This window comes from Ceratotherium simum, chromosome 4 (genome assembly GCF_057802395.1).
Source record: "Ceratotherium simum simum isolate JZ-2026a chromosome 4, ASM5780239v1, whole genome shotgun sequence".
In the NCBI taxonomy this organism is placed as follows: Eukaryota; Metazoa; Chordata; class Mammalia; order Perissodactyla; family Rhinocerotidae; genus Ceratotherium; species Ceratotherium simum.
This window is the reverse complement of record NC_141903.1, coordinates 58,369,961-58,502,644: the sequence shown is the minus strand read 5'-3', so window position 1 is coordinate 58,502,644 and position 132,684 is coordinate 58,369,961. Positions and strand designations below refer to the sequence as shown.

At 36.5% G+C, this 132,684-nt stretch overlaps 1 protein-coding gene across 2 annotated transcripts; it reads left to right on the top strand.

The window, feature by feature from the left end:
• Positions 1-12,938: 12,938 nt before the first annotated feature.
• On the top strand, positions 12,939-90,096 carry YTHDC2 (YTH N6-methyladenosine RNA binding protein C2). 2 transcript variants are annotated; one of them, XM_087429917.1, is made up of 31 exons: positions 12,939-13,326; positions 14,530-14,620; positions 21,485-21,681; positions 23,038-23,237; positions 27,912-28,078; positions 29,108-29,210; positions 30,096-30,252; positions 33,516-33,608; positions 33,888-33,995; positions 35,143-35,291; positions 36,665-36,800; positions 47,579-47,705; positions 47,914-47,979; positions 52,604-52,782; positions 53,025-53,121; positions 53,202-53,289; positions 53,376-53,456; positions 55,431-55,513; positions 58,604-58,709; positions 60,410-60,529; positions 60,846-61,118; positions 63,167-63,293; positions 65,926-66,131; positions 66,485-66,680; positions 75,231-75,340; positions 76,715-77,007; positions 80,109-80,286; positions 85,848-86,051; positions 86,797-86,979; positions 88,294-88,381; positions 88,479-90,096. In XM_087429917.1, exons 1-30 carry the CDS (start codon positions 13,134-13,136, stop codon positions 88,372-88,374), a joined length of 4,392 nt encoding a protein of 1,463 aa, XP_087286043.1. In that variant the 5' UTR covers positions 12,939-13,133; the 3' UTR covers positions 88,375-88,381; positions 88,479-90,096. The 2 variants fall into 2 exon arrangements, with proteins under 2 accessions (XP_087286043.1, XP_004420361.2); XM_004420304.3 differs by lacking the exon at positions 33,516-33,608 and having other exon boundaries at positions 12,940-13,326.
• The last annotated feature ends 42,588 nt before the right edge of the window (positions 90,097-132,684 follow it).

The following is a 132,684-nucleotide window of genomic DNA, read 5'->3' as shown; positions in this document are numbered from 1 at the left end:
TCAGGTAAGGACTATAGTCCATTTTGAGTTAATTTTTGTATATGGGGTCAGTTAAAGTTTGGGATTATTTTTAAACTTTTATTTGCTTTTGGTCATTCTGTCACCAGCAATGGACTCTAACTTTTTTTTCCCTGTCTAGTCTAACCTAAATTCGCTTGTCTTGTTAGAAGGTGCAGATGTTCATTTCTCCAATGTCTTTGAAGTCTTGAGGCTGTTGGTTTCAGCCATGTTCCAGGAAGAAGGTCTAAATGCCAACCACCCTGGACCCAATTGCTCTGAACAGGACCAGACTGGTCCAGACTGCAACGACAAGAGTGACACCTGCACAGATGGGTGGAAAGTTGTACTAAAGCAACCTGCCCTCATTAATATTGTAAATTCTCCTCCTCTGGGATGGGCAAAGCAGCCATTTTCAGATCATGCGATGTATGTAAAAACATGTTTTCAAACCACATGTGTGCAAACTTATGCCCACCTCTACACGAGATGATGAAACTTTCCCTTTTAAATATTCATTCCCTCCCACAAATAAAAGACAACTGCTCTCCTTGCACGTGGGGGCCACAGCTTTGTGAAATTATTCTCTGTGGTCTCCATTTTGTTTCCTACATGCTGCAAATAAAATTGTGCTTTGTGTGACAACTACTTCTGGTGTAGGTTTTGATTTAACTCACTAAGGAACAGACTTGCTTTGGTCTGGTAACAATTTAATTGTTCTATCACCATATTTTGAAAAGGCTATCTTCCTCCACTGAGCTGTCTTTTTACCTTTGTTGAAAGTCAGTTGTCCAAATATATGTGGATCTATTTCTGAACTCTCTATTCCATACCAATGATCTATTTGTCTATCTTTATGTCAGTACCATGCTGTCTTGTTGAATATAGTTTTAGAATAAGTTTTTGTGTGTGAGGAAGATCGGCCCTGAGCTAACATCTGCCAATCCTCCTCTTTTTTTGCTGAGGAAGACTGGCCCTGGGCTAACATCCATGCCTATCTTCCTCCACTTTATATGGGACTCCTGCCACAGCATGGCCTGACAAGTGGTGCGTCGGTGAGTGCCCAGGATCCGAACCGGTGAACCCTGGGCCGCCGCAGAGGAGCACATGCACTTAACCGCTTGCGCCACCAGGCCGGCCCCTATAATAAGTTTTTAAATCAGGTAGTGTTAGTTCTTGAACTTTTTTTCTATTTTAAAGTTGTTTTGGGTGACATCAGCAACATGGAGTGAGCTGTTACCTTTGTCTCTCCCCCCTTTGAACTACAACTAAATGGACATTCATTGACCAACAGAAGAAGCCTACACAGGACAACAGGACACCTGAGAGACACATGCAGCTATACATCTGAGGGTGGATGGACTGACCTTCTGGGAAGTGGTGAAGATAGGTGTGCACTCCCTACCCCACCCCCGCACAGCTCTGTGCACACACAGGATTGCCTTCCAGCCTGGCACTAGCACCCTGCAGGTGGGAATGGAATGTGCCCTGGGGTGACTGTAGGAAGAGACAGTGGCAGCCCTTAGCCCACTGGTGATCGCTCTCCTGGTGAGGAGAGGGGAGACCACTGTGCCCTTGTGGACCCAAGGAGTGCCCTGGCTGGGTCTACACAAAAAGCCCAGCCCACCAAGCACAGTCTACACAAGTGCCTGAACCCTCTCCAGGCTGGTGCAAGTGCCCACAGTACCCACACAACTTCCAGCAGACAGGGTGGGACCAGAAAGTCTGCTTATGCTCCCCCTAATGGTAGCAGGTGGAATCTGCAACCTAATACTACCAAAAATGCCCCAACAAAAAGATTAGTTCATTAAACACCATGAGAAACCACAGCAATAGTTCAGACCAGAAGGAAAATGACAATTCTCCAGAAACCAACCCTGAAGGCACAGAAATTTCCAATCTAAATGACAGAGAATTCAAAATGGCTGTTATAAAGATACAAGAGAACACAGAGAAAGAGTTCAATGAGCTCAGGAATAAAATAAGCCTCTTCACCCAAGAGTTTGAAACTACAAAAAAGCATGCAGAAATTCTGGATATGAAAAACATAATCAATGAAATAAAAAATAATGTAGAATCCTTAAAGAATAGAGTCGATGTTATTGAGGAATACATTAGTGATTTAGAGGATAAAAATACAGAAATGCTACAGGTGGAGGAGGAGACAGAAATAAGATCTTAAAAAAATGAAGGAATTCTTTGAGAAACATCTGACTCAATTAGTAAAAGCAACATAAGGATTATAGGTATTCCAGAGGGAGAAGAGAGGGAAAAAGGAGCAGAGAGCTTGTTCAAAGAAATAATAGCTGAGAACTTTCCAAACCTGGGGAAGGAACTGGATTTACAAATATATGAAGCCAATACAACGCCTAATTACATCAATGCTAAGAGACATTCCCCAAGGCATATAATAGTAAAACAGGTAAAAGTCAATGACAAAGAAAAAATATTAAGGGCAGCTAGGCAAAAGAGAATAACATACAAAGGAACCCCTATGAGGCTTTCAGCGGATTTCTTGGCAGAAACTCTACATGCTAGGAGAGAATGGAATGATATATTCAAAATACTGAAAGATAAAAACTTTCAGCCAAGAATACTCTATCCAGTGAAACTTTCCTTCAGATACGATGGAGAAATAAAAGCTTTCCCAGATAAACAAAAGCTGAGGGAGTTCATTGCCACTAGACCTTCCCTACAAGAAATTATTAAAGACATGCTCACACGGCAAATAAAAAGGCAGAGGCCTACAAAGCACTGAGCAAGGAGATTAGACAGACAAAATCAGAAAACTGTAGCTTTCTATCTGAACAGGGAAACAAATACTCAGTTATAATCTAAAGATAAAGGGAAGGAAAGCATCAAAAGTGACTATAAAACACTTCAACTTAGTCACAAACTCACAGCATTAAAAACAGAATAGTTTGTAACAACAATAACTCAGAAGGGGAAAAGGTAAGAGATGGAACCTGCTTAGGTTAATGGAGATAAGAGGCTATGAGAGAATGGACTGTTTCATCTACAAGATCTTTTATACAAAACTCATGGTAACCACTAAACAAAAAATAAGAGCAGAGCCACAATTCACAAAAAGAGAGAAAACTCAGAAAACCTCAGAAAAACACCAAAATAAAATGGCAGTCAGAAATACAAAGGAAGAGAAACAATGAAAACATAGATCAACCAGAAAACAAGAGATAAAATGGCAGTATTAAGCCCTCATATATCAATAATCACTCTAATGTAAATGGATTGACTTCTCCAATCAAAAGACCCAGGGTATCTGGATGGATTAAAAAACAAGAGCCAACAATATGCTGCCTCCAGGAAACATATCTTAGCTCTAAAGACAAACATAGGCTCAGGGTGAAGGGATGGAAGATGATACTCCAAGCTAATGGCAAACAAAAGAAAGCAGGTGTTGCCATACTTGTATCAGACAAAATAGACTTCAAGTTTAAAAAGACAATGAGAGACAAAGAGGGGCAGTATATAATGATAAAAGGGACATTCCACCAAGAGGACATAACACTTATTAATATATATGCACCTAACACAGGGGCACCAAAATGCTTAAAGCAGCCATTAACAGACCTAAAGGGAGAAATTAGCAGCAACGCAATAATAGTAGGGGACCTCAACACCCCACTTACATCAATGGACAGATCATCCAGACAAAAAGTCAACAAGGAAATAGTAGATGTAAACAAAACACTTGATCAGATGGACTTAATAGATATATACAGAGCATTCTATCCAAAAACAGCAGAATACACATTATTCTCAAGTGCACATGGATTATTCTCAGAGATAGACCACATGTTGGGAAACAAGGCAAACCTCAATAAATTTAAGAAGATTGAAATCATCCCAGCATCTTTTCTGACCACAGTGCTATGAAATTAGAAATCAACTACAAGAAAAAAGTTGGGAAGTCAGAAATACATGGAGACTAAACAACATGCTACTGAATAACCATTGGATCAATGAAGAAATCAAAGGAGAAATTAAAAAATACCTGGAGACAAACAAAAATGAAAATACAACATATCAACTCCTATGGGATACAGCAAAAGAGGTCATAAGAGGGAAATTTATAGCAATACAGGTCCACCTCAACAAACAAGAAAAATCTCAAATAAGTAAACTTAAACTGCACCTAACAGAACTAGAAAAAGAAGAACAAACAAAGCCCAAAGTCAGCAGAAGGAGGAAAATAATAAAAATCAGAGCGGAAATAAATGAAATAGAGACTTTAAAAAACAGTATAAAGATTTAATGAAACCAAGAGCTGGTTCTTCGAGAAGATAGACAAAATTGACAAACCCCTAGCCAGACTCACAAAAAAAAAAAAAAAAAAAAAGAGAAGGGCTCAAATAACTAAAATTAGAAATGAAAGAGGAGAAATTACAATATATTCTACAGGAATACAAAAGATTATAAGAGAATACTATGAAAAACTATTCTATACGCCAACAAATTGGATAATCTAGAAGAAATGGATAAATTCTTAGACTGATACAACCTTCCAAAACTGAATCAAAAAGAAATAGAGAACCTGAATAGACCAATCACAAGTAAAGAGATTGAAACAGTAATCAAAAACCTCCCAAAAAACAAATGTCTAGGACCAGATGGTTTCTCTGGAGAATTTTACCATTCAAAGAAGATTTAATACCTATCCTTCTCAAACTATTCCAAAAAATCGAAGAAGACAGAACACTTCCTAACTCATTCAATGAGGCCAAAATTACCCTCATACCAAAACCAGACAAGGACAACATCAACAAGGAAAATTATAGGCCAATATCGCTAATGAACATAGATGCAAAAATCTTCAACAAAATATTGGCAAACTGAATACAGCAATTTATTAAAAGGATCATACGCCATGATCAAGTGGGATTTATTCCAGGGGCGCAGGGATGGTTTAACATCTGCATATCAATGTGATACACCACATTAACAAAATGAAGAATAAGAACCACATGATCATCTCAACAGATGCAGAGAAAGCATTTGACAAGATCCAACATCCATTTATGATAAAAACTCTCAACAAAATCGGTATAGAAGGAAAGTACCTCAACATAATAAAGGTCATATATGACAAACCCACAGCCAACATCATTCTTAATGGTGAAAAACTGAAAGCCATCCCTTTTAGAACAGGAACAAGACATGGGTGCTCAATCATGCCACTGCTATTCAACATAGTACTGGAGGTTTTGGCCAGAGCAATTAGGCAAGAAAAAGAAATAAAAGGAATCCAAATTGGAAAGGAAGAAGTGAAACTCTCACTGTTTGCAGATGACATGATCCTATACATAGAAAACCCTAAAGAATCCATCAGAAAACTATTAGAAATAATCAACAACTACAGCAAAGTTGCAGTGTACAAAATCAACTTAGAAAAATCATTTCTAAGTTGCCTTTCTATACACTAACAATGAACTAGCAGAAAGAGAAATCAAGAGTACAATCCCATTTACAATTGCAACAAAAAGAATAAAGTATTTAGGAATAAACTTAACCAAGGAGGTGAACGACCTATACACTGAAAACTATAAGACGTCATTGCAAGAAATTGAAGAAGACACAAAGAAATGGAAAAATATTCCATGCTCACAGGTTGGAAGAATCAACATAGCTAAAATGTCCCTATCACCTAAAGCAATCTACAGATTCAACGCAATCCCAATTAGAATCCCAATGACATTCTTCATGTAAACTGAACAAAGAATCCTAAAATTTATATGGAACAACAAAAGACCCCGAATAGCCAAAGCAATCCTGAGGAAAAAGAACAAAGCTGGAGGCATCAAAATCCCTGACTTCAAAAAATACTACAAAGCTATGGTAATCAAAACAGCATAGTACAGGCACAAAAAGAGACACACAGATCAATGGATAGAATCGAAAGCCCAGATATAAAACCACATGTCTATGGACAGTTAATCTTTGACAAAGGTGCCAAGAACATATGATGCAGAAAGGAAAGTCTCTGCAATAAATGGTGTTGGGAAAACTGGACAGCCACATGCAAAAGAATGAAAGTAGACCTTTATCTTGCACCATACACAAAAATTAACTCAAAATGGATTAAAGACTTGAATGTGAGACCTGAAACTATAAAACTTCTAGAAGAAAATATAGGCAGTACATTATTTGACATTGATCTTAGCAGCATTTTTTCAAATAACAGGTATGACTGGGCAAGTGAAACAAAAGAAAAAGTTAACAAATGGGACCACAGCAGACTAAAAAGCTTCTGCAAAGCAAAGGAAACCATGAACAAAACAAAAAGACAACCCACCCATGGGGAGAAAATATTTGCAAATCACCTATCTGACAAGGGGTTGATCTCCAAAATATGTGAAGAACACATTCAACTTAACAACAAAAAAACAAACAACCCAATCAAAAAATGGGCAGAGGATATGATCAGACATTTTTCCAAAGAAGATATACAGATGGTCAACAGGCATATGAAAAGATGTTCAACATCACTAATTACTAGGGAAATGCAAATCAAAACAACAATGAGATATCACCTTACACCGGTCAGAAGGGCTATAATTACCAAGACAAAAAACAACAAACGTTGGAGAGGCTGTGGAGAAGGCACTGCTGGTGGGAATGCAAACTGGTGCAGCCACTATGGAAAACAGTATGGAGATATCTCAAAAAATTAAAAATAGAAATACCATATGATCCAGCTATCCCACTACTGGGCATTTATCTAAGGAACTTGAAATCAGTGATCCAAAGAGATCTATGCACCCTTGTGTTCATTGCAGCATTATTCACAATAGCCAAGACATGGAAGCAACCCAAGTGCCCAACAACTGATGACTGGATAAAGAAGATGTGGTATATATATACAATGGAATACTACTCAGCCATAAAAAAAGACAAAATCGTCCCATTTGCAACAACATGGATGGACCTTGAGGATATGATAAGTGAAATAAGCCACACAGAGAAAGATAAATACTGCATGATTTCACTCATATGTGGAATATAACAAATACACAGATCAATGGTTACCAGAGGGGAAGGGGGGTGGGGGGTGGGTGAAAGGGGTAAAGGGACACATATGTGCGGTGACGGACAATAATTAGACTACTTGGGATGGCCACGATGAAGTCTACTCAGAAAATGATAAACAATAATGTACACTCAAATTTTCACAATGTTATAAACCATTATTATCACAATAAAGTTACTGGGGAAAAAAAATGAACCATGGTTAATTACTCTTGGGTAATGGGTAGAGAGAAGTTGATTTGTACCTCCATGAAGCAAATAAGAAGCCAGCTAGGTGCCTTAGTTTCTTCCAGAAGAAACCACTTCTTCCAGAAGCAGTCCTTGAGACAAGGACTTAAGTGAAAGCAGTTTATTTTGGAGGTGCAGGAAACTTCAGTAGCATATTGGAGGAAGTTAGCTAGAGAAGGGAGGGCAGCCAATAAAGGGCGAATGACTAGAGATTAATCCCATGGGGAAACTCTGGGAAATTATATGGAACACATGCCTTAGAGTTATCCCAGCTGAGGAGTAAAGGAGCTAGGTAATTACACACTAACTGCCACCAGTCATTGGTTGAAGACTGCTTCCTGACATATGAATTTCCTGTCCCTTCTAATCTGCTGTGAGTGGGGGGGAGCAGCTTCCACAACTTTTGAGAAAGCCTTCAGGAAAGAGGTACAAGTGCTGGTGGTAGGAAGTCCAGCCAGCATGCACTGCAGTGGTAAGGCCAAAGGAATATGGGCAACTGTTGGTAGCGTTGGCCACACTTGGTCTGTTTCCAGTTGGAAAATCCTTAGATGGGCTCAGGCCTGTGGTCTCTAAGATCCATAATATCTGCCATCAGAATTGAATGGTTTCCTGCCACTATAGAAAACAGTATCGAGATTCTTCAAAAAATTAAGAATAGAACTACAATATGATTCAGCTATCCCACTTCTGTGTATTTATCCAACGAACATGAAAACACTAATTTGAAATGATATATGCACCCCCATGTTCATTGCAGCATTATTCACAATAGCCAAGACTTGGAAACAACCTAAGTGGCCATCAGCGGATGAATGGATAAAGAAGATGTGGTATATACACACAATGGAATACTACTCAACCATAATAAAGACGAAATCTTGCCATTTGTGACCACATGGATGGACCTTGAGGGCATTATACTAAGTGAAATAAGTCAGACAGAGAAAGCCAAATACTGTACAATTTCACTCATGTGTGGAAGATAAAAACAACAACAACAACGAACAAACACACAGACACAGAGAATAGATTGGTGGTTACCAGAGGGAAAGTGGGGAGAGTGAAAGGAGTGAAGGGGGTAAAAGGTCACATGAGTACAGTGACAGATGGCAATTAGTGTTTGGGTGGTGAACGTCATGTGGTCTACACAGAAATCAAAATATAATGATGTAGGGGCCGGCCCGGTGGCGCAAGCGGATAAGTGCGCGCGTTCTGCTGTGGCGGGCTGGGGTTCGCTGGTTTGGATCCGGGGTGCACACACACACCGCTTGTCAAGCCATGCTGTGGCGGTATCCCATATAAAGTGGAGGAAGATGGGCACAGACATTAGCCCAGTGCCAGTCTTCCTCAGCAAAGAGAAGAGGATTGGCAGATGTTAGCTCAGGGATGATCTTCCTCTCACACACAAAATATATATATATATATATATATATATATATATAAAATAATGTACACCTGAGATTCATATACTGTTATAAACTAATGTTACCTCAATAAAAAATTAATTAAAAAGAAAAAAAGTTGTTTTGGCTATTCTAGTGCACTTCCATATGAAGTACTAGCTTGTTAATGTTTTAGAAAACACTGTGCTGGGATTTTAATTGGGATTGTGTTGAATTTATAGACCACTGTAAGGAGAATTGATATCTTAATGCTATGGAGTCTTCTGATCCCTGAACACAGTATATCTTTTCATTTATTTAGGTCTTTAATTTTTATCAGCAGTGTTCTTTTGCAGTTTTTGGTTTTTAAAACCAACTAGAATAAGATAATTCATTTTCTTTCTTATACGTTTTGCTGGCAGTTTGCTGTGAATTACAGCGAAAAGTGAGGTCAACATGAAAGTGACACATATCACTTCAACTCACTACTCTTTGGCCAGAACTAATCATATGTTCCCACCCGACTGTAAGAGAGCCAGGAAGTACAATTCTGCTACATACCTGCAAAGGAAGAAAACCAGAAATATTTGGTGAACATCACATCATATCATTGGTTGCCTAACCAACAGCCATTCCCCATCTCTTATTCCTTGCTAAGGGAACCCAAGTTTTGTCCACTCTCTTCTAGGTGAACATCTGCTTCAGGAAAGACCAGACCTTTCCTGGTAATCCCATTCCTCTTTGCTGGTTATTGGGTTAGCAATGTTCTGGCTAGGAGACATAAAGATGTCTATTTCTGGGACTTCTGGGAAGGTTTTTCTCTCTCTTAAAAAGCGACATCAGACACGGGCACTTATCTTTCCTGCTCTTATCTGGTGCTGTCTGATGATGTGCTTCCTTGAAGTTGAAACCAAAAGGGAATGGCAAACACTCCAAGGCTGGACAGATTCTGGATGACTGAGGGCACTGGTGTACAATGTTGAAATAATCAACCCTGGAACCACCCTACCCTTAGACCTCTTGTTATATAAAATAATAAATGTCCTTATTCTGGGCCTTTTCTGCTTGGGTTTTCTGTAATTTGAAGTCAAAACCATCTAATTAGTACTGAATGCTAAAGGTGAGACAGGAATTGTGCTAAGCACTTCATCTGCATAAAGGTAATACAATCTAATCTAATCCCCATAATAACACTGTGATATAGTCGTGTTTATCATATACATTTTATGGATGGGGAAATTAAAGCATAAAGAAGTTAAATCCTTGCAGAAGGCCACACAACTACAAAGTGGTAAAAACAAAGATTAAAACTTTAGGCCTAACTGACACTAAATATAACTTGAAATCATTTGTAAATGTTTCATGTCTTCCCTACTTTTAGTTTTTCTCTGAAGCACATGTAAAAAGTATAATTGCAGTGTTTCACTCTAAGCACCCAGAAATTTCCAGGGGTATACAAAAATATTAGATAATGTAGAATCTGATTAACTTTATAATTTACTGCTATGTAACTTTAGGCAAGCATTCACTCTCTCTCTCTTTTTTTTTTGGTGAGGAAGATTGGCCCTGAGCTAAAATCTGTTGCCGATCTTCCTCTTTTTGCTTGAGGAAGATTGTCCCTGAGCTAACATCTGTGCCAACCTTCCTCTATTTTTTGTATGTGGGACGCTGCCACAGCATGGCTTGATGAGCAGTGTGTAGGTCTGTGCCAGGATCTGAACCTGCAAACCCTGAGCAGCCGGAGCGGAGTGTGCAAACTTAACCACTATGCCACTGGGCTGGCCCCAAGTATTCTCTTTTATTTCAATGAACATGTTCATATCCTCGCTAGGCACTAGGAATACAAACATTTAGACATTTATCCAAAAAGAATGGCAAGAAGGCAAAAAGAAGCAAAACATTATGCCCTATTCACAACAATTCTATAAGATGAGTATTAAATATACCCATTTACTGATGGGAAACTTGAGGCTCAAAAGGCAAAGTAAGTAGTCAAGCCACAAAGCTAGTAAATGATGGAGTCAATAAGTGGTGGAACTAAGAAGTTATGGAGTGAGATTGAAAGCAATATGTATCTGACCCCATGTAAAATGTTTTCAGCTTTACCACCATATATTAGGTGCATCTAGATATTATCTACTGTCTATGTTTTGTCCTGAAATGAAGCTAGGCTTCATGATCAGCTGGGCCTGGCTTTCATCCCTACCTCATTAATTACTGTGAAAATTAATAAGGGGAAACTTCATTTAAAATGAAGTCAGGAGGCCAGAAAGAGGAGCTCCCACATATTGGAGGTCAATTACAGGAAAGCTAGTCAATTACAGACCTCAACAGAAAGAAGTCAACAACTGGAAAGAATAGTCAATTAGAGGTAGAAATGTACAGTGCATCCCAAACAGAAATCTACTACCCCAGCAACTCACCAGTAAGAAGCCATCATCACACTGAACTCTTGCTTTCCTCCAATCGCTTTCATTCAAGACAAACTCTCCCAATTTCTCCTTTTTTCCTTATCAAATAGTGTTCTTCTCCTTTGATTGTTGGATTTGCCTATGGTCCGCCATAGCATGTGCATCTCAAATTGCAATTTTTTGGCTATTCCTGAATAAACTTGTTTTGCAGGTAAAATAACTGCCTGTTTTATTTTTAAGGTTGACATTACCAATAGCATGGACTTGGGCCAATTTTTAACCTTACCAGCCTGTTTCCTCATTTCTATCATGAGATAACATAACTACTTCATAAAGTTTTGTGAGGACTGGAAAACAAAAACAGTGCCCCTGGCACTTAATAAATGACAGGCATTATTATTGCACAGCTAAGGAAATTGGGATACACAGAGATAAGGGTAGTAGTAAATGTTCACCCAGTTCACTGGTAACCATGCTAGGACTAGAATATAGGACCTATGTCTACTTATCCAGATCTCTTTCTAGCAGCCAACCAAAGAGAATTAGGAGCTCAAGGATTATGAAGAAAGTGTTTGGAGAGTAGAGATGACCAATCCTAATTCCAGATTCTAAAATATGGCCCACTGATAAATATTTATTGTGTGTCTATGCAGCTGTAGCTGCTGATGAAACAGTGACAAACAAGATAGACAAGGTTCCTGCTCTCAAGGAGCTTATATTCTAGTAACAGCAAATAATAAACAAAATAATTTCAAACAGTGGTAAATGATAACAGCTTGATGTGGGAGAGCCTGTCTAGGTAAGGGATGGAATCCTGCCTTAAATGATGAGAAAGAGGCATCCATATGAAGTACTGGGAGGAAAATTGTCCTGTGCAGGAGGAAACTATGCAAGTGGAAAGTTTGCTTGATGGTAATGAACTTGGTGTGTTCAAGGGACAGAAGGAAATTAGTGCATCTGAATACAGTAAGTGAGGATGAGAGTGGTGGGAGATGAGATTCATGGAGGTAAGCAGAGGCCAGATCAGGCAGGGTCTTGAGGGTCATGGTAAGGAATTGAGGGTTTTTTTGTCATTGCAATGGGGAGCTACTGGAGTGCCTACGTAGAGGTGTTATCATACTTGGTCTATATTTTTAAAAAGATCACTCTGATTGCTTTTTGGAGAATGGATCACAGGAAGACCAGAGCAGAAGCAGTTAGGGTGGCTGGGATTTAGTTTATGTTAGTACACTTGTATACAAGCAAATGGAAATTCTTATCATCTTTCTTGACCTCCCAAACTAAAGGGTTCCACCTTCCTATTCCATCATCTCATATAGCACTAACTATCATTTAATCATTTATTTGTTTATTGTCTGTCACTCCCATCGAGGGTTGCCAGATAAAATACAGACGCTGTTAAATTTGCATTTCAGGTAATGAATATTTTTTAACTGTATGTGTTCCTAAATACTGCACGGGAATTGCGTGATACTGAAACGTTATCTGAAGCTAAACCGGGCATCCTGTAGTTTTGTTTGCTAAATCTGGCAACTCTACCCCCACTAGAATGTAAACTCCAGGAGGGCAGGAACGATTTGTCTGGTTCCCCAACGCATATCTAGGAAGTAGTATAGTGGCTGCCAGGCACACAGTAGGAGCCCACACATGCTTACTGAATGAATTAATGAACGATTTAACAAAATAATGAGGGACTGAAAGAAAGGATGAACGAGAGACCCTCGGTGCGGGGTGTGGGGGAAGACGTGGAGGATCAGCCCGGTGCGGAACTTTAGATTGGTGTGCAGCGGCCAAGGCAGACGGCGGCCGACGCGCTGAGGTCACGGACACCGGCGGCCCTGGTGACGTCATCACGCCCGCGCTCTCGGGCTCGCCGGGGCTTAAGTGGCACCGGCGCCTCCCTGGGTGTTGTGGTGATTGGGGGCTTTCGGGTGACCCCGGCCCAGCGCAGGCCGCCTGTGGAGCCGTCCGGTCCCAGCAGTGGCCCCTGAGCCTCCCTGTCTCTGTCATTGGCCGTCAGCCAGCAGGCCTGGCCGCCCCCCAGCGGGGAGAACATCTCCTCAGGGCCATGTCGAGGCCGAGCAGCGTTTCCCCGCGGCCGCCGGCTCCTGGCGGTGGCGGGGGTGGCGGGGGCGGCCTCTCTCAGTATGGCCCTGGGGGCGGCGGCCGGGCCAAGGGGCTGAAGGACATTCGTATAGACGAGGAGGTGAAGATCGCAGTCAATATCGCTCTGGAGCGCTTCCGATACGGGGACCAGAGAGGTGAGGTTCCCGACAGGGACCCCGCCGGCTGCCCCACCTCCCCCTAACCCGGCGCCCGGTGTGAAGGGGCTGCCCCAGCGGAGGGAGGGAAGACCCGGGCAGAGGCGGGCCGGGGGCCTGGGCCGCGGTGGTTACCCCCGGCGGGAGGTGAAGAACCGCACGGCGTCCTGCGCATCGGCAGCGTTGTGGGGCACTTGCCTGGCATCAGAAGGTGGAAAAGTCAGGTTGCCCCCTTGCAGGAGACGTTTCTTCCCCCGAGGGAGAGGCCTATCTGCGGCAGCTTTGGGCGGCTAAGCCACAGTTTTTAGATATTAGTAAGCCCCTACCTTTTTTCTTCTTTCTTTTTTGAAAGGAGGTTATGGTAGCCTTAACGTTTGCGCCACAGAGGTGGAAGAGCGGAAGGAAATCAGACAAATAAATGCACTGGCAATCTGTAGTGCTTTGATTAATTCCTAGAAGCATCACGTTAGACACTTAAAATGAAACTTGTTTTGGTATAGGAGACTCCTTCCACACCTCTTAAGGTTAGAAAGCTACTTGTCTTGGGTCACATGATACGGAACCAGCAGCCGACCTGTGGTAATCGGTACAGTAGAATGATGCTCATTCCGATTTGCTGGCCTAGATAGGGGGTCCCTTACTCTGGAAGTTCACAGTCCAAAACAGGGAATGACCTGGACAGAGTGATTCTGGACTTAACGTTAAACAAAGGTAAAGCTTCGGCGATATAGAACAAATCCAGTCTGAGATAGTGATGAATTATCACTAATGAGATAGAATATGAATTTTATACAGTTTTGAAGGCAAAGACAGTGGAGTTTGATGTTGAGCATTCCTAATACTTGAGCATCCTCATCGTGGAAGGAAATAAACACTCTGTTAATTAAGCAAGTAAGGACTAAGTTAAAATAGTAAAATATCATCAACCATTGTACCAGTTCAAGATTCCAGCACAAATAGGAGGAGTAATCTTTGGTGAACATTAGAGTCCTTTATCACGTTTAGGCTTAATTTTTATTAATATCATAACTGGTAGACATTCAGTAGTTACTGAATTAATATCTACTTTTCACATAAAATATAATACGTTTGATTATACGCTATATGGCTTTTTTCATGTTTTATTTCTATATATGTGTATTGAAGCACCTTTGAAGAAAATTGCCTATCCTCAAATGGTACTTTGTGTTTTTTTCCATGTAGAAATGGAATTTCCTTCTTCTTTGACCAGTACTGAAAGAGCCTTTATTCATCGATTGAGTCAGTCTCTTGGTTTGGTCTCTAAAAGTAAAGGGTAAGCTGATAGCTTTTTTTATTTAAAAAAAACTCGTTACCAAAAAAAGAGAAATGTTTCTGACTGTATTTACATAGTTATTACTGTTCTAGATTCACATCCTTAATTATATTGTGTGTAGATAAACTGATTCATGTCTATCAAACTCAGCTCTTTCTTTTTTCTCCTATCCCCCTTTTTTTGTTTTCCCTAGGAGACAACAAAGAAATAAATTTTAAGATTTACTTAAAAGTAAGAAAAAAATAGCTTAAAAGTTGAAACTGATTGCTTGAGAAAAATATTTTCTTTTCTCATAGAAGCTAAATCTTTTTCTAAGAATGTATGGAATAAAGATAATAAGTACAATTATTTACAGAACTTATCTCTTTTAATGTTACTGTACCATAATGGTAAGCTTTAGAGTGCATGTTCATTGTTTTCTTTCCTACCAACTCAAGAATCTGATGATTAGAAATGATGAGGTAAAACAGAAGAGGAGGAAACAGTATATATTTTTTGAAAGTTCACTGATCCGTACAGAGAAGAAGTGATTTGAGCCATTCCAGTTGAAGAACTCTGAAATTCTGTGGAGCTACTTCATTTTGGGAATAAGGATAGTGGGATTCAGATATAGCAGGGTTTCTCAATGTTGACATTTTGGACTGGATAATTCTTTATTGTGGAGGGCTGTTTTGTGCATTGTAGGATGTTTAGCAGCATACCTAGCCTTTACCCACTAGATGCCAGTAACACCTCCACCTCCAGTTGTGACAACCAAAAATGCCTCTAGACATTGCCAAAATGTTCCCTGGGGAGCAAAATTGTTCCTGGTTGAGAACCACTGAGACAGGGAAAAAAAATAAAATTTCAACTTACCAGTTTTTAGGTTAAGAAGAGGGAAAACAAAACTTTATTAAGTAACTATATTAATAAATAAATAGTAGGAAGGTCCTAAGATGAAATTAGCTGATGTAGGGATGTCTTGCATATGAGTACCCACCACAGTGATTACATTACTGACTGAGACAGAGGCTTTAGCTTAGATGAATGTGCATTTTGAACATCGTTAAGGCCAGTGCGGGGGAACAGTGGTTAGGTTCCTGAGCATGCCCAAATTATTGTCCTCTGCATAGATAAAATTCTGCACTTGAAAATAAAAGTAGAGAGTCATAATTCTTTATCCCAAAACACCTGGACCAAATACGTTTTGAGATTCAGATTTTTCAGATTTTAGAAAGGTATTAGAAAGGGTATATTTGCAATATGTTATGTAACATTCTTAACAAGGTATAGGCATCACCTTTAATCACCTTAATATTTCTGCTGGAAAGTGTATGAATATTCCCACTAAGATAAAGACAGACTAGAAATAGCCTCATGTCAATTTAATCAGGATTTGCTGCCAAATGAAGTTGTTGCAAACTTACAAAAATCTTTCAGTTTTCAGAGCTGTTTGGGTTTAAGAGGTTGCAGGTAAGAGGTTGTGGGCCTGCACTAGAAAACATCTGTTATAAATGCACGGTTCTGCAGCTACATCATTTCTGTGGTTAAATGGGTTTTGAATTCTGAGTGGTTAACTTAGAAATGACCATTGGAAATTACTCATAGAGAAGCAGTCCATTAGAATAGACTGCCTCTACTTTTGTACAGTAGCATGATTGTTTAAGGGATGGTCCAGAATGGAGAAACTTCTGGGGAAGCGGAGAGCAAGAAAGAAGTTATCAGGTCAAACAAGAGAGATAGGGAAACATTGAAGAGACAGAGAGAGGAAAAAGGAAAGAGATGCTGAGGGAAGCAAGGCAACCGTGTCTACTTATCCAGTCCGTAATACGTATACCTAGTGCTCTGCAAACTCGCTTATGAAATTTCCTAACTCTTTTCTTTCCCTTTTTATCTCTGAGCAAACTTAGTACAATAATTATCTAGTAGTCCTTTTGATTTTCAAATGCCTTTCCTTCTTTTCACATATATAAAGAACTAAGTAATTTTAAATATACTTCTCAAATCCTTTCTTTTCATTTATTTGAGAATTTGTACCTGACTGATATTTCATGGGTTTTTCTTCACCCTTGAGTAAAGATTTTTTTTAACCTCCTAGCATTAACTTCATTAACTTATTAGCGAGTTAGTTTTTCTGCTTTATTTCTTTTCTGCCTGATGTTATGGTTCCTTAATACATATTTGAGAGAAAACCTGGTGTGAAGAAAGGACAGGAAAACTGGGTTCTACTCCGTCTCTCGCTGCCTCATTCTCTGGCTTTGGTTGTGTCTTGTAACTTTAAAGCCCCGTTTTCTTAAATGTAAAATACGAAGGAGTTACTCTCTTTGTTTTAGTTAAGACTCTGTAGTTCATTTTGAGCTTCTTCCGAGGTTTTTAAAAATAGATTCTAGGCTTACTCTGTGATAATTTACAATATTTTTTCTGATCACTTTCTCCTTTGTGATCTCCTTCCTTTCAAAATAAAGCCATGTGTGTTGGATTTTGTTTTTCTTCTCTTCCTAAAGAGTTGAATTTACTTTGCAATTGATTATTTTTTATAATTGCTCATCTTTTGGTGAAGATATTCTTGGTGGAGTAACATCTTCATTTTGTGTTCTTTAGTATATCCTAATGTTTTCTTTGAAATTTTAGTCAAGTTTTCCCATACCAAAAATTTCACCTCCTTAGAATTTGTTTCCTTTTTTCCTCAACTGAGATCACTGTGTTTTGGTTTTAAGAGCACACTTTTCTGAGCCTTTGAGTTGCTTATGAACAAAACAAAATCTCTTTCCTATTCTTTTAGTCCATTTTAGACAAAATGAAATTTACAAAATGAGCTTTGTTAAAAACTGTGGAAAGAAAAAATATAATGTATATGAAAGTAGGTTTTCCAAGTTTCTTTCCTGTGATTGCTTACGTCACTGCTTAGTAAGTATTCAAGTGCTCTCCTCATCCTAATGAGGAATTTTGATCCTACAAGGAGGCCCCTATTTTCAGATTTAGGTTACTGGCTCCCTTGCCTCTTGCCTTGGAAGAAAGGTCCCCCTTTCTTTCCCAGCTAAAATAGAAAAAATGGGTTAAAAGTGATGAACTCTCTTAGTGAATTTTTGGACATCTATTAAAAAGAAAAAGGCTATGGTGCCCAATAATAATAATTATAACAGCAGCTAACATTTATTAAGTGCTCTTGTGCAACAGTCATTGTGCTAGGTGCTTTAAATAGCTAATCATTTAATCCTCACAATAGTTGTATTAGTAGGTTCTCTTATTAACATCTGGTACCTGTATAACAGATAAAGCAATTCAAGCTTGTGGAGGTTAAGTAATTTTCCCAAGATCACACAGCTGGCAAGTGGCAGAGCGAAGATTTGAAGATAGTTAATGTTTAATTAATTTTTGATGTTCGCAGTGAGTTCAAAGCAATGTCCTGGGAACTTACTTTTGCTGAGGAAGTTAAAACAGTTTAACTGTGAGCAGTTAAAACAGAAATATTAGATAGATCTCATCTCTAAAGTTGCTTCTAGTCATTAAGTCACAGAAAGAACAAATTTACCTCAAACATAGTGTTTATGACGTGAAAGCAGCTGTGTTTTGTGACCAAGTTAACTGGTTGGTTTATTAATTTCTAGGTAATCATAAAAAAAGTACAAATTAGTATGATGCAAACTGCAATAAATTTGCAATTTTATTTTACAGTATTGGGGAGAAGATGGTTTGGAATTAGGTCTTTGCATCTATCTGCCTAACAGAAGTATAAATTAAGGAGATACTAAATTAAGCATTTAATAGGCATCAAACGAACGTGTATTATTCTTTTAGAGACATTAACTCTTTGGTGGCTGTGAGCTTTTTAAGTAGTCATTTCAGATTTTGGCTCTTAAGATGATCTTTTAAACTGTTTACAGATTTGGAAAGTGGAGAATAACAAGGCATATGGTTGTATTTGAGTTAAATATTCAGTACCATGCTGTGTAAATTGATAAATTGATTAATATTAAAATCACATCAAATTTGATTAGTTATATTATCATTTTCCTTTAAAAGGAAGAAGACACTGAAATGCCAGAACTTCATTATAGCATGTATTTATTACTTTTATCTTTTGAAAATGAGAAGTTATGATGTTCTTATCTGTAATTTTAGTACCTTTACTTTTATACTTAAAAATTGCATATGGGGCTTGCATTTTATAATTTAAAAAAATTCTTGTGGAGTTCATTTTTTTAGCATCTTTTCCATATGTGCAGCTAGTTTCTAGTTGATTTTGCTTTGTAAAGGAGACTCTTACTTTTTTCATCAAAGTGTAGTGTCAGTTACCTTGGAATGAAAACATAATGAGGAGATCTCAATATGTTAGTTTACGTAGTAGGACAAATGTCTACTGTATTGGATGTTTCCATCCTCACAAGAATGAGGTGAATATTTTAGTAAAATTTTCACTAGTCTTTTTATTGTATATCAGTGTCACTGTGGTGCTGAATGTGGTAGGAACGAGCTCTAATAGCCACAAGTAGAACCTTTTACTAAAATGCAAAAACTATCAAGTTGGTATTGTCTTTCTGCCCTACTATCCATGTTCAAACTGAATTCAGTAAATTTTAAATGGTAATGGCTAAGTACTCACACCTGCTTCGTATGAATTATTTTTGTACATAAATGCTATATTATTATTAGGCAACGTATGTTAGGAAAGTTTCAATCTGACCCGTTACTTTAGTTGTGAGCTTATTGAGGAAAAAGTATATTTTACTCAACTTTGTAATCCCAGCTTCTAGCATAGTGCCTGGCATACAGTAGGTGCTCAATATATAATGAATGAATAAAAGAAAATTAGTTAAAGGTGAAATATAGCAAAACTTTACTGAGATGATTTTTAAGAAAATTAAAGCATCTTGGAGCTGATAGAAATAGTAGGGGTTTTTAATTTTTTTTAAATTGGTGTTTTTTTTTTTTTTTTGGTTAGGAAGGTTAGCTCTGAGCTAACATCTGTTACCAATCCTCCTCTTTTTGCTGAGGAAGATTGGCCCTGAGCTAACATCTGTGCCCATCTTCCTCTATTTTACATGTGGGACTCCTGCCATAGCGTGCCTTGGTGAGTGGTGTGTAGGTCCGCGCCCGGGATCTGAACCTGCGAACCCAGGGCTGCCGAAGTGGAGCACTCGAACTTAACCACTATACCACCAGGCCAGCCCCAGGGATTTTTAAATTAACTAGTATACGGTGTCAGAGAAGTAAAATGATTTATTTTTGATCATGTAGCTAGTTAGTTGAGATTATTACTAGCTGTGCACAAACTGCCTGACTCTTGCTCTAGTGCTCATTTCAGCATACTTCCTGCTCTCCATAGTTAAAATTTTATGAAGTAAATGGCACAGAAGGGGAATGAATGATTGAGTCTATGACAACTGTGCTGAAGTTTCAGGAAGGTCCCTAGGGAAAGAACCTACTACAGAGACCATCTCTAGAATCCAGTAATTCTGATTTACCATGGAAATAACTAAAATTTCTAGATCAGGTTAAATTTAATTATTTCATCTTTATAACCATCATTTAAGCATCACTAAGCACCTCTTCAGGAGTAGATGATAGCATAGAAAGCTTATAATTCATTTAAGCATTCTATAAGGAGTTTCCAGAAATTAAAAATTTTGGTGAATTGAAAGCCTCACTTAGTTGGCTAAAACTGTATAGGTTAATCCCCAATTTTATATCATTCTTACCATGAAGATATCATTGAAAAATTTAAATCTATTGAAAATTAGGAAAATTATACATGTAATTTTCATTATATTTGTGGCTATGTTGCTTATTTCTATAATGTGATAGTGACATTAACAAATGATAAAACATTTTATGAAATATTTTGGGTAACTTATTTTTAAATATAAGAAATGATATTTGTTCCTGACTATAATTATAATAATAGCTTTCATTTTTTTAGTGCTTACTCTGTGACAGATAACTGCCTTCTACATGCATTCTTATTTAGTCATATGAATAGTCCTTTGAGGCAGATATTATCATCATCTTAGACTCAGAGATATTTTTGCTTATAGTCCCACAGTTAGTAAGTGGTAGAGCTGGGATTCAAACCCAGGTCAGTGTGCTTTCGGAGCCTGAGCTCTTTACCAGTTTGACCATATTGTGCTAGGTTATAGATATGTATTGTTAAATCATTCAAAACACATTTGAGGACTTCCTGTGTGTGTAACGTTGTACTTAGTACTCTTGGAGCTATAAAAGTCATAAAAGACATGGTCAGTCCTGGCCCAGTTGAAAAAACAAATATGTCAAATAATTTGAGAAGAGTTATAAATTATCGTTACTTGTAATTGAAGGCTAGAACCAGAAGCTTTGAAAAAAAATTTTTTTTTCAATATGCATCTGAAAATACTTATCAGTAATGCTGGTTTATGCTTTTTTGGTCCAGTCACTAAACTTGGCTCTCTTAACAGGTTTTCATGGGAGTGTGACATTACCAGTATACTGTGGAAACCTTCAGTGGGATATATTAGTCTGGACCGTAACTTTTTTATCGTTATTTTTAGATTCTGTTGTTCAGATTGGTTTTATCCCTCTATATAGTTTCCCAGCATGTATTAACTGGTGATGTTTCATCCACCATGCAGACTGCTAAGACAAACTTTAACACTTACGGGTAAGTAAGCCATTTTTACTGATTTAAAATTGGATGCAGCATTTTAAAATTTTAATTGAAAATGGTCTCATGGCTACGTTAGCACTAAACTCCTCTGTATTGAATTTTTTGGGATTTTCAGCATCTTCTCCAAAAGCATTTTGATTTTTTTCAATGTTTTGCTTAAGACGTGTTTTCTAAGTAGGCATACATCATATGTGAACAAGTTGACTATATATAGTAAATAAATGATTTTTATTAATATTCAGAAAGGGAGCAAATAGATACCTCACTGTGAAGAAGAAAGATGGATCAGAAACAGCTCATGCAATGATGACCTGTAATTTGACTCATAATACAAAACATGCTGTTAGGAGTCTAATTCAAAGATTTCCTGTCACCAATAAAGAGCGTACTGAACTTCTGCCTAAAACAGAAAGAGGAAATGTGTTTGCAGTTGAAGCTGGTATGTATTTTCTGGGGAGCTTCATTGTTTATCCTATTATTTGATGACTGTTCTTTTTCCATTTTAAATTTATTTTTAAAAACTAAGATGAAATAACATTTCTCAATTTGAATAGTTTGTTAGAAATGATAGAGTTGTGAAAATTTTGGAGTGAAATGCAGTGTTAAGGTGTATCATAATGTTAGACAAGTTTTTTTTTTAAGTGTCATAGTAATAGCTACCATTTATTGAGGACTTATTGTGTGCTAGGCAGTATACTAAACTCTTTATATAGGGCCTCAAAACAACCCTTGCAAGGTAAAAATTTCCCCCATTTCACAGGTGAAGAAATTGGGGCTCAGAGAAGTTAAATAATTTTTTCAAGGCCATTCAATCAGCTAGTAAACTGCAGAGCTAGGATTTGACTCCAAGGTCTGGACTTTCCTATATGCCATGTCACTGCCGTGACATGCTAATAAGTGAGATTTTGAATTGGAGTTTTAGCTGCTGGTAAGAGACAGGACAGAGTCTTCGGTGCAATAACTTTCTGAAAGGTAGATAAATAATATATTTAGGTTATAAATTGAAGTTGTAATTTCACTATTTGGAAAAATAACTTCCCTAGTGAGAAAATTATTTTATTACCTGAAGTGACAGAATTTGCATAATTTCCATTGTCTGTTGGAGTAGGTATGCAGGATATCCATGGTCCTAGATATCAAGGAATTTAAGTTTTAAATACATGCACACAAAGCTATTTTGCATTGTGGGAAGAATATAAAACATATCATGCCTCATTTTTAATTCCTGTCTGCTTAGTGAAATGTAGATGTTGGCTCAAATGCTCAGTGAAGAAATTTGTTAAGCATTAGGACCTTATATTTACACATGTTATTCTATTTGATCACATAATCTTACATGTTTAAACATGTAGGGTATTTTTCTTTTTCATAACGTGTTTTCATATTGTCTGTAACAGATTTTGTAAGTATAATGCACATTGTTTCCTACTATAAAATTTTAATTTTCTGTGTCATTATTGATAGAAACAAGCGTGAAAATCATTTTGGGATATCAATGTTATGTTTTATTTTTAATGGTTATTGAATGATTGATTTTTGTTCATTTGTAAACATTATGCATCAGAAATACTTTTGAGAAATTTGCTTTCTAATTAATAGTGAAATATGTAACATGTTCTCTAAGAATATTAAGTATAGGAGTACAACAGTTAAGGTATTGCTTGCTGACTTGATGGAGACTGAGTAGAGAAGAAGCATTTGAATGAAATTACATTAGAAATTATTTATGTTTATTTTTAACACTTTTTAAAAATGTTGATCATAAATTTTTTGTTCTTTTATTGATTTTTCAAAGAAAACCGGGAAATGAGCAAGACAAGTGGGCGACTCAATAATGGCATACCTCAGATTCCAGTGAAAAGAGGAGAATCCGAATTTGATTCTTTCAGGCAGTCTCTGCCAGTGTTTGAGAAACAAGAAGAAATTGTTAAGATAATTAAGGAAAATAAAGTTGTTTTGATTGTAGGAGAAACTGGGTCTGGAAAGACTACACAGGTTTGTTTCTTCTTTGAAGTTTATAGAAGAAAAAGTATTTTAGTCTATGTGACAATTTTATATCAAATTTATACTATGTGTATTTTAACAACAACAACAAAAACTTCTGGTTACTTTATTGGTTATTTCAGAAATAATTACTGGGAGTACATTTTCAGAATTTGTAGAATGGAAATGTTTTAAAATATTTATTTTTAAACTAGTACGTTGGGCCTTCATTTAAACAGAGGTGAGGATGTGATTTGGCATCATGGAAAGAACATGGCCTTTGGCCTTCAGTTCAAATTCCAATTTCCTCGTTTATCGGATGTGAAGTTTTAGGCTAGTCTTGTAACATCTGTGAGCCAGAGTCCTCGTTTATAAAATGGAACTAATAATTGCCGCCATTCAAGGTGAATTTTAGAGATATCTGTAAAGTGCCTACCATAGTGTTTTGTACATAGCAGCTAAATTAAAAGCAATGTTAATAACAACAAATGTTAATATAAAGTTAACCGTAGAATGCAATTAATATAACAGGTTTGACTTGGATGTTTAGAATCAAAGTACTTCATTATCATGAAGTTTCACTCGTAGCGTGATAGATTGGAGGTAAGTGGCACAAGGCTATGACCTTTTCTTGTTTATGTCCTTTGACATGTTAGCATGTTAAAATAGTGAAATTGCTTTGCTTTTGATAGAGGTTCAGATAGAATAGTCAATATAATTTTACATTTTTTTCTTTTATGGTCAGATAAATTTGCTTTTGACAATTGCTTAAGATTTCCTATGGTTATATTGGTTGTTTTAATAAATACAGTCAGTAGGTAAGGCAAGGTGGGAGAGAGGTTGACTATAAACTTTACCAATTATTTACTTGTAGGACTTAACCATTTTCACAGAAGTGTAGCTCTTTATCCTTAAAACCTGAGCCTGTAAAACTAAATAATTAAAAACATGATGACACTTGTATCTGAAAACAATATGTAAGGTTTTTCTTTAGCATGAGTCCTTTTATGATTAAGTGAAATTCTGTGGAGTCACTCCAAAGAATCTGTCCAGATATCTTAGATTGTTATAATTGTTTTAGTATTAGAGTTACTTTTTCCAGTAGGTGTTAATTGTGACGGTTTTAATTATATTGAATAGACATTATGAAAGTTTTGATAAATATAATAAATATGTTTTTTTTTAAATTATTTGAATGTCCTTGCTAATGATATTTGTATACTGGAATTATGTATGACTATTTTCACAATTATGTATATCATTTTACTAGATATGAAAAGCTACTTGAGAATTTAATTAGGAATTAAATATGCTCTTTGCTTTTCAAAAGAAACTATTAATCTAATGGGTTTAAACCTAACAAATAATTGTATCTTGTTTGAGGAGTTAGAGTAAAATTACTAATGTTTCTGTTCCATAAAATATAAATATAACAGAATTTAAAGTTAATATCATTAGCCAGTTTCATCTTGCCTTTAGTAGCATTAGGAAATTAAGTGACTTTTGAATTTTCATATTCATTATTCATGTTCATTATGTAAAATGCAAACATTATGGAAAATATTCATAGAAAGTGAAAGATTTCAAATTCTCTTGCCACCTTCCCTCCCTGGTCAGAAACTTGAAGTATATATTTCAGTGGTTTTTTTTTTTGAGTATCTTTGTTTTGTTTTTGTTCTCTTTACAGTATTGATATATATTGTTTTTTAAAACAAACTTGGGATAATATATATATTTTGCATCTTGCTTTTTTTCACTTAATAGATATTAGATACTTTTTCATGTCAGTACCTAGACATATACCTCACTTTTTGAACAACTGTGTAGTATTCCTGAACATTTTTGTAATAACAATGATAAAAATAACAGTTTACTGTGTGCGTGCTGGACTTTTATAAGTTGTCTCGTTTAAACCTCTCAATAACCCCGAGAAATGTAGGCTTTTTGTTATCTCTTTTTACAGATGAGGAATAAAAGCTAAAACTTACAGATGTTAATCTATCCAAATTCACATGGCTAGGAAGTGGCAGAGCAGGAATCTTATTCTTGTATTGTACTTACTTTCTTATATTGTATCCTAATATTTCTTTGCTAATTTGTGGGAGTCTTTTAATAGGATAAATTCCTAGAAGAGAAATGCTGGATCAAGAATGTGGCAGTTAAAATTTTAGTAGCTAGAGTAACTGGTTATTGTCTATTAACTTGAAAAAGAGTTATTGTATTAAAATAGTATTGAAAGTATTGGAAGTTCCTGTTTTTCCAAAGCTTGGGCAACAATGGATATAATTTTTTTTACCTTTAACAATCTGATAAGCAAAAAATAATGTTTTAATTTGCATTTCCTTGATTCTTAGAGAGTTGAATATCTTTTCATTTGCTTATTATCCATTTATATTCTGTGAATTGCTTATTTATATCTCATTTTTCTTTTTGCTTAATCATTTTGGATTTATTTATTTTTACTTTTTTGCTGAGGAAGATTCGCCCTGAGCTAACATCTGCTGCCAGTCTTCCTGTTTTTGTATGTGAGCCACCACCATAGCATGGCCACTGACAGATGAGTGGTGTAGGTCCGCGCCTGGAACTGAACCTGGCTGCCGAAGCAGAGTGCTCCAAACTTAACCACTAGGCCACTGGGGTTGGCCCTGGATTGATTGATTGATTGATTCATTCATTCATTTGGTGAGAAAGACTGGCCCTGAGCGAATACCTCTGACCAATCTTCCTCTTTTTGCTTGAGGAGGAGTGGCACTGAGCTAACATCTGTGCCCATCTTTCCTCTATTTTATATGTGGGATGCCTCCACAGCATGGCTTGATGAGTGGTGTAGGTCTGTGCCTGGGATCTGAGCCTGTGAACCTTGGCTGCTGAAGTGGAGCGCCCCGAACTTAAGCACTACGCCGCACGGCTGGCCCTGGATTTATTTTTAATAGTGCTCTATATATTATGGATACATGCTTGTTGTCTGTTAGCTATCTTAAAAATAATTTTCCCAATTTTTTGTTTCTTTTTAGCTTTGCTAATGGTGTCTTGCTTAGTAGTTTTACATTTTTGTTTAGTCAAATCTGTCGATCTTTAAATTTTAGGGCTTTGAGCCGTGATAAGAAAGTCATTTCCTACTCCAAGATTAAAAAATATTTTCCTATAAATATTTTGTTCTAATACTTTTATATTTACAGTTTTAAAAATCCATCTGGCATTTATTTCGTTGTATCATATCAGGTGGAAATCTTATCTTTTTTCTCATGTTAATATCTGATTGTTCCAATATAATTTTTATTTAATTATCCTTTCTCCCCTGATTTAAGATATCACTTTTGATCCTATACTAAGTTTCTGTAGTACCTAGGTGTATTTCTGGAATTTTTGTTATGTATCTTTAATTATCTATTTCTGCACCAGGATCTCACTTTTTGCTTTTTGTAGTTTTATGGTATGTAGCATAATATTCCTCTTCATTATCTTCTCTTTTTCAATATTTCTTAGTTTGTGTGAATTTATGCTTCTGGATGAACTAGTCAAGTTTAAAAAAAATCCTAGAGCCTAAGACATGCATGAAAAGATGCTCTCACTCATAGTTAAAGAAATGAAATCAAAACAAAAATTATATTTTTCAACTATCAGATTGGCAGAAATTAAAAAATTGATGATATCCAATATTTGTGTAGGTGTTGGGAAAACAGCATCTTCTGCTTTGTAGGAGCATAAATTTTTTTGTAGGGCAAAAAATTTTCAAAATAGGTTTGATAATTTTTCCATCCAAATTAAATTTATATATTCTTTGAATCAACATATATATATCTTTGCAAAAGTGTGTGTAGATAGATATTCATTGCAGCACTCTTTATAATAGCAAGCAATGACGTCAATAACAACAAGCCTAAAAAACCTGAAAATTGCTTAATGTGTATTGGTTAAATTATAGCTTGTCCATAGAATGGAATATACACTTATTAAAATGGGTTAGGTAGATCTGATATGTTAGGTGAAATCTGCAAATTATAAACATTAAATATAATAATCATTTTGTGTGAATAAAAACCTGTTTGTAGACACAAATATTCTAAATTGTGTAAACATTTTTTTTCCCTGGAAGTGTTCATAAGAACGTTAATAGTAGCTACTTTTTTGGATAAGACTATTGGTAGTGGTAGGGGTGGAAGGACTTTTACTTTTTATTTTAAATCTTTCTGACCTGTTTGAATGTAATTAAAGAAAAGTGTCTGCAATCCTGGTATTAGGCTATTTTTGTTTTCTTTATGCTTTTCACTGTTTAAAAAATCCCAATGGAACTTTGATTGTCATTTCATTGACTTTATGGAATAATTTGGGGAGAATTGGCATTTTTGCAATATTGATTATTCACATCCAGCAATATATCATATTTCTTTCTATATTCAAATTTTATGTTTTTTGGTAGCGTTTTATAGTCTTTGTGTAAGCCTTAACTATTTCTTGATGAATTTGTTTTTCAATAGTTTTAGTTTCTGTTTTCAACAAGATCTTTTAACATTACATTTTCTAGCTGATTATTAGCAGTTACCTGAAAGTTGTTGATTTTCTGATTATTATATATTTGGACATGTCACAGAATTTTTTTAGTTCTAAGTTTGGTTAGTTGATTGACTTGGATTTTCTGGGTATACAATCATGTTATATTATAGTACTTTAAAACTTTTGTTTCAGATTCCTCAGTTCCTTTTAGATGACTGCTTTAAAAATGGTATCCCCTGCCGTATATTTTGTACTCAACCAAGACGATTAGCAGCTATTGCTGTGGCTGAAAGAGTTGCTGCAGAGAGAAGAGAAAGAATTGGTCAAACAATTGGGTATCAGATCCGATTAGAAAGCAGGTAAAGATGATTCTCCTGTAGCCTTTTATCATTCTTAAAAAAGACTAGATGTTTATATTTCACTAAATATAGAGAATGTGTTAGTTGAAAAGTTAGATGATCATTTTGCTTCAAGTAAATCTATAACAGGACGTTGAGGTCATGTCTAAACTTAGTGAGGTTTTGAATAAATAAATAGTTTGAGAAAGAGTCTGGCCCATAGATATAAATCCCATTTCATAGTGTCATGATCAAATACAAATTATTTCACCTCATTGAGCCTCAGTTTCTTCATCTATTAAATGGGGCTAATAAAAGCATCTAGAGTGCAGGTTTGATGTTAAGTTTATAGTAAGCATTGAATAAATGTTAGTGACTGAATTTATTATTATTATTAGTAGTACTAGTAGTACTTTCTTGATGAGTAGTACTATTTCTTTGCTCTCAATGGTTTGACTATATTGATTCAAAAAGCTGATCTCATTTATAATATACTTTTTCCCTGAAGCAAAAATGTTTAAGTTCTTAAAAAAAGTCTGTTTATGGTTCTTTTTTTAGGAAGATTGGCCCTGTGCTAACATCTGTTGCCAATCTTCCTTTTTTTTCTTTTTTCTTCCCAAAGCCCCACTACATAGCTGTGTATCATAGTTGTAGAGTTGTAGCTCTTCTATGTGGGATGCCACTTCAGCATGTCTTGATGAGCAGTGAGTAGGTCCACGCCCAGGATCCAAACCGGCGAACCCAGGGCCGCTGAAGCAGAATGCGTGAACTTAACCACTACGCCGCTGGGCTGGCCCCTACTTATGGTTCTTTAACAAAATAATCATTTTATTAATTAAAGGCTGTTAGTAATAAAAAATTTGTGAGATTGTCAGGCATAAAATACATATTTCACGTAACTTTGCTAATAAAGCATACGTACTGGTATACTATTATATTAGTAACTTTAAGTAACATTTTAAATACATACGATACTAGCATTTAAAGTGATCATGTTTTAATTACATATAAGATTTGTAATTCTGCACTTTATTTTGATTTTTCAAAAAGGGTTTCTCCAAAGACACTTCTGACATTTTGCACTAATGGAGTATTGCTTCGTACATTGATGGCAGGAGATAGTACATTGTCAACTGTGACACATGTTATTGTGGTAAGAATATTGCCATATATAACTCAGATTGCTTAAAATTTAATATGTGATTACAGTTTTAGAATAGGGTATAAGTGAGAACCAATTTGTTTTTTTGAACAGGCTGTTATAATCGTTACTTTTTATTTTTTATAATTATTAGAAATAAATATTTTGTATTAAATAAAGATATTCTTACCATCAAGTTTTGTGAGGGAAAATAAAATAAGTAGATAGTTTTTTTAAAAAGTGCTTTTTATATATGAAAATGATACATATGCTCAGAGTTCTCCAGAATGGTAAAAGTTTTCTTTTTTCTCTGTGCTTAGTCATCTGATTCCTCCTTTAACTAATATGTATTTCCCAGTCTTAGGGGCATACTTTATAGTCATTTAACTTCATGGTTAAGTTGCTAAATTAAGTAGTTGCTGATGAAGTAAGTAGATGAATTACCATCTTATTAAAGAATTCTAAGCTTTTATCCAGTTCACGTCAGAAAAAAATTAGATTGTTTTATAAGCTTGCAATAAGCAGCTTTTGGAAACTTATTAGTTCCTGGTAGTCAAACCAAAGGATGCACCTGAGCCCTGATGCTAACAGAAGCATATTTAAATAGATTTTGTATGTATTAAAAGTGCAATTAATTAGACTCCACTAATTCAGAATTTGTTGCAGTTTGTGGGTTTTATATTCTGCGAAAAAAATGATAGTACTTTGTTACCCATAATAGGTTGTTAATGTCTGATTATTTCTGAATTGTTCATAATACAAAATTTTTGCTAATACTCATTGGCCTTGTCCATGTTTAATTTGGGTTAGTGTAAAACCCAGCGGCTCCATAATTTTAAAGACTTAATAATCCATAATGTTTTAACTGTTCCGTGGTTTTATTTTTGTTTACTGCAGGATGAAGTACATGAAAGGGATCGATTCAGTGATTTTTTACTTACAAAGTTAAGAGATTTGTTGCAGAAGCACCCAACTTTGAAACTAATTCTTTCTAGTGCTGCCTTGGATGTAAATCTTTTTATACGATATTTTGGAAGTTGTCCAGTGATATATAGTAAGTTAAATTATCAGATTTCTTCTAGGATTTTTATGAAAGAATACTTTTTGACATGATTATATTTATTGTAATAGGAATTGGGGAATATTGTGAAGTAGAGGGCATCTATTTCTGTTTCCTCTGAGATATGCTTAATCAGTCATCTTTCTGTAGTTTCATCCTCTCCTTTTCCATCTACAACTCTTGGCTATTGTGTTTGAGGCCAATTCTCTAGTCTTAAAAGGAAATATGCTTTATTTTGGCCTTGTATTCCCCTTTAACTCTGTCCTGTAGATTTCTCTTTATTGCTGGACTCCTTGAAAGAGTAGTGCACACTCCCATGTTTACTTTACATCTACTTAGGAATATGCTGCCACTGAACTTTTGTCCTTAAGTCAAAACTGATTTTGCCACTATTCTTTAAAAAAATTATTAAATTCCTTTTCAAAAATTGAAAAAGTTTTGTGTTCACCTCAATAATACAATATAAACATATATATGAAAAAAGTTCACAATTGCCCCATCCTCTTTTTATTTCATGTCCTATTTTCCTGACATTACTTGATATTAAAGCCTAGTGTATATCCTTTCTCATCTTACTCATGTTCATACAACATTTGCAAATATATACATATATATTAGGTTTATAGAAATTGATTTTACAAAAATGAGCACATGCCTTATACATTGTTTTGCAATTTGCTTTATTCATATGATAGTACATCATGAACAGTCCTGAAGTTCAGTAGCTCCAGATGTGGTTCATTATTTAAAGCACCTGTTTTAATATTTCATAATATGAATTACCATGATTTATTTAACCATTTCTTTATTTTTGGACATTCAGGTTGGTTCTAGATTCTCTCTCCCCCCGACCATGAACAGTGTTGTAATGAACATCCTGTACATATATCCTTATATACTGCTTTTATTTCTAGGAATAGATTCCTGAAAATGAAATTGTTAAGTAAAAGAGTATATCTTTTTAATTTTAACAGGTTTTGCCATTTTACTTTTTCAAAAGGCTGAAATGATTCACATTTCTGCAGTGTATGGGGCTGTTCATTTGTGCGTTCTTGCCAGTATTGTTTTGACACTGATTTAATTGCCAAGCCTACTATTCAAATTTTACACAAAAATCTTACTTAAATTTTCTATGGTATTTCTCGTGTTTGCCCCCCCACCCCCTCCCTTTTTTTGGTGAAATGCTCAGATCCCATAAATTATTTGACAACACTGCCTTCTAAGTCTCATTCTACATTATAGCCTGTACTTTCGTGCTCTCCTTTGTGGGCTTCTTTTCTTTTGCATGGTGCTTAAATATTGGTATTTTCTAGGATTATTCCCTTGAGCCATATTTTTTTCTCTTCCTTACTCACCTTCCCCTCCTTCCTTTCTTTCTTTATTTTTCCTCTTCTTTCCTGCTCTGTGCTATACTCTAAGTACTAGAGAGGCACAGTTAGTTTCCCTGGAAGTTCTCATGCCCTTGGCTTCTGCTTTCTCTCTCTTTTTTTTTTTTATAATTTTATTTATTTATTTATTTTTTTCCCCCAGAGCCCCAGTAGATAGTTGTATGTCATAGCTGCACATCCTTCTAGTTGCTGTATGTGGGACGCGGCCTCAGCATGGCCGGTGCATCGGTGCGCGCCCTGGATCCGAACCCGGGCCACCAGCAGCGGAGTGCGCGCACTTAACCGCTAAGCCACGGGGCCGGCCCTGCTTTCTCTTTTATGCCCATGACTCCTGAATCTTTATTTCCAGTTCAGACTGTTCTCCAGAGCTTTGGACTTAGATATCTTATAAGCAGCTCACTTCTAATATGCCCCCAAACTGAATACTTAATCTTTTTTTTACAAAATCTGCTTCTCTTGTGTTGCCTGTTTTGATTAATCATACCATCAACCTACTCATCTCAGTTACAAACCTGTGAGTCTTTTTCTTCTCATAATATTCCTGGATGATAAGGCACATAAAATTTTATACATCTGCTAATTGAAAGCTCATTTTGGCACCTCACTTTTTTTTTTTTTTGAAATTTCAAACCTTATTTCATCTGCAAATATAGGTTGCCTGGAGTTAGGTATTCTGATCTAATACAGTATTGCAAAGTCATTTTATAATTATTTCTTTTTTTCAAAGATTATTATTATTATTTTTTATTTTTTTTATTGCAGTAACATTGGTTTATAACATTGTATAAATTTCAGGTGTACATCATTATACTTCTATTTCTGCATAGATTACATCATGTTCACCACCCAAATACTAACTACAACCCATCACCACACACTTGTGGCACCTCACATTTGACATGTCTAACACCAAACCTCACACCCATCAGCCAACCTGTTCCTCTTTGAGCTTGCATGTTACCTCAGAGAATGACATTATCATCTATCCAGTTTTGTAAGCCAGACATCCAAGAACCATGGTTGACGCTTCCTTACCATTCCTCCATATCTAATATCATGCTGAGTTCTGTGGATTTTACTTTCTGTTTCTAGAGTCTGTCTCTTTTCCCTTTTTCCTATCACTGCTCTCATTCAAGTTATTGTCTTCTTTTACCTGAACTATCGGAATAACTCCTAGCTTGTCTGTTCCATCCACTCTGCTCTCTTTTAAATCCATTCTCCATGTTGCAGCCAGAGTGGTCTTTTCTGAAGTGGAATTCCGATGATGTCGCACTCTCCCTTGAGCTTAGCCTTTTTTTTTTTTTTTTTTTTTAAATTTTATTTATTTATTTTTCCCTCCAAAGCCCCAGTAGATAGTTGTATGTCATAGCTGCACATCCTTCTAGTTGCTGTATGTGGGACGCGGCCTCAGCATGGCCGGAGAAGCGGCGCATCTGTGCGCACCCGGGATCCGAACCCGGGCCGCCAGCAGCAGAGTGCGCGTGCTTAACCGCCAAGCCACGGGGCCGGCCCTGAGCTTAGCCTTTTGAATGACCTTTACCTTAGGATAAAGACCTAAACCCTTAATAAGACTTACCTATTTCTCTTGCCTCATCTTGAGCTGCAGTCCCCTCTCCACTCCCTCTCTCCCACCATGTTCCAAGTAGCTCTGCCTTTTAGTTTCTTGAGAACATCATACTCTTTCCCACCATGGGGTCTTTGCATGTGCTGTTTTTTCTTCACTGTATACTCTTTCCTTTCCATAAAGTTTAGTTATTTTGTTTACCACCCTTCGCTTGATCTTCATTTTCTCAGTGAGGATGCTTTTCTTGACTCAGTCAAATCCCCCTATTATATACTGTGATGGTATCTTATATTTCTCTCTCACAGGACATTTCACAACTCAGTTTTTACATTTGTATTCTGGATCATTGGATAATGTGTATCTCCTCTGCTGGCTTGCAAGCTTCAAGAGGTCAGGAGGTAGCTCTGTTTCTGCTTACCATTTGTATTCCTGGTGTCTAGCATGATGCCACACACATGATAAGTAGGTAGTAAACACTAGATAAAACAAGCTAATGAACAGTTGTCTAAAATAAAGATCAAAGTTATATTTAAAGGACAATATCATGAGGATCACTTGACCTGTGGAATTGCTTTTGGATTTTATACTCAGGTTCATTAACTTGGGATTCTCATGTTTTTATGTGAATTACCTCTAAGGTGCAGACTGACTATTTAAAAATAAATCCTATTATTTAGTACAGGGAAGACCATTTGAAGTAAAAGAAATGTTTCTGGAAGATATTTTAAGAACTACTGGATACAAAAACAAAGAAATGTTAAAATACAAAAAGGAAAAACAGCGAGGTAAGCTTTTTATCAAACAAATATAAAAGAAAATTACTATTGATATTGACTTTTTGGACTACTCCACTCTTATACTATGGAGGTACAAGGACACTTGAAAGTGTTTCTCTCTTGTGTATAATTGCATAATATTATATTAAAATACCGTCCTAAATGTGCCTTTTGCATTCTGGTTTATGTCCGGAAGTTATAATCTATAGAGGGGAATTGAAAGTGGATGTGCCAGAATTGAGGAACTTGAGCATGGCTGTATCCCAAGACTCAACCACTATTTTAAGGAGGCAGAAGAGTATGTGCTGTTACACATATAATATGCCACATATGATAAGAGTATGATATGCCACAGCATATCTCATAGGACGGGAGTGGGGAGTGGGTGGGAAGAAGTGAAAAGAGTAGCATGTGAATAATAACAGGCTCATCTTTGATACAAATGTCAAGGTTTTCAAATCTTGATATTGTTATGAATTGCATTTGTACTTTGAATTTAGCATGTTTGCCTGTTAATACATTTCTTATCATGACATACTGTATCTCAACTTTTGAATTAGGGTTAGATTCTGTTTGCTTTTCACTACATTATTCATGATAGATTTGGCATCAAGCTTTGATTTCTTTTAGTCTGTGTGACATTGGATAAATATCTTAACTTCTTTGGTTCTCCACTTGAAAAAAAAACAGTTGGCAATGCCTATTTCACAGTGCAGTGCTGAGTCACTAGTACGTAAATTATAAAACTCCTAGATCTTGAAACTGTTGAAGATGAAAATTGTATATAACTTGTATCTCAAACAACTAGTATGGAGGTAAAAGTTCAGTAAGTAGTGTTTTGCAAAGTGCTATGTGAATATTATTCATTGATTTAAACAATATTTTTTGTATGGCTAAAATACTGTTCTTGAATTATGGCCTTAGAAGTAAACTTCTTAGTAGTAGATAAAGAAATGAGGTTTTTAAGCAGTTTCGTGTGTCTTTATGGTTCAGCATAACACATTTTATTGAATGTTCCTAATTAATATATTTTAAAAAACTAACTTAAAGCCAAGTTTTAAGTATTTTCAGATTCATTTAATTTTTTAAAACAAAGGGATATATTTCAAAAAGGAAAGAATTTATCTACTTATTTTTTCTTTGGTAATTAATTTAGAAGAGAAACAACAAACCACGCTTACAGAATGGTATTCAGCTCAAGAAAATACTTTCAAACCTGAATCTCAGAGGCAGAGAACTGTTCCAAATGTGACTGATGAGTATGATTTATTAGATGATGGTGGTGATGCTGTCTTCAGTCAGTTGGTAAGACCTCACTGGTTTCACGCTGGTAGTTTGAGTGAAAATTGTGTAGCTTGAAAAACATAAGATTATAATTTTTTACTGCATTATTAAAGTGTAACTCTTAGTTTATCTTAGGCTACAACACATTTTTCATAACAACTTTCTAACACTTTTTTTTAAATAGTGCAACATCCTTTATCATTTTATACTGAGTTTAAATTATTTAAATATTTTCTCTAAATTTTTTGAAGATAGTTATAGATATTATGCATATACATTATTATTGCTTGATATTTTATCATTTCAAAAGTTTAAGAACTTATGAACTAAACAATTAAGATAAGCTAAGTTAGGAGAAAACTGAGTAAAGACTGTTGGTATTAGAGCAAATAATCAATACTAGTGTTGTTTCCACCACCAACTGGCTTTGTGACTTTATAAAGTCAATCACCCACAGTAGACCTCAGTTTCTCCTTCCCTTCTCCTTTTCTTTGTTCTGTTTTGCCACAAAAGCTTTTACAAATGAAATACTTCATAGAAGCCCTGCCTGTTCATTCATCACTCTCCACCCACTTCCCCAGGTTGGGGCCTCTGCTACCTTGGGTTCTATGGAGTCTGTTTGAGAACTACAACTAGCTGATTCCCTAGGTCCCTCTGGTCTTTGATACTGGTTTGGAATTCTTAAAAAGGCATTGGTGATTAGTGTGATGCAGAACATAGCTGGGACTATGCACTTTTTAGAAAAAGAATTTAACTCTTTTGAGCACGAGAAGGTACATAACACAGATATGCTTGCAGTTTTCTGCCAGTGTTTAAAGTTCTAATATATCCAAATGAAGTATACATGAGTTTTTAAAAATACTTTTAAAGAATGTTTAAAAATTGTTATTTAGTATAGGGAACATTCTTTTGGTTCAGTGAGCAGCATTTTGACCATTAAATTAGTGGTTCTTAAGCCTGGCTGCACATTAGCATCACCTAGGGAACTTTTAAAGCCCTATGGAATCTGGCTTCCATTACCAGAAATTCTAATGTGGGACCTGGCTTCAATGTTGAAAAACTCCAGGTGATGGTCCTTCTGATGTGCAGTTGGGAGAGAGAACCACTGGTGTATAGGTGCATTTAGCAACATCCTATCAGAAGCACATTTAGTTAATATTTTGACTGGATCATACTCCTTTGTTGACAAGCTCATTCTCAGATAAAAGATGAAAATAAGAACAAGATACAGTATTGTGAGTGGTAATATTTGTGATGAGATGAGAAACTTTTATGTCAAAGCCTATGCTATAAAATATGGTTAGTAATTCTTGTGACCATTATGGCCATCTCACTTTCTTTGTCAACATAGATTAAGCTATTAGCTAATTTAAAATCTTTGCTTTTTTTTAAAGACAGAGAAAGATGTGAATTGCCTTGAACCATGGTTAATAAAGGAAATGGATGCTTGTCTTTCTGATATATGGCTACATAAAGATGTTGATGCCTTTGCTCAGGTCTTTCACCTTATTTTAACTGAAAATGTTAGTGGTAAGTGTAATTTATTTAAAGTTTTTTTTTATTACTGTTGCAGTTATTTATGGCAGAAGTGTAGTTTAATTCAAAATGTACCACATTTTTGTGTTCACAACTAATAATTTGTTTTTTTGGAGTACTTTTTTCACATGTACAAATCAGGATCTTCTTATTAGCCTAGTAGAATAAATAAATATTGTTAAATCAGGGATTCTTAACCTAGTTGTCTCCAAAATAGTTTTATGGAGTCTGTGAATATATGACAATTATGTGCAAAAATATTTTTTTGTATATATATTGTGCACATAAATATACTCCCCCTAACCCCAAGGGAATATCTTAGATTTTCAAAGAGATTTGTGATTTCAAAAAAGGAAGGAAAAAAAGGTTATCGACCTTAAAAATGAAATAACAAGGTCTTTAGCTAGCCAAAATGTGTTTATTCAGGAATAGCAGAGGAATTGCAATTTGGGACAAGCAAACTATGGCAAACTGTAGACAAGTCCAAGGAGACAAAGAGAAGTCAGCTTTTATTAGGTTTTAGGAGGAAACTGGGGAGGGCTGTGGCAGTTTTTCGTTGGCTGCAAGTGGTGGGGAGCTTGCTGTTGCTGGGTCAGAAGGAAATCATCTTTCTTCCTGTTGGGTTCTGTAAGCTGTGGTGAGTGATATGTGTGTGAGAGCCCTCTTTTCATGGCTTCCCGACTCCATTTTGATTTAGGTTTCTTTAGTTCATTTTCATGTTTTCCCCTCTTGATCAAGATCTTTCCTTGAAAGCATTGCTGATCAAGAGTTAGGTTATCAAATTTTAGTGGAATTATGTTTTGTCCCTTGGTGCCAGGAAGGACCTTTCCTGGATGTGATGTTTGACGTTGGAGGCAAAGTACATAGTGATCAGAAACCATTTGGGCCACGTTTGAGTAACAAGGAGAGTAGAAGAGAGGAACACTCAGGCATTTTCACTCTTAAAATCATATCTTGTCCAAGTTATAAGCATTGGCAGTCATCTCAGAGTGTTGAGCTAACATCATTCTGTTTGGTGTGTCATTTCTGTGAGGTTTGACAGACAACAGGTACAAAGTTTAAAAATAATTATGCAAAGCAGAATTAAAAGTAATATGACAAGTCTAGTTTATATGATGGTTCTAGCCCATGACCCTAGACTTGAAGGTAGCCAACTGAACAAATCAAAGGGCCGTGGAGAGTCAGGTGAAATTTGTTGTAACCATTGCACTTGTGCCTTGATCTTGCGTAATTGAGTTTCTACTTCCCCAGAGGTGTCGGATTATCCATATACAATAGGTGGTATTTGCTATCACACAAACACCTCCTTGTTCAGCAATTAGGTAATCAAGGGCTATGCAGTTGTCTAAAACTATTTTAGCCAAGGAGTCAAGTGATTGTTGTTGGACTGCTATTGCTTTGGCTGTGGAATCAGCTAGCTCTCCTAATGTTAGGGAGGGATTTCTGATCATACACTCTTGGCACTTAACTCCACCTCAAGGGAGAAAGGCTCTTCCTATGGAGGCAAACCTGGAGTCATATATGTCCCCGGGTAGTTCCCATTTAAGATGCTTAAGAAGGTTTAGTGGGGAAGACCAATGGGAAGCTTCAGATTTATTATGGATATTAACAGGGATAGTTAAATATCCTGGTAAACACTGGCCCCATTCGCCAGCTGTCCAAATGTTTATAGGCCCGTTGAGAGTTCCATTTATCACAGACAAAGATAAAACCAGGTGGTACACATAAGACTCCTGCTAGGGTTTGGTTATTAATAGTGATTTGTTGATTGGCCCTTTTGAGCCAAGGTCAGTGGTGTTTGGGGAATATTTGGGGAGAAACTATCCTGTTTTGTGGACTTTGTCCCCAGTGGCTGCACAGAAAGGGGTTATTTTGTTACGGCAAGCAGACTTAAGATAATACTAGAGGGTCATTGCTGTCATGGACAGATCAGGGTTTCTGGTGGCAAATTCATCAGTCAGAAAGATTCCCCCCTTTGGCAGTGGATTGGGAAATAAGGATAAGAGCATTATCTTTCCAAGAAAGAGAGGGAGAAAATAAGCGAAAAGTTAACAGTGGGGAAAGATATATAGGCCTGGTCTGTTCATCTTGGGAAAGTTGTTTCCTTCAGCTGTCATCTATGTCAATTCCTGGAAATCTTTACTTTTAGGTAACCAGTTGGCGTGCATGTCCAGTCAGGGTTGGGTCCTTTCTTTAGAAGTGACACTTGGATCCAAGAGTCTGTTCCTTGGAGTTTAGTGGCACAAGGGTTGCTTAACAGTACCTGATAGGGGCCTTTCCAACGGGGTTGAATAGAGTCTTTCTGGAGATGTTTTTTCCAATAAATAAAATCTCTAGGCTGTAAGGTGTGATGCTTAAGGTCTTCATCTCCTGGGAGTGTGCTATGGAAAGATTGTTCTACTAATGTATGCATGCATACTCTCAATGGATGCAATTAGGTCTTTACAATATGGAAGTATATCTCCTTTTATCACCTGTGAATCAAAAGAGGCAGGGGCTAGATGCGTTGGATGTCCAGTAATTATTTCAAAGGAGTTTGATGTCCAGTAATTATTTCAAAGGAGTTTGTAAGTTCCAAAGGGGGTGGCCCTAAGGTTCAGAAGGATCAGTGGCAGTGCTTTTGGCCAGGATATTTGAAGGGTCCCTACAAATTTTGCCAACTGGGTTTTGATGATGCTGTTGGTATTTGACTAGTTCTGAAGACCGGGGATGATAAGCACAGTGAAAATGTTGTAGAACTGGCCAGATGGCACAGACTTGTTGTAGTACTTGACTAGTAAAGTGGGTTCCCCAATCACTATGAAGTCCAAGAGGGGGTCCCCAGGTGGAAATCCTTTCCACTAGGGTCTTAGCCATGGAGGAGGCAGTGGTCTGTCTACATGGAAAAGCTTCAGTCCAATGAGAAAACATGCAAACCATTACCCAGACATATTTATACCCATGAGATAGGGGTAGCTGTATGAAATCCATTTACCAGACCTCAAATAGTCCATTAGGCAGTTTAAAGTGCACGGGAGCAGTGCAAACAGGTTTTCCTGGATTGTATTTTGGGAATAAAACATCAACCTTGGATCCAACATCTTCCTGAGAATTCATTACTTGGAAAAGCAACATTAATAAGCCTACATCTGGTGTTAAAATTCACAATATGCAACATTTTAAACAGTTTGTCAGCCTGCTCCCTCACTTTGTCATCACCAGTCTGGGCATAAGCGTATGCCCTATTCACTGCTGTTAAAAGGGCACTAAGCATTTTTGATTCCCTGTCTTTTTCTTGACTTGTTGAGGTTTATTGGAGACCCTCATTATTTGAATAATTTTAATACTCCAAGGCAGAGGCTGTTTAATAGTGGTGGGGTTGAGCACTGAGAGTGTAGCTCCAGTATCGATAAGGATGGATAGAAATTCATTCCCAATCTAGAGAGTTGTTTCTCCAGGCTGGTTTAGAGGAAAGATTGGGAAAAGGCCCTGTGATTCCTGAGAGTCCCATAATTGGGAAGTGGGAGGACATTGGAAAGATTGGTTGGATGACTGAAGATGCCTGGAGTGTTTGGTTTATAGCAGTCTTTTTTCCAGTATCCTGGCTTCTTATAATTATGATAGAGGCTGGGAGGATTTTGCTTAGGGGCTTCCATCTGTTGAAGTTGGAGATTAAGAATTTTAATGGTCTTTTTCTTAGTAGAATCATCTAGGATGCAGGCTAATTTGTTTGCAAAATTAAGTCTGGAGTGGACATAGTTTCCCATTCTTTTCTGGTTCTCTTAACCAAGAGAGAAAGGTCCCGGTTTAGCCTATTAATAACATGGAGTTGAAGGCTGCCCGAGTGGATTTGACATCCATAGGGAGACCAGAATTCTCCTTAAAGATGATTTGGAGTTGACTATAATAGTCTTGCACAGGTTCACTGGGTTTCTGGATGCAAGCCTGAATCTTATTCCAATCAACGGGTTTTGGGAAAGCTGTAGGGATTGCTAGGTGAAGTCATTTAGTGATTGCCTGAGCCTGATCAAATAAGAAGGCAGGGCGTTGGTCTTCCATTTACAGTTCTAGAGATTTTTCAGGATCATCCTGATTAGCTGTTTTCATCCAGTGTTGGGCTTGGCCTTTGCCAATGAGCATGTGAACTAGCTGGTATAAATCAGAGAAACCTGGTTGGTAAGTCTGGATGACTATATTAAATTCCTCAGCAAATCTATGAGGATCTTCAGTAACTCCAGGAAAATCTTTGATCATGGCTAGTAGTTTGACCTTAGTCCAGGGGACATAGGAAATTAGGGGCTTAGCATTAGGATGCTCAGAGGGTGTGATTTTAAAGGTTAATGGGTTGGGATGAGGAGGAAGTAGGGAGAGGTTTAGAGAAAAAGGGAAGTTTAGTGATAGGGTTGGAATGAGGAAGTGGAGGATACAAAGGAGTGGGGGTAGGGCAGCAGGGGGAAGAGGAAGTTAGTGGGGAACGGGTGAAGGGGGTGAAGAGGCTTCTGATGCCTTTATATCTTCTTTCAACTGTTTATTTGCCTCAGTCAATTTAGAAATAGTATTTTGTTAAGAGGCAATTTTAGAGTCCTGAATACACTTGGAAGCCTCAGCATACCAATTGAAATAGGCATCCCATTCAGTTTGTTTTATTTTAGAGCTGCAGTCTTCAAGTTTAGTTCTGACAAAACAAATTTGGAGAGATCGAAGGTTCCCCATAATGGCCATTGAAGTTCTAAATTATCTTTGGTTAGGTCAGTCCGTTTAGTTAAAAATACACATGAGGAGGGACTTTTGTCTTTCGATATAAAACTGGCCAGGGTCCCAGAAGGAGGGCCATCCTGAGAGTGTTTAGGTGTTCATTAGGTGTCCATAATCTTAGTTTAGGTGTTCAGGAAAAAAACCAAGTCCTTACCCAAAGGACGATGCTTTTAAGAAAACATCTCAAATAAAGTCAGAGAGCTCAACCAAAAAGAGGGAGCTCGAATGTGAGAAGAGACTGAACCGAAAGGAAGAAGATGACTCAAGGAAATGGAGAACACTAAGGGCTTGAGTGGGTACCATACGTGGTTCCAGGGTCGTTAGTTTCTCAGGGGTTTGTCTCCTTCAGGTCCCTTTGTGGTTGTCATGAAATCAACCTTAAAAATGAAATAAGAAGGTTCTTAGCTAGCCAAAATTAGTTTATTCCAGAATAGTGGAGGAATTGCAATATGGGACAAGCAAACTATGGCGAACCATAGACAAGTCCTAGAAGACAAAGAGAAGGTCAGCTTTTATAGGTTTTAGGAGGAAATTGGGGAGGGTTATGGTGGTTTTTCAGTGACTGCAAGTGGTAGGGAGCTTGTTGTTGCTGAGTCAGAAGGAAATCATCTTTTTTCCTACTGGTGTCTATAAGTTGTAGTGAGTGATATGTGTATAGGAGCCTCCCTTCATGGCTTCCCGACTCCGTTTTGATTTAGGTTTTCTTTGTTCATTTTCACAAGGTTAATAACTTTGCTCTATATTTTTCATTTAGTAAATGGAGAATTTTAGCATACCTTTGATTATATAAGCTCAAGTTCTAATTCACATGTACATGCTTTATGTCACGTGACATGTTTTCACTAATGAGTTATCCTGATTTTGTTAGTTGATTATGGTGGATATTGGCAACCAGAGGTGAGTTTCAGAACTCTGAAGGCTTCTAGGCAAAAGGGGGAACGAAACATTATAGAAAATCAGTACTGGAAAGGACTTAGATGTCAAGTAGTTTATCCCCTCACCTTAACTTCTCAGCATTATTATTATAATTATTGATCACTACCTTCTTGAAACATTTTCTTCAATTAACTTCTGATATTCCATACTTGATTTATTTTATTCTCATCTCCCTGGCTGGAACTTTATGCTTTTCTTGGCAGGATTTTCCTCCTTTTCCTGACTTGTAAATATGGAATGTCCCAGGTCTCAATCCTTAGATCTTATTTCTGTTTACACTTGCTCCCTATGTGGATCTCATCTAGTCATAGCTTTATTTATTTTATTTTTATTTTTTTTTGTGAGGAGATCAGCCCTAAGCTAACATCCATGCCAATCCTCCTCTTTTTGCTGAGGAAGACTAGCCCTGAGCTAACATCTGTGCCCGTCTTCCTTCACTTTATGTGGGATGCCGCCAGAGCATGGCCTGACAAGTGGCGTGTTGGTGCACGCCCGGGATCCGAACCCGGGCCGCCAGGAGTGGAACGCGCACACTTAACTGCTGTGCCATGGGGCCGGCTCCCTGGTCAGAGCTTTAAATATTTATTTAAAATGGCTCCTAGTTTTCGTCTATAGTCCTGACTCTCTGCCCCCTTACTTTAGTACTCTTAATCACTTGACATCTCCAATTGGATGTCTGTTAGGGGAATGAAACTGGATATGCCTAAAACCACTCTTGATTCCCTTCTCACCTCCCTCTCTCTCAGCCTGCTCTTTCCTTAGTGTTTCCTTAGTGATCATAAACATAACATGCATTAAAAATGCATGTGACTGGCCATCCTAGACCTACTGAATCTGAATCTAGGGTATTACCATTCACCTAGTTGCTAAGACAAGAAAACATAAAATCATTCTTGATTTTGCTCTCACACCCCACGTATATATCCATTAGCAAATCTTGTTAGCTTTACTTTCTAAATAAATCCCAAATCTGACCACATTTCACTTCCCTTACTGCTACCATCCTAGTCCAAGCCAACATTTCTCACCTGGACTATTGCAGTACGCTGTTAACTGCTTCTATTCTTAAGTTATTGCAGTCTGTTCTCCAGAGAGCAATCAGATTAATCCCTTTAGAAAGGACGTTGGATTATGCTCCTTCCCTGCTCTCCACTCTCCCATGGCTTTCAATTACACTTTGAATAAAAATCAAAGTCCTTTTCCTGATTTGGTCTCTGACTGCCTTTTTTGATCTCATTTTTCTGCTGCTCTTTTCCATGTGTTCACTGTGCTTTAGTCACTCTCATCTGGCTCTTCTTCATATATGCTGTCACATTCCCATCGTTGGGTCTTGGCTTTTGTTGTTTCCTATGCCTGGAATGCTGTCCCCACAGATAATCATATGGCCCAATGCCTGCTTCATTTAGGTCCCTACTTAGATATTGCTTTCTCAGAGAGGCCTTTTCTGATCATGTTACTGAAATTGCACCCATCTCTCACTATTTCTCCTTAACCCTGCTTTATTATTCATTACTGTACTTTCATTACCTGACATCATATACTTTTTATTTTTTTACTACCTTACTCATCCACTGGAATGTAAACTATATGAGGGCAGAAACCATGTCTGTTTTACTCATCTGTGTGTCCCCAGAGGTTCATAGTAAGCACTCAAGAAATATAACAGGGTATAACTTTTAAGCTTCCTATGAAATGATAATCTGTTTGAACACGTTTAGTGCCAGGAAGCTCGCTATCTTTCTTGAGGACATTTTTTCAGATTTGGTTTGTTTTAATTGTTAACTTTTTTTTTTTTAATATGTTTTGAAGTGAAATCTACCTATATAGCTTCTATCATTTTCTGCTTCTGGGATGATAATGAAGAGATTTAGTATCTATTTATGCCTGACAGACCTTCAGGTAAATGAAGATAGTTATTCTTTCTCCTTTTTTTTGTTTTCTGGTCTGACCATACCTGTGACTTTGACTATTCCTCTTTAACATAACATGGTATCTAGTCCTCTCCTGTCCTCATCTGCCTTTTCTGGTTATGTTCTAGTTTGTCCCTTTTAAAAAGCATAGTGTCCAGTCCTGAGTGTTAATCTCTTAGTGATCAGCTTTAGGTTGAATAGATCTATCTACTCTTTACTTATATTAGTTCAGCCTCTGGTCAGTAAACTCTTTACCAACTGTATTGTCTTACTGATTCATATTGTCTTTGAAACTTCTAGTTCTTTTTTTTAACATGTGATTTTATTAAATTATTCCCCCCTAACATTTACTTGTTTTGAATTTTTTTGAGCTTAAGACATTCTATTTATTCCTTTTAAATCTCATAGTTAGATTTGGCTCATTGTTTCTGCTTAACAACTTTTTTTTTCAGTTCTAATTGTTATCTAGTATATTAATAAACTTTCTCAGTTTATTAACTTGAGGGGCCTGGGTCAGTGACCAAGCATTGTGTATACTACAAGAGGCTTTCGGTCAATATTTGGCTGTAGTTTCTCAAGTGGTTATAATTCCACATGTCTACTAATCTAACAAACTTCTTAAGAGAGAAATGAAGATCTTTTGGCATTTTTTGTTCTTTGTAAGTATATTTTGACTCCTATTGATCTGCTTTTTTTCAGCTTATCATTCATTGAAAAAAATGATCTATATTTTGACAAGTAATTTTTTTTATTTGGAAATGTGGACATTTGTTCATCTCCAGTTTTCTGGCAAGTCTTTTTTGTTCCATTATTTTAAAAATATTTACTCTGAACAGTTTAGCTATCTTACCTGAAAGTTAGGAAATTTGAACTCTGAGATATGTTGCTTTAAAATATTTATGAAGCCTTTAAAAAAGTATTTATATATTATCCTTGACCCTCTTCCTACATATTTCTTTAGTGAATACTAGACTATTACTTTGATAGAGGTCATCCTATGGACTCAGGTCCCTCTTGTTTATAGTTTTATTGGACATTTTCCAGAGCCCAGTATTCTAATGTCTTTAAGCCATGTGAAGTAAACTAAAATGTTATGGTAGCTCTGTGAACAGTTATTTACTTCCTATCTTTTTATTTCTTTTCTAAAATCTCAACTCTTAATTGGCACCAAAGTTGAAAATACTTCATGTGATCCAGGAAGTCTTGGGCTTCTTTTTATTTTATTTTTTTGGTGAGGAAGATGGCCCTGAGCTAACATCTATTGCCAGTCTTCCTCTTTTTGCTTGAGGAAGATTGTCCCTGAGCTAACATCTCTGCCAGTCTTCCTCTATTGTTTATATGTGGGAGCGGCACAGCATGGCTTGATGAGTGGTGTGTACGTCTGCGCCTGGGATCTGAACTCATGAACCCCGGGCCGCCAAAGTGGAGCGTGCGAACTTAGCCACTGTGCCACCGGACCAACCCCTTGGGCTTCTTTTTAATGCCATCAGTATCCCTGTGTGATCCTGGGGAGGCAGCTAGTAATTAGCTGGTTTAGTAAGACTAAGTGTTCTCTGTCATGCTTACTGTTCTAGTCATCTATTGCTGCATAACAAATGATTTCCAAATTTAGCAACCTACACCATTTATTATCTCACATAGTTTATGAGAGTCAAGAATCTGGAAGTGGCTTAACTTAGTGCTTCTGGCTTCTAGTCACGCATGAAGTAGTAGTTAAGCTGTTGTCAAGGGATGCGGTCATCTGAAGGTGTACTGGAGTTGGAGGATCTGCTTCCAGGAAGGCTCACTCACATGGCTATTGGCAAGAGGCCTCAGTTCGTCTCCGCTATTGGCAGAAGGCCTCAGTTCCTTGCCATCTGGACCGCTCCGTAGGGCTGCCTTATTCTTCCCAGGATGTGGCGGCTGGCTTCTTCCAGAGTGAATGATTCAAAAGAGAAGGATAAAAAGCAAATAGGAAGCTGTAGGTACCTTTTATGACCTAGTCTCTAAAGTTGCATATCATCATTTTCACTTTATTCTGTTCATTAGTGTGAGACACTTAGTCCAGCTCACATTCAAGGAGAAGAGAATTAGGCGCTACCTCTTGAAGGACATTTTAAAACACCCACACTTATTCATACCCCTCTGCTCAAAATACATACATTTTGGTTCTGTTCTCTAAGACTATCAATCGAATATTCAGTTGAAGCAGTAATTCTCATATAGTGAGTACGATTATAATCTTTGCAGACCTCTTTAAAAATGCATGTGCCTGGCCATTCCAGACCTACTGAATCTGAATCTAGGAATAAGACATGGCTATCTGTGCTTTCAGAAATAAAAAGCCTGAGGTAATTCTCTTCTAAGTCCCCCTCCACACCTTAAGAACCATTGGTTTATGTTAATTATGGATACCATGTTTTACAGTGTTATTAAATAAGGGTAATTGGGTATATGTGGAAAAGTAAAATTTTCCTTTTGTAATTATCTTACATTTTACTGCAGAGGTTTTTCCAGTGGTAATTTCTTTCTGAAATTACCAATTTTGTATTTTAAGCCAGTTAGTGCTAAGCAATTGTATATTGTATTGCTTGAGAAATATGTTCTAGGAAGGAACTTAAATTCAATAGAACTTTAATTATTTTTGTCATGGAGGTGTTTTATGGGAAGTAAATTTTCTGCCAGTGTTATTTCCAATAAGCATTTTAGAAAATAACAGCCTAGAATGATGGGGGAATAAAAGCAAAACAAAAGAACAACAAAAAATTGTGTTGAACTTTGCATTTGTGCTTTTAAGCATTCATTACCAGCTACTGATGAAAATTAACTTTTTAATTCTTCTTTAATTATTTCTTGTCATTTGATGGTCAAGGCAATATCTAGATTTAGGAAGATTATGTGAGATTTCTGCAAGTTAACAGCTTTCTTTTTCTCTTTTAATTATCTTGGTAAGATTAAGACAGTTTAACAAGTATCTTTCCTTCTATCTTTCAGTTGGTAGTCCCTATTCCATTCTGTTTATACTAAGGGCATGTCAATAACAGATCTCCTTGGATGATCTGAGTTAAAGGTCATGTGATGCTGTAATCATGTAGTTAGGTGAAGGAGCAAGTCCCAGGTTAATTCTCTTGACACTCAATTCTTTCATTAAAATTTTTTTTTAATTAAAATAATTTGGAAATTTAACATATATTTGTCTTTTCCTTCTTTTAGTTGATTACAGACATAGTGAAACCAGTGCAACAGCTCTAATGGTTGCTGCAGGACGAGGTTTTTCAAGTCAAGTAGAGCAGTTAATTAGCATGGGAGCCAATGTCCATAGTAAAGCATCAAACGGCTGGTAATTCTAAACTGTGTCCATTTTTTGTATATCTTTGTAGAACTACACATATGTTTTGATTTCTTATATTTGTCTCTATATTAAAAGCTACGGTGTGATAATTGCTGGTATATCTCTAATGGGTGAATGAGTAATTTTGAGTGACTAGTTTTATAATTTTGAGGACATTGTTTCTCCGTCTTAATTTGATATCTTTGAATTTTGGCAGGATGGCTTTAGATTGGGCTAAACACTTTGGACAGACTGAAATTGTGGATCTTCTAGAATCTTACAGGTAAAACTTTATACTATGTTTTATCAATCCTAACTCCTTTTTAGAAAGCTTAGCCATGTAAATCATAGAATGTGACAAATGTAGGCTGTTTATAGTCTCTTATCCAGAGATTTTTTTTTTTGTAATTCTAAGGAATTTTTCTAATTTTTTTATAGGTTGCTAATAAGATCCATTGTATTATAATATTTGCCTTATTTTTTATTTTATTTTGAAAAAGCATAAGGGGAATTTGCAGTTAAACCTGGTAGATACAACACATGTATTTTTCTGTGCATTTTCCCAAAACCTCACTAAAATGAAAAGGAAGGAATATTAAAATGTGTAAACTAACAAAGTCAAAGAGAATAGAAGAGGACATGGCAACTGATGGAAGATATTAGTAAATTTTTAGATGATAGATGGCTAATGGATCAGTGGTGTTTGATTTAGCAGAGCTAGAAAACTGCAACCTGAGTGTCGGCAGAGGGAAGTGCCAATGAGAAACTTATTTCAGCTTTGGAATTTATTAGAGCTCATTCAACTACTTCTGAATGAAGCAATGAAAGAAGGGGCTAAAAATATAACAGAATTAGTTGAAATTCTCTATGAGGAACATTTAGAATTCCAGATTCCCTTCTTCCCTGCCACTAGGTGATATCCCTTCCCTACCTTGGCAGGAAGTGGGAGATTTATTAAAAAATTAAGCCATGGAGGCTTTGGACTGGCATTACCAGGCACAGTGATAGAGTGGGAATGAGGTGTCAGAGAGGAAGGGGGTTTAAGTGAAAGTCTACTTAAAGGCTGAAAGTTGAGATACCATCCACTCCCTTCCCCTACTGGCTCTGTCACCTTTTCCTTTTTGAAGCTTGTTTTATGTTCTTTGGCAGAAAACTTGAGAATCCTTTCCTGGAAAAATAGACCAAGCCTAGAGAAAAGAATTAGAGTTATAGAAGGTTTTGTATTTCTTCAATGAAATGACCATCTTTAAACCAGATAGCTCAACAGTCTCCACTGTGTATGTGGAGTTTTTTTGTTCTTTACCTTTTAAAAATGAACAAACAGCCAAGGATTGATCACCAGGTGTTTGAGGGGGAAAAAGCACCCACAAATCAAACAAGCAACAAAATCAACAAAAAAACCTGGAACTTGGATGAAACTAAGCGTGAGTGATCAGAAGAAAACTTCAAAAACAGTAATAGAAGATATTCATGAGACAAAAACAGAGTACTGTTAATAAAGGAACAGAACATAAATCTTTGTTCAGATTTCATGGTTATGAAGGCTACCCAAGTTTACCCTATCTGCTATTATAATCTGCCTCCTTGTGCTATTGATCCTCCTTAACGTGTTCTTTTTCTTTTGTCCATGGGACCTACCACTCTCTGATAAACTATATAATTTACTTACTTACTATATTCCTTGGTTTATTATCTGTCTCTTCTCTCTATTAGAATTTAGCAAGCTACTTCTGTCCTTTGTTCAAGGACAGTTCCTGAATATGGTAGATGTTCAGTGAATATTTGTTGAATGAATTAATAAGAAAGAGCTCTTATAAATTAAAAATATGATAGAAAAAAATTCAGAAGGGTTGCAAGATAAAGTTGGGAAAGTTGCTCACTTAGTAGGAAAAAAGGACAAAGGATGAAAAATTGTAGAGAAAAGATAAGAAAATTTATTTTATGTGTGCCCTTTATGAGGAAACTGTTAGAGAATGTGCTCCACAAATATCAGAAAGTAAAATAAAACAGAGAAAAACATAGTAGATCCAGCATAGAAGATAAGTGAAAGAAGTGCTCAGTATGTTGGTGCAGAGGAGTGTTAACTGTGACATCTGCCCAGTAGGCCTAGTCTCATGGAAACAGAAGATGGAGAGCTCCAGGAAGGAAGTCCCTGGGGAGACTGGGGGGAGGGAGATTACTTGATGTTTTCGACCTTATTAAAAAGGCTTTATGAATCTATTTGAGACTTTGGGAACAATTTGTGATAAGTACACAGAACAGCAAGCAAATAACAATTAGACAGTAATTACTCAGAAAAACCCAAAAAGTTGTAGAGGAAAGGAAGTGTAATCATAGTTCACTCTATGGCTCATGGTAAATAATGTTTACATAGTTATAGTGAAGTAAAGGCTGAATGAATAGTTAACAAAAATTGTATGGATTGGTGTGGTTGGTGACTATATGAGGGTGGAGGTGGTGACTTCATTTTTGGTTAATTGGAGGTTCACAAATAATGACTAAATTGTTAAATCAGTAAAGATACACTTAGAAATGTGGAAGTAAAAACCAAGAGAACTGGCTAAAAGAATTGAAAAAAGCCCTAAGCACTGTGACTAGGAATGGAGAGAGGTTTTTGTTATAACGTTCATAAAACCATTTGTTTGTTAACACAATGTTCATGTGTTATTCATTTAAAAAAAAGAGTCAGAAGGGCAATACTTTAAAAATCCTATGAAACTAATCCTTCTTTTAGATAATTAAAGATTTTAGGTACATTTAGATAGATATTTAGGTAGATTATGTAGATTTTAGATTAGATATTTAAAGAAAAGAAAAAAGATATTTAAAGGAAAAAGGTAAAATGTATTTTGTAATATATTGATAGCTTCTGTTTTCAACCTATAAGAGTCTCAAAAAAGAAAAAAATGGAGTCTGAAGTTAAAATATATTAAAACATCTATTATTCAGGAAGATATAAAATATTTTATTTGACTTGGGTTTTCGTTTTTAATTCTATATAGTGTCAGACATTAGATGAAGTAAATGTTTGAAGTATGAAGTTAGTTTTGTCACTTTAATTTCATTAAATGGTAGCGTAGGTTACAGAATCTCAAAGTTCTTGCCAGATCCAAATGCTAATTCTAGTATGTTGTCATTTCAATAATAGCTCCCAGAACTTGGCAATCCTTTTAGTGCTAACACTTTGAATGTTCAAGAGATTCTTTAAGTTTAGTTCACTAGACACTACAGATTACCAGGTAAAGCAATTATCTGGATAATATTTTAATCATGCTGGCTAACTGGGCTTTCTTTTTATTCTGTAGACACTGACATTATCAATTATAAATTTTAAATATTTAAAATTAAATTTATTATTATGTTTGCTGGATTATTGATAATTGATATCTAAAGTTTATAGCTTTAAACAAAGAACATAATACCCTCTTCATTTACCTGTTAAAAAGTAAGGAAACAAAATACTTGGAATGTTTTAAAATGGATCTTAAAATTTAAAATACTACAAAGTTGTATAAGTTAAATATTTTCCCTGTTGAAAGCAGTCTTATGTTATTTTTCTGCTAAGCTCTTTAAGAGAGATTGGGCTGCACTGAACTTCCTAGAAATCTTATTAATAATTATTAGTGATGGCAGTGGTTTATATTTTTACACACAAGATGAAGCAAGGCATTTATTTCAGTAATTTATGCTGATTCCAAACTTTTGGAAAACAGCATAATCAACCTGCTTTTAGTATAGAAGTACCAAATTAACAGTCATGTTGAACTGGTTCCTGTAGAGTTTTTTTTTTTAATGTGGACTTTTCTTCAGAGTATTGTTTATAATAGTGAACAATTAGAAAGTCTATTAAGAAATATAAATGATGATCAAAGTTTGTTTTTAAAATTTTATTGAGATAAAATTCACATACCGTGTAATTCACTCATTTAAGTGTACAATTCAGTAGTTTTTAGTATGTTCAACGTGTTATACACTCATCACCACAGTCAATTTTGAGAACATTTTCATCACCCTAAAAAGAAACCTGTACTCACCAGCAGTCATTCCTCCTTTCCTCTAACTCTCCCAGCCCTAGGTAACCACTAGTCTACTTCCTGTTTTTATAGATTTGTCTCTTCTGGACATTTCATATAAATGGAATCATATAATATGTAGCCTTTGTGATTGGCTTATTTCATTAGCATAATGCTTTCAAGGTTCATCCATGTTGTAGCATCCTTTTTCTGACTAAGTAATATTCCATTCTATGGAAAGACCACAGTTTGTTTATCCATTCATCAATTGATGAACATTTGGGTTGTTTCCATTTTTTGACTGTTATGAATAATACTGTATGAACATTTGTGTATACAGATTTTTGTGTGAACATATATTTTCATTTCTCTTGTATATATATCTAGGAGTCAAATTGCTGGGGTATAGGGTAACACTGTGTTTAACATTTTGAGGAACTGCCACGTTGTTTCCCAAAGTTGCTGCACCATTTTATGTTCCCACCAGCAATGTCTGAGGGTTCCAGTTTCTCTACACCTTCTCTAACATTTATTATTATCTGTCTTGTCAATTATAGTCATCTTAGTGGGTGTTAAGTGGTATCTCATTGAGATTTTGATTTTCATTTCTCCAATGACTAATAATGTTGAACATTTTTTCATTTGCTTGTTGGCAATTGGTATATTTTCTTTGGAGATGTCTTCAGATTGTGTTTTTTATAAAGCACTTATTGCCAAATTTTACTTTGGATAACGTACTTGAAACCAAAACATGAATTATATTATAGCTAGGACATTAAGTATCACTTACCCTCCTTGGGGTATATTGAAAATTTGAAGAAGGATGTAATGGGAATCATTGGCCTTTAAGGGTTACTCTTTTTAATGAAAAATGACTTGGTTTTTTTTTTTTAGTGCTTCCTTGGAATTTGGAAATCTGGATGAAAGTTCTCTGGTTCAAACAAATGGAAGTGACCTCAGTGCAGAAGACAGAGAGCTCCTGAAAGCTTATCATCATAGTTTTGATGATGAAAAAGTAGATTTGGATTTGATCATGCATCTTCTATACAATATCTGCCATAGTTGTGATGCTGGTAAATAAGTATTATCTAAAACTGGAACAAAAATGTATACTTTGATTTAAAAATTAATATTTTGTGTGTACAAATTTTTATATAATTCTATTGATAATAAAGCATAAATAATCTCTTAAGTGTCATCATGTATTACAGTTTATCAGTACTTGAAAACGTGATGTAGTCATTATAGCTAGTTATGTTGATTGATTCTGCTTTTACAATGAGATTTAATATTAAAAAAATCATTCTTCTCCGAGGTGCAATATTAATTTTCCTACCTGGATATGATGAAATAGTTGGACTGAGGGATCGCATCCTGTTTGATGACAAGCGGTTTGCTGACAATACACATAGGTAAGAGCTAAAGCTTTATATTTGTTGCTTTAAATAACAGATGGGTACCATAGTATATTTTCTCTATCAATTGTCAACAGATATCAAGTCTTTATGCTTCATTCAAATATGCAAACATCTGATCAAAAGAAGGTATTGAAAAACCCGCCTGCAGGTGTTCGAAAAATAGTAAGCTTCAGAAAATCTTCTTTTTTCCATTTTATTAGTCATTGATTCTATTTTCTTATTAACTATAACATAATATCCCATTGCAGATCCTTTCCACCAATATTGCTGAAACCAGTATCACAGTCAATGACGTTGTCTTTGTTATTGATTCTGGTAAGGTGAAAGAGGTATGTAAGGATAAGTTGTGTTTTCACTTAAATGAGGGAGGTTAAGTGCCATTCCAATAAATGCTTTTATAACCAGAATTCACTTTAATGGGAAAATTTCTGGTTATAGATGAATTTAACATAGTAAATGTTAATTTCACTAACGTGACTATTCTACCTTAAACAATTCAGTATATAGGATCTATCTTGTTATTTTAAAAAATTATACAAAACATTTAGCTTCTGCTCAGTAAATGCTAGGAAGAAACTAAAGGGTTTGGCAGTTATAGTGAGAATTTTATCAAGCAGTGTGGGAATTTGATTACATATTTTATATGTTTTCTTACCTGTGGGCATGGACCATGTCCCTCTTGTTCGTTGTTATATCTTCAGTCCTCCACATATAGTAGGTATTCAAAAGATATTTATTTCAAGAGAACCTTGGTGAGAGAAAGCAAACATAAAACCAGGGTTCAGCAAATGATAGTTAGCAGCCAAATTGGGCCCATCACCTGCTTTTATAAAAATAAATTTCACTGGCTCACTGCCATGTCCACTTTTTTGCTTATTGTTTGTGCTGCTTTCAACATTGCAATGGAAGATTTGAGTAGTTGCAACAAAGATCCTCTGCAAAGGCTAATAAAATATTTACTGCCGCCCCCTGATATAAGTAAGAGGCAATGTTTATTTCTTTTTAGTATTGGAATGTCCAGCAATTCTTGTTACCCTTGACTTTGGTAGATCCTTTCACTGAAAGAATTGAAAGTGACAGAAGTAGTTGATTTTTCAAAGAAAGAAATACTGTCCATGTTGTGGAAAGCAAATTATGACTGTTCTAGTGGATATAAACGATCATTTCTAATGTGAAAAAATTGTTAGTTACAAAATATTTTCAATGTGGTTTTTAGGAATTTCTTACAGAAAATACAATTTTATTATAAAATGTGGACATTTTATTATAGTTGGATACTGTAAAGGAGGGATAAATTTCATTTTTTGGTAAGAGGATAATGATGAATATCATCACTAAGTCTGAAGTGAGTCAATGAAAATTCAGATTTTATTGCACTAAAATTATCTAAAGCTGATGAAGTCAATTTTGAATATTTTAGAAATTAATTCCTTTAGGTGTTATTTATCAAGTAAATCATGGTTTAGAACATGATGGTAGTGTCAAGTTATTTTACATACAAAATTGGCTAATGTAACATTTTATTAAAAACTAAATAAACAGCATCTTTGCTAAAAATCCCATAATTAACTATTATGAGAAGACATTTGTATTTTCTCTATGTAATTATTTTATGAAAGGGTAAGTATAAGTCACTGAATGATTGAAGTATATATTCTAGTTAGGGATGCATTCTTTTAAAATATTTCTCTGTAGTAAATTTTCACTTTAGATTCTTTGAGGAAATATGAGGGTAGTAATAGTTCTTTTTTACTTTCTCTTTTTGTAACATTCTGGATAGACTAACTGCGTTAGTGGCTCGGCAGGAGGTAAAATGGATGGGGTTAAAAATCTGGGATAGGTTTGGGATAGATTTAATTCAGCAATTGTTGTTATTCTTATTCCTCTGGATCAGCTCCCTGGAAAGTATTTCAGAAACTGTCTTTTGCCGATCACTCCTATTCCCCACAATGATGTAAATCTTATAGAAGGTGACCTCAAGAGAACAGATCAGTTCTCTCTAATCTTGGTGCCTTATGAGAACTGACTGCCATTATCCAGCTGTAGCAGAGAGAAAAAAATAGCTCAGCAAGGCATAGAATGAGGAAGTTTTACAGCTCTTCTGAGTTTAGTTTTCAGTCTTTTCTCTTAGAATGATTGTAACCAGAAATCTGGGTTTTTTTAAATCAACACTCTGTTTAATTATCTAATCAAGAGAGGCTTTTTATTATCCTTGGCATGTTAAAATATATTCATAATGTTTCTTGCTATTTCTTTTTAAATGCCTTTTATGTATTAACATAAAGATGATTTAAATATTACAGAAATCCTTTGATGCACTGAATTTTGTTACAATGTTAAAAATGGTGTGGATTTCCAAAGCTAGTGCCATACAACGAAAAGGCAGGTAATGTATATTTAGTGTACATTCATTCAATTGCCTGTAAAATGGAAACATTTTCATTTGTATTACATATTTAATGTATATTCCACTTTTTACAAAATGCTAAAATTTTCATGTTAGTCTTAATTTTTATATAATTTTTGCAAAGTAAACATAATACTTTTTTAAAAGTCAAATTCAGTTATGTTAAAATTAAAAAATTTTGCCTAGAATAATTTACACACAGAAGACGTAAGAAACTTAAAAAATAAAAATAAAAGCAAAAATTCTAAACATTTGCAATACAGGACAAAGGACTACTTTCTGTATTATACAAAAAAGCTTTTTAAAATTAATAAAAATCAATGCATTAACCTCACATATACCACTTCATATATACCAAAAGAAGTACAAATTAATGAGATACTATTTTTTGCTTATCAGAGTGGCGTTGATGAAAATGTTTAACAGTACACACAACAGAGTTGGCAAAAGCATGGGCCAATAGGCTTTCATAGTTTGTTGATGGAAGTATAAATCGGTATGACTTCTTTAGAGGGCAATTTGAACCTGTTCATTCAAGTCTACCCTTTGAAAGTGGATTCCACTTCTTATAATTTATCCTGAGTATGCTTGCACATGTGTGCAAAGATGTATGTTTAAGAATGTTTTTTGCAGTGTTGTTTGTTATAGTGAAAAGTCTGGGAACACTGCAGTGTCCATCAATAGTGAAGTGGTTAAATAAATTGTGTTTTAGCCACACAATGGTATACTAGGTAACTGTTAAAAGGAAAGATGTAGATGTATGTGTTTTTATGTGGGATGAGTTTTCAGACAATATTATTAATTGGAAAAAGTAAGGTATAGAACATGTGTCTAGTAGTCTCTTGTGCTAAAAAATACATGTATATGTTTGTGTGTCTATATATATATATAGACACAAATACATTGTTAAGTCTGAGAGAAACATTAAAAAACAACTGTTGACTCTGTGAATGAGGATTTATGGAGCTCTTGAAGGAAGGAGACTTAATTTTCGTTTTATATTTTTTTGTAGTTCGGTTATTTATTTTAGTACATGCATTACTTTTTCATTTTTAAAAGGGCAAGATTAAAGAGTATCATATTTTTCATTAATTATTTGACTAATTTTTCTTGCATTTTAACTAATAGGAAAACACTGAATACTGACTTTAAAAGAATGCCTCATATGCTGAAGACGGTGAATGCATTATTTCTGTACTTTGTAACTTCATGTAATGCCCTTGAGGGCTTTGTTGTTATTGTATCAATTGTCTTTTTATGACAAAGTGTGGCTTGACATATTGAGTTGTACTTATATACTGTTAATAGTATATTATTAGGGCTAAAAATCAGAAATTGTAGAAATTTCCATTGTCATCTTTCTCAACAAATATTTTTTGACAGCCTTCACTGTGCAAGTGTTAGGGATACAATGATGAATAAACTATAGTCTGATGGATCAAGTCTGAAGTGGGTGGAATGTTGCCACCCATTTAGGAGTCCAATAAAACAGTTTTTTTTTTCTGTGCTACAACTGGATAATGCTTCTAGAGGAGTTAAGATAGAATCTGAGATAAATATGAATAAAGAGGTGTTGTGGAAAGGCATTTCTGGCAGAGGGAAAGCATACACAAAGGCCGAAAGGCAAGAATGAGCAGAAAATTGTTTGGGTGAAGTTTAGTTTAGAGGAGAATAGTGAAAAATGAGTGGAAAGAGGTAAGTTGCAGACAGGTCTCTTTCTTTTTTCTCTTTCTCTGTTTTTTTTTTTTTTTTCCTTGATAAACCAGGGGATGGCATGATTATGGTTTTCTTTCAGCTCTTTGAAGAATGAATTTGGTAGAGACAAAAATGATGGTAGGAGGACCCAGCAGGAAGCTGTTTTATTAATACTTCCATTTACAATAAGGAAGAGATGAGAGTTGCCTGGATTGTTATAGTGGTGGTAGAAATAAAGAGAAATTGATAATTAATTCAACAGATATTAAGGAGAGTAATATTGGTGATCTTATGTCCTGGGGTGAGGGGTAGGGAATAGAGTGATGTCAGTCAGGTTTCTGTCTTAGAAAATTTTGTGGATGGTAGTGCCATTGTCAGATAGGGAAAATGGGAATAGTGGTTATATTGGGGAGAAGAATTGACTTTTGGTTGTGTTGAGTTTGAGTTGACCGTGGAAAATCCAAGTGGAGCTAAGAGGCTTCTGAAGTATAGGTCTAGAATTAGGATAAGGAGATCTAGAAGGTTGGAAATTGAAGTCAGGAGGATAATTAAGATCACCTTGGGAGAGAGGGTAGAGTAAGGAGAGCAGAGGGCTGAGGTCCAAACTCATGAGAACATCCAACATTTAAGGTCTGGGCAAAGATAGAAATCGCTCAGAGGAGGCTGGATAGGTGGGAAAGCTGATGGGTATATAGTGAGGGAAGTATTTGATGAAAGAATGGCCCAACAATGTCAAATTTTGTAACTCGTATCACATTATGTTATAGTTATGTTTGGGGCTCTGGATGTGAACTTTGTGAGGATAGGGATTTTCTCTATCTCTATCACTTAGCATATTCAGCCTTGCTATTAGTTCATATAGTGACTTTGGGTAAAATTAAAAGACTGCTTTTCCTCAAGATATTTTTCTACAACTTCCCAAAAGATATACAAGTCTCTATGATGATGAAGTAAATGATACTCCCTTGGAGTTGTGTAATACATAATTTGCACAACTCTAATCAGTGGGCCTGAACTCAGTGCTTGGTATCAGCTCAGTAAGTTGATTAAATTTAAATTACCATATACTTATTCATGCTTTATTTTTTACTTACTTTCGTATGTATGTTTTTTTTTTTTATTTTTACCATTACCTTAGAAGGTATATCAGGTAGGTGTCATTTATGAATCTCACTTTATAAAGGAGAAAATTGAGTTCGGGACAAGTGAAGTATCTTCTGAAAGGATTTACAGGGGTAAGAATCAGAGTAGGGATTCAAACTCAGATGTCCTGATCCTAGTTCATTGTCTCCTAAATCACATTGCTTTTTTACAGTTTCCTTATTATAGTCTTTATGGCTTCTTTGAGTCTTAATTTTGTATTTTACTGTTAAGGGCAGGGCGATGTAGACCTGGAATTTGTTTCCGGCTGTTCAGTAGACTCCGATTCCAGAATATGTTGGAATTTCAGACTCCAGAACTTTTGAGAATGCCATTACAGGTAGAAATTTATTTAACTCTAAAAGGCTGTTTTTGTGGGTGAGAGAAGAGAGGGGCCATTTCAACTTATACTGATTGAACTGTTAATTAATTTATAAGACAAAATTATGAAATATATATTATGGAAGGTAGTTATATATATAACTAACATTTTTTTCTATACAAGAAAATTTAATCCATAAACCTTCAAAATTTTAATGAATTACTTGAGTGCATTTAAATTATGGTACAGTTTATAAGTATATTGTTATTTTTTATGCAGCATTCTAAGAATCTATTAACCACATAGTGTTCACCTTTTACGTTCTCAATGAGGAGTGGAAACAAATTATTTAAGGTCCAAAGTCTCAGTTTAATATACTGAAATTACTTGGGTAGTTTTGGAACTGAATTTATTAAGATTTCCTGGCCTTTATTGTTTTCGTTTAGATTTTCTGACTTCCTGGAACAGCCAGACACTGTAGTTTCTAGGGAAAACCACTAGAAGTACATTAATTTGGTTAGGTGCTGGCTTCCAAACCTTTAAAGAGACACTGGATCATGTTTTTTGGCATCTGCGTATCTAGATGACTTCCCACTTCCCCATCCTATGTGCCATTTTCTGTTCCTCTTAGGATAAAACACAAAATTCTTAAGAGCCTAAATGATCTCTTCTGCTTCTGTCTCCAGTTTTAAATTTTTTTTTTTTGGGGGGTGAGGAAGATTGGCCCTGAGCCAACATCTGTTGCCAATCTTCCTTTTTTCGCTTGAGGAAGATTGTCGCTGAGCTAACCTCTGTGCCAATCTTCCTCTATTTTATATGTGGGATGCCACCACAGCATGGCTTGACAGTGTGTAGATCCGCACCTGGGATCTGAACCCACGAACCCTGGGCCGCCGAAGCGGAGCGCACGAACTTAACCCCTACACCACCGGGCCAGCCCCAACTAGTTTTAATTTTTTGATTCTTGCCTTTCCTCCCCTCTCTACTCATACCAGTAGTTTCAATTTCTCAAGCATATCTTGTTTCTTTCTATTTTAGGGCCTTCATATGTACCATCCTCTCTCCCTAAAGTCCTCCCCCTTATTCCTTGTGTAGTTAACTCCTGCTCAATCTTTACATCTTAAAGTGTCATTTCCTCAGAGAAATTGCCTTTGACTTCCCATAGCCTCCTTCTCTTTCCTTAACTTGATTAAATCTTTTGTTTTGCCTCTTTAGCTCCCTGTATCCTTCATAGCACTTGTCACAATTGTAATTAAGTAATTATATAATTATTCTGTTTTTCAACACAATGGAAACTCCATAGAGCAGACACTTGTCTGCCTGTCTTCTTTTCTCCAACTTGCTGCGCAGTGCCTAGCACCTAGTAAGCACTTAAATATTTGTTGAATAGATAGAAGATTCTAGAATGTAAAATAAAGAAAAGAAAAGGTTTTTTTGAACAGTAACTCTTGTTGTTATGGATAAGAACTGTGTGATGAGACATTGCCAGTTGGGGCAAGATAACCTTGATATGAGTTGATGGAGGGTGTTTATTAAGGTTGTGGCACATAGGGCAAAGTATGAGCCCATCTTTCATAGAAAGACATTGTTCCCTCTACCATTCATTTTAATCAGAGACACTACTAGTCTGTATTTGGGAACTATAGTTCCCATGATTTCTATAAAAATAAAAATTATTATTTCAATATTTCAAAATTATTTGCTGTTTTTATTTACAGGAACTTTGTTTACATACCAAGCTGTTAGCCCCAGTTAATTGTCCTATCGCTGATTTCCTTATGAAAGCTCCTGAGCCTCCACCAGCTTTAATTGTAAGAAATGCTATACAAATGCTTAAGGTTGGTATCTTAACAGTTTTATTTTTACCTATTTTACTTGAAATGTAAACCAAATGAGAATACATGTTAACTAATTTTGTACTTAAAAAAATTATCTTAAATAATCATGTACTTTGAGTGATGCTCTCATGTAATTAGAGTAAAATAGTAGGTATAGTTCTTTTTTATATAGTTGAAGCAAAATATATTTTTTATGAGATATAGTAGCAAAAGAAAATTTATATTCTTATTTCTTACTTATGGGTTTTTAAGTGTGTGGTTTGGTTAAACATAAATTTTGGTCAGGTCACATTCTGTTTTGTATGCTTTTATTTAGACAATAGATGCAATGGATGCATGGGAAGATCTCACTGAACTTGGATATCATTTGGCCGACTTGCCAGTAGAACCCCATCTTGGTAAAATGGTGCTGTGTGCTGTTGTTTTGAAGTGTCTGGACCCCATCCTTACAATTGCCTGCACACTAGCCTATCGAGATCCTTTTGTCCTGCCAACCCAGGCCTCTCAAAAACGTGCAGCTATGCTTTGTAGGAAACGTTTTACTGCAGGAACTTTCAGTGACCATATGGCGCTTCTCAGAGCATTCCAGGTACTGCTGTTATCACTTTATTTCTGAAAATGTTGCTGGTTAAACACATTTCTGGGGCAAGTATAACAAATTAAAAAAATAGATAGGATTCCACTAATTTTGTTATTATAAACTCACATTTTATTAATAGCCCAGAAAAATAACTTCTTATATGTTAAAATTATCACAGTTTTTCTCTACTTTCTTTTCTTTTCTTTTCTCAATTTTCTCTTGGTAGGAATATATGTATGTATGTATGTCTATATTTATTTATACTTGTATTTATTTTTTAATAAATAAATTTCTTATCTTTCTTACATTTCAGTCATATCTTGGCAAGGAATGCTCTAAAATTTTAGTTAAGCAACATTGTATATTATTCAAAGTATATAGAACAAAGCTTGGAAGAAAATTATCTTGAATTTAATGTATAATTGTTGATTTTTAGAGTACATCTTTTTCTTGTGTGCTCAAGACACTATGCTAAGAACTTAATTTTATAAAACAAATTCCAAAAATCACTTAACAGCCTTTTAAGATAATGGTAGTGAGTAATTGAGGAAAGTGATAAATGGGAAAGAAAAGATAAGGAAAGTGGGACTCTGAGGAAGGGAAATGATATATAATTTAGAAATTCAGCTATGTGGGGAAGAATATGTTATTTCTTGAAAAAGTAGATATGTTATTTATCCTTAAATTCTCTTGAATGTAGGCTGTGCCTATAATTTTTTTTAAAATTTCATTTTGTTTATGCAGAAAGTACTCTTTTTCAGGCATACAGGAATTTTCTCATGCATACAATTTTAAAAAGATATTTGCACACTCTTTTGTGAGCATTATTGAACAATGGATGATGCATTGGTATTAATTGAGTCTGTTAGATACCATATATTACAGTAGATCAGTTGAGTGATAATAATTAGAGGGAGATTTGGAGTAGAATTCCTATCTCTTCTTTGCATTTTCCCCAGCTCCTTCAAAAGCAGAAAGGATAAATTACTGCTTTTGGCTTTCAGTTATATTCCAAAACAAGAAATCTCATTTTCAAAGAGGAGCTTTCTTATACTGCATATAGATGGTTTCTGGAAATCCCACTTTCCATTCTCAGACAGATTAGGAGGTTGGTATAGAGGTTATTTTTGGAGGACTGGAGTGGCAGAATTCTTAGATATAAATGGTGCTATGGTGGCTTAGTTGAAAACCTGCCACACTTTGGAGGAGGAAAATTAGCAGACATATCTGTAAAGGTAAATATTTTTACATAGCTGGTCATTTAGGTTACCTGATACTTGTTTCTCACTGGGATTTTATAAACTCAATGGCTTTCATAGCATTTGGGTATAAATTAACTAATGATAAATTTTATTTGATCATAAAGTCTTAGATTTCATTTTTTATATTTAATTTTTAACTTTATTTTTTAATGTAATTGACATATAGTATTATATTAGTTTCAGGTGAACAACATAATGATATAGTATTTGTATATGTTGCAAAATGATAACTGCAGTAAGTCTAGGTAACATCTATCACCACACACAGTTACAAATTTTTTCCTCTCATGATGAGGACTTTTTAAGATCTACTCTTGAGTCTGTTAACTAGACTTACTGTGGTGACCATTTCACAACATATACAAGTGTCAAATCACTATGTTGTATACCTGAAACTAATATAATGTTATATGTCAATTATATCTCAATAAAAAAATAAAAGTTTATTAAAAAAAAGATCTCAGCAACTTTCAAATATACAATACAGAGTTATTAACTACAGTGGCCATGCTGAACATTACATCCCTAGGGCTTGTTTATTTTATAACTGGAAGTTTTTATCTTTTGACCACCTTTACCCATTACACCCACTCACCACCCTCCACCTCTGGCAGCCACCAGTCTGTTCTCTCTATGAGTTTGCTTTTTTTTTTTAATATAGTCTTAGATTTTATGAAATAGTTAGAAGAAAGAGAATTGACCTTGAGTGGTTAATGCAGTGATTTGCAGTTACTTTGTTGCTTAAGTAAGAAGTAATTGGTAAATGTATCTTGTTATATAATGATATTTTTACAGGCATGGCAGAAAGCACGAAGTGATGGGTGGGAGCGAGCCTTTTGTGAAAAGAATTTTCTTTCACAAGCTACCATGGAAATAATCATAGGCATGAGAACCCAGTTACTTGGTCAACTTAGAGCATCAGGTAAAGTTTTCCCCCAAAGAACCTATTTAAACCACTAAGAGTACCCTGCCCATACCTCATCGTTTTCTAGTATAAACTGATGCCATCTCATATTATTTTAAAGACGTTATTACATTGTTGTATATCTTATATTCATGAACTGCTTTGTAGACATCTTTGTGACCTCAACTTTTTTTTGATTAAAAAAAATGATATTGCAGAAGCTGTAGTTGAGAAATATATGAATACCTTTTGGTACTGTCGACAATAAGCAATTTATGATATATTTGTTGGCAAAAATCAGTTTAGATATTGTAGTTATATTTTGTCACTATTAACAAACAATTATTTAGCTCTATGAAACAGAAATTATAAAAATTTGCATAGATTGGTACGAATGCTGGTCTTCTTAGTTTTGGAACATAAATAGTAATCTCTTGAAGGCACTTGATTTTTTTTTTTTTCTTAAAGAGAATGCCAGTGTTGCTATTTCATTTTAGAATTGCTTCTTTGAATTTCTTTTTGAGTAGCACAGTACATTGAAGAAATAGAAATAAGTACCAGAGCCTTGATTCACGGATTAGCTGACGTGTCAGAGTAATATAAGGAATGAACCAGAGGATTTAGAGTTGTCTCAAATATGGGGAAATATGAAGGACTTCAGTTCAAGCAAGAATAATCTATATTTACTTGACTTCACTTCCATAACTAGTGTCTGTCATACCCAAAATGTTGGGCCGGCCCCGTGGCTTAGCGGTTAAGTGCGCGCGCTCCGATGCTGGCGGCCAGGGTTCGGATCCCGGGCGCGCACCGATGCACCGCTTCTCCGGCCATGCTGAGGCCGTGTCCCACGTACAGCAACTAGAAGGATGTGCAACTATGACATACAACTATCTACTGGGGCTTTGGGGGAAGTAAATAAATAAATGTAAAAAAAAAAAAATAACCAAAATGTTATTAATACCAGTCAGAAGAATGGGTTAGGTTTTCAGCTATGATTTTAGTATGTTTCTTTTTTTAAAAATTTTACATCTATTTTATTTAACTCATATCTAAAGTGTTATCATTTTAACATATAATCAATATAAAACATTATTAATGTGATATTTTATGTTTTCTTGTACTAAGTCTTTGAAATCCAGAGGGTATTTTGCATATAAGCATATCTCAATTAGGACTAGCTACGTTTCAAGTGCTCAGTAACCATGTGGGACTGATAGCTACTACATTAGATAGCATAGATCTATATAATTGGGAAAAGGGTTGTGGCGGTGGATAGAAACCTGATTCAAGCAGTCATAGTGATAACATTTATTGTTTTATTGAGGTAACATTGGTTTATAACATATAAATTTCAGGTGTACATCATTATATTTCGACTTCTGTATAGACTACATTGTGTTCCCCACCAAAAGTCTAGTTGCCACCCGTCACCATACACATGTGCCCCTTTTTAGTGCGTTTCTGATAGCAGCTTATGAAGAGCTTTGTAGCAAGAGTGTGTATTTTTTTAAGTCTCTAAGTCGCCAATGAATCTTCTACTCACTTTAGCCTGAGCAAACCTAAACTTCCTTAGAACATTGATTCTATATTTTAAACTTTCCAGAGATTTTCTTATTTATTGTGGAATTTGAATATCATTAAACTTGTGTGGGTTATACAATTTTTTGTAAAAAACAAAATTTTTTGTCTTTTTTTTATTGGTGTCAAAATAGTTTATAACATTGTGAAATTTCAGTTGTACATTATTATTTGTCAGTCACCATATATATGTGCCCCTTTACCCCTTATGCTCACCCCTCAATGCCCTTCCCCTCTGGTAACCACTAATCTGTTCTCTTTGTCCATGTATTTGTTTATCCTGCACAAATGAGTGAAATCATATGGTGTTTATCTTTCTGTGTCTGGCTTATCTCACTTAACATAATACCCTGAAGTTCCATCCATGTTGTTGCAAATGGGACGATTTTGTCTTTTTTATGGCTGAATAGTATTCCATTGTATATATACCACATCTTTGTTATACATTTATCAGTCGATGGGCACTTGGGTTGCTTCCCTGTCTTGGCTGTTGTGAATAATGCTGCAATGAACGTAGGGGTGCATAAGTCTCTTTGAATTGTTGATTTCAAGTTCTTTGGATAAATGCCCAGTGGTGGAATAGCTGGGTAATGTGGTATTTTGATATTTAATTTTCTGAGAAATCTCCATACTGTTTTCCATAGTGGCTGTACCAGTTTGCATTACCATCAACAGTGTATGAGGGTTCCCCTTTTCTCCACATCCTCTCCAACATTTCTTGTTTTTTGTCCTGATAATTATGGCCATTCTAATAGGTATAAGGTAATATCTCATGGTAGTTTTGATTTGCATTTCCCTGATGATTAGTGATGTTGAACACCTTTTCATGTGCCTATTGACCATCCATATATCTTCTTTGGAAAAATGTCTGTTTATATCTTCTGCCCATTGTTTGATCTGGTTGTTTGTTTTTTTATTGTTGAATTGTATGAGATCTTTATATATTTTGGAGATTAACCCCTTGTTGGATATATGATTTGCAGATATTTTCTCCCACTTGCAAAAAACACGAATTTAAAAGCATACTTTGCACAACAGAAAAAGTTGATGTGGTTTTTTTTCCTCTTTCTAGGTTTTGTTAGAGCACGAGGTGGTGGTGACATTCGAGATGTTAACACAAATTCCGAGAACTGGGCTGTCGTTAAAGCTGCATTGGTGGCAGGCATGTATCCTAATTTAGTCCATGTGGACAGAGAGAATGTAGTATTGACAGGGCCAAAGGAGAAAAAAGTACGGTTTCATCCCACTTCAGTTCTCAGTCAGCCTCAATATAAAAAGGTAAAACATTTTTAATGCTCTTAGGCCTTGAGGTAAAACTAATCTAATTGAGATAGTTGAAGATAAACAAAAAATGCTCCAAATACCGACCTGCTTTAAGAAATTAATTAGTTATATATGCATAATTCAACATTGGAACAAAATTTTGATTGAATCTTAGAGTCGGAAGAGGTAATGTGTTAAGTAATGAGGACTTTTATACAAACCACGTGAGCAATGACTTGCTTTAATTTTTGCTTGGGTACTAATATACATCATCTATTTCATTGAGGGACTTTTTACGTTTTAAAAGTATTGCCAGTAAATTAGGTGGTAAATACAGTTAACAATTTTTTGATTTATTTTCCTAATAGATTCCTCCAGCCAATGGTCAAGCTGCAGCAATTCAGGCATTGCCCACAGATTGGCTTATTTATGATGAAATGACCAGAGCCCATAGAATAGCTAATATTAGATGTTGTTCAGCAGTGACACCTGTCACTGTATTGGTATTCTGTGGACCAGCTAGGTTGGCAAGTACTGCTCTTCAAGAACCTTCATCCTTTCGAGGTAAATGTATTATGGGAGAAATAAAAACCATTTGAAATGAATTTTTTTCTTTTTACTGAACCAAAGAACTTTTGAAATTATAAAAATTTATGTAGTGGTAGCTCCCTTTTTTTTTTTGTCTTTTTTTTTTTGTCCCTATGTGTTTGTTTATTGTTGTTATTATCTACTACTTAATGAAGGAAATCATACGGTATTTGACCTTCTCCCTCTGACTTATTTCACTTTGCATTATACCCTCAATGTCCATCCATGTTGTCACAAATGGCTGGATTTCATCGTTTCTTATGGCTGAGTAGTATTCCATTGTGTATATATACCACAGCTTCTTTATCCATTCGTCCCTTGATGGGCACTTAGGTTGCTTCCAAGTCTTGGCTATTGTGAATAACGCTGCAATGAACACAGGGGTGCATGTACCTTTGCAAATTGGTGTTTTCAAGTTCTTTGGATAAATACCCAGCAGTGGAATAGCTGGATCATATGGTAGTTCTATCCTTGATTTTTTGAGGAATCTCCATACTGTTTTCCATAGAGGCTGGACCAGTTTGCACTCCCACCAGCAGTGTATGAGAGTTCCCTTCTCTCTACATCCTCTCCAACACATGTTGTTTCCTGTCTTGTTAATTATAGCCATTCTGATGGGCGTGAGGTGATATCTCATTGTAGTTTTGATTTGCATTTCCCTGATAGTGATTTTGAACATCTTTTCATGTGTCTGTTGGCCATCTGTATATCTTCTTTGGAGAAATGTCTGTTCAGATCTTTTGCCCATTTTTTAATTGGGTTGTTAGTTTTTTTGTTGTTGAGATGCATGAGTTCTTTATATATTTTGGAGATTAAGCCCTTATCAGATGTATGGTTTGCAAATATCTTCTCCCAATTGTTAGGTTGTCTTTTCGTTTTGTTGATGGTTTCCTTTGCTGTGCAGAAGCTTTTTAGTTTGATGTAGTCCCATTTGTTTATTTTTTCTATTGTTTCTCTTGCCCGGTCAGATGTGGTGTTTGAAAAGATGTTGCTAAGACCGATGTCGAAGAGCGTACTGCTTATGTTTTCTTCTAGAAGTTTCATAGTTTCAGGTCTTACATTCAAGTCTTTAATCCATTTGGAGTTAATTTTTGTGTATGGTGTAAGGTAAGGGTCTACTTTCATTTTTTTGCATGTGGCTATCCAGTTTTCCCAACACCATTTGTTGAAGAGACTTTCTTTTCCCCATTGTATGTTCTTGGCTCTTTTGTCAAAGATTAGCTGTCCATAGACGTGTGGGTTTATTTCTGGGCTTTCAATTCTATTCCATTGATCTGTGTGTCTGTTTTTGTGCCAGTACCATGCTGTTTTGGTTACTATAGCTTTGTAGTATATTTTGAAATCAGGGAGTGTGATACCTCCAGCTTTGTTCTTTTTTCTCAGGATTCCTTTAGCTATTCGGGTCTTTTGTTGCTCCCTATAAATTTTAGGATTCTTTGTTCTATTTCTGTGAAAAATGTTGTTGGAACTTTGATAGGGATTGCATTGAATCTATAGATGGCTTTAGGAAGTATGGACATCTTAACTATGTTAATTCTTCCAATACAAGAGCACGGAATATCTTTCCATTTCTTTGTGTCTTCTTCAATTTCTTTCAGAAATGTTTTATAGTTTTCGGTGTACAGATCTTTCACCTCTTTGGTTAAGTTTATTCCTAGGTATTTTATTCTTTTTGTTGCAATTGTAAATGGGATGGTATTCTTAATTTCTCTTTCTGCTACTTCGTTGTTAGTGTACAGAAATGCAACTGATTTTTGTATGTTGATTTTGTATCCTGCAACTTTACCATATTCGTTCATTACTTCTAAAAGTTTTCTGGTGGATTCTTTAGGGTTTTCTATATATAAAATCATGTCATCTGCAAATAGTGACAGTTTCACTTCTTCCTTTCCAATTTGGATCCCTTTTATTTCTTTTTCTTGCCTGATTGCTCTGGCTAGGACTTCCAATACTATGTTAAATAGGAGTGGTGACAGTGGGCATCCTTGTCTGGTTCCTGTTCTTAGAGGGATAGCTTTCAGTTTTTCACCATTGAGGATGATATTAGCTGTGGGTTTCTCATATATGGTCTTTATTATGTTGAGGTACTTTTCTTCTATCCCCATTTTATTCAGAGTTTTTATCATAAATGGATGCTGGATCTTGTCAAATGCTCTCTCTGCATCTATTGAGATGATCATGTGATTTTTGTTCTTCATTTTATTAATGTGGTGTATTACGTTGATTGATTTGCGAATGTTAAACCATCCCTGCATCCCTGGAATAAATCCCACTTGATCATGGTGTATAATCTTTTTAATGTATTGTTGTATGCGATTTGCTAGTATTTTGTTGAGGATTTTCGCATCGATGTTCATCAGTGATATCGGCCTGTAATTTTCTTTTTTTGTGTTGTCCTTGTCTGGTTTTGGTATCAGGGTAATGTCAGCTTCGTAGAATGAGTTAGGGAGCTTCCCCCCCTCCTCAATTTGTTGGAAGAGTTTGAGAAGGATAGGTATTAAGTCTTCTTTGAATGTTTGGTAGAATTCACCAGGCAAGCTGTCTGGTCCTGGACTTTTATTTTTGGGGAGGTTTTTGATTACTGTTTCGATCTCCTTACTGGTGATTGGTCTATTCAAATTCTCTACTTCTTCTTGATCCAGTTTTGGAAGGTTGTATGATTCTAAGAATTTATCCATTTCTTCCAGATTGTCGAATTGGTTGGCATATAGCTTTTCATAGTATTCTCTTATAATCTTTTGTATTTCTGAGGTGTCTGTTGTAACCTCTCCTCTTTCATTTCTGATTTTACTTATTTGTGCCTTCTCTCTTTTGTTCTTGGTGAGTCTAGCTAAAGGTTTGTCAATTTTGTTTATCTTTTCAAAGAACCAGCTCTTGGTTTTATTAATTTTTTCTATTGTTTTTTTGGTCTCTATTTCATTTATTTCTGCTCTGATTTTTATTATTTCCCTTCTTCTACTGATTTTGGGCTTTGTTTGTTCTTCTTTTTCCAGTTCCTTTAAGTGCAATTGTTAGATTGTTTATTTGAGATTTTTCTTGTTTGTTGAGATAGGCCTGTATTGCTATAAACTTCCCTCTTAGAACCGCTTTTGCTGTATCCCATAAATTCTGGCATGTCGTATTTTCATTTTCATTTGTCTCCAGGTATTTTTTGATTTCTTCTTTGATTTCTTCGTTAACCCAGTCGTTGTTCAGTAGCATTTTGTTTAATCTCCATGTATTTGTGGCTTTTCTGATTTTCTTCCTATAGTTGATTTCTAGTTTCATACCGTTGTGGTCAGAAAAGATGCTTGGTATTATTTCAGTCTTCTTAAATTTATGGAGACTTGTTTTGTGGCCTAATATGTGATCAATCCTGGAGAATGTTCCGTGTGCCTTTGAAAAGAACGTGTATTCTTCGGTTTTTGGATGGAATGCTCTGTATATATCTACTAGGTCCATCTGTTCTAGTGTGTCGTTTAAGGCCAATGTTTCCTTATTGATCTGTTTGGATGATCTATCCGTTGGTGTAAGTGGAGTGTTATAGTCCCCTACTATTATTGTGTTACAGTCTATTTCCGTTTTTATGTCTGTTCCCTTTAGATATATTAAAACTAATTAGAAAATACTAAAGTGTACCACTGTTTTTAAAATTGATTTCTAAGGTAACTTGATATTGATTTGTGCATTTTTGATTAATCTTGCTGATAGGAAGTTTGTTTGTCTCTTCCACTTGAATTTAAATGATAGTTTATCATAAATAAAGGTAATTGTTTAAAGGGAATAATAAAAAAGTTTGTTTGTCTCTTCCACTTCAATTTAAATGATAGTTTATCATAAATAAAGGTAATTGTTTAAAGGGAATAATTATAAGTCACTTATAATACCATTACCCTTATGCAAACACTTTTTAATATTATATACTTTTCTATATGTTTACTTATTTTAAATTATTTTACCCATACTGTTATTTTATATTCTATTTTCATTGTACAGAATATAAAAAACATTTTTAATATTTTTTATTAACAGCTACAAAATATTCTATCACATTAAAGTGTCATAATGCATTTAAAATGTTCCTTTACAGTTGGACATCTTAATTGTTTCCAGTTTTTTGCTTTTTGGTGATTCAGCAAATATTTTTTGAGCAACTGCTGTATGTCAGGTATTGTGCTAGGCATTGAGATAGACGAGGTGTTTCTGTCCTCAGGAGTTTACATGATACTGAGGGTAGACAGCAAAAAAGTAAATAATCTGCATGGTACTATGAAGGAAATAAAGAGGGCTGCCTTAAGGGTGACCTACTTTAGAAAGGGGGACCGTAGACGAGTTTCTCTGAGGAGATGTGATTTAAGCTGAGACCTTAAGTATGAGAAGAAGTCAGCCATGTGAAGATGCAGAAATAATCTCTAGGAAGAAGAAGATGGCAAGGGCCAAGATTGTGCTAGGAAATGATCTAGGAACTGACAGAAAGGTTATGTGATTGGGGGCATAATGATCAAGAGGAGAGTAGAGTGAGATAAGGTTGAAAGAAAGGCATGGACTTGTAAGCCATGGTAAATGCAAGGGAAGACATTGAAGGGTTTTACGTAAGGGAGTGACATGGTGTTATTTATGTTCAAAAAGATCTTTTTGGCCATGAGAATGGATTGCTGAAGGAGCAAGAATGGAAGGGAGGAGACAGGTAGGAGGCTTTTGCAGTGGTCTTACGACAGATGATAATGGCTCAGAACTACAGTGGTGGCAGCTGACTTGAAGAGAAGTAGATTCAAAATTATTTTGGAGGTACTAGTAACTGCTGGATTGAATGTGGGTGGTGAGTGAAAGGGAGGAGTCGTTAACTCTCAGGTTTTTGGCTGTGGTAGCTTGCTGAATAATTGATCCCACTTATTTGAGATTAAGAAAACTGGGAGGAGCAGGTTGTTTAGGGGAGAAATCAAGAGTTCTGTTTTAGGCATGTTAAGTTTGAGATGGCTAAGGCACCCTAAGTAAGATTTTTTTCTGGAGGCAGTTGGATTTTCATATCTGGAGCTCAGGGAAGAAGCCTGGGCCAGCAATACAAATTTGGAAGTCATGAGCTTGTAGATGATATTAAGGCTTGAGAATGGATTTCTTAAAGTGAATGTGTAAATAGAGGAGAGGGTTCTTGACAAAAATAAAAAATCAGACAAAAAATAGAAAAAATTCTAAATATTAGAATTTCTCTGATTTTTGTAGTAGAGGAAGTTCTTTTATTTACACTTTTAATTTGAGTAGAGGAAGAAAGAATAGCCAGGTATTGAAGGTAAATAGGTTTCACAAAGGAGTAGTCAGCTCTATTGTATGTTATTTTGAGAGATTGAAAAAGATGTGTGCTGAAAATGATGTGTTTTATTTGGTAGTATGGCAGTCATTGATGACCTTGACAAGAGCAGTTTCAGTGGAGTGATGGGGCCCAAAGGGGATTAAGTTTGTATAGAGAGAGTAGAAATAGCCTGGTAAGTAACTCAGAAGAGAATGGATAAGGTGAGGGCACTGGTACATTGACATCTTTATCTGTGTGTCCTTTTGCTTTCGTTAAATATTTTCCTTGGGATAAAATTCTTTGAAGTGGAAATTAATTTTGATAAAAGTATATGAGTATTATTTATGGTTCTTCCTTCATATATAGACATATTAGGGCCATCAAGAGTGAATTTCATTGCAGCTACACCATCATTGGGTGCTAGTGTTAAAAAAGAAATTTGCTATTTTAATAAAATGTTAATAAAATAATATATTTTTTAAAAAAGCTCTTTACACTTTTAATTTTATTCCTATCAAAAAGAAATAATTCGGGGCCAGCCCCAGTGGCCTAGTGGTTAAGTTGGGCACGGTTGGCTTCCGTGGCCCAGGTTCGGTTCCCGGGCGTGAACCTCCACCACTCATCTGTCGGTGGCCATGCTTGGGTGGCGGCCCACATACAAAATAGAGGAAGACTGGCAACAGGTGTTAGCTCAGGGCGAACCTTCCTCAGCAAAAAAGAGGAAGATTGCAACAGATGTTAGCTTAGGGCGAATCTTCCTCAGCAAAAAAAAAAAGAAAGAAAAAAAAGAAATAATTCACCATGCATTTGTTTTTATTTCCCTTTAGTTGAGTTGTTTATTTCATCTTTTGCCCATTTATTTAAGTACTGCTGTTTCTCTTAAAAATCTGAATTACAGCTTTATGATTTTAAAGGTATTAGCCCTTTTTCCATCATATTTAATATAATCTGTTATCTCTTTTAGTTTTACATATTTTGAGTTGTTTTGTTTATTGTATATTCAAATTGAATAATCTTTTCCTATACTACTCACTTTCAAAGCTGAGAAAGTTTCCTTCTTTTATTGACCTAAGTATTGTGTTTTTGTTTTTTTTTCTTCTGTAATTTGATTTTTAAGATATTTAATTTTCTCAACCATGTTGAACTGACTCTGGTTTGAAGTGTAGATCTAATTTTTTTCCAAGTGCTTTCCCTTCATCTGCACTATTTATTAAATAATCTTTATGTATCCTCTTTTAGAAAGCTTACGTGATTGCATATTACATTTGGCATCTTTATTGCATATTATATTTGGCATTTTTAAACTTTCTGTATATTCTGTTACTTTAAATTTCTGCCTTTATGTTGTACCATCTTGTTTAGTAGTTTTGTTTTTTTAATAAGTTCTAATATCTGGTAGTGGACAATCTACCTGTAACTCTTTGCTGCCTTTCTGTTATTAAGCTATTCTTTGATAATCTTACCTATTTTTTTATGATGAATATTCAGTGGTCATCTTCTTGTAACCCTTTCTGCAACCAACAATTCTTTTGTGATTTTAATTTAGTGTTTGCTTCCAGAAAGTTTAGGATATTCTTCTATGTAGCCATACTTTCTGTTAAATTTAGCAATATATTTTTTTTGTTAAGTTGTATGAAGGTTGGATAATATTTCTTAAGATGATTCTTAAGATTTTTGTTGTTGTTCTTGAATTATTGTGGTGAATGAGTTCTCTTTATGTCATTTTCCTGCTGATCTTGCTTAGTAGGAACACTACCACAAACAATATATTTGTTTTTACTCTGTTGCTTTAGTAAGCTCTCATTAATCCTTTGAATTTTCTATGTATTAAATTCTATCACCTTCAGGTGGTAATATTTTAATTTGTTACCAAAATTTACTCCTTTTATTGCTTTTTTATGACTTTGGAAAACCATGTTAATTGTCTACTTTGTCTTGTTGAATTTTAAAGATTTAAATTCTCAACTTGTACCGTTAAAGTTAATTTTTGTTTTAATAAAAGTACTTTTATTAAATTAAGGAAGAATTGTTCTGTTTTTAATGTTTTAAAAAATATGTTGAATTTATTAAATAGCTTTTGAGCATTTGTTCATATAATCAGAATTTGTTTAGCCTATTGATGTGGTATAGATGTTTTCTTACAGAACTATCATTTCTTGCCAAGAACAAACCTTCCGTAGATTAAGGAGAATTTATTGCATTGCTGAATATTTTGCTAGCATTTTATTTGAAATTGTTATATTTGTGTTCATTAGTGAGGCTGACCTATAGAGTTTGTGTACATGCACACATCATGCATTCAGGTATCGTTAGGCTTTAGGTTTTATTACATTTGGGGTTAGATTCAGATTTGTTTCATTAAAGGAATTGGCCATTATTTGATTCCTTGAAAGTCTGAGAGACTTGGTGTTCTGGAATTTTTTGTTGGTGTTCTTTAAGGACATCTTTAATTTCTTCCTCAGTCTGGGTTTCTCTATTATTCTGTCAGTTTTAGTCATTTCTTCTTCTTTCAGTTTGTTTTACAGAGAAGAATTTCTTTGAAGATTTCAAATTATTTTTCTAAAATTATGCATACTATATCTTTTCAACTTAAAACATTTTAGATTAATTTTTGTAATCTTATTCTCATTTCTATTTTGTAGATAGATTAGTGCTTTCTTCTCCCTTTATTAAATTTCCTGGAGAGTTGCCTATTAGTCTTTTCAAGGAACTGGATTATAGTTTTAACTACTACTATCATTTTATCTTATCTAATGTAATATAATTTTTTCCTTACTATTTTCTTCTATTTTTCTTTAGGTTTTATGCTGTTTTTCTAAGATGTTTTTAAACATGTAGTTTCTAACTTTTTTGAATTGAAAACTGGGAATTTATATGAATAGTACTTGATATATAATGTTTTCATTTTGTTCTTTAATTATGTTCTTAATTTTCTTCTTCATATAGTTATTATTTAAAGATTGTGCTTCAGTTTTTATGTCCGTGTTATTTTTGTTTTGTTGCATTGTGATTAGAGAGTGTGGTCTTTACGATGTCTTTTTTTTCTCCTTTTAAATATTGAGATTTAATTTGTGACCTGTTGGGTTTGGAGAACTCCCCACACAAATTTTTAGTATATCAAAAGGATCTGTATATAGATATACTAAATATAGACTATGTATATACACTAAATATGGAGTATTTATATTTACTTACTTTTTTTTGCTATGATATAAATGGTAAAAGTCAAAGTTTTTTCCTTTCAATATTTGTTTGAACAGCGGATGGTGTTTCTAATGACGGTAGTGATAGTGAAATGGAAGATAGAACAACTGCTAATTTGGCAGCTTTGAAACTTGATGAGTGGCTCAATTTCAAACTAGAGCCTGAGGTAAGTTGCTTTTTAGTGTGATAAATTTCTTTCATTTAAGTTAGTATGAATTGATACACAGTATGATGAAAATTATATCTTTAATATTGAGCCCTTAGTACTAGAGAATACAGCTTATTTTTCAGTTTTCATAGGGCCTTCATTCCCTGCCATATTGGGGTTTATTCTAATAGAAGATTTGAAAAACCTAGGTGTGGCTCAGTATTTAAGCGTGGTAATAGAATATTTCTGTTTAGATAAGAAAATATTGAGTATTGGGTACACAAGAACTCCCTTTATTTTGTATAACTCTGTTTCTAAGAGAAAGATAGTGAGTTTATTCTGTTTTCTCTTTTCATATATCTCTGAATTGGGAAAGATGAATATTTCTTTTCAAGTTAAAAATTTTCTTGACAAAGCCTTCCCTTAATTCCATCTCTACTTTTAAAGACCATTCTATATCTTTTTTTTTTTTTTTGGCAGCTAAGCTGTCAGTAGTTGACACTGGCTAGGTTTACTTTTTTTATCACTCACTCATTCATCACTTTAACCTACTGTAGTCTCTCCTCCATTTCCTCCAGCATTTCACTTCTCTGAAACTGTGCTTGCCAAGGTCAACATTGTCCTCCATGTTGTCAAAGCCAGCCTTGATAAACTCAGCCTTTCTCTCGTATTTGGCAGTATCGTCCATAACTGTCTTTTTGTAATTCTGCCCTTCCCCATTTTTCTTTCCCTTTCCCCCTTCCCCGTCCCAACTTTGTCACTAGTTACTGTGACATTAATCTTTCCTGATTCTTCTTTCTAGAGAGGTCTCTTAGGTTCTTTTACTGACTCTTCTGTATGTGTTTGTGCCTTAAATGTCAGATGTTCTCCAGTACTGCGTTTTACTCTGCTCTTTTCACTGTCTCTGCGCAATCTCTAGGGACCTCGCCTCTATGTGTAGATTTAGTAACCATTTATGCATTGATGACTCCGAAGTTTGTCTATATCTCTAGCTTAGGCCTTTTCTGGACCTGTGAATCCAGCTGCCTTCTGGACATCATCCTGTGGATGTTCTATAGGCTCTAAAATAAAGTATGAATGGAGCTAAATGTATTTTTCTTTTACCCTTCTGTTCCTTTTCCAGTATTAATCACACTCTGCCACACATTGTTTATTTTCTCTCTCATTAGACTGTTTCATTTTATTTTGTGTCTCTAGTGCCTAAAATATGGTAACAAATTTTATTTTGTTCATGCAACAAAAAGAATGAAATTAGTAGTCAATTATATGATATGTAAAATATATTCTTTGGAAACAGTTGCAGACCTTAACTAATAAATGAATAGGTGTCTTGCAAGTGTGATATACATTTTGCTTTTTTCTATTTGAACTGAGGAGACTATTTTATTACAGGCAGCCAGTTTATTGCTGCAGCTCAGACAGAAGTGGCACAGCTTATTTGTACGCCGAATGAGAGCTCCGTCTAAACCGTGGTCTCAAGTTGATGAAGCTACCATAAGAGCTATTATAGCTGTTTTAAGCACTGAAGAACAGTCTGCAGGTTTACAACAACCATCTGGAATTGGCCAAAGGCCAAGGCCTATGTCTTCAGAAGAACTTCCTTTGGCATCATCTTGGAGATCAAATAATAGTAGGAAAAGTTCAGCAGATACTGAATTTTCTGATGAGTCTACTACTGCAGAAAGGTAAATTTATAACATTTCATCAAAACGGAAGACATTTTCTCCAGGAAAATGAGTTATCATAGAATCATGTGCTTATATAGTATTTAAAAATTAATTTCCTGTAATCGAAGATACACAGAGGTTACAATAAAATGGGAAGTTTTTCACTTTTAAAACGTAATTCTTATAACTATTAAGATAATATGAAGGATTTTAAGCTATTGGTATCTGTGAGTTATTTAATAAGGACATTTTTTATAAGGAAAGACTCAAGATGTTTAACTTTCAGAATTCAAAAATCTAGGGTCTATTAAAAAGATAGCAACATTTTTTATTACATATTTTAATTAATATATGTCAAGTGATATCTATTCTAGATACCCTACAGCAAGATGTATTGGCTATGGCCATTTAAAAGAACAACCTTCCCACAAGTCTTACCTAGATATCGGTAGTGCTGACAACTATTGCCACAGAAAAATACTTCATTCATTCATTCATTCATTCATGGACACATTGAATACCTGTTGTTCTTGGTATGAGGGATAAAGCAATGTACAAAACAGATAAGATCTCTTCCTTCAGAGGGTTTACATTTTATTGAGAGGAGGTGTATAATAAATAAGTAAACAAATTTACTGTTGTGACAAAATTTGTTACAGTTTAGCCAAATTCTTTTATTCTTTCTAGCACTTAGCAATTAGATGTGATATTTTTGTTTATTGTATGATTATTAATAATAAGGGAGTTCTTATATTGAATTATTTATATAAAAATGTATTTTGGTAATATAATAGTGGTTATAATGAATCATAGGCCATGATTCAGGAATATTTCTTATTGTTAAAACATTTGTTAGAATCAAATTTAAGTTTCTTTATATCAGTCAAAAAATTTTTTTTTACCCTGTTAGACTTGATAACAAAGACAACATTCTTGCCTGTGATGCTAGTTTTGGCAATATTGAAAGTCTCTGTGGTAAGAATAGGATTTCATTGTTAAAAACTGGAAAATAGAAACAACGGAAACATAAAAGATGTGTCATGCTTACTGTTTTTCAAGGATCAGATGGGGTTTTTAGTACCTTCTTTTGATCAGATTTTGCATATTTGAATGAAGCATAAAGGCTTCATCGGTTCAGACTTCAGTTAAAGAGGAATAATACATATGGGTTACCACGTTCTTCAGATACTACATTTTAGGAATAATTCAGCCTGTTGCCAAGAAAACTTCTCATAATGTGTGTGCTTGCACCTTTCTCTCTGATGACCCTGCTGAGTGAAGGGAGAATAGTGAAAAGCACATTTTCTACTTAGACATTCCTTACTTTTTGAAAAGATTGTTCTAAAAGCTTACTTGAACAATGATTGTTTAGAATGTGTGAATACATTTCCATAGAAATTGTTGTGTGGTAGTGTTATTTCTAGATCTGTCTATAAAAAATCTGTTAGATTCATAGAGACTACATATATGTGTGTGTGTATGAATGCATATGTATATAATGTGTGTGCACATATTCACACACACACACATACATGCACACACATTTTTAGAAGACAAAAGCTTCCTTTTTCCTTTATAAAAGTAACACATACTCATTTAATAAAATTTGGAAATACAGAAGAAAATCAGAATTAAAAAGTATAATATTAGTTATACTTTAGGAACTGATTATCTTATAAATTCATTTTTACACCTGTGATATTGGGATCAGCCATTTTCATTTCCTTACATGTTACAGCCTGGCACTCTTCATTCTCTTTCCTGTAGAATAGCAGGATATAGAATTTCATCTACTTTCAGACTTTTGGTAGTATTAATAGATAAAGCCTAGAGTTGATGAATCTTAGTGAGGAATAGAATGAGGTATCTTAGGAAGATTATTATTATTTTTATTTTTTTTGGTGAGGAAGGTTGGCCCTGAGCTAACATTTGTGTCAATCTTCCTCTATTTTATATGTGGGATGCTGCCACAGCATAGCTTGATGAGCGGGGTGTACGTCTGTGTCCAGGATCTGAACCAGCGAACCCCAGGCCACTGAAGTGGAGTGTGCAAACTTAACCACTATGCCACTGGGATGGCCCCCTCAAACCAATGTTTTCTTTTTGTCATTTTCTTTTCTTTTCTTTTTTGCGAGGAAGATCAGCCCTGAGCTAACATCCATGCCAATCCTCCTCTTTTTGCTGAGGAAGACTGGCCCTGGGCTAACATCTGTGCCTATCTTCCTCCACTTTATGTGGGACGCTGCCACAGCATGGCCTGACAAGCGATGCGTCGGTGCACACCCTGCATCTGAACCCGGGCTGCCAGCAGCAGAGCACGTGCACTTAACCGCTACACCGTGGGGCCGGCCCCTCAATGTCTTTTTTAATTTCTAGTTGTTCACAAAGACATAAACTTTTTAAAAAATTGTAAAGTTCCTGACTGCCATCTTTGCTTCATTTATTCATAGAATTTTAGAATAGAAGAATCTTACAGTTTATCTAGTATAATCCTTTTATTTAACAGATAAGGAAATGAAAGCTCAGATAAGTTGAGAGACTTGCCCAGGATCACATACCTAGTTAACTGTAAATTTAGTTCTGTCCTAGAAATCTTCTTTCCTGACTCTTGTCCAGTATTATTTCCACTTTAATGTACTGTAATTTTTAGTATGCCTTTAAAATCTGTTTTACTTGCCTCTAAGATATTCTGTGAAAGTAGAAGGGAAATGGTGTGGGTGATAGTCTAGTAAGGGCCATTAGCATAGATGTATTTAAATGATTTTAAAATGTTAAAAGACAAAAATTATCAATATAAAATATTACACTTGTTAAAGACCTCTCCTATACCATCGTAGAAGAGGTTAGGAATTTTGTAAGGGAATTAGTACTTGCATATTTGTGAATATTAAGTTAAAGTCTTCTGTAGATTGTTTTAAATGTATTTTTACCTATTGTTTTTCTAAGTGTACCCTAATAGTCCAACTGTTCTTTAACTTCTAAATGTAGTAGAAGAATGAAATTCTCTTTTTACATACTATTCCATAAATCATGATGTCATGGGAACTTTGGTTTGAAATGGCGTCTTTATTTTATGAACTTATGTATAACTGATCTTTGCTTCCTCCTTCTCACTCAAGAGTATTGATGAAATCTCCATCTCCAGCACTACACCCACCTCAGAAGTACAAAGATAGAGGAATTTTACATCCTAAACGAAGCACTGATGATCGATCAGATCAATCTTCTGTGAAATCTGCAGACAGCAGTAGCTACCCAAGTCCTTGTGCTAGTCCTTCTCCGCCGTCCTCAGGAAAGGTAGAGTATCTTCAGTCAATGTGGCAAGGAACAGATTTGTAGCACATCTAATGTTGTATATTTAAACAAAATTATAAAACAGTTCTACTTTTTAATTACTAATCATGGCTTCTGTTCTAGATATAAATTGAAGCTGGCAAACTTGAGACACCTTGAGTAAATTTTTTAGCTTTTTCTGCTTTCCAAATATTTCTAGTTATTACTATCTTGGGGTGTTTTAAAACTAACAGATCATTCACTGATGGAATGTAGCTAGGCTATTCATTATTTTCTTTCTGTATCTTCAGAACCTTTTTTTGTTAAAACAAATAACAAGAAGGTTATCTTAAATTAATTTTAGTTTGTAATTTCAGAATTGAAAGTATGGTTTCTTTACATTGTTAATTGATTTCTCCAATTCAATGGTTATATTAAAAACTACAAGGCAGGATGGGGTTAGGAAGATAGGAAGTGTTGGTAGGGAATTGAGAACTATGTATCTTTTTAAAAATTTGTAATATGAATGATTTCAAATGTTTAGAATATGTTTACTTTTACTTTTCTGCATTGTTAGTACAGAAGTGAATATTTGATTAGGGCTACTTAGTTATATGTTATTTTCTGGTGATAATGTCTGCTGAAACACTCTTGTTTAATAAGAGGAAAAGAAATGTTTTTTGTAGATTTACATTCTTAGGTTTTACGTTTTTTATTTTTAAATACCTTTATTAAGGTATAATTTACACACAATAAAATTCACAAATTTAAACTGTACAGTTCAGTGAATTGTATGCAAATGTATACAATCATGTAACTGTACCACAGTCATATACAGAACATTCCCATATTCCCTGGCTCCTGGCAACCACTGAGTTGCTCTTTGTCCCTAGGGTTTTGCCTTTTCTGGAATTTCCGGTAAATAGGATCATATGTATGTAGCTTTTTGTGTCTAGCTTATTTCACTTTTGAAATTCATCCATATTATTGAGTGTATTATTAGTTTATTACTTTTTATTGCTGAATAGTATTCTATTGCATGGACGTACCACAGTCTGTTTATCCATTTACCAGTTGATGGACATTTGGATTGTTTGCACTTTTTGGCTATTATGAATAAAGCTGCTCTAATATTCGAGTACAAATCTTTGCATGTAAATATGTGTTCTATTCTTGAATAAATACCAGGAGTAGGATTGTTGGGTTGTATGGTAAGTGTATGTTTAACTTTATAAGAAACTACTCAGTTGTTTTCCAAAATGGCTGTATTATTTTTCATTCCCTTCAGTAATCTATGAGAGTTCCATTTGCTCCATATTCTTGACAATGCTTGACATTATTAGTCTTTTTAATTGTAGCCATTCTGGTGGGTATATAGTGATATCCCATTGTAGTTTTAATTTGCATTTCCACAGTGACTAATGATGTTGAGCATCTTTTCATGTGCTTATTTACCATTCCTGCATCTTCTTTGGTGAAGTATCTGTTCAAATTTTTCTTCAACTTTTTTGGGTTGTTTATTGGTTGTATGTCTTTTTTTATTTAGTAGTAAGAGTTTTTTTAAATATATTCTGAATACAAGTCTTAATTATATATGTTTTGCAAATTTTTTCTGACAGTCTGTGCTTGCATTTTCATTTTCTTAGCAGTGTCTTTTGAAGAGCAAATGTTTTTAATTTTGATGAGGTCTGTTTAATCTATTTCTTTCTATTTTGATTTCATCTGTTTTTTCTATTACGGTTTGTATTTTTTGTGTCCTAAGAAATCTTTGTCTAACCCAAGATTACAAAGATTTTCTCATATGTTTTCTTTTCTTCTTCTTTTTTTTTTTTTGTGAGGAAGATCAGCCCTGAGCTAACATCCATGCTAATCCTCCTCTTTTTGCTGAGGAGGACCGGCTCTGAGCTGACATCTATCTATTGCCAATCCTCCTCCTTTTTTTTTTCCCCCAAAGCCCCAGTAGATAGTTGTATGTCATAGTTGCACATCCTTCTAGTTGCTGTATGTGGGACGCGGCCTCAGCTTGGCCGGAGAAGTGGCGCGTTGGTGCGTGCCTGGGATCCGAACCCAGGCCGCCAGTAGTGGAGTGCGTGCACTTAACCGCTAAGCCACGGGGCCAGGCTCTCATATGTTTTCTTCTAGAAATTTTATAGTTGGAGCTCTTACATTTAGGTATATGATCTATTTCGAGTTAATTTTTGTTTATGGTATGGATAGGGGAAGGATCATTTTTTGGCGTTTGCCTATACAATTGTTCTAAGCACCATTATTGAAAAGATTATCCTTTTTCCATTGAATAGTTACCTTGGCACCTTTGTCAAAAGTGAATTGACCATAAATATGTGGTCAGTTTATTGGACTCTATCCTGTATCATTGATCTCTGTACTTCTCTTTTTGCCAATGCTACAGTGACTTGATGATAGTAGCTTTATAGTAAGTCTTGAAATCAGTTAATGTTTTTTCTCCAACTCTGTTCTTCTTTTTCAAAATTGTTTTGGCTATTCTAGGTCCTTTGTGCTTTCATATAAACTTTAGAAAAAGCTTGCCAATTTTTACAGAAAAATTTTTTGGTATTTTGAGTGGAATTGTGTTGAACCTGTCAATCAGTTTGAGAAAAATCGACAATTAAAACTTTTTAGTCTTCCAATCCTTCAGCATGGTACATATCTGCATTTATTTAGATATTCTTTAATTTCTCTCAGCAGTGTTTTATAAATTTCAGAGTTCAGGTATTATATGTTTTTTGTTAAGTTTATCCTTAAGTATGTTATATTTTTTATTGTGTTTTTTAAAATTTTAATTTCCAATTGTTCATTGCTAGCATATAAAAATACATTTGAATTTTGTATATTTACCCTATATCCCATGATCTTACTTCATTTACTAGTTCCATTAGCTTTTTATGTAGATTTCTTAGAATTTTCTACATGGATAATCATGTCGTCTGTTAATAAAGGTAGTTTTAGTTGTTTCCTTTCCAGTGTGGTTGCTCTCTGGCTAGAACCTCCAGTAAAATGTTTAATAAAAGTGTTGAGAGCAGACTTTTTTGCCTTGACCTTAGAGGGAAAGAAAGCCTTAATTCTTTCAGCGTTTAGCATAATGTAACTGTGGGACGTTTCCTTTTGGATCTAGTTTGCTGACAGGGTTTATTATGAATAAGAGCTGAATTATACTTAATGCTTTTTTTACATCTATTGAAATGATAACACAATTCTTTTTTTTTGATCTATTAATACAGTGGATTTCATTGATTGATTTTCTGATGTTTACACCTCACTTGGTCATGATGTATTATCCTTTTTAAATATTGCTGGATTTGATTTTGTTCAAAAATTTTGTTAAATGAGAGATCTTTGTTCATGAGAGATATTCTGTAGTTCTCTTTTCTTGTGTTATCTTTATATGGTTTTGGTATCAGTGTAATGCTGGCCACCTGTAGTGTTGGGAAGTTTTTGTTCCACTTCGGTTATTTGGAATAGATTTGTAGAATTGATATTATTTCTTCCTTAAATGTTTGGTACTAGTGAAGCCATTTTTAGCTTTCCTTAGTGTATCTTGAATCAGTATTATGCCACTTCAGGTATAATTTGAAAACCTTACAGCAGTGTACTTTTATTTTACCCTTCTGTCCTTTGTGTTGTTGGTTTCATACATTTTATTTCTACATATGTTATAAATGCCACAATGTATTATTTTTTACTTACATAGTCAATTATCTTTTAACAGAAGTCAGAAAAATGTCTTTTATATTTACTCAATATTTACCATTTCCTGGCTCTTTATTCTTTTGTGTTGATACGAATTTCTATCTTGGGTCCTATCTTTCTGCCTGAAAACCTTCTTTTAACATTTCTTCTAGTATAGATCTGCTGGAAATGAATTATTTAAGCTTTTGTCTGAAAAGGCTTTTTAACTTTTATTTTAGGAAGATATTTTTACTGTATGTATAATTCTGGATTGACAGTGATTTTCTTTCATTACTATAAAGATGTCACTTCATTATCTTCTGGTTTACGTAGTATCTGATAGAAAGTTTACTATTATTTTTATCTTTGTTTCTCTGTATATAATGTATCTTTTTTCCTCTATCTGCTTTTAAGATCTTCTTTTTATCACTGGTTTTCAGCAATTTGATTTTGATATGACTTGGTCTAGTTCTCTTTATGTTTCTCCTTCAATCTGTGTGTTTATAGTTTCCACCAATTTTGGATAATTTAAGTCCATTATTTCTTCACATATTTTTTATATTTCACCTCCCCCCTTCCTTTCTGGGACTCTGGATACAAAAATGTAAGTCCACTTGATATTGTTCCGCAGGTCACTCTCTTAATTTTTTTCATTTGTTTTTGTCTCTTTGCTTCATTTGATATAGTTTCTATTGCTCTGTCTTTAAGTTCATTGATGTTTTTATTTGTAGCATCTAATATGCTGTGCATTCTTTCTAGTGTATTTTCACTTAAAATATTACATTTTTATCTCTAGAGCACCCTTTGGGTCTTTAAAAAATACCTTTCGTTTCTTTTCTCATCATGTTCACGTTTCCTTTACCTTCTTGAACATTGTGAACATATTTGTAATAGCTACTTTAACGACCTTGTCTCCTAATTCTGTCCTCTGTCAGATCTGAGTCTGTTCCTATTGATTAATTTTTTTCCTGGTTATGGGTCATTTTCTCCTGTTTCTTTGCATTCCTTTAATTTTGTTTGGCTGCTAGATTTTTGTTACATTCCTTTAGATAGTGCTAGACATTGTTCCGGTACACAGTTAGTTAGTTGCAATGAGTTTAATCCTTTTGGTAGTTACTTTTAAGCAGTGTTAGGGTAGGTCCAGAGCAGTTTTTATTCTGGTACTAATATAATTCCAATAAGGCATGATCCTTCTGTTGGCTAATGCCCTATGCATTACAAATCATTTCCATTCTGGCTGGGGATAACATGCAAGATTCCCAATCATGTGTGAACTTTGGGAATTGTTCGGTCTACTCTCTTCCTTTGGATCTTTCCCTGGCCTTGGGTCGTTTTTTCTCACTCATGTGCTGGTCAATACTTAGCCAAAAACGTGTGGGGACCCCTCTGCTGTTCCCTGGGAGTTCTCTTTCCATGCAGCTCCCTTCTATCTAGTACACGGCCATGCAAATTCTAACGACCTTGGCCTCTAAACTTCAAGCTCTCTCTCTTCAATTCAGCAAGACCATTGGATTCTTTGTGTTTCCCTTCCCTGCACTGTAGCCTGGAAACTGTATCCAGGCAGTAAGCTGGAGCAATTTCTGTTTTGTTTTCAGGCTTTGAAAGTTTATTAAAATATTTTCTGAAAGTATGTTTGGAATATAAATCAAAGTTGGTAATCCAGGATCCTTTACTGATAATGGATTTTGAATGCTCTGAAAATGAGTACTTGGTTTTGCTCTTTAACCTCATTTTAATTCAGCCTTGTGAAGGATTTCAGGTATGATAGAACTATTTGCATTTGTTGAATATTTGGTAAAATATTTTGGTTTATATGTTTATGAAAATGTTTTTTAATGGAGCCTATTGATTTTGAAAGGTCAAGTTACCTTTCAAGACCTTATGCAATTCTTTTATAGGGCTCAAAATCTCCTTCACCAAGACCAAACATGCCTATTCGATACTTCATAATGAAGAGTAGCAATTTGAGAAACCTTGAAATTTCTCAACAGAAGGGTATCTGGTCTACAACCCCTAGTAATGAGCGGAAGTTAAATCGAGCCTTTTGGGAAAGCAGCATGGTTTACTTGATATTTTCTGTTCAAGGATCTGGACATTTCCAGGTGAGCCGTCCTGAAGTAGTAAAGTGGGGTTGTTTTGACTGCAGGTTAGCACATAGAGATAAAAAAACCCAAAGACCTGGCTTTTTATTGCATCAGAATGCAAGAGTGCATTTTGCTTTGCTGAGAATGAGGAATATATTGCATTTCTTCAAGGGAATGATAAATAGGGATCCCTTTGTTTTTGCCTTGTCATACCAGAATCTCTGCAGATAAACAATTTCTCCTTCTGAAGACAACTTTAGATTTACTATTTTTCAGGTGGATTAAAAGTAATGAGAAGCTTGACTTTTTGGTAAAATGTTTATTTAAATAGGCCAAGGAAGTTGGTATTAACAATCAAGAAACTGAGTGTGTTTCTTAACTCATCTTGACTTGATATATATTTGAATTTACAAAATAATGAATTTATTATTTAATATTACTATAAATTTCAGAAGTAAAAACTTAGAGGTTGGGTTTTATCCACTTATCATGGATTAAATGTCAGTTTAGAACTGTTGATACATTATTTAGAAAATATCTGTTCATATTTGAAATTATGTTAGAAAGCTGGGATTGGTCTTTTCTCTAAAATTTGCTAATACATCTTATTATAAAAAACATTTAAGAAGTAGCTTACTTTTTGTTTTTGTTAGATAGCTATTATTTTTATCTTAAAAAAAACTCAGAGCTTTCTCAGATAAATTGAATTCAGACATTTTAATATCATCCTCACCTTTCCTCTTCTGGCTCATTTTACCCATAGGGATTTTCTAGGATGTCTTCTGAGATAGGAAGGGAGAAGAGCCAGGACTGGGGCTCAGCTGGATTAGGAGGAGTGTTTAAGGTGGAGTGGATACGAAAAGAAAGTCTTCCCTTTCAGTTTGCACACCATTTACTCAATCCTTGGAATGACAACAAGAAAGTCCAGATAAGCAGAGATGGGCAGGTATATAATGACATTTAATATTTTTTCTTCTACTTTTCTTTTTGTTTTGCTGTTATTCAGTGATTTGTTTGAGGAGCAAATGTAAGAATACAAATTGTAGATTCCATATGCACATGGGAGATAGTGGTTCAGATTTGTAAAAGAGCTAGTAAAAACCTACTTGCAAATGTGTCTGACAGAGCTCATTGCTTTTTTAACATTTTGTAAATTTGGCTTCCCTCTGTCATTGCATATATAAAATCTCTCATAAGTTACTTCATGGAGGCTCTTGTTGTCTTACTAACTAAAGATATGATCAAAACTAAGTGTAATTCTGAAGTAATTTCACTAAAGTCCAAGGATAACAACAGTATCTAACTTCTTTATGGCTTTAACTAATTATGTAACAAATAACAACCTTTTCATATTTTTGTGGCTTGTTTTATTTCTATTATGTTTTGCTTTGCCTTCATGATGCTGCTGAAATGCATTTTAAACTAGTTAAGGTGAAGGGAATTAACATATATGGACTACTGTGCTAGCTGCTTTATACGAGGTAATTTCATTTAATGCATAAAATGAGTTATTAGCTCAGTTTTATGTAGGAGAAAATAGACTCAGTTTTGCCTAAGGTCACATAGCTAATATTTATTTGAACTAGTGTGATTCCATTCAATCACCGTATGAAAAGTGTTCAGGTTCTTTTTAAATGCACATCATATCACAAGAGAACTATAAATGACATTCTTTTCAATTGTATAAGAATATTTTCATTTTTATTCTATAATAATGATTTTGAAATAAATCTAATTCCTTATCCTAATGATAAGAATATTATATAGTCACCTAAGATAGGTTCTTGGAAAAAACCCCCAAAACATCTAATATATTAGGTTTCACAGTAAGCCTTGGGAAGTTCAAGCTCTGTGCTTTTGCTAAATCTCCATTAAAAACAAAATTCCTTACACCGAAAATTATACAATGTTATAAACCTTTATGATTTCAATAAAATAATTGGAAAAAACTCACAAAAAAAACAAATTCATTATTTGCAGATAGAAAAAAATTTAGAAGAATTCCATGGAAATCTCTCACCATTTTGTCACAAATAGTTGTGGTATTTGCAGGTTAACTACAGTCTTGAAGTTTGGAAGTCAACTCTATAAACCTTAATGCAAAGAATTAGAGCAACATACGCCATATGATTTTAACATGTTCTGGTAGAAAAATGAAATTTAAAGTGACTTTCTTACATTTTTATCAGTATAGGTTTTGGTGATTAAAAAAGTTCAATCCAGTTCTTTTTATGTTTATTCTGACTTTTGATTTATCTAGGAACTAGAGCCCCAGGTTGGTGAACAGTTGCTCCAGTTATGGGAACGCCTTCCATTGGGAGAAAAAAACACAACTGATTGACACTCAGGTTATACCATACTTGACTTTGAGTACTGGCAGTATTTGTGATCGTTAAGGATATCTTGCAGATTATCTTACGTTTTTTTTTTTTTTTACCCTTCCAGAACTCTTAGCTGCGGAAGAACATCATGCCTGTTTATAACCACTGAATGCACTGACTTCCAAAAACTGAGATGGGGTTGTGTGTTATGAATGGGCTTTTCTGGTTTAGAGTGTTGCTTTAGGACCACCATCTTCATATAAAATAGAAAAGGATAGCTTTAGTTTTTATAGTGATCATAGGGAATGATTATGTAATGTTTGTCAATATGTTTATAATTGAATAAAATAGTAGTAGTTTCATTATTTGACACAACAGCAGTTATTTTAAACATAATTTGAAGTTAAACATTTAATTTGTTTAAAACATTGACTTATAACTCTTATTTAGGATTTTTTTTAATGCAAATTAAATTTTTTATTTTAAGAAAGGCCTGAATATATCAATACATCTGAGCACTATTTTAGAAGAGTCAACTCTTAAGATTTATCATTAAAAAACAAACAAGCAAACAACCAAATTCTAAAAATATCCCTTTTCAAAATAGTGTGGGCTGATTAAGGACTATTCATTCTGCTATTTTTAACCTGAGACACATTAAGAAAAAAAAGGAGGGTTGTTCTTTTTCTGTGATTATGAAATGCAGTAAAATCTGAAGAAAGGCCGAGTTTCTCTCTGTCTTTGATCAGATCAGATTCAGTGTTTAGTTTTATTCCTGGTCCGGCGTCTTTTAACCTGATGTGTACCATACTCCTTCTTTCTTTCCGTGTTACAGCCTTCACACATCTCTTATATGAGCACAGTAATTATGACCTCTTTGTTTTGGCTAGGGAAACTTGATTTAGACAAGTTGAGAAATTAAACAAGTTATACAAGTTAAAAAAAGTGCTCAACAGTTAGTGGTAGCTTGGTTGCTGTATGTCTCCCAAACTGAAGTCCACAAGCACTGCAAATCTAAATGCCTTCTATGTGTTTTCTAGTACTTTTTATCCTTTACATATGTTTTTGGATATGATTTCTCTTGTTTTGTACTTATGGTTTAGTAAACAGGGTAATTTTTTTGTACACCTGTATTAGTGCCAACTTTCATATTTCTTTGCCATCTCAGAATTATTTGGTTTGATCTCTTTACCACCGTTGTCTATAAAGTTTCCTAAGAAGGGGAATAGAAATACAGCGAAAAATGAAAGAAATATCTTGGTTACTGAGCTCTAAATAGAACAAGTTTGGTAGCACATGTCATGATACATTTGGGTCATTGCTATATAACAAAAAACCAACATGAATCTAATTTAAAGACAAAAACAACCTAAGTCCTTTGCTTCTGTATTTGAGAACAAAGAAGCGAAAAGTCGTGGGTCAGCATAAAATCTTGAACCCTTCTACTTTCTCTGGGAAAGCATTATATGTTCGTGCATTAGTTTTGAATGTCAGCTGTGATTTTTGCCTGTATTTGTAGTTATTGGGTTTTTCTTGTTTGTTTTATACTTTGAGACATACCTGTAAATTGAGCCTATGTGAATTATGTTCCACTGTATGTGTATTACAGTTCTTTTCCTATTAGAACACCTTGTGTTTTTCTGATAATGTATACATTTTGTTTAGGTATATATTTAGCAGTTCATGGTGTTCTAAATCTGGAAGTAAGGACGTTTAAGAAATAAAACTTGTTTTAATTTCCATCTGTTTTCTAATATCTACCCTTGTATATAAATGATGAGTTTGTTGATATTTAATATGAATACAATTTGAATGTAATTAAAATGCTGTTTTTGGAAGAGATGAACTTTAAATATACTTATTAAATGAAATTCTATTAAATTATTTAGGTCTTGTTATTTCTGATACTATATAATAGGACTAAGGTAACAATGATTAACAATATCCCTTGAGATATTAACGAATTTCAAATACCTTGAAGGATACTAAATTGATAAAGAAGGTGATGTTTTCATATCAATACTGTCCTTGAAAAAATTCGCCTTTTTAATGTAGGGGGGTGGAAGAATATCTCAAGATGTGTTTAATGTAAATCTTTTGAATATTAATATATGCAGCCATCCACCTTCTGTTCTCAGTCAGAACACTGCATTATGGTAATGTGCCATTGTATCCACTGAACAATCCAGCCTCACTCTACCAATTACAGCAAAGATAGACAATGAGGAAAGAATAATCTCAAATGAGTACTTCAAGAAAAGACAGATTCATCTAAGATTTTGTTCTCAGAGACTCATTCTTCACCATTAAAAATCTTATATCCTGAAACAGAGAAAGTCTTGAGGAATAAATCAAATGAGCTTCACCTCTGAATCAACACCAGGGCAAAAATATTGCCACTGAACATGTAACTCACAAGTGACCGCGCCTTCCAGTCTGAGTGAACTTCCCATAGCACAATCCTCACTGTGATTCAGAACTTTCCACAATTCCACTCCACCCAAAGGACCACACAGTGCTGTCAGTATGCCCAAGGCCACTGGATGCACCTGAGTCTTTCCAGCCAAATGTGAAATTTCCACTTGGCTGTCTAATAAAATCTCAAACTCTGCATATTCAAAATGGAACTACTGTTCTTTCCCCAGAACCTGTTCCATGTAAAGCTGTCCTCTTTTCAATTGATGCCAGTTTCCATTCTTTTGGTTGCTCAGGCCAGAAAACTTGGAGTCATCTTTGACACCTTTATCTCTCAATCCAATCCATCAGAAAATTTTCTTGGGTCTACCTTTGAAATACATCTAGACTCCAACTGTTTCTCACCACATCTGTCACAACCACTCTCGGCTGAGCCACCATCATTGTCACCTAGATTATTGAAAGAGCTTCCTAAGATGTCTTCCCTCTTCTACCTCTCCTCCCTGCTGCCAATCTATTTTCAACACAGAAATCAGTGATCCTTTTAAAACATTAAATCAGTTTATATTACTCTGCTGCTCAAAACCCTGCAATGGCTCCTCATTTCGCTCAAATGCCCAAGTCCTTACAATGGCATAAACACCTTACGTGATCTGGTCCCCCATTATATCTCCGACCTTCTCTCCTCTACTCATCCTCTGCTCATTTCACTTCAGGCACCTTGACCTCCTTACTATTCCTTGAATATACCAGGCACATTCAAGCCTCAGAGATTTGTTTTAGCTGTTCACTCTGGAATGCTTCTTCTCAGAATATCTGGCCAACTAGTTGTCACCGTTCAGTGTTAGGTTTTTTGTAAAGTTTTTTTTTAAAATTTAACTTTTAGAATTAACATACAGTAAAATCAACTTTTTAAAAAGATGTACAGCTCTGTGAATTTTAACCGATGAATAGATTTATGTAATTTTCATCACAATCGGGATACACTTCCATCGCTTCCAATACTCCTTCATACTATCCATTTGTAGTTATAGCCTCCTCTCACCTCTAACCCCTGCCAGCCATTGATCAGTTCTCTGACATTCTCGTTTTCTTCTTTCGAGAATATCATATAAATAAAATCACACAGTGTGTAACCTTTTGGAACTTCTTTCGCTCACTATAATGCCTTTGAGATTGATCCAAATTGTGTATATCAAAGTTGATTTCCTTTTATTGCTGAGTAGTATTACATTGTATGGAATGTGCCACATTTTTTTTAAACCACTTACCTGTCAAAGAATATTTAGGTTGTTTCCATTTTTTTTGTGATTGTAAATAGAACAGTTAAATATTTGTGTACAGGTTTTGTTTGAAAATATATTTCCATTTCTTGAGTAAATACTTAGGTCTAGGATTGCTGGATTGTATGGTTAAGTGTATGTTCTATAAGAAACTGCCAAACTATTTTCCAGAATTGCTATACCATTTTGCATTTCTATCAATGTTTAGAGTTCCAGTTGCTTCACATACTTGACAGCACTTACTATTGTCAGTATTTTTTATTTTCACCATTCTATTAGGTGTGCGATAGTGTCTGATCATGGTTTTAGGTTTTATCTCTCTAATGGCTGTTAATGTTGAACATCTTTTCATTTGCTTATTATGTCACTGTTTTAGTCCATTCAGGCTGCTATAACAAAATACCACAGACTGTGTGGCCTATAAACAACAGAAATTTATTTCTCACAGTTCTGGAGACTGGAAGTCCAACATTAAGGTGCCAGCGTGTTCTGGTTCTGGTGCAAGCCTTCTTCCCAGTTGCAGACTGCTGACTTCCTGCTGTGTCCTCACATGGTGAGGGCCGAGCAAGCTCTCTGGGGCCTCTTTTATAAAGACACTAATTCCGTTCATGAGAGCTTAGCCCTCATCACCTAATCACCTCCCAAAGGCCCCACAAAGGCTACTAATACCATCACATTGGGTGTTAGGCTTTCAGCATATGAATTTTGTGGGGAGACAAACATTCAGCCTATAGCAGTCACCCACATATCCTCTCTGGTGAAGTTCAAGTGTTTTGACCATTTTAAAATTAAGTTGTTCGTTTTCTTAGTGTTGAGTTTTGTGAGTTCATTGTATATTTGGAATACAAGTCCTTTGTCAAATATATTATTTGCAAGTATTTTTCCCTCTATCTGTAGCTTGTCTTTTCATTCATTTCGCAGTATTTCTTGTAGTTTTTAATTTTGATGAACTACAATTGGTCAGTTTTTTTCTTTTATGGATCGTGATTTTGGTGTCATGTCTGAGAACTTTTTACCTAATCCCCAGTCATGAAGGTGTTCTCCTATATTTCCTTCTGAAAGTTCTATAGTTTTGTTTTATATTTATATTCATAATCCATTTTGAGTTAATTTTTGTACAAGTTGTGATATTTACGTTGAGGTTTATTTTTATGCATATAGATGTCCAATGGTTTCAACACCATTGTCGAAAAATCTACCCTTTTTGAATTGTCTTTGCACCTTTGTCAAAAATCAGTTTGCCAGGGGCCTGCTCCGTGGCTTAGCGGTTATGTGCACACGCTCCGCTACTGGCGGCTGGGGTTCGGATCCCGGGCACGCACCGACACACCGCTTGTCCGGCCATGCTGAGGCGGCGTCCCACATACAGCAACTAGAAGGATGTGCAACTATGACATACAACTATCTACTGGGGCTTTGGGGAGAAAAGGAGGAAAAAAGAAAAAAAGGAGGAGGATTGGCAATAGATGTTAGCTCAGGGCCGGTCTTCCTCAGCAAAAAGAGGAGGATTGGCGTGGATGTTAGCTCAGAGCTGATCTTCCTCACCAAAAAAAATAAATAAATAAAAATCAGTTTGCCATATTTGTTTGGCTCTATTTCTGGACTCTCTATTATGTTCCATTGATCTATGTATCTGTCACTTCACCAATACTGTAGTCTTGCTTATTGGTGCTTTAGAGTAATTTTTAAAATTGAGAAGTGAGGACTTGCGCTTCTAACCAAGATGGAGTAACATGGACTGGATTTACTTTGTTGCCCGAAACCACATTAAAAACAAAAAAGACAAAATATATGAAACAGCAGTTTTCAAGACACTGGATATGAGGCAATGAAAGACAGTAATCCCTGAGAGATGGGAAACAAACAAAGAGAGTCCTACAATTGCCCAAGCTTACTGCCTCGAGAGAGTTTCCAGGCCGTGGTGCAGGGACGGAGAACTGAAGCAGAACTTGATAGAGTTCCTGAGTTGAGACAGGATTGAGAGTGGGGAAAGCAAAGCAGCTAGAATTCATAGAAAAGCAGAGAGGGGTGAATTACATAGAGAGAGAACCCCAGAGAGCTGTAGACAGTCCCCTTGGAATATTCAGAGTGCTGATCAGTGCATGCATGTGTGGAAACTACCTGAGGTCGGGAAATGAGCCATCTGAAAGGATTAAAGGGAATAGTGCTTGGTGCTTATAAAGGGCCAGAAATAGTGCCTGTTCCCGCCAGCCAGGCTTGTAAAAATCCAAAAGAAGGCAGAAAAGGAAAAAAGAAACAAAAGACAAATGGAAATAACAAATAGAAACAAAAATAACAAACAAACAAAAGAACAGATAGAAAATAGTGAGATGATGGACTCAAACCTAACAAAAGCAATAATCATATGAAATATCTAAAAATCCCAATTAAAAGGGAGAACTTGTCAGATTGGTTAAAAAATCAAGACTCAACTACATGATGACTACAAGAAATGTGCTTTAAAGATACAAATAGGTTAAAAGTTAAAAAAATGGAAGAAGTTTTATCATTCTAGTATTAATGAAAAAAAGCTAGAACGGTTATTTTAATATCAGGCAAAGTAGAATTCAGAGCAAAGAATATAACCAGGGAGAAAGATAGTCATTTAGTAATGATAAGGGTCAATGGACGTGATAATCCTAAATGCTTAGGTACCTAATAAAAGAGCTTCAAAATACTTAAGTAAAAATTTATAGAACTGAAAGGAAAAATAGGTAAGTTCACAATTATTGTCAGAGATTTCAATACCCCACTCTCAATAATTGATAGAAAAGGTAAGCAGAAAATCAGTAAAGATATAGTAGGCTTGAAGAACATTAGCAACCAACTTGACCTAATAGTCATAGAACATACCACTCAACAGCAGCAGAATACACATTCTTTTTAAGTGCACGCAGACCATTTATCATGATAGACCATTTTGTGGGCTATAAAACAAATCTCAATAAATTTATTTATTTACTTATTTTTTATTGTGGTAAGAGCACTAAACATGTTAACCTCTTAACAAATTTTTAAGCACGCAATACAGTAATGTTAACTATAGGCACAATGTTGTACGGAGCTCTAGAACTTATTCATCCTGCGTAACTGAAACTTTATACACTTTGAACAGCAACTCTAATTTTCCCCTCCCCTAGTCCCTGGCAACCACTATTCTATTCTCTGTTTCTATGACTTGGACTATTTTGGATACCTCATATGGGTGGAATGATGCAGTATTTGTCCTTCTGTGACTGGCTTACTTCACTTAGCATAATGTTCTCCAGCTTCATTCATGTTGTTGCATAAGGCGGGGTTCCCTTCTTTTTTAAGGCTGAATAATATTCTGTCGTATGTACGTACCACATTTCCTTTATCTATTGATATACATTTAGGTTGTTTCCATATCTTGGCTATTGTAAATAATGCTGCAATGAACATGGAGTGCACATATCTCTGAGATCCTGATTTCAAGTTTTTTGGATGTATACCCAGAAATGGGATTGCTGGATCATATGGTAATTCTATTTTTTAAAAAGTCAATCAATTTAAAAGAATTCAAGTACCACAAAGTGTGTTCTCTGACCACAATGGACTTAAATTAGAAATGAGTAACATCTTACTTCAAACTAGCTATAAAAAGCAATGTTTTCCCACTAGTTTCCTCATAGATTCCAGGATTGATTCTCATTGGATCAATTGGTTTTGTACTTATCTCTACACCAATCACGGTGCTGATTGGCCAAATCTGTGTCAAATGCTCACCCCAAACATGAACCAAGAATAGGAGAGAAATGATTGTATAAAAGAATATCAAAGTAATATTACCAGAATAAGGATTCTGGGGCAGGCAAAATTATTGGCTATCCACTACTAAATGCTGCTAGAACTAGTTAGTGAGTTTAACAAGGTTGTAGGAAACAAGGTCTCAATATACTAGAAAAATAAATTTTATACTTCTATATACTAGCAACAAACAATTGGAAATTGAAATAAAAACCAATTATAATAACATAAAAATATTAAATACCTAGGAATGACTCTGACAAAAGATGTAAAAGACTTGGACACTGAAAAATACAAAATATTGCTGAGAAATTGAAGAAGACCTAAAAAACAAATAGAGATTTACCTTGCTCATGGGTTAGAAGACTCAGTATTGTTAAGAAGTCAGTTCTCTCCAAAATTTATAGATTTAACACAATCTCAATCAAAATCTCAGCAGCCTTTTTTGTGGACATTGACAAGCTGATTCCAGAATTCATATGGAAATGCAAAGGATCTAGAATAGCCAAAACAACACTGAAAGAGGACAACTTTGAAGGGCTCACACTACCTGATTTCAAGACATAAAATATAGTACACAAAACCGCTCGGTATTGGCGTAAAGATAGGCAAATAGATCAATGGAACATAATGGAGAGTCCAGAAGTAAACCCAACATCTATGGACAACTGATTGTTTTAGGCTTAAATGTAGGAACTAAAACTATAGAACCTCTAGAAGAAAACATAGGAGAGAATCTTTCTTGCCTTGATTTATGCAGAGATTTCTTAGATCCACTATCTCTAAAAGAACAAAAGGATAAATTTGGCTTCATCAAAGTTTGAAACTTCTGTTCTTCAGAACATACTGTTAAGAAAATGAAAACACAAGCCACAGACTGCGAGAAAATATTTGGAAGACGTATATTTAATAAAGGGCTTGTTTCCAGAATACTTAAAAAATTCTCAAAACTCTATGATAAGAAAGCAAACAACCCAATTAAAAAATTGGGCCATTTGAACAGATACTTCACCAAGAAGATATATAGAAGACAAATAGCACCTGAAAAGATACTCAACACTGTTAGTCATTAGGGAAATGCAAGTTAAAACCACAATGAGATACCATTATACATCTATCAGAATGGCTACAATGAAAAAGACTGACCTTGCGGACTGACCACGCCAAGTGTTGACATGGATGTGGAGGAACTGGATTTCTCACACACTGAGGGGGGGGAATGTAAAATGATACAACCACTTTAGAAAACAGTTTGGCGTTTTCTTAAAAAGTTAAACATACACTTACTACGTTTCATTCCTAGATATTGACATAGTTTTTTCCTCACTGCTTTGCATAGTATCATTATAGCAATCATATTGTTTTATGATCGCTTGTTTTCATATCTGTCTCCTTCTGCTCTCTCCACAGACTATATACTCCTTGGAGGTGGGGAATCTTTCAATTTTGTATGCTGAGTTTCTTGCACAGTTAATAAATATTCGTTTAAGAAATTGCTAAGAGCAATAAAGAAAATGAGAAAAATTCATTATCGAATATGAATTTTACTTAGTCTCTTTTATAGTATTATATTTTATTCTATTTATTTTCACTTAAAATTATATAATAATGTTTCCCCCATGTTTTTGCAGATATATGATTCATTCATAGTAATGGTTATATAATGATTAATTCCATTTATTATAATAGAATTTATAATTTCATCTGTTTTTCCCTATTGTGAATAGTATTGTTGCAAACATTTTCTTATTTTAAATAATTTCATCAGGATAGATACCCAGGAGTGGTATTACTAGATGAAAGGGTATGAACAATTATACCACATTATCTTAAAGTATACTTAGCTACAAGCGGAGCATATCGTTTCCGAAACAGCATGATTTCAGCGTGGAAATGGTCTTAGCTATACCCGGCTGGATTTTTTTTAATTTACTTTTTAATCAGGGAAATAATCTGTTAACAAATTGGGCCTATTCTGTTTGGGTTAAAAAAACACAAAACTACCTGTTTTCAATATTGGTGGTTCTTTCTCTTTCATATGGAAATAATTTTTTAAAGCAATTCTACAGTTACGATTTATTTTTTCTAAGAACATGTTTCATCCACTCTTAATTCATCCTGGCTAACCATCAGAAACCCTTATGTGAGCGTGTGAATATGTAAAATACTCTGTCTTGTTCCAAAAAGGATTTGAGATTGTATTAAATTCTGGTGTGAAATGTAGGAGAAAAATAACAAAACAAGAAATGACTTTTTAGAGGACTATATAAACAGCCCAGCGTACGGTTATCAGGTGAGAGAAGGGCACCTCTAAGACTGGACTATACCGCTGTAATGCACTGTCAATACTTTGATCATCTGCAGAAACGATGTGGCTTCTGGAATTTTTAATTAGTTTTTGGTCTTTTGCTTTAAATAAAAGTGCTATTAAGTAAACGATAAAATATGTTGCATTGAAGGAGAGTTACCTTTCTGGTCACCCCTAAGAATTTGGTGAGTGTATCGATCAAAAACTTTGGTGTTACTTAATTGTAAGCAACACATTCTGACTTAAACAGTAAAGGGATTTACTGGAAGGGTTCAACAGTTTGCAGAACTGATGGAATTGAAGAACCATATATGAAAATGGGCAGGGGAGTGGGTAGATGGGTTGAGACCCAAGGAAAGGTTGGGCCAGGACCTCATCCCTGGCTTTTGATGCCACTGGACAGTGCCAATGCTCGATTCTCATTTCTTTGTTCAATGATCTTCCAGCCTCCCCTGTATCTTTGCCACACACCCTCTCAAGAATCAAAGTTGGTGGGAGCAAATGACTGGCCAAGCATGTACCCTTCCTGCTAACGAATAGGAAGCAGAAGGATCTGGTCTCTTCTGCCATGGAAGGTGGACTCTCTTTCCCACCAGCCCTAACACAATGAAATATCCCCCTAAACAAGAAGGAGGTTTAGATTATGGTTAGATTAACAAAACAAAACAAACATAGATCTGTTACAATATCTATTGATTCTTGATGATTATAGGATCATTTTTAATTTTCCCAATGGTTGATATAATGTATACAGTGGAGGTTCTTAAACTGTGGCCTGTACATGATTGGGGAGGGCTGGAGAGGCCATATGTACCCTGAAATTGTATGCAGAATTTTGGTATATGTACCTTTTGCATTTTTGGGGAGTGGGCGGGTCCATAACTTTTGTTAGATTCTCCAAGAGGCCTACAATCTATAAAAAGTTAAGAAATACTACCTGGAATGGTCTGCATAATTACTTTCTCCTTGGGAAATTTCATTTGTTTGTATAAATTGTTGCTAGTATTACAACCTTTTTTCCGCTAGATGGTGCTATTGTATGCATTTTCAAACACCAATCAAAGCTTGATTGATATGAAGGAAAAAGTGGCAGTGGTTTAAATGGCTAGTTCTCACGATCATTTTAGGGTTGGAAGGAATTTTAGAAATCACATAGTTCAACTTCATTGTTTTACAGGTGAAGAAACTGATGCCCACAATGTTAAGGGAGAGCTCTGACTGGAACCAGGAACACCTGGAGCTGGGGCTCTCCTTCAACCATATTGGTTAAGGATGTGCCTCTGGCGGCTGAGGGATTGCGAGTGGTACTGGTTGTGGACTTTAGATTCTTTGGCTCTGAGCCATTTGTAAATTTCACTTACAATCATGACTTAAAATCCAGTCTTTCTCTTCTGAGGGACGGCAGTAGTGCTGAGGAGAGCTTTTAGTTGTGGAGGGAGCTTGCACAGATCCTTCCCTGTGACTAACTCTCACTACCCACTTCTTTGATTGGCTTTAGATATATCTTACAGTTATGTGCATTATGTTCTTTCCAGAGCCAATAGTAACCCTATAAATGTACGTATAAGGAGTATTGATGCCACATAGAGGACATGCTATAAATATTGGTGTTTGGATTCCTCAGACCCGAAGAGAGAAAACTCTAGTCAAATGAGGAGACAGCTCTGGGACAGTGACTGGATAGAGATTCTCTGTAGTATCCTTTGTGTACAGACTACCAACCCAAGGCATGAAGAGGAGCCATGGCATGTGCTCAGGACCCACTTCTCTAGTGGATGATCCTTCCAAACTTCTCCAAAAAGAGACTCTTGAAGTGCCTAAGTCTTCAAAAGATGTGCTCTTTATATTTTTTTCCTCCACTTCTCTGTTCCCTTAGTTCCTCAGTCCTTTCTGTCTTTGACTTTGGCGATGTCCTCAGCCACACTCTAGCCAAGACAGGAACCAAAGTGCTCACCATTCAGACCATTTCCACCAAAGCTAACAACATTGAATCAATAAAGGGCTCTTTTAAAAAACAACCTTTTCATTTGTGCTGATAAACATACTTAATTATATTTAAAACTCAATGTTGTGCCTTAAATTGCAGTATGCAACTGTGAAGGTGACTATGGTGGATAGTCTCTGTTTGTCTCTACCGGTCCACTCTCCTTTATGCCCAGGATGCTGACTTTTATGTCCTGATTTCCTGTTGGATTTGGCCAATGGGAGGCACCAGCAAGAGAGGGGAAGGTGAGAGGAGATAGAGCTGGAGAATTTATTTCCCTCCATCTCTGTCTGCTGAGTCACCGAGCAGGTTGGCTGTGTCCTTTATCCTCTGCTGAAGGCCTAGCTCCTGTCAGAGAGCCTCTCCTACAGCTAGGACTTTCTGGTTTCCAGTAACTTCTTGTTCCTTCCTTTCTCCCTCGGGCCTAGGGGTGTTAGGAGCTTCCCCCTATTGCTAGTCATGGGGTGCTTCATTCTTCCTTGTTGTTTTTCCTTAACTCTGCCTCCTCCTTTGTAAACAGACCCTTCATTAAAATCTTTTCTTCTTTCCATTTGTTTTCAGGCAAAACTCTGACCCATTCAGCCAGAATATCGCTGAATTTCTTAATATGAGATTCCTTATAAACATCTATTTATGATGCTGGGTTTATGTGTGAATTTTCAAACTGAAATATTATTGGTTAAGTTTTATTAGATTTAGTTTGATAACATTAACTGAAATCCCCTTTCTACCCTCTTGTGTTCTTATGGCTGGACTAGTAATAAAATTGACAGAAGACCAGATTAACAGGAGAAAAATCAGTTTAATCCGTATGTATTGGAGATCATAGAGGAATGGTGCTTGGAGAGTGAACAAAGCAGGCAATACATATCTTTTACACAAAGAAACAACAAATTTGTGAGGAAGGATAGAACAAAGAAACTTAGATCTGAGGTGTGTAATTAGTGAGGAATTTAGCAGAGTTTAGGTTTCAGGTAGTAAATTAACAAGGTTTGTTTATACAGGCTTCTCAGCCCTGAATCCCCTAGCTCTGGTGAAAAGGATGCAGGGAGAGCACCTTTCACATGGGAGATCTTTTTCCTGCTTTCAGAGGGAAAAGAGACAAGAGGGTCAGAATGCCTTTTTTGCTTCTCAAGTAACTTTAATTCAGAATAAATAATATGCTATCGTGGGACATTTTGGGATGGCCTGCCCTGGGCCCAACCAAGTGCCAGGTGTGACACAAGGCACTTCAGTTTCCCATCGTATTTGATTCTCATCACAACCCTCTACTTTGAATCAAGGGTTTTATAGTTAAAATTTTTTGGGCATTTACACAGTAGTTGAACACTGACATATTTATTGTGTATGCATTTTTGTGTGTGCTTTAAAACATTATCATTTAAATCCATCATTTACTGCTAGTCTTAGTTTCCTCAATAAACACCGTGATATGTTACCAAGATACCCCTTTAGGAAGGAGACCTTACTCCCCCTATACTGGGTTGGCTGCGGACAGAAAGCCCTCAGATGTCAGACTCTTGTGGGTATTGTCTCAGCTGAAGAGAACTGCCTTGCTCAAGTCATGCCCTGTTCCCAGGGTAGCCCATCCCCGGTGATTGATCAAGGTTTGGGGTATAAAGCCTCAGTTCCCTTGTCCCGACTTGGGACAACTCTGAAGAGTCATCCCAGCTTCAAGACTTCCCATAGAGCAGGCTGAAACCTCCATTAAGATTGTGTTGTGGCTCATCTTCTCCTTCTGCCCAACTCTATTTCTTTTGTTTCCCATTTTTAGGTATTTATCACAAGAGCACTGCTGCATGCCATTATCCTTCTCAGAGTTGGACCCAATCTGTCGTATTTGGTGCCAGGAGTGATCCAAGAATGCAGATGCTGAGATAGAATTTTGGATCTGGATTGTGTACCAACTGGTTGATGGTGAGGACTCTTATCACCAGTGGTAAGTGGAGTGCAGAGAGCCCTTGGCACGAGGTAGCAACACAACTGTTAAAACTTTTGACCGTGCTTGAGTCACATGACTACCTACTCACTGTGGACTGGATGAGAGGGGCCAGTGCTGGACCTGACCTGGGTCATGTACTTTGTAGCCGGGGAACAGGCAGGGCACTGTGATGGAGATTCAACAGAACCACATGGGGGAGGGTGGGAGTTCACTGAAGAAAGGGATGATGAGCTGTCCAGTGCAGTTGGAGGTGCAGTCCTTGTTACTAAAGTCCTTATTATGGCCTGCAAGGCTCTACTTGACCTGGTTTGTCTTTCTAAACTTCATCTCCTCCCCACCCCACCCCGCAGCTTTCTAGGCAGCACTCGCCTTCTCACTGTTGCTTAAAAATACCAAGAATTTAATTCCTGCCTCGAGGCCTTTGCACCTCTTCTCTCTGCTTGGGAGGCTCTCCTCCTCGTCTTACCATGATCACTCCCTCACTACATTTGGGTCTCTGCTCAAATGTCACTTACTCGGAGAGTTCTTCCCTGACCCCTTCCAGGGTCACTCTATTCATCTTACTCTTTACCTAAATTAATTTTTCTTCATAGCATCAAATTGCTTTCAAAATTAAATTATTTTGTTTGTTACTTTGTATCATCCACTTGAATGTGAGCTCATAGAGCAAGAGTTGTGCCTTTTTCAGCACTGTACCCATAATCCTTAGAATAGTGCTTGGCATATAGTAGGTGCTGAATAATAATTACTGAATGAATGAAGATGTAGGGTAGATGGTAAAACAGAGATGCAAAGTGGGGAAAGGTTAATTTTGACTGGAGAAAACAATGATAAAGACTTCATGGAGGAGGAAGCATTTGAATTGGACATTGGAAGATGGGTAAAATTGGTGGGCAGAAATGGAAAAGTTCAGGTAGAGGGACTTCTGTGGGAAAAGGCACTTTTGTGGGACATACATAGGAGTGAGTAGTCCATTGTGACAATAGTTATGGAGTAGTCTGGTTACCTAGGCCAAGTGGTCTGGGGGCTGGTTCACACTGTGGTCCAGGTTCAGTTGATAAGTAGCATCTATCTGTGGAATTCATACTCTGACAAGGTATTGCTGCTGCTCTTTAAGTTATGTCTTAGTAGATGGTGTGCAAACCACTCATTTGTGGTTCCTTCTCGTAGTTCAAACTAATTTACCTACGTTTTCACCTCGCTGGTTAGTTGGTGCTTATCTACAGTGTGTGCAGGCAAATAGTTACCCCTCATGTTATCTCTGTGTTCTTATAGGGTCCCAGCGCAATGTAGAGAAGACCAAAACTCCTATTAAGCCAGTGGCTAATAAGGGAGTGAGTGATGTGCTGTCTCAAGCCTGTGTCAAAGGTTCACATTTTGAGCAAAGCGTAGGTAAGTACTCTCACAATGACTGTCAGAAGAAGTTTTAGATGTTTGCATTTTTGGTATCTTCTTTTTGATATGCAATTGTATATGGCTCTACCTATTTAAATTTACAATATTTAGACAATATTTTGATGAACATTCAATATTTAATCAGGTATTTAAATATTCAAATTAGATATGTGTCTGGAAAGGTGGTAGAATGAGAGTAAGTTTGCCTTATTCCTCTCTCTGAAACTGCAGAAGTGAACAGAAAGAACCAAATATAGAGGAAAAAAGTATCCATAATGAACTAGGAGACAGCCAAATTCCACATCACAGATTAAAGAACACCGTCTAGACGCAACATCATTTGAACCAAATTGAAGAGGGATCATCAGAACTGACTCCTATATCCTCTGATATTGGGAAAGGGACAGATTTCAAAATGTAAATTAGTGAAGTAAAAAGAGCCCCACTAGTAACCTTTAACTTGTTGCAGTAAGGATTAATCCTGTGGGTGCATCAAGGAGAAATGGAGAGGACTTTGCCCAGGGCATATTTTCTATTCCAAAAAATGGCAAGGGGATGATGTTGAAAGGGACCATGTGCCTACATAATCTTTATTGTTTATGACCTGCTCCCAGACTAGGATAACTCTCAGAATGGCCACGATTCTAAGAGAGTACCCTCACAGAATGAATATGTTTACACAATAGAGGATTAATCAGTTTTGTAGGAAAAGGGTTTATATTAAGCCTAGGTTTCTATGGAAAGGCCAAAAAAATTAAAAACCAAAAACTCTGAGGAAAATGGTGGTTGTGCAGAGATATTCTAAAGAAAGTGATTTGACAATAAAATGATCAAGAAAGCAAGAAAGTAATTGTAAAAATGTGTTGCTATTCAATGTTGTTGTGTCTTGAGGAAATGGCTGATTCCCGGTTTTGACATAAAAAGGAAAATGGAAAAATTCTTTTTTTTGGTTAGGAAGATTGGCACTGAGATAACATCTGTTGCCTTTCTTCTTCTTTTTGCTGGAGGAAGATTGTCTCTGAGCTAACATCTGTGCCAATCTTCCTCTATTTTGTATGTGGGACCCCACCACAGCATGGCTGATGAGTGGTGTAGGTCCACGCCTGGGATCTGAACCCGTGACCCCCGGGCTGCTGAAGAGGAACATGTGAACTTAAGCACTATGCCACTGGGCAGTCCCCCAAAAAGGAAAAACTCTGAAGTCATTTTCTCACATGCATAATTTACTCCAATTCTGTTTGATTATTGTTTTCCTACAGTTAATGTTAGATCTTTGTAGCACTAGTTCTCTGCAACCTAAACACCTTTTATACTAAATAAGAAAAGGAATTGGTGAAGCAAATTTGGACCTTTTCCAAAGATTTTCATGGTTTAGGTAATTTCTGTTTTCTGTATCCTGAGATGATCAAGAGTTGCCCAGAGACGACGATCACACTGAAAATCTTTGTCATTGAGTGATTTCTTTTTCTACTTCTAGGGTTTCAAATGTACAAAGATTACCAATTATTCCTTACCATTATTTCTTATACAGGTTCTGTAGTCCAAAGACAAGGTATTAATTTATGGCTCTGCTATTTATTTATCTGTGTGACTTGGGGCAAGTTTCTTAGTGTGTTCAGGTTTGCCTTTGTAAAATGCAGGTAATATACACCTTAAAAGTTTGTTGTGAGGAGTAAACAAGATATCATGGAAAATACCTGGTTCAGAGAATGGGACAGAAAGGACATACCGATAATATATTATTGTTTCTTATTTGATAAAAAGAGCTCATAAGTAACGAAACATGGTAATGCCAAAAAGAATGCTTCCTTTTCTGAAGGATTTGTCCCTCCTAGGTAGTAGCCAACCCATGACATCTGTTACATTACTCTATATTCTTAAAATTAGCATACCATAGCACTCTGCTGGACATTTTATGGATGGCAATAATTAGAAATTTTATTTTTGGTTCAAAAAATAGCCTCAGAGCATATGGAAGTCTCCTAGTTCATTGGCAACAAGTTCATAAACTCCTTTGGATCTACAGCTGTGAACCTGTGGTACACATCCTCTGGGCATTTTTAACAGATTTTTACTTGGTGATAATTAATAAATTAATAATTGGTGCTAGGATAATTTAGTGTATAATGCAAGGAGAAGCAGAAACAGCAAGCAAGAAATGGGTTTTTCTATAAATGACATGGCATTAGAACACAAGGAAAGCTTGAAGGGTGACTTGACCTTAGCTGACATACTGGCATGTTAGATCGATTACTTTCCACTCCCTTGTGATGGTAAAATGAGTGTCCCTCATTTAAACACTGGTCACTGATGCTATGCTTTATTAGAATGGTGGTATGGTGGGATTCCTGAATTATTAATGATGAGTGCTTAAGTTTTAAATTCTTACAGAATACACCTGCAGCCTTTTAAGGAAAAGTGATGCGCATATTGTCTTTGAAAAACTGTTGATGTAGAAAGTCATATTCTTCTATATAATTGCTCTCTTTTAGTATGAAAGATCTCTGTGCACAGTCTTGTCATTTTCAATAAGTTACCCAAAGTTCAATACAATTGTAGGCACCTGATAATAAGAGTTCAGAATCTATACAGTGCTTTTTAAAGAGCTCCCTCAAGTTGTTTTGCATTAAATCTTGTATTATTACTACTTAATGTCCAGGGACTGGCAATCTTTGTTTGTCAGAGATTGTAGGTTGTGGTGCCCTTCAGATAGAGTCCTGGCCTGAGAATGAGGCTGTCCTAGTAAGAACAGTGCCTCTGGCTTCATTAATTTCTTCGGAAAATGGAGAAAGGAGTGAGAAAGGAGTAAGGAAGGTTCATGAAGAGAATATTGTTTTTGTGCCTTGTCTTTCTTTTTTATCTGTGATAAACTCCTAGTGTGATCAGAGGCCGTGTGAAAGGCTTAACACCCCACTGCCCACTTAACATCTCCATGGGATGTCTTGAAGGAAACTTAAATCATCATGTCTAAAATTGTACCAAGTTCACTATTTGGACTCTCTGTCCACCCCACCCCCCCGCCTCATGTGTTCCTCCTTTTGGGTTTCCTAACTCAGTAAATGGCACCACAATTCGCTGAGATGCATGTGCCAGCAACTGGTTATTCTTAATCTGGATACATCCTTCTGCTTCAGCTGCCACAACCACAACTGACCATTTGACTTTTCATATCTTTCAAATAGATCTGTTTCTCTCTATCTTCACTGCTCTGCCCTAGAGAAGCCATCAGCTATCTTACCTGGAGTACTGCAGTAGCCATCTAATTGGTCTCTCCATTTCCACTTCTCCCTTCCAATCCATTCTCTACAGCTTAAGAGACTGTTTAAAACCTAATTGGATCACATCACCGACCTATTTAAAATCTTTGCTGTTGGGATAAAGCCTGTTTGATCTGGCCCCTGCTTCTCTCTCCAGGTGTGTCTGATACCTCCTCTTCACTTGCTGCATGCTGTCTTATAATTCTTCAGCTGAGATGTGCTCCTTCCCACAGCAGGCCTCACCTCAGTTAACTCCTTCAGACCTCGGAGCAAAAGTTGCTCCTAGGAAGCCTTCTCGGATACTTCAGTCTTGGTAAAATTCCCATTATGTGCTTTTATTGCACCAGGTTCTTTTGCCTTGAACATTTATCACACATATTCATTGCGTGATCATTTGCTCAGTATTTGTCTGGGCAGGAACCCTGTCTCTTAAGTGCACCACTGTAGCATGCTCCCTGGGACATTATAAGCCTTCTCCTCCTCCTTTTTACATTAATTCCTTAGCTCCATTCGCGATTCTTTTCTTTGTGTCATCTTCAGAGTTGGGTTGGGGAGGAAGTAAGAGCCTATGATAATTAGCCATCTTGTCAGGAACAGAGAATTCCTTATTTCTATTCCCTAAAATTTTCGTAATTAAAAGTTTAGTGGCTTCAGTAAACTCCAGCTTATTGGTATGTCACAGTATGAGACATTCACTAAGGCAAAGAAAACTAAACTATAGTATTTAGGATCATATGTAGGTGGTAAAATTATATGAAAGGCAATGAGGTGGTTACCTTAAAAGTTAGGATAGATATTATCTTTATGGGGAGGAAGGGATTGTAATTGAGAAGGGACAAGTTAGGGGCTTCGGAAGTGTGGCAAATTTTTTGTTTCTTGACATGGATGGTGTTCAGGATGGGCTACATAATTTGCGTAGCCAGTGCAAAATGAAAATGTGGGGCACCTTGTTTTTAAAATTTTTTAAAATCTCAAGACAGTGACAGCAGCTCATTAAACCAAGCGTGAGGCCTTCTAAGTGCGGGTCCCTGTGTAACTACATGGGTTGCACGCCCATGAAGTCAGCCTTGGTGGTGATGGAAAGAATATTCACTCTACAATAATTCGTTATACTAGATGTTTATGTTTCATGCATTTTCCTCTATGTTTGTTGTGTCTTTTAATAAAAGAGATTAAAATAATTGAATAAAATGAGAACTCAGAAATGACAAGGAATTAATTAGAATTCAATATGATTACTTTGAGGAACTCCCACTGATTAGGAAAAGATAAAAGGCTAGAAAATATAAAGAAAAAGTCAAAAGATATGAATAGTAGAAGGAACTGTGTTAAACTCTGTACAATAAATAGGAGGCCCCAAAGGAGAGGAAAAAAATTAAACAAAGTAATAAATCTTTTAAGAAATAATGACTGAAAATTTTCCAGAATGAGAGAAAGTAAAAAAAATTCATAGAGTACAAAATAGAATAGATAAGAAGAAACCTCCTCCTAGACATACTATCATAGAATTTAAGAACAACTAAGAACCAGTGAAAATTCTGAAAGCTTATAGAAAAGAAAAAGAGATAACTGTGAAAGGAACAAGAATACAATTAATGCCGAATTTCGCTTCAATGACAGGGAATGCAAGAAAATAATGAAGTACTGTTTTCAAAGTGTTAAAGGAAAAATCCTTTAAACTTAGAATTTTATTTTTAGCTAAACTAGCAGTTCTAAAACTTTTTGATTTCAGAACTCCTTTACATTCTTAAAATTATTGAGGACTCAAAAGAGGTATTGTTTATGTGGATTATGTCTATCAATATTTAATGTATTTGATATTAAAACTGATAAAAATTAAAAATAATTTTATTACTTCATTTAAGAAATTAATAATTACATTTGAACATAAATAGAATACTTTTATGAAAAATAACTTTATACTTCAAAGCAAAATACAATTAGTGAGAGGAATGGCATTGTAATTACTTGACCTGACTTGGGAGTTGATCTGTGGGAAAAGCCGCAGCCCCAAGGCATTTGTCAAGAATAACAAGTAGCAATTGTTTAACGTCTCGGCTGCCTGAAGCTGCCATACCAGGTGGATCAAACAAGCCTGGCCAGAAACTTAAGAGGAAAATCTGGGAAACAAGATATACACAGAAAGCTTTGAAAAGCTCTGACTTATTCCTGGGGATCTAGAAGGCCACGTGCACGTGCAGGGCTGTGAGCCTATCCAGGAAAGACCTGAGAGGGCCCTAGTCTCTCCCCTCTGGCTGACCTCCAGGCCCTGGGCAAGCAGGAAGTGAAGGCTAAGGCAGAACTGTAACTTCTTGAGTGCTGAAGATACGCTCTGACGCAAATCCAGAGCCCCCTGTCAAAGCTTCCAATCTCTTCTTAAAATGGTTCTGAGAAGGGGAGACACAATTGTGGGATAAAGAAAGATGCCTTACACCTAGAAAATGAGTGTTCCTTTGGTGATCAAGAGAGACAGTCTGAACATACTCAGATATCCCTGTCTTCTCTACAGATCCTGTGCAAGTGATGACTTCATTGCGGTTTTTCTCTTCTCAGCCTGCACATTCTCTAGGGTAGTTCTAAAGGCTTCTGAAATAAGAATGTGGATAATAAGACAACAGCGGGTTATCTCATAAGGCATACTCTAACATAAGGCTTTGTTTCCAATAAACATAAAATCAGGAAACAAAAGCAAACAAATGAAATAAACCACTGAATCAGTTTTAAAGCATAAAAATAGGCTCCAGGGTGGTGTAGACAACAATGTTTTAGAGAATAAGATCAAGAAAAATAAATAATGCTGAAAGCACACAGTAAAGGAAGCCTGTTTCAAAGCAAAAGGGCTAAATCAAAAGTAAAAACTTTCAGGCAGTTCAGTGAACACAAGAAGCATGCCTTTAAGCTGAGGGAGTTGTGAGTAAGGAAGAATCCATTATCTGCTTGGGAAACTTTTTTCACTTAGGACTCATAAAACTAAGCCCTGTCATCTAACGGTTAATCCTTTGAGGAAAAAAAAAAAGCCTTACCGGGGCGGCCCAGTGGCATAGTGGTTGAGTTCTCGAGCTCTGCTTTGGTGGCCTGGGGTTTTCAGGTTTGAATCCTGGTTGTGGACCAACACACCGCTCATCAAGCCATGCTTTGGCAGTGTCCCACATACAAAATAGAGGAAGATGGGCACAGGTGTTAGCTCAGGGACAATCCTCCTCACACACACACACACACAAAGGCCTTTATCAATACAGGTGTCTTGCTCACCAATTCTCTTTCACTTGGGGTGGCACTGAGAGTGCAAATGGTGTGAAAGGAGGCCACAGCTCTCTCCCTAAATCAGTAATATAAGTTGGTCATGTTTCCACAGGGTCTACTGTACTCTTTAGCATGTTTAATCCTTTTATGGATAGGACTAGGGAGGAGGGAGAGTGGATTCATATTATTTTTTTCATCCTGTTGCCCAATCTTAGACTTGTCCCATTTCTGAAGCATTATCACTTTTGGATAATGAGCTGAATCCTCTAAGTCCCCTTCCTGCTGGTTGGGTGTAGGAGCCCTGTGCGTGCCTTCCCTCCTGCACCCAGGAATTACATCTCTTTGAGACTGATCCACTCTTACAGATCGGGCACTTCAAAGCAGATGAAGCAACCAACAGACAAATTAACATCCCCACTCAACACTGCTATAAAGTAGAGAAAAATGCTTTATAACTGGTTTAATAAAAGAAGTTATTACTGTTTTTCAAATTCTACCAGGTGCTGACAGTGTACCAGGCACTGGGCTAGTTGCTTGCACGTATATTATTTCATTTTATTCTTAGCATCATTATTTCCCCCAAAGTTCCACTGGGAAATTAAGCGATACCGTAAACCATTTGTGGGTGAAATTGCTGCCAAATGCTTAGAGGAAAATCAGAGCTTTAATGAATGGTTTAATTCAAGGCTGAGCTGAACCAGTCCCAAATGCTTTCCTTTTCCAGGTCAGATTGTGTTGTTTTTGCCTGTTTCCTTGAATCTCCCACAAAAGGTCTCAGGTCTGAAACCTTGTCACTGTGAGCACTGGAATAATGCAGACATATTTGAAATGTACAGACTCTGCAAGGATACCAGGATGGACCTACCCTTGTCGGAAAGTCCATGTATTACATTGATCCAGCTAAGAAGTTTGCATCCCGTAACTTCTTTTGGAATTTACAAGCTGCTTTTAAAACCCCTAAGAAGGAACAGCCGGATGTGTGGATGCACGCAATATTTTACGGTAGGTGCAGTAGTGCATGCCTGAAGCTTAATTCTGAGTCCTCCATGCAGATGAGATGTTGACGGAGGGGCTGGGATGAAGATCAGGCATGTGGGGCTGTCTGGATGACTGGACCTCAACATATATTTCTAGTCATTCCATTTCCAGACAGAAAGCGCTTTCCACAGGCCCAGGTGAGAGGACTTACTGCCTCAGTTTTTAACTCTTACTCCATTGCATTATAAGGAAAGGCTTTTAAGCCCAGAGGTAATATGATTTTCAAGACAGAGTCAGTGTCCAAGCCTGAGGGCATTCGCCTGGTCTAGTGCAAGGTCAGGAGATAATGGGAGAACTAGAGGATTCTCCAGGTTCACCATCAGCACCCTTCCCTTCCTCCTCAGTAAGGAGCTAGGATGAAGGTTGAGGTCCTGGCTCTCCTCCCTCCTCACTTCACCTTGTGAAGTTTAAACTTGTTCTGCATCTTTGAGATATGTTCAGAGTGATACCATCTCACTGTCAGGATGTTTTCTGAGGGGGCAAGGAGCCCTTCGAGTTCAACTGACACCAAGATGGTAGCCGTCATCTGGGGGAAACAGGGAGGCAGCATAGGCAGAGGAGGTGCTCTAGGTGGACAGGCTAAGGTCCTGGGGTCCTCCTCTGCCCCGTTCAATGCAGGGTGAGGAGGCAGCTGCCCAGTATGTGTCGTCAAGGAGCATGACACCGAGGCAGGGGAAGGGGGTTTACAAGTGGTGAAAGTGTGCCTCCTAGGATTGGTACTTTGAAAAGAAAATCAAATCCTCAGTAGCACATAAACTAAGTACAGGAGCATAGCTGAGGAAGTTTTTATATTCAGAGCAAGGATACTGCTTTAGGTGTGTGTTTTTTATGTTGTGGTACAATATATATAATGTAAAATTTTCCATTTTAACAATTTTTAATTGTACAGTTCAGTGGCACTAAGTACATTCACAATGCTGTGCAACCATCACCACTATCCGTTTCTAGAAATTTTTCATCATCCCAGACTGAAACTCCATGTCCATTAAACACTAACTCCCTATTTTCCCCTCCCCCCGGTCCCTGGCAACCCCATTTTACTTTCTGTCTCTATGAATTTGACTTCCCTAGGAACCTCATATAAGTGGAATCATACAATATTTGTCCTTTTGTGACTGGCGTATTTCACTTAATGTGTCTTCAAGTTTCATCAGTGTTGTAGCATGTCACAATTGCCTTCTTTTTTAAGGTTGAGTAATATTCCATTGTATGTGTCTACCACAGTTTATTTACCCATTCATCTGTTGATACACATTTGGGTTGTTTCCACCTTTTGGCTATTGTGAATAATGTTGCTATGAACGTGGGTGTGCAAATATCTGTTCAGGAGCTTAGTGTTTTTACTTTGAAAAATTACATGGTATCTATAGTTTATGTGGTGTTGAAGCACTACGTATTCGTATTTGGATTATGTTTTCATCCTTGAAGAGTGTCCTGGCATGAGAGAAAAGAGGATCTTTTCAAATGTTTGGCTAGAAAAGCTGGACACAGCCTGGTAGCCTGAAGCAGAGCACCTGTTAAATTAATGCTAATTAAAAATCTTTTTCTGGTGACAAAATCTTTCTCAGGCTAGTATGCTGCCAATCAACTTGAGCAAGTGTTGGTTGGTTTGACTTTCCAAATCCTAAGCGATCATCCTGCCTTTAGTTTCCGGTGTTTCAGGAGGCAGCTCAGGTTGAGGGGCCCAGGAGCTCCTGACTGGGCCCTGCCTCCAGCCTCTGTTAGGAAGTGAGAACTCCGTTTATTTCCCTCCCCCACACTTTGCTGAGAGAATGGAAGGAAACAGTTACAGCGACTCCTGTGTGTGGCTAGCAGAGCAAAGCTGAAGCACAGGCGAGTGCTCCCCCTGAGGGAAAGCCTGGCCGAGACGGGCCAGGGCTCCGCCTGCTGTTTCATCTCCCCACGGAGTCTCGTCTCCGGGCTGCGCGGCTAACGTGTGATGGAGACCTCCTGTGAGTTTAAGGGTTTCTGTACATTTTCTATCTGTAGTTAGAGAACTAAAGCTACTTCTCTTTGGTGTGTTGTATTCATTTTGCTGTCTTCAGAAGAGTCCAGATCTCAGGCATTTGCTTCCGGCTTCCTGTTGTTGTTGGTACCGGGAGAAACTGTGCAGAGAGCTTCTCACCCATGAAAATCCACACCAACTGAATACGCTGTCAGACGGACCATCAGAATCACAGTCACCATGGTAAAAATGCCTCAGAAATGAAAAGATACCTAAAGCAAACTGTTGCTAAATGATGAAAAGAATGTGAACAGTACTTATAAGTACCTGTTATTAATCAAGAGAAAGGTCAATTTAAAAGCTCGTCAGCGGCATAAGTGATAAAAGAAGGTTTCCAACATTGAATTGGGGAACATTGTAAAGAAAAAAAGTAGAAGAAATATTTGCATACAAGAATCATAGAAAACATACACACACTTATAGCTATTAAATATAAGTACAACTGTAGTAGTATTCTCAAAAATACTTTGTTTTTCTTTTTTTCCATGCATTTTTCTTCTATAGCCTGAGGTTTCATGTGGCTGAGGGTGGAGGTGAGGTTATAGGATTGTTACAGTAGGAATATAAAGAGAAAGAAAGAATTAACATTCAATTTCTGCCACTTCAAACAGAATTTTGCATTAAGGCAATAGGCTTGCAGGACAGACTTTTTTGGGGAAGAGATTTTCTCAAATTTTAAGCATATCAAGAACCAAATGGGGAGAACTTGGATCAGAGTATCAGAGTTTCTTCCATAAAGGTGAACAAAAATCCCCAGCTACCTATGATGGCTGTTCCTAAGGATGGAATGAAATCCTCTTTCTGAGGGATTGTGGGATAAGGAGAGAGAAGAGGGGCAAAGGAGGTGGGGAGTGAGAGATATCCCAACCTCTCCTCTCTGGGCTAAAATATTAAATAATCTGAAGGGAATGCCAAGGGCAGGGAGCTGTGTCCCTGATTGGTGTCTTGGTGTTGAGTGTAGGGGATATTTGTAAGTTACCCCCTATTTGTGGCAGAGGTCACATCATATTAAACTCAGTAACTCAGTGGTTTTAAGCATAAAAGGGGGGTTAAGCTTAGCTTTCCCACTCACTCTTGGTCAATGGGTGGCCTAGACAAGATCCAGAAGGTTCCAACATTCTCTAGGAAGGACACAAAATTTTGCTAAGGGTCTAGCTGAGGAATTTGCTCTAGGTTGGGATGGGTTGTGGGAGGAGTCGCCAGGTAGCTGAAGGTTGCAAGGCAGAGCCCGTGGGCCAGTGTCATATAAGAGGAGTCACATGAGACTTCCAGGGGCCAAGTAAGCCAGTGAGCACTGCAGGCCCAGAACAAAACAAAGAGACCAAACCACAAATTATATCAGACATTGATTTCTGCAGTAAATGCCTGCAGAGGGAGAAGTGATCAGTCCGACTAGGGTGGTTGATGTGGAGGTCAGGGAAACAAGAGGATACCACCCAGGTCATAGATCCCTTTCTCCACTGCCGTGAGAATGCACCCCATCTGAGGGCAGAGGTGGCGCATGGGAGGACTTCCGAAAGCCTGGCCTTAGTCCCAGCCTGGCCAGCCCCAGTAGAAGTCTGGCTATGGCTCCAGGCTAGCGGCTCTGCCTTGCATTCATCAAAAGAGGTGTTACTTCAAAGTATGGTCTCAGACAGATGGATTACTAGATTGAACTGAAATGGAAATATGTTCCCTCTGCTGCTAGCTGGTGGGTGCTTGTGAGCACTATCAGAAGAATTATAGGCAAGATTTAAAAAATGTACACTTTCTCTGTTCATCTGAGTGAAGGATGAGAAATTTATAGCTTCAATAAATTACTAATACACTTAAAAAAACCAAACCATATAGTATGCCAAATGATAGCCACAACAAACTAAGGTAGGAAAACCCTTGTGACAGTTTTTGACATTTTAAAATTCTAGAAATGTGTTGAGGAAATGCTATAAACCCTGACTGATATCCACTGGCTTGAGAATGATAGCTATTTTTCCTAAGGCCAGTGGGTGGACAGGTGAGAGCACAGGCTCTGGGCTTGGATCCTGATTCCCCCATTCCCTGCCCTCGAGCTTGGACAAGTTGCTGGATCCCTCAGTGTCCTCCTCTGAAGACAGGAAGGAACAAACAGCCTCAAAGGGCGGTTTTCAGACACGTGGGTTAATATGTGTAAACTGTTTAGTAGGTGCTCATAAATATTCACTCTCATTAAGGAACGTGGAGTATCTATTGCCTTGGGTGGAATTGTAAACTCAAGGAAACTGCCTAGGAGTAGATAAATCACGGGAGTCCTGTTAGAGAACTGAAAACTTCTCTGCAGGGGATGCATTTTGAGTGTCCTGGGTCTGTATACTTGGCAGCAACTCTGTTCTAAATCTGCAGATTCTTCAGTTGATGGTGAATCATTATTTCACCTGGTTAGAAAAAAGCAGAAAAAGACTATGATTATGAATGGGTCATTAACAAGAATCCCATTGTGTTTTATCATATTGAATGTCACTTTCAGAGATCAGAATAAGATCATAAGACGTAATAAACCAGTTACAAATTAGCATAGTGTATATATTTTTAATGTCACAGTGGAGCCCAGCTCATGGCTAGGTATTATTGCGCCCAGTATTTAAGTGTTTCCTATAACTTATTTTGCATTTCTTACTCATGAATTTGTCTAAATCTTTGAAAAAAATCCACTGGTGTGATCTCTTAAAGGTAGTGGATTCCCTCAGTTGTTGCCCACACTGTTAAGTAGAAATTCTTTTTGTTTGTAATAAACCACCTCTCTCAAACACGTGTTTTTCTTTGTTATTTTCTCAGACAAAAGAAATGCAGAAAAAGATGTTTTTACTTTCATGATTCATACTTTTCTTTAAAATGAGATAGTTTGAAAGTGACCTGGCAAATGAAACAGATGGTTTAGAAAAACACAGACGACACTGTTATTTCTACTCCAGTGAAAAACACTTGATTTCTTAAAATGGCTGAGTACTGTCTCTCATTGTGAAAGTCGAAGCCCTTTCTCAAGAGTTAAAGTTTGGGGATTATTGTCTTGGATAAAATTTCTCAGCAAGGCGTTTCTGCTTTTCCGAGGCATGGTTAACTACAGCACCTAACGTGGGTATTCTGGTCCTTACTTTTCACTGGGGAATTAAGGAAACAAGCTCCAGATGACCAGAGTTTTTAACTGAATGGTTGCATACTCAGTATACTTCCTGGGAAGAAAGAACTGAAAAACAACAGCTGTACGTGTTGTCAGACAAGTGTCCCTGTCTCTTACATTTCTGCGTGTCTTGTGAGCAGAGGCGCCGAGTGACTTTGTTGAGGGGTATCTTTTCGATGGCGTTTATATAGCTAACAGCCTGAGAAGACAGAGACAGCGTCTCCCTCTGGAACAAAGTGCAGGCATGCTCACTGTCCTCGTCAAGGGTTACTGTCCCTGCCCTTGGTGTGCAGGTGTCCCCTGACCCTCTGCGCCTTGCCCTTTGGGAACTGGGCCTCAGGGAACTGACACAAGAAAATGCCAATACTCTGGCAACTCCTACTGCTGTGAGTAACCCAGCGTTTTGACTCTGACCCAGGAGTTTTGTGTCTTCTGTCAGGATCCATAAACTGTGGCAGACTGAGAGTGAAAGAGGAGTGGATCCTCAAAGGAAAGTTGGGATGCAATTACTTGAAAAGGAAGGAATGGATTCTGGGTAAACAACCACCAGATACCTGCTATCATGATACATACTTTCCTATCTGTGGTCATTTCCTCCTACTGATTTTCATGCTTAGTGGCTCTCCTTGTCTAAGTCCTAGCCTTCACTCGAGGCCAAGCAAATCTCTCCAGCCCAGGAATGGCATTGAACCTCTTGGTATCACATTCCTAGAAAAATGCATAGTGTAAAGTAAGCATTCAATAAATAATTGCTGTTGATGAGTTTGATCTGTGTTCCCCTGAGTCCTCTGGCTATAAGATCTTGGAGGACAGAGAGCATGATATCTGGGATTATTAAAGTCTTTGGCAAATATTAAAGTATAATGTAGAAAGAGTCTTCTTAATCTGGCAAATACGTATTAAAATTAACTATGTTGATAAATAGCTTATTACTGGGGTCAAACTTGTATTGTGGGAAAAAATTACTCAGTATTATAAAATAGATACAAAATAGGCACAAAATCCCTCTTTGGGTAAAACTAAGCTGTGTTCCAATCTGTTCTGGGTTTTTGAATCATGTAATAACTTTTGGCTGTATCTTCATTGAGAACTTTAAGATTTAGTATGAAGTGTCAACACATAAAAATTAGAAACCAGGTCAGGAGGCAAAGTGTTTATTTGGGATCAAAGAATTGCTGTTTGTGGAGCACAGATTCAGGTAGAAACCCAAATAGTGTCCTAATTACAGGAGAGGGGCTCAGGGCTTTTTTATGGGAAAAGAGGAGGAAGATGAGGTAAAATCATTTATTTATTTATTTATTTATTTATTTATTTATTTATTTTTTGTGAGGAGGATCAGCCCTGAGCTAACATCCATGCTAATCTTCCTCTTTTTGCTGAGGAAGACCGGCTCTGGGCTAACATCTATTGCCAATCCTCCTCCTTTTTTTCCCCAAAGCCCCAGTAGATAGTTGTATGTCATAGTTGCACATCCTTCTAGTTGTTGTATGTGGCATGCGGCCTCAGCATGGCCGGAGAAGCGGTGCGTCAAGGTAAAATATTTTTAAGAAGAGTTCGTTGGTGCTGACAAGCTAAACTAAGCTATTCGCGGCTATCCATGATTGGTTATGTTTCTATCTTCAGAAAGTCCACAATCATCAGCCTTGTGATCAGGATGTCCATTGTCTTGTTGACTTCTCAAACAATTGCTTGTAAAACACTTGTGATTTTGGCCTAGTGCAAAGATTTGGTCCAGTCCAAGCTTCAAGGAACAAGATGAACAGGGCAGTTCCTCTGGAATGGCTGCTCTGGCTTTATTTTAAAATGGCTCCACTTATGTCAATTTTTCACAGAGGAAAGATGCATACTGGGAAATATTTTTACCTAAAATATTTCACTAGACTGATGGCAAATTTGATAAAAAAATTAATGAGGAGAATGGAAAGATGGGTGATGGTTTTGATATGTAAGAGCTGGTTTAGCCACATGTGTGGCTCAAGGTGACCCTCTCTCTGTACCAGAGAAACTAGGCATCCTCCTAAATGCACTAAGTCTCAGGACCAATGCTATGCCCCAAGATTCTCTCTAAGATCATGGACCTCATTTGAAAACATTAAAAATCATCTTTCTTGAAATATAAGAAATATGAATGTCTCTTTTCCATATTCATGTCAAGATTCCTTCAAAACTCCATCACTTCCTTTTCTTCTCTGGAGTTAATATTTTATAGACCTTAAAGCTTTAAATGTTTAATCGTTCTTTTTAGAGCAATTCTTTGAAAGTGATATGTAATTCCAGGGCGTACAAAGTCTTACTCAAAAGAATTAAATCCAAAGCAACTTGCCTTTACCTTTGGCAGAGATGTATATACTGAGGCAAGGACTGGCAAATTTGTGGATCTCAAGGGTGAGAGCAGTTCCTAAGTTCTCAGAAGCACAATGAAAGGGAAAACATACCAAATATCTGATAAGATATTCTTTTGTTTTACTTTTATAAAATGACTTCATTTTAATAAGAAAACCACAAGGGAAAGGCTTAAGAGTTTTAATTAACAAACAGAAAAAGTAAACTGAAGAGTTTTGAACTTGAAGATTAGTGAAAATATACAGAAACAAAGAACTGCTATGAAAGCAGTGGTTCCTAAATTTTGTTGCACATCAGAGTGACTGGAGAATCTTTGAAAACTACTGATGCCTGGTTCTCACTCTCAGACATTGCAGTTCAGTTGGCATGGGGTGCCAGCAAGGAACCAAAGAGTATTTGGTTCTCCCACCATGTCAAAAAGTATTTCCTCAAGAAGATGCTTCACAATCTGTGACAGGTTTTAAAGAACATTAATTACCTGTAGTGGGCTACATGGTAGCCCCCTAAAAGATATGTCCATGTCTTGTGTTACCTTATTTGGAAATAGGGTCTTTGCGGATGTAATAAAATTAAGGAATTTGAGTGAGATCATCTTGGATTAATGAGTGGAGCCTAAATCCAATGACAAGTACCTTTATAAGAGGGAGGCAGTGGGAGATTAGACAGAGAGAGGAGAATGCCGTGTGACCATGGAGGCAGAGATTGGAATGATGTGCCCACCAGCCCAAGAATGCCAATAGTTACCAGAAGCTGGAAGAGGCAAGGAATGGAATCTCCCCTAGAGCCTCTGGAGGGAGTGTGGCCCTGCCAACATCCTGATTTTGGGCTTCTGACCTCCAGAGCTGTGAGAGGATAAATTTTCATTGTTTTAAGCCACCCAGGTTTTGGTGAATTATTAACGGCGCCTCTAGTAAACTAATACATTGCCTAGTACTGCTGTAGCAGCAGATCAGATGCTAAAATGGGGGATGAAGTTGATATATGCTAGTTTCTTGCCACAAATGCATCATGGCCAGAGGACAGCTCTATAATTCAGGTTCCAATGTCCCCATTGTGGGGAGTTGGGCTGGAGTAACAATTTGGCAGGCTGTTACTTGCTAAAGCGAAAACTCCCCTGCCTCAAATATCCTTTATCTTTGTATCATTTAGGACTTTTTCAGTCGTGACACACACACACACACACACACACACACGTCTGACTGGCCTCCCCCAAACTGGTGAATAGATGATTGACTGAGAGATCCTAGTGGAATGCTCGATGGCTTAATTAGGGGATCAATGAAAATGGGGTAGAATTTCTTTTCATCTGTCAGCTCTGTCCCCCCCACTCAGCCTCCATTCTCAGACAAGCTTGGTCCTTTGGGGGCAAGATAGCAGCAGCTGCAGATCTTTTGTCTTCACCGCTGCAACCACCTCTGTTCTGGAAGTATCAGCACGCATCTCCTGGTGCTTCAATGCAGTGATAGGGTCAGATGCTCATCGCTGAACTGATGGCTGTGGTCAGCGGAATGCCATGTATTGATTGGCTTAGGCTAGTGTAAGGAATACATGTATCTATATACATGTTGATATTCCTGAATGTTTGATTCTATCTCAAAGCTAAATTTTAATGATTAGGGGCTCTGATTCATTGTAATTTATTCTTATAGATAGAATAGCTGTATTTTAGTCTTATTGGTCTTCATCAATTAGTATTCAGAAACTGTTTTTGGGCATGAATTATGCTTTTTTAAATGTTTTTTTTAGATTTCATATATAAGTGAGATCATACAGTATTTGTCTTTCTCTGTCTGACTTAATTCACTTAGCATAATGCCCTCAAGGTCTATCCGTGTCATGGAAAATGGCAGGATTTCCTTCTTCTTATAGCTAAATAATATTCTCCTTAATATTTTGAAGGCATTATTCAATTGTCGTTAAGCTTCCAGTGTTCCTGTGAAGTTATGATTTTGATTCCTCATCCTTTGTATATGACATTTTTCCTCTCTGGAGGCTTATACTTGTGTGAGCCCATTCTATATGGAAATACATGTCAAGTAGCTCTGGGAGATTGTTTTGAATTATTTCTTTAATAATTTCCTCTCTTGTGTTTTCTGTTTTTTTTCCTTAACTGAAACAATTTTAAGTCAGATGCTGCAACTTCTAAACCAGTCCTTTAATTGCCTTTTCTCTTCTAGTTTTCATCTTTTGATATATTTTTCTCTATTTTCTAGGACATTTCCTCAACTTTATTTTTCAACTCTCCGCCGATCTTTTTAACTTTAATTATCTTGTTTTTAACTTCTAAGTTCTCTGTTTCTTTAAGCATTTTTTCCTTCTATCTTGAAGTAACCTCTTACTTAGGAGGTCAATTACAATTTTATTTTTAATTTTCTTTTGCTTCATGGCCTTGCTCTCGTCTTCTTTGCTTGTTTTCTTCTTGTCTTTCCCATTAGAAGCTTTCCCCAAATGCCTGGTTTATCCTAGGCTGTCCATTCATCTTTAAAAGAGGCATTAGCAAGCTTGTGGAGGGCAGGGCCTGTCTATTGGTGCCTTCACTATAGGATGATCCTGAGGATATGGAGTCATTTATTGTCAGACTTTTCCCCTTGGTTGGTTAGTTTCTCCAGAAGAGAATTATCCTATCTCCTGCCTGGGGTAGCATGATATAATCTCCTAGCTCCTGGATTCCTGGGTACTGAACGGGGTAGGGAAGGAGAGGTTCTATAGATCGGTATGTAGACTCTTAATCCTTTCCTTGTTGCTTCATGCTTTACCTTTGCCTTCTGCTGTTCAGGATGTCCCCAAATCCAGGGTCTTTCAGATTCGATCTCCAGAACAGTGGTTCTCAAACTCTTTGTTCTCAAAAACCCCTCTACAGGATCTTAAACATTATTGAGGGCTCCAAAGACCTTCTGTTTATGTTGGTTTTATCAATTGCTATTTACCATGTTAGAAAATAAAACAGAAATTTAAAATATATTTATTAAATCATTAAAAGCTAACAATAATAAACCCATTGCATTTTAATATAAACACATATTTATGAAAAATAGCTAAATTTCCAAAACAAACAATTTAGTGAGAAGAGTAGCATTGTTTCATATTTTTGCAAATCATTTAAACTTCCAGCTTAATAGAAGACAACTGGATTCTCATGTCTGCTTTGCCTATATTTTCTGGAAAACTCCACTATACACTAATGAGAATAAAAAAGGCAAATAAAATTCTGGTATTATTATACAGATAGTTTTGACCTTGTAGACTCCCTGAAGGTGTCTTGGTGACTCCACACTGTGAGAACTGCTGCTTTAGAAAAAGCTTCCCTCTTCTTGCTTAAATGAGAATGGGTTGGTGGCCTGTCTGTGCAAGTTGGGGAAAGAATCTGGGGGTCTAAGTGCTCTTTATACAGAGGCTCATCCAGCCCTCCTGTTGCCAGTTCACCCTCATCCATGCCTTCTTTCCCCTCACCTTGGTATCTGGTGTCTTTGATTCCTGAGACTTAGTGGAATTGTACAGCCTTGATTGCCTTGTTTTCATTTGTGCCCTCCTTTACAAAACTCTAAAATTCTACCTTTTTCCACTCTGTTAAGTCAATGTAGTGGTTTTAAAACCTGCTTGTACATACTTTGACCCTTGTCCCAATAAAAGGTGTGTTCTCTGCTTGCATATGGGCTGACTCAATGACTGGTTGACCAACAAAGTGCAATGAAACAATGCTAAGTGGCTTCCAAGGCTAGAGCAGAAAAGATGATACACCATCTGCTTTGTTCCCTAGGGACACTCATCTTTGGATCCCTGAGTTGCCATGTAAGAAGTCCTAGGCTGCCATACTCTGAGGAAACCTAGACCACATAGAAAGATCATATGTAGTTATTCCAGCCAACAGCCCAAGCTGAGGTCCCAGCCAACAGCCAGCATTAACTCCCAGATACAAGTCCCAAAGCCTCCAGGTGGTTCCAGCTCCCAGTTGTTGAGTCATCCAAGCTTCTGAGTTTTCCCAGCTGAGGTCTTTGACATTATGGTGAAATGACAAGCTGTCATGGTGAAATGACAAGCTGTCCATGCCATGTCCTTTCCAAGTTCCTGACTTGCAAAATTTGCAAGCACACAAAAACAGTTGTTTTAAGTGGCTCAGTTTTGGGGTAATTTGTTACACAACCATAGATAACCAGAGCAGTCTGTGACCACTCATTCCTCTGTTCTCCATCTTCTAGAATTTTCATGTCATCATTCATTCATTGTCTTCTGTTCTTTTTGTCTTTTTGTTTGTTTAACCCCTTTATTCCTTTATTTTAGGGATTTTGGCAGGTAGTGAGAGGAATATGTGTTTATTTTACAGTGTTTCAATGGATAACTTTTCAAGTGTCTTTTATCCCATCGAAGTACATTGCAAGATTATTTTCATTTTAAATGTAGTACAGCATTCCCACTTTTTTGTGGTTTTGGTTACCCACGGTCAAGCACGGTCCAAAAATATTAAATGGAAAATTCCAGAAATAAACAATTCGTAAGTTTTAAATTGCACACCGTTCTGAGTAGCATGATGATATCTCGTGCTGTCTGGCTCCATGCTGCTCGGGACGTGAATCATCCCTTTGTCCAGCGTAGCCACACTGCATACGCTACCCAACCGCTAGTCACTTAGTAGCTGTCTTGGTTATCAGATCAACTGTTGTGGTATCACAGTGCTTGCATTTTTACTTAATGCTTATTTTACTTAGTAATGGCCCCAAAGCACAAGAGTAGTGATGCTGGCAATTCAGATATGGCAAAGAGAAGCCATAAAGTGATCCCTTTAAGTGAAAAGGTCAAAGTTCTTGACTTAATAAAGAAAGAAAAAAATATTGTATGCTGAGGTTGCTAATATCCATGGTAAGAAGGAATCTTCTATACATGAAATTGTGAAGACGGAAAAACAAATTCGTGCTAGTTTTGCTGTTGTACCTCAAATATGTATGTATAGGAAAAAACATAATATATTCAGGGTTTGGTACTATCCATGGTTTCAGGTGTGCACTGAGGATCTTGGAATGTATCTCCCGAAGATAAGAGGGGACTACTCTATGGCTGTAAATTAGTATCTCTGTGAGTGGGTATGCATGTGTACTCATGGAATATATTTATTTGACCTTTTTCAGAAAAATTTAGAAGAATGACTACTACATGAAAACAGAATGCTTATTGTCAAACATGCCCATGGTATTTCTCTAAAGCTGAAGTGCTCTAGATAAAACACATGTTTCCTCACACCCTTGGTACTTGAGGATGGTATATTCTTGAGCTGTTATACAAACAGTTACAGAAATACCCAAAACCTCCAACAGGAAACAACTACTCAATAACATTTTTATAGGCTGAGTTATGTCCCTCCAAAATTTATATGTTGAAGTTCTAACCCCCAGTACCTCAGAAAGTGACTACATTTTGAAGGTGACTGTAATTACCTTTAAAGAGGTGATTAAGTTAAGATGAGGCTTTTAGGGTGGTCCCTAATCCAATCCAACTAGTGTCCTTAAAGACAGAGGAAATTTGGACACATGGAGAGACTCCAGGGATGTGAACGCACAGAGAAAAGACCATGCGAGGACACAGCGAGAAGGTGACCGTCTGCAAGCCAAGAAGATAGGCCTCAGAGGAAACCAAACCTGCTCTTTGATCTTGGACTTCCAGCCTCCAGAATTGTGAGAAAATAAATTTCTGTCGTTTAAGCCACCCCATCTGTGGTATTTTATTATGGTAGCACATAACAAATTAGCGACCTAACACAAACGTTAGGCATTTCTGCTTTCTCTGTAGGTCTTCACATCTGACAGATGACAAGGATCAAATCAAATCAAATCGGAGCAAATCAAATCCAGTGGTGTTGATTGAGCTCTTCAGGCAGGTGATGTACAAAAGCACCTCCCAAACAGCGCCCGAGGAGATCAGTGTGGAACTGTCTGCTGCCCATCTCAGTAAGCTTGGCTGATGGGGCTAATGCATCTTACTTGATTGTGTTTCTTTTTCCCTGTTTAGGAGGAGATAAATGTCCAAATGATCTCTACAAATGGAAATATTTAACTTGTTCTAGCCAGTATCCAAGGCACTTCCTTTTAATTTTTAATTCCATCAAGATTTTGCTTCTCCAGAAGCATTGTGTTTACTACTAAGGAACTAGCATTTCTGAATTAAAATAATAATAACACAACACAGACCAATCCAAAGTGTGAATAAAGAGAACTCACAGAAGGAGAAGGGTGGGAATGATCTAAGAGCCCAGATCCTTTCTCTTATGGGGCTCTTCTTTTCATCTCTGAGGTGCCTCTACTTCTATGCACAAGGGCCCTCTGCCAAGAATGTCTTCCTGTGACCCCACCTTGTCAGCACAGTAAACTTTTAGTCGGTCCTCATACTCAAATCTAATACCACTTTGTGAAGTCTTCTCAGCTCAACCACACCATCACCTCATCAAGCCTTTTCTTGGAAGGATAGGTCAGTTACTTTCATCATCGATGGTATGGGTATGGTTTTTAAAGACACTGTGTATGTAAAATGTAACTTCATTTTTAAAACTGAATTTAGTATTTAACTTGAGCCCCATTCAGTTAATTCTGAGTTGTCCTACTTCTTTTCACAGGGAAGGAAAGGGGAATCTTATTCTTGGTTGTCATTGGTCCATATTGGCATCTGTCTGTCTCCATCATACTGGCTCATTCTTGCCTGTCTCAGTCATTGGCTTCTATCCTTGCTAGCATCCATGAAACATGGGCTTTCTCAAATGGATTCAACTACAAGTTCTAGAAGATATTCTCTGTTCCCGTAAGCTGACTGACCTCAAGACTTCTTTAGGTTCTTGGGCTTTCTCTGCTACAGTGATCCTCTAAAAGTCAAAGGAGACCTATTGATGCTCTTCCAAGCCATGCTGGGTCATGACAACTCGGTGGGGCTGTCTGAAGCTCCCTTTGTCTGGTCACCACGTTTACTCCACCACTGCAGTGTATGGATGAAATCTAGGACTTCGTTTAGGAAGCGAGGTTCAGATTTTGTCTGTTCTCACATCCCCAAACTTATGGTGGGTTCTTTCAGCTGAGAGAGGGCAGAGGCAGTTGTCAGGGACACTCACTCATCTCTGGTTCTCTTGCTTCCCATCTGACTGCACATGCCAGCTGAGAGAGCCTCCTTTTTGGGTGGAAAATTCCTGCTTCAAGTAGTCTTCTGTGTGTTTCATATCTGGACTTGGAAGGAACAAAGCCAGTTATTTGAATCCTTTGTTCTCTGGGTTGCCCGTGACAGTCCCCCTTGTGTCCCTTCACCCCCTGAAACAATGGGCACAAATTGTGACTTCTCTTTCTGTCAGATATATTACGCGTGTGGTTTGTTTTCCTTACTTTTTTTAAGGTTTTATTTGTGGAGATATAGGTATACTCTTTTTGCTCTTTCTCCTGTTTTCTCTTTTTGACTGCCTATAATTCACATACGACTAGAGCAGCTGCAAGGCATCCTTGAGGATGTAAGTCAGATTCTGAGGCTGGCAGAGCAGGAAACTTAAGAACTTGCATCCCTGATAACTTCATGGAGCAAAAATCCCTGCCCTGGACTGCCTAACCCCCAACAAACAGCCCTATACCTGGATTCTCTTTTGTGAGAGAATACACCCTTTGTGTTTAAGCTACTATTATTTTGTCTTTATGTGTAGCTAAACCTACTTCTTTTTATTTTATTTTATTTTTTTTTGTTTATTGCAGTAACATTGGTTTATAACACTGTATAAATTTCAGGTGTACATCATTATACTTCTATTTCTGCATAGATTACATCATGTTCACCACCCAAATACTAATTACAACCCATTACCACATACATGAGCCGAATTATCCCTTTTGCCCTCCTCCCTCCCTCCTTCCCTTCTGGTGACCACCAATCCAATCTCTGTCTCTATGTGTTTGTTTATTGTTGTTATTATCTACTACTTAATGAAGGAAATCATAAGGTATTTGACCTTCTCCCTCTGACTTATTTCGCTTTGCATAATACCCTCAATGTCTATCCATGTTGTCACAAATGGCTGGATTTCATCGTTTCTTATGGCTGAGTAGTATTCCATTGTGTATATATACCACATCTTCTTTATCCATTCGTCCCTTGATGGGCACTTAGGTTGCTTCCAAGTCTTGGCTATTGCAATGAACACAGGGGTGCATGTATCTTTACGCATTGGTGTTTTCAAGTTCTTTGGATAAATACCCAACAGTGGAATAGTTGGATCATATGGTAGTTCTATCGTTGATTTTTTGAGGAATCTCCATACTGTTTTCCATAGAGGCTGCACCAGTTTGCACTCCCACCAGCAGTGTATGAGAGTTCCCTTCTCTCCACATCCTCTCCAACACATGTTGTTTCCTGTCTTGTTAATTATAGCCATTCTGACGGGCGTGAGGTGGTATCTCATTGTAGTTTTGATTTGCATTTCCCTGATAGTTAATGATTTTGAACCTACTTCTAATTGATACTGCTACCCTAATCATTTCAGACTTGGGTCTATAAGTATGTACCAAGTAGGCACAAAGGTAGGCACAAAGTAGGCACAATAGGACATCATCACTATTCTCAAGGAGCTCACAAGCCACTCTGAGGGGTAGAAACCTGCACAACTCACTGGCACACAGTAAAGTAGGAGAAGTGCAGGAGAGATGTGCAAAATGCCGCGGGAGTTCTGAGGAGAAAGAGATACAAGTTTAGCATGGAGCAAATATGGTGAAAGACTCAGGAAAAGATGGATCTTGAAGGAAAAAGATATATATATATATATTTTTGGCTGGAGACAGGAAGGGAAGGGTTTTCCAGGCAGAATAAATAGCATGAGCAAAGGGAGATTGTGTGGTATCCGTTCAAGAAGTGCTGTGTTGTCCATGTTGGCAACATTCCTCTGTGGAGACAAGTAGGGAGAGGTGAAGTTGGAGAGTCAGGTTGAGGCTGCTACTTAGAGGGCATCGAATGCCCATGTGCCAGGGTCAATGTATTGAAAAATAGTAATGAGCTTTTCTCTGTTTTATTTCTATATATTTGACTTTCTCCATAGTCAGCCAAAGCATGTAACTTTCCTGGGAGCAGAGACATTAGAATTCTTAAAGTTGGAAGGCAAATGAAAAGCAAGTGTTAATATTTAGCTTATGAAATTCAAAATAGGATTTAGCAGGAAGACAATAAGCTTGGAAGCCAAGTTTTATCTTAAAAGGAGGATAACTTTCTGAATTCCTTTAACGGGCTGAGAACAAGAGCCCAGAGGCCTCAGATGATAGGATTCTGCTACAGTGTTTAAAAGATTCCCCTGTCCCTTTTGTTGTCTAGGTCTGGAGGCTTGATGCCCAAGTAGGAGTCAAGAATAAGACAGAATGGAGCTTCCCAGCCTGTGTGCTGCCAGTGAGTTAGATGGATTTCCTGACCCTTGGTTTGCAGGAAAGCCTGGCATGACCCAAGGTGGCCATGCCCCTGGTAGCTGTGGCTTCTGGTCTGTAGCTTCTGGACATGGACATTTTGGTCTGGGACTTGAGCAGAATAATATCAGGCCCTCTCCCTGTGCTTGGCCTAGGAGATGCTCTGCACTCACGCATGGACATCAGCAGCCAGCTCATGGGCGGGCTGTGTTGCTGCCCATTGTGATCACATGGCCTCTGATGCTGCTGGGGATTGCACGGGTAGGGGGCAGCTCATCTTCCAGAATAAGCTCAGGAGCATGGGTTAAAACCTGAGGATCTGTGGTCAGGTTCAGAGATGGGGGAGGCCTGGTGGGAGCTCCTGGTAGACCTCTTGTGGCTGTTTGTCCAGATATCAGATACTTTTGCCCATGTGCATCAGATGTGCCCTTTTATGGTGCCCAAGCTAGCGGTGGAGTGACTGTTCTAGCAACGCAGGTGCCTTCTGCAAATTACCTCTACCATTGGCTTGAAGACTTCATGTGGGAAAAAGTTTGATTGGACTTGAAGTGCTTTTGCATTATTGCCAAAAATGTTAACACTGCATTTGTCCATGAAAGAAAAGAAAGAGCTGATAGATTCTTTAAATGTCATTGTATTGTAAATTTTTGAAGTTTTGTAAAATTCCAAAATTTTGAATGGCATTAAAATATTCACTGTAAAAATGGTTTTAAACTTATCACCCATTTGTGAGAATAAAGTTTCTCACCAATGTCAACTCTCTAGAATTTGAAGAGCTCATCATTAAAAACTTGATTAAGAATTGCTTGTGCCTATTTTGGGGATAAAAGCTGATATAAAATTTATGCACATAGGATCAAGCTCAAGTTTCTCTTAAAAGATTAGAAAATATTTTATTTGTATTTTACAAAAATTAAAAATTTAATAACTTTCCTAATACTTGGCTTTTTATTATAATTATATATTATAAAAAATATGTAATGAATTTTTTCATCAAGCTACATAGAGATGTCCCCAGATCTCCGCCAGTTTACCCCAGCGCACAGTACAAATGTTATCAAATTTTATGTTTGTTGTGAAAAAGGATTGGAAGTACTGACAAAGAGGAAGAAAAGTCTGAGGTCCCACCATCCCCTCTACAGGGCTTAAGGAAGAAGGGAAACCAAGTTGGTCAGGCATCAAGGATGATAGAACTATCCAGATAGGTACGTGGGAGCCCAAGATGACTAGGACTACTAGTAAACTCTCTTGGTTATGCTATGAGACACTGCAAGATTTAAGAAGCAGACCTGCAGCTGTCCACTACTAACATGGAAAGTACAGAAGGTGCCCAGGCAGCAATGGTTGGGAGAGCTGGCCAGGCGGACCTGTAGCAGCCTTTCTGGGTCCCCATGGTCCTGGAGTGCTGGGCAAGGGACACAGGAATTCCTGTTTCTTCCAGGGAGGGGGCATGGAGGTGCCAACTTTGATGGGACCTGACGGAGGTCTGGAGTGAGAACGTAGAGATTACCATGGGTGGGGCTCTCTAGACTAGGGACAAACAGCTGGGACCATAGGCCCAGAGCTGGATGGTCTCGCATCACCCCCAAACAACCAGACACGACCAATTGCACCTCACGGGTTGGGCAATCCGGCCACTCTGCAGCAATGATCAGTGGATCCAAAGGATGCCACGGCGGTCTGAGGAACCTTCCCTGCTGCTACCAGGAGGATACAGTAAGTCTCTTTTACATTTACAGTGGCCGTCTTGGGGAAGTTGGAAGTGAAGGAGTAAAATCTGAAAGATTGGAAATTTGGCAAAAGATTCTGAGTCATCCAAAAGAGATCATGGAAACTAGCTGTGCTATGAGGCTAACTTTGACTAGACAGAGTATTTAAACTTAATCATTTAAACTGACTGTTTAAAACAAAAAAGATTAGAATATTACTAATTGCAAATCTAAATTATACATAGTACTTAGCTAGGTGGGAGCTTGATGAGGAAGATCAGGTCAACCGTACAAAAAAGAAGAAATTGAGCTTTCTGGCCACATCTGAATACAATGTGAGTAAGTGAGCATCTACCCTATACCAGTCAAGGTGGACTTCACTTGGTAGGCAATGGGGGCCTTTAAGCACGTGTTGGTAGCACTGGCTCTCTCTGCATTACAGACGGTGAACACACCTTCTTTTCCCTTCTCGCTCACCTGAACTTCCCAACTCTTCCAAGATAGACACACACTGCTCCTGGAACAAGACCCCACCTCTACTTCCCTAACAACTCAAATAAAAATTTCTTTTTAAAGAAAATTATAAGTTTTCCAGTTAGGAAATAATCTAGCCTAATGAATATGCTCATTAGAGTTTTTATTTCAGTTCACACTATCTTTTCTTCCTAAATCCTAAAATATGCTAAAATACGTTAGGTAACAGAATGGTGATGAATCCCCTTACATAAAGTGGCTATAAGTAGAGATTGTTTTTAAAAAGCTGGCATTGAGACATCACCAAAAACATCCTCCTAGGTCTGCAGAAAGGATTTTGGAAATGGCATGTGATACGTTAATTCTAATTCACTGCTTCCCACGTACCATGGAATACGTGATCATTTTATTTATAAGGTGAAATTATTGGATGACTATTTCTAATGTGAAATATTTTTCCACCTTAAATTGCATTGTGAAAAACCTGTCATGTGTGTCTCTTTGGTTGGTAATCTCCAGGATGAAGACAAATATACAAGAAGGCAGAAAAATGAAGGTTGTGAGGGAGCCAGGCCTCTAATTGACGATGTGGGTGTGTCTTAACCTCTCCCACCACTAACTTACACTTCTGCTTAGGATCCTACTTTTCTGCCTTGCGTTGTTCTCTTTTCTCCCTGGGATGCTTCTGAATATGTGCCCTTTCTTCTGGAACACTCACATTTTATCACATATTGTGTGGGAGTCACGTAGTAAATATGCTTTGTGACTTAGAAAATGCTTTTTATTTTTTCTTTTTTAAAAAGGAAAAGTCCAGTTAAGATTCTCAAACTTGAATTATATAAAGAAAAAATGTGAATATTACTCATTAAAAATACAACTTCTCTACCATTTTTTTGTCCTAAATTACACCACTAATTGAAATGTTACAAGGAATAGCTGCTTTATGAAAGGTGATTAAGTTAGGAGTGATGGATGCTTAGTTTTTAAATAAAAAATGTCAGCTCCTTAATGTATCACAGAGTCCTAATCTATAAGGTCCTCCTCCTTTAGCAGCCTGCCCATCTCACTTGTCTCCTGGGATTTCTTCATTTTGAGGACACAAGGATGCTGTTATTTTAGGGGAGAGCGCTCTGGTGTGGTAGCAGTGATGAGAGACCAGGCAGATGTCTCATACTTTCCTTTACTCTGACATTCTTATCTTTGAATGGGGAAGAAGTAATATGTTCATTATTTAAATTAATTATAAGACTTTTTTCCTCTGAAAAAAGGGAAAATATTAAGGTTTTAGATGGTAATTGTTCTTTGACTCTGGACATGAGTCTTTGGAGAAATTCTCTTTGGTAAATGCAATTCACTCACATGCAGTGGAAACAGCCATCAAAAGCTTTCATAAAGAAGCTAATAGCATAGAGTAATAACTACTTTGCAAGGGCATTGGGGGAATTAATCAGAGAGGTTCTGGAAAGTGGTTGGGAGACGAAAAGTGCAATATAAATGCTAAGTAGCCACATCTTTTTCTGAGAAGAGGCACAGTAAATGTAATCAGGGCTCTGCTCAAGCTGAGCCACCTGATGGCCACCTCCACCTCATATTTAATGTTGATAGAATCACTGGCAAAACTTCCCACAGAGCATCTTTTTTTCCCTCCTACTACAATGCAAATAATTTCTACAAAACTCAGGGCAATTCAAGCTTCTGAAAGCTTTCGCAGAATTGTGAAGAAAAAAGCCAGGCATATGGTATTTATATAATAGGTGCTCAATAAATATTTGTTTATTTTATTTTATTTTACCCTTGCTTATTAGGACCCCTTAACTCATGTGCTTTTGAATTCCCCTAAGATGATACCAGCACTAGATGGCGCTATGTCACCATGGAAGCCTGGCCCAGGTGGTGGTGGAGGTGGTGGGAGGGGAGAGTGAATCTCTGATTTTGTAATTAGCCAAGAATGGAGATAAGCAGAGGTTTAATTTAAGTCATTTCTCCTTATTTTACTTGATAAGAAATCACGACCTTTTTTGGGGGCGGGGGGGTTTGGGGGAGGAGTGGAAAGGGACCTACTGTATTATTTTACCTTTGCATAAAGCAAGTTCAATTTGATTTAATTCTCACTTTGAGGGGGAGAATGCCAGGCTGCTGCCAGCTCTGTTTCGCAGTGTGTGGCGTTGGTAATGGACTATGACAGCTTCCCTCCTGCCGCTAACTCTGTGTCACATGAGCAGTCAGAAGGTGACTTGAGAGAAATGGTGATTTGGAGAAATGAAGGTGCATGATTGATTCTAACAACGAGGATGTGCTTTCTAGTCTTTCATTCTCCGAAAGCTAATGACTATTTAATTTTTATTAGAATAAAAGCATTGGTTTTCTCCGAGTCCTTGGAAATTCCCATAATGAGCTAAAATGTTCCTTTGCCCTTTAGAAAACAATTTGTAATGATTCAGACTGTGAATACTATTTTGAAAAGAGTTGAACAGTTAAGCCTTAAGGTAGTGTCTAAGAGCAAATTCTAGCAGAAGAGATCACTGGCTTCCACCATAAATAGAATTATCTTTGTGGGGACAGAGAACATTCCCCTCAGTCTCCCATTTTTTGTGGGTGTGAGGAGACATATTTTAATTTGTTAATTATGTTCTGATCT

Excerpts from the sequence above, each read along its gene's own strand:
- YTHDC2 (XM_087429917.1), top strand. The coding sequence starts at position 13,134 with ATGTCGAGGCCGAGCAGCGTTTCCCCGCGGCCGCCGGCTCCTGGCGGT. Across the intron at positions 13,327-14,529 it reads CCGATACGGGGACCAGAGAG|AAATGGAATTTCCTTCTTCT; the intron begins GTGAGGTTCCCG and ends TTTTCCATGTAG. Across the intron at positions 60,530-60,845 it reads ATGCTATACAAATGCTTAAG|ACAATAGATGCAATGGATGC; the intron begins GTTGGTATCTTA and ends GCTTTTATTTAG.